The sequence below is a fragment of the Dendropsophus ebraccatus genome, chromosome 3 (assembly GCF_027789765.1).
Source record: "Dendropsophus ebraccatus isolate aDenEbr1 chromosome 3, aDenEbr1.pat, whole genome shotgun sequence".
In the NCBI taxonomy this organism is placed as follows: domain Eukaryota; kingdom Metazoa; phylum Chordata; class Amphibia; order Anura; family Hylidae; genus Dendropsophus; species Dendropsophus ebraccatus.
In genome coordinates this window covers 37,927,421-38,048,637 of record NC_091456.1, presented here as the reverse complement: position 1 = coordinate 38,048,637, position 121,217 = coordinate 37,927,421, and the positions used below count along the sequence as shown (strand labels likewise).

Here is a 121,217-nt window from a genome sequence, read left to right as displayed (position 1 = left end):
CCAGTCTCTATACCAACCTGTGGCCCTCCAGCTGTTGCAAAACTACAATTCCCATCATGCCTGGACAGCCAAAGCTTTAGCTCTTACACTCCAGGCATGATGGGAATTGTAGTTTTGAATGACAGCTGTGGATACCAACCTGTGGCCTTCCAGCTGTTGCAAGACTACAACTAATCGGCATGAGGGGAGTTTCCCGGCCACAGACTGGAGGACATTGTCCTGGACGCTTTGGTTGCTTTGCCTCTATAGATCTGGCAATGGTCGCCGCCTCCTGTCAGCTTCCAGGACCTGGGAGGGGCCAGTATTGAGTGACACCTTAGTGGGCGGTCTCTGGTATGACTGACACGTTGGTGGGCGGAGCTCCAGTGAGACAGTATGAGAATGTTTACAGCACTCTAGTATCAGACACGGAGACGTCACACCGAGTGACACCAACAATCTGGAGACTCTCAAGCAGCTATTGGCTCCCCCCGACAGACGAGCTCGCTGATTAGCTGGAGAGGAAGACGGGACGGGCGATAATTAATATTATTGCAGGCGACTTACTTGACTGACAATCTGGACTGTGTCTTGATTGGCTGGCTGATACCGGCTGCGGTCATCTATTGGCTGGCCGTGTTGCTCCCTGAAAGCCGATTGGGTGGAGGAGTAGTGGGGGCCGGGAAAGTTAGCGAGGCCCCGGGAGGTGTCTGCTGTGGGGAGAGCGGAGTGAGGTGCGGCGGGGGCCGGGGCGAGGTGATGGCTCCCTGCTGGTGAAGACGTGGAGGGGAGCAGGGATGGCGCGGAGCCCCGGAGAGGGCAGCGGGTCTCCCTCCGCTAGTCTACGTGGAACCAGGGAGACCCTCAGCGACCCGGAACTCGAGTCCATAGGATCAGACTCTGAAATCAACGGGTTTACAGCGGAGAGGAAGACTGACAAGTACGGCTTCCTGGTGAAGAGCGAGGAGAACGGGGGCCGGTGAGTATCCCAGAGACTGTGACTGGGCTGAGGACGTGTCACTGGGGAGGAAAGCACTCCGGGGTGTGTGTGTGTGTGTGTGTGTGTGTGTGTGTGTGTGTGTGTGTGTGTGTGTGTGTATGTGTATGTAGTGTGTGTGTGTGTGTGTGTGTATATGTAGTGTGTGTGTGTATGTGTATGTAGTGTGTGTGTGTATATGTAGTGTGTGTGTGTGTATATGTAGTGTGTGTGTATATGTATCTGTATATGTAGTGTGTGTGTGTGTATATGTATCTGTATATGTGTGTATATGTAGTGCACTCCGGTGTGTGTGTGTGTATATGTAGTGCACTCCGGTGTGTGTGTGTGTGTGTATATGTAGTGTGTGTGTGTATATGTAGTGCACTCCGGTGTGTGTGTGTGTGTGTATATGTAGTGTGTGTGTGTATGTATATGTATCTGTATATGTAGTGTGTGTGTGTGTGTGTGTGTGTGTGTGTATATGTATCTGTATATGTAGTGCACTCCGGTGTGTGTGTGTGTATATGTATATGTAGTGTGTGTGTGTGCGTGTATATATGTAGTGCACTCCGGTGTGTGTGTGTGTGTGTATATGTATATGTAGTGTACTCTGGTGTGTGTGTATATGTAGTGTACTCTGGTGTGTGTGTGTGTATATGTAGTGTACTCTGGTGTGTGTGTGTATATGTAGTGTACTCTGGTGTGTGTGTGTGTATATGTAGTGTACTCTGGTGTGTGTGTGTGTATATGTAGTGTTCTCGGGTGTGTGTGTATGTAGTGTACTCCGGTGTGTGTGTGTGTATATATATGTAGTGCACTCCGGTGTGTGTGTGTATATATACATGTAGTGTGTGTGTTATGGGTCACTGCTGCCATCCCCCGCTGTGTATATAGTGCTGGGGTCACTGCTGCCATCCCCCGGTGTATATAGTGCTGGGGTCACTGCTGCCATCCCCCGGTGTGTATATAGTGCTGGGGTCACTGCTGCCATCCCCCGGTGTGTATATAGTGCTGGGGTCACTGCTGCCATCCCCCGGTGTGTATATAGTGCTGGGGTCACTGCTGCCATCCCCCGGTGTATATAGTGCTGGGGTCACTGCTGCCATCCCCGGTGTGTATAGTGCTGGGGTCACTGCTGCCATCCCCCGGTGTATATATAGTGCTGGGGTCACTGCTGCCATCCCCCGGTGTATATATAGTGCTGGGGTCACTGCTGCCATCCCCCGGTGTGTATATAGTGCTGGGGTCACTGCTGCCATCCCCCGGTGTATATAGTGCTGGGGTCACTGCTGCCATCCCCGGTGTGTATAGTGCTGGGGTCACTGCTGCCATCCCCCGGTGTATATATACTGCTGGGGTCACTGCTGTCATCCACCGGTGTGTATATAGTGCTGGGGTCACTGCTGCCATCCCCCGCTGTGTATATAGTGCTAGGGTCATCTGCACCATCAAATCTGCTGCAGATATGCAGCAGATACGCAGCAGATCTGCAGCAGATTTGATGATGCAGATTTGATGCTGTGTTCAGATATTTAGATCTAATTTGCTGCGTATTGCAGCAGTAAATACGCTGCGTATACGATGTGTGTGTTTGTACCCTATAACTGATCTTAATAAAACTTCTAAGTAACAGGAGTGACCGGTCGCTATTCCGTGTGGTGCTGCGTGTAAGTTCCCAGTCTGTACAGAAATCCATACAGCAGATTTTGAGGTGTTTTTTCATATCCTCGTAGCCTTTCAGGACAGATATCTGACCGTGGCGTCCATTACCTGTAGGCAGTGATGGCATGTTAAATGGATGTGTCATGATAGAGCACACAAGGTATCTGTTCATCAGATGCCATAATATTCTGTGGGTGCCGCCGTCACAGACTTGTATATGTCAGGAGATGTACACGTCATCCTGGCCTATATTACACAATCCTAAAAGGGCCAGCAGCGACCTGCACCTCTTCCAGCTGTGTGATCAGTGATCCCCGCAGTGCTCTTTCTTCCTGTCTGACACAATACTCTCTGCTGCCACCTCTGTCCATGTCAGGAACTGCCCAGAGCAGTAGCAAATCCCCATAGAAAACCTCTCCTGCTCTCCAGACTGGAAAGAATACATCGCTTCCTGCAGGACATACAGCAGCTGATAAGTACTGGAAGACTTGAGATTCTTTAATTGAAGTAAAATACAAGTTTGTCACCAGTTGATTTTAAAAGGAAAAAAAAATTGTGAACAACCCCCTTTAACCTCTGCTTTACATGGACAACAGATATGTGTAAATATGCAGTGGGCTAAGGAGCCAAGTCTGCTCCATATGTGGCGGGTTTTCTCCTGTATTATACAGCTGACACCTTTGGTTCTGGCCATTTAGGTCCCCTTCTGTTCTGTGTCACTTTATTGCCCCCATTTAGTGTCATCACAGGGTGCTGCTGGGTTACCATGGCAGCTGGTGGCCTAGTAAAGGCTTCGGTGGCTGCCATGACAGTGGTGCAGTACACTGCAGTATAGAAGTAAATGCCCATAAAATTAAAGATTTAGCACATAGTTTTTTTTTTGTTTTTTTTTAACGTTTCTCAAAACATTGGTAATTTTTTTTTCTTGTATCAGCAAAAAACGAGCCGATGGAAAAACAAAGCATTATAGATCCTGAAAAGTTAGGAAGAAGCCACCGTATAAAGGTCAGGGACAGCGAATGCTGTGGTTTGGAAACCTTTCTCCTATGACAAGAGGCCATTGTGTCATGGAAGCTATTGAGCAGATGGCGGAGATGGAAAGTTTCTTTGCCTCAGCAGTAAGGCAGCATTCCAGTCCTAGAACTTTGGCCCGGGCCCTTCCATCACATATCTGAAGTATCGCTGCACATTCTTTAATCGTTTCTTGGATCACTAATAAAGTTCAGTGTTGTGTGGCTGGAAGTTGCTGTTCTGCACAATTCCAGGCCCAGGATGTGATAGTGCTGTAAAAGAACGGCCGGCCGTGGTTAGTACATTCCGGTAGGGAGGGAGTTGGGCCGGGCTGCTGTGTTTGACTTCATACATCTGTATACTGTCACTTTTATCCCATCACACAGCGAGTTTTATATGTATAGTTACGTCTGGTGGGGATTAGAGGGAGCGCACGCTGTCCGACGTACACCCCAGGTTGCTGTGTTTATCCACAGTCCACAATTTATGCCACGCTAGCAATAAAAGGAGGTCATTGTGCTCAGGCAATTGTTCCCTTTTACTTCCATTAAGTAGGCCGCGCCACTCACATACTTTATAAGTCACATCACACAGCTGGGGTCATGTGACAGGGTGTGCACGGCCAAAGTTGTCATTTGCCGCTGGCCTCAAGCCACGGCTGTGATTTACCTTTACCGTCCTCTTTATGGTCCCTTTGCTGTGTATTTTTTTTTTTTTTTAATCTAGCATTGGTTACGTATAGGACACAAGAGGCATATAATAGAAGTCAGTAGTATTATAGGAATAGGCTCTGAAGGTTCCAGAACATTAGCCTGAAATAATACAAAATGAGCAGCTAAGGCGAGTCCTTACGTGTAGAAGCCAGAGCCAGCTGCTGGAGGCTGTAAATCACTTTCAATATAGCCGACAGTAGTTTCTGTATAGTATATAACCTGGTGTCCACAGGAGGAGCTGATCCTGGTGCGGGTACTGTAGGCAGCCCATCAGGGAGGGGAGGAACAGTGAGATGTCAGTGCTGATTGGCTGGATCTTCCATTTGATCGTAGATGATGCAGAACTGTACTGTCTGTGGCATTGTGTGCAGGGCTGTATTTACCACTAGGCGTCTGTGGTCTGGTGCCCAGGGCAGCACCTTGCAGGGGGGCAGCACCAGGGAGCAGGGGGACGGAAACATTTTTTTAAATTTACAAATTTTTTTTTTAGTGTCCCACCTCCCGTTCACACTTGACAGTAAATCTGGTGTCTTTTCGATGGGGGTGGGGGGTGTTGTTATGGTGTTATTGTTCAGGTCTGTTATGGCAGTGTTATCCAGTCACAGTATGGCGGTGTTGTTCAGGTCTCGTGTGGCAGTGTCATCCAGTCACAGTATGGCGGTGTTGTTCAGGTCTCGTGTGACAGTGTTATCCAGTCACAGTATGGTGGTGGTGTTCAGGTCTCGTGTGGCGGTGTTATCCAGTCACAGAATGGCGGTGTTTAGGTCTCGTGTGGCGGTGTTGTTTAGGTCTCGTGTGGCGGTGTTATCCAGTCACAGTATGGCGGTGTTTAGGTCTCGTGTGGCGGTGTTGTTTAGGTCTCGTGTGGCGGTGTTGTTTAGGTCTCGTGTGGCGGTGTTGTTTAGGTCTCGTGTGGCGGTGTTGTTTAGGTCTCGTGTGGCGGTGTTGTTTAGGTCTCGTGTGGCAGTGTTGTTTAGGTCTCGTGGTGTTATCCAGTCACAGTATGTTGGTATTGGTCAGGTTTGGTGTGGCAGTGTTATCCAGTCACAGTATGGCGGTGTTGTTCAGATCTCGTGTGGCAGTGTTATCCAGTCACAGTATGGTGGTATTGGCAGGTCTGGTGTGGCAGTGTTATCCAGTCACAGTATGGCGGTATTGGTCAGGTCTGGTATGACAGTGTTACCCAGTCACAGTATGGCGGTATTGGTCAGGTCTGGTATGGTGGTGTTACCCAGTCACAGTATGGCGGTATTGGTCAGGTCTGGTATGGTGGTGTTTTCCAGTCACAGTATGGCGGTATTGGTCAGGTCTGGTATGGTGGTGTTTTCCAGTCACAGTATGGCGGTATTGGTCAGGTCTGGTCTATTACCTACCAATCCGGTGGTGAGAATTCCCTCAGACAATATGCAGACAGCTCTAATCATTGATTCAATGTGGACATTTTTTTTATGTTTTAAGCCGTTAAAAACGTGATTCAGACAATGTTTCTACATGTATAGAAATGCATGTAGCCGAAACCAGGCTCCTCTTTCTTCCTCAGTAGTCATGTGCTGTTACCAGGATTATTGGCCATACGCCTATTGGTTACCACATGAGGGTCTAGTTGCGGCTGCATGTGGTTTCGTACAGTAATGGTACTTTTACACGGAGCGATAATTTGCACGATTAACTATTCCGAATGAATGATGTGTTTTTCATAACGATCAGCGTTTAGACAGTATAGATATATCGTACAGAAAATTCGTTTTGCGATCGTTTAAGCCTATCTCACACATAGGTTACATCGGTGAAAGACTGTTTACACTGAACAATCTGCAAATTTTTTGCGAACGACCAACGACTATTTGAGAACTTGTTGAAAGATCAAAATGAACGATTTCTCGCTCGTCGCTTGATCGTTCGCTGTGTTTACACGGAACGATTATCGCTCAAATGCGATCGTTATCGTGCAAATTTGAACGATAATCGTTCCTATAGAAGGCCATAACTGTGGGAACGTGGCTAAGGCTGATCAGATATCAATATGATGTTCAGAAACTAGAAAATCCTGATGCAACTTGGTGAGTGAAGGTGGGGGCGTCTGCAGGTTTAGTGCCGGGGGCAGCAGCTGGTAATACAGCCCTGTGTGTCGGATGGGGTGTCAAGATATAATGGCCCAGAAAACTCCATTGTGTGATGGAAATATTGTAACCTGATGGAGCACTGTATTATATGTGTAATGCTATACCGTCCAGTAGGTGTTCCATGGGGTGTGTGTTCTTTTCACTGCTTTCTTATTAGGGTATGCTCACACTGAGTAAGGGTCCTATTCCACAGGCCGAGGAGGGCCCGATCAACGATGTAAACGAGCGGCGATCTGCTAGATCGCCGCTCGTTAACTGGGCCTATTCCACGGCCCGATGATCGTTGAGCGAGGGCTGCAAGGACATCGTTACCGATGTCCTTGCAGCAGCAGTAATACATTACCTGCAGGTCTTCTCCGCGCTGTCTTCATCCCAGGGTCCCGCGCGCTCTATCTTCTGAATGGCCGGTCAGCTGACAGGCCACACTCAGCCAATCACAGGCCGCGGCTGTCTGAGCTCACAATATTAAAGGGGTAGTTTACCAAAAAATAATTTCTTTCAAATTAACTAGTCTCAGAAAGTACCTGAGATTTGTAATTTACTTCTATTAAAAAAAACTTCAAGTCTTCCAGTACTTATCAGCTGCTGTATGTCCTGCAGAAAGTGGTGTATATTTTCCAGTCTGGAGAGCAGGAGAGGTTTTCTATGGAGATTTGCTGCTGCTCTGGACAGTTCCTGACATGGACAGAGCTGGCAGCAGAGAGCACTGTGTCAGACTGGAAAGAATACACCACTTCCTGCAGGACATACATCATCTGAGAAGTACTGGAAGACTTGAGATTTTTTTTTTTTTAATAGAAGTAAATTACAAATCTTTGGGACTTTCGAGGACCAGTTGATTTGAAAGAAAACATTTTTTGGTGAACAACCCCTTTAACCCTTTAAGGACGTGGCCAATTTTCATTTTTGCGTTTTCGTTTTTTCCTCCTTGTATTTAAAAGGCCATAGCACTTGCATTTTTCCACCTAGAAACCCACATGAGCCCTTATTTTTTGCGTCACTAATTGTACTTGGCAATGACAGGCTGATTTTTTGAATAAAGGACACTGCAAAATCAGAAAAAAAAGTGTGGTGAAATTGGGGGGAAAAAAAACGTATTTCATTTATTTGGGGGGGATTTGTTTTTACGCGATTCGCCCTGGGGTAAAACTGACTTGTTGTGCATGTTCCTCAAGTCGTTACGATTAAAACGATATATAACATATAACTTTTCTTTTATCTGATGGCCTGTAAAAAATTCAAACCATTGTTAACAAATATACGTTCCATAAAATCGCTCTATTCCCAGGATTATAGCGCTTTTATCCTTTGGTCTATGGGGCTGTGTCAGGAGTCATTTTTTGCGCCATGATGTGTTCTTTCTATCGGTACCTTGATTGCGCATATACGACTTTTTGATTGCTTTTTATCACAATTTTTCTGGATTTGATGCGACCAAAAATGCGCAATTTTGCACTTTGGGATTTTTTTGTGCTTACGCCGTTTACCGTACGAGATCAGGAATGTGATTAATAGTTTGGGCGATTACGCACGCGGCGATAGCAAACATGTTTATTTATTTATTTAAAACATGGGAAAAGGGGGATGATTCAAACTTTTATTAGGGGAGGGGGCTTTTTACTAAACCCATTTTTTTTTTTTTACACATATACTAGAAGCCCCCCTGGGGGACTTCTAGTATATACACTTTGATCTCTCATTGAGATCTTTGCTTTATACTTATACAGCAAAGATCAATGAGATCGGCACTCGTTTGCTTTTGGCTGCTGCAGCTGAAAACAAACGAGTGCAGAGCCGGGGTCGGCGCCATCTTGGAGCGGACCCCGGCCGGCACCACACACGGAGATCGCTCCTCCGGGACAACGTCCCAGAGGAGCGATCTCCCCCACTAGACACCAGGGAACGGCTGCATCCGGTAATCAGAGGCAGCTGTCAACTTTGACAGCTGCCTCAGATTACCTAATTAGCGGGCACGGCGATCGGACCGTGCCCGCTAATAGCCGCGGTCCCGGGCTACACGCGGCACCCGGGATCGCGGCGGTTCAGAGCAGGGTCGCCGCGCGGCCCCGCTCTGAACACCTCCTTGGGACATATGACATACGGGTACGTCATATGTCCTTAAGAGGTTAACGGGCTATAAATGTCAGATCTCTGCATGTCCACCGATCAGCTGTCTGAAGAGGACACAGCACTCTCTGTGACGGAGGTGGTCACCAATAACCATCCTCAGGACCCTCTTCCGCCAGTTTCCCAGCTGTACCACATTAATAAATCATCTTTTAGTTTATTGAGGACGACCCAGAAAAAGGAAGGAAGAGCATGTGAGTTTGGTAAGTGCTGATGGCAGTCAGCTAAACCGTCTGGGTCATGGGTACACTGGTGTGCAACAAGTGTGCTCAGGGCCGAGGAGGGAATGGGGGCAGCTAGTAAATGCTTTCCCATGAGCTAATCTGCAGGATTCCTCCAGTATAGTTGGATGGCACTGGCAGAATACAGACGCCTTAAAGTGGCAGCTTGTATTCTGCCTGACATGTAAGGTTTTATAGGATAAGAGAAATACTGCATATACTTGTAGACACTCGTGCAATGTGTTTTTTACTTGTGTTTTTATCTTGCTTTATTGCTATGGTAAGGGGCAACTGCTTTCAGATGGTGGTGGTGCTCTGCGGTTCAGCACAGCCGTTATTGAAAGGAACCCCCCCCCCCAAGGGCTTTTAGTGATTGGCTACATGGGGGGATTTGAAGAATATCCAATGTTACATGCTTGACGAATACTGAATAAAGGACAACAATATTGCCAGCAGTTCTCCATTTATGGTGCACTATTAATCCAAGTATGTTGGTAAGCAGCCATACACTTGGCCAGCGCTCTTCTCCCTCCCCGGGAAGGTATCACATGCTAGCTGTGTGATTGGAGGACGCCACAGTGGGATAACTCTGGGGAAAGATTTACTTCTAATTACTTGGGATTTTCGTTTCTATGAGTGAGAATTAATAAAAATTTATTTTTTAGTGACTGACCCAGTGGATTATGCGGGATATAAAATAAGTCACGGCTGCTTCTTACATATTCTGTGTGCCAGAGCTTGGCACATCCAGGTAGCCATGTAGCAGATGCAGGTAGCCATGTAATTTAGAGAGTCCTGGGTATATTCTAGTCTAGTCTGACAATCAGGCTATAGTATTGGGTCACCATGGGTTCTGGCAACCGTTCTTTTGGCCAGAATAACAGCAAGTCATGCTGCGTTTACATGGAGCGATAAATCGCCCAATCAATCGTTTAACGATTTTGAAGCAACAATTTGGTTTTTATAACGATCAGCGTTTAGACGAATAAATCGTTAGAAAATTAGTAAAAAAAAAATTGTTATTGCAATCTTTTTTAAGATCGCTTAAGCCCATCTTTTACATAGGGTGAATCTTTGAAAGACTGTTTACACGAAACGATCTGCGAATTTTTAGCGAACGACGATTTGAGAACATGTTGAAAGATCAAAATGAACGATTTTTCGCTCGTCGCTTGATCGTTTGCTGTGTTTACACAAAACGATTATGGCTCAAATTCGATCGTTATTGCGAAAATTCGAGCGCTAATCGTTCCGTGTAAACGCAGCATCACATAGATGTCCTGTTCTACACCAGGTACGTTTCTGATCTCCTGATCATGCAGCACCTGGTGGTCAGACCTTCAATAAACAGACCCATGGCATATCCAGTTGGTAAGTTGGAAAAGTAAATCGTTGTAAGCTTGATCTCACATGTCCGCTCAGAGCCGATAGACGAATGGGACATACAGAACAAACAATTCTTTCTTGTTTGTTGCATTTTTTTTTTAATCCTTGGCATTTGATTCAACGTGCTGCATTTCTTTTTCTTTTTTTCTAGAATTATTTTATAAGCTTTCTATGGGGTGTAAAAATGCCAGAAGATACTCATGTTAAAAAAAAAAAAAAAAATTCAAGCCCCAAATAAGGAGGCATCTGACCCTTTTCAGACGGCAGGGTTTTTGTCAGTATTTTGCACCAGTATTTGTTCTGTGTTTTGGACCCACCTCCTGCTTTTGCCTAAATCACTCACCAGTGAAACTCTGCTAGCATATCCTTCTTTTTATACTATATACCTTCCAATTGCTTTCAGCATAATCCTCTCTGACTATAAAGAGCAGTAATAAAATGTAAGACCTTAGGGATCATCCGTCACGACGTGTTGCCCAGAATGAGATGCTCTTCGGTTACTGACATGCTGACTTGCTAGAAAAGCTTATGTCTGCTAATGATTTGTGTTAGGCCCCTGGTCACACCGTAATATTGCATAATGTTTTTAGTTTTTGTTTTTTCTACTTTTAGGGTCCATTCAAATATACAGGATCTGCAGCAAATTTAATCCTGTGTTCATTCATTAAGTTACATTGATACCTGGAGCAGATTCTGTATGTGTGAATTGACCGTAAAGGTTTCAATCATGAGCATCTTGTTGCTCTAATATTTATGATCCTCGATCAGTAGGATCAGCACTTTGGGCCCATGACAAAAAAAGTTATAATACTTTAAGATTAACCATAGAATATTGCCAGGATATGTAATTAAATAATGATTGGTGGGGTCTGACCTCCGAGACCCCTGTCAGTCACCAAGGTTCTGCATAATGCTTCTCACAATTCTTCAGCCCCTGCATTGTAAGAATTATTAGTCGATAATGGCCTAATCGGGTGATATATATATACTATAACATAATATACTCTAGTATATACTATAATTGTAGATATAAACGTCTCTTATGTTCCTTTTGCATACGACACCATTGATTTTCTCTAAACATTACTTACCGTCCACAGAAAAACTCTTTGTACTAAATATTAACTTTCACCTTTAGTTCCTCTTTTTGTAACATCCTGTTTCCATTATAACAAGAAGAACAAGGAGAAGCAAAATAAAATAAAAAAAAAAACGACAGCTTCTAGTGCGGACCCCATTTGCTGCTTGAGTCACTATCTTTTATGTAGTGGTCCATGAATTGCGGAGCAATACTGATTTGTAGCGCGGTCAGCATTTATAGGCCGCACCACAGATGTGTGAATGAGGTCTAGCCTGCTGGCACCATAGTAGGCCGTGATATCAAAGAGGACAGGGCTGCATGAGGTACAGACTGGCACAGTAGGGCATATGCCACCATAGTTGTCCTTGATCTTGTAAGTGTAAGTAAACGTGGATGCTGGAGCAAATGGATCCTCCTTATTTCTTCTTTGTTTCCACATGAAGCAGAATGAGGATTTCCAGCCAACTTTCCAGCGTACCTGTCATGGTTCAGGCTCTGCTTAACCTTTTGTGTGCTGTGGAATCGCCCTAAGTGTCTGTTCCTTTTAAAAGGGCTCAAGCATGGAACTCACAGATGCTTAGGACTTTTTCACGGCAAACTGAACCTCCATCAACAGCTGCGTCTGCACACAGAGGTTCGGGAGCCTGAAAAATTACAGGTGCGCCGTCAGCAAATAAAGTTTCCTCATCAGTTTACTGTGTGCACGTACCCTGACAGGAACACGGTCTTTATTGCCCATGGCAACTGTTCACAGTGTAGCTTTCATGTCCTGAAGCCTTTTATTTAGCTGTCCATGATGGCAGCCTGCTTTGCTGTTTTATGAAGTGCCAAAGAGGCGTGGCCAAAGCAGTACAGAGCGCTGAAGTGCCTGGGCCACACCCCTCAGCAGAGAGCAGTGATGGACAGCTAAAGGAGAGATAATCCGTGTATCTTTTTCCCAAGACCTGTCATCGTCAGCACTTTAGTACTCCATTCACACTAGGCAGGAGCACCTTGCTATGGCTGAAATTGCAAGCACACAAAAACAACAAAAAAATGCAACAGCTCACCGCAATGGCAATATACAGACCCACCACAGACATGAAAATCACTAAAAGCAGCCCCCCCCCCAACTGCTAAAAAAAACCTCCATAAAAATAATGATGCTCTTGGTTACCATTTGCAAACAGTGTAAACCATCCCGCCACGATAAGGTGGTCTCGGGATTTGTTGCCCATAGCAACCAATCACAGCTCAGCTTTCATTTTACCTGGGCTCATAAACATTTGAAAGCTGAGCTGTGATTGGTTGCAATGGGCAACAGAGGACAGTCTTACTGTAAGACTGCCCCATAGTCACTTATAGGCTATATGTTCACACACAGTATTTCCTTCAGTGTTTTGGTCAATATTTTTTCATAATGGAAAGATGTGCACAGTTTCTGTTTTTTTTCAACCCACTCCTGGTTTTGGTTAAAATAATACTGACCAATATACTGATGGAATTACTATGTGCGAGCATAGCCATAGACTGTGTTTGGTACATTAAAGTGTACTTGTCGTTTGTAAAACCTTTTGAGATGTCAAAAGTTTTGAGTGATCCGGGACTGAGTGTTCAGACTTGTACCGATCGGGAGAAGACGCGCTGCAGCATAGTCCACACCCTCTCAGGTTTGAGGGTATCTCCTCACTACGGAATCCCAGTGCATTACAGCTCGCCCCAGCTGATGGACGTTGGTGGACATGTGCATCTCTGCTGGTCCCATAGGCTTAATTTTTTTGGTTTGCCAGATTCCACCGTCCACCCGAAGAATGAACCCGCGGAATCTGGCAAGCCATAGAATGAAGCCTATGGGACCAGCGGAGATGCACGCGTCTGCTAGTGTCTACTAGCGGGGGCAAGCTGCAGGATCCGCCGGGATTCTGTAGTGTGAACATACACTATGAGCCAAACGCTAAGGGTAAGGGCCCTATTCCACCGGACGATTATCGTTCAGATTATCGTTAAATCGTTTGAATCTAAATGATAATCGCTCGGTTGAAATGCAGTTAACGATTAACGACCGAACGGGAAATTGTTGATCGCTTTATAAGACCTGGACCTATTTTTAACGTTGCTCGTTCGCAAAACGTTCGCAAATCGTTCACATTGAATAAGACGTCGTTCGGTCGTTCGCAATAGATACAAACGCAATAGCGAATAAAAAGTGAAGAAAAAACGATTGCAATTACGATCATAAGTAACGATTATCGTTCCATGGAAATGAGTGAACGTTTTCAGGTCTTTCGCAATAGCGGTCGTTTGAGATTGTTAATCATTAACGATTATAAAAATGATAATCGTCCGGTTGAATAGGGCCCTAAGTCTGTGGAGCCGGCTCTTACATAGAGCAGGTAGCGGAGGTGCAGTCCTCTCCCGATTGTCAGATGCTGCCATGTACTGAAGAAACTCGGCCGCCCCTTCATTCCTATTGGAGATACATAAGTGGAGTGAAAGAGATGTTGTGTTATTCTAGGTAAATGAATTGACTCTTCGGATAGGTCTGAGGTTATAATTGTACTATAATAAGTTGCTATACACCCTTGCCTGTGTATATTATCATTACTACCTCCTCCCCTTCTATCTTTCCTACAAGTACATAGAATAAGAGGTGCAGCTTCCAGTGTTCTATCTAGGGCACTGTTGGCTGTATAGAATAGCTGTGTGGCCCCACGTTAGATGTTCCTCTGTGTGATAAAAGCTTCTTGTTGTGTTCAGTATTTTCCACTCGCGTCACCAGGGACGTCCAGACTGCTGGACAAACACTTAGGAAGGATCCTGGTATTTTCTAACGTATCTGCTTCTGTGATTCCATCCTACCCCCATCCGTCTCTGTATACTTTCTGCATTTGGATCGTTCACCTAGTACAGATGTCATCGTGCCTGCATGTGTAGAACGCCTCTATATCAGACACTTGTTGGTCGAAAGTGTCTGATGTGGGCAGCGACAGACGTAACAACCTGTAAAGTCAAGTCTATGCATTTCCAATAATTGCCTGCAAATGTAAAAAATTCTGCTGTATTGTTCACACTGTACATAGGTACGTAGCAAAATAAGGTGTGTAATACAGGTAGTGAATAGGCAAATGTCATTTCTCCGGATATGTAACCCTCTGCTGTGCTGTATAGTGATGCCGGGCAAGGTAAGTAATCTCTCCCCTTAGGCCGCAGTGCGGGGTCTTTACCAGAAGCCGCCCCCCCTATGCTTTGCGGTAAAGGTAGCAGCCTGACATAGTCCGCTATGGCTTGGTGAGAAAGCTATGTGAAACGCCAGGTCAGTAATGAAGGAAACGAAGCATTGGCCTTTTAACCAGCCATTTCCTTTCTATGTATTGGTGTTGGGCCATGTTTAAATGTGTTCACATACCTGACATGTTTTAAATGTTTTAGTTTTGGAGAAGAATCCATCATCGCAGTACAGAACGTCCCATTTATTTTGCATGACTCTGTGAGAAAGAATGAAAACTGTAGGAGGACGCATGTGACATACAAATAGGGATGAAAAATGCTGCAGGCTTTCCCAGCCAAACAAACCCCTCCAGGACTCTGCTGGTCTTTGTAGTGGTCTTGCGGCAATATCAACAGAAACCTTAAGGGAACGTCCACACTTACCGGATCCGCAGCTGATTTTCTGCTGCGGATCCGCAGCAGATTTCATTTAAATAGCTGAGCACCGCATCGAATCTGCACCATCAAATCTGCGGATCCTGTAGGTGTGAACACACCCTAAAAAAGTTTACAGAAACTTTGAGGAGCTCTTGGAAACATTCAGCCCTATGTATGAGTAGGTTTGCTGTCAGTCAGGACTATAGATTACCAATAAGCTGACATAGTCATATCTGTTAAACAAATATGATTTCTTTTCACTGGATCCCATTGGGTGGAATCTATTCCAAAGATAAAAAGCATGTATGGCAATGAATTCTAGGGGTACAGTTAATGTACATTGGGAGCTTTCCTGTTAAATGTAGGGCACAACCCCAGTGTACATGCAGCCTTATAGGCGGTATTCCCCTTCACCAAGTAAGGCTGGGTTCACACTGCGCTTTGTGTGTACATTTTATTAGGTCTTAATTTTCTATATGCCAACTTGTAGTGAACTACTACAACAACTACTGTATACATTGCAGTGTGTAAGTCAATGGGAAATGGTTTCTGCTGTATGATACAATGTTGTTGGCGTCCATGCTCTTGAAGAGTATAAAGTATATTCTTTATACATAAGCATAACCGTAGTGGGCAACCAGCCTTACCGACCCCCTCATTGTCTGACCAGCGGTGTTCCATGCTGGTTTGATCATGTCATCTCTCTTGGTGTTTTTTTTTTTCTGGCCAGGTGGGGAGGCTGCTTGGGGGTCGCATGAAGACTCCACCTGGCTGCTCAGACTCTTAGGGGGCGTTTGCAAATTTGTGGACGTTATGAACAGGGAAGAAATGTAATGGATTCATTCCCCACTGCGATCCAAAGAGTTTTCTACACTGCCGGCATGATATTGACACATTATGCTGGGTGGGGAACAAATGCAATACATTCCTTCCCCGTCCGTAACATCCACAGATTTGCAGACATCTGCATGCCTTAGGCCTCATTCACACCTTCAGTACTTTTTCAGATTTGTATATTATGTCCGTAGGGATCTTTTGAATCCCGAAAGCTCACAATTCTGACCATCTTTTGTTGGCCAATAAAGATATCACTCCTAAATTACTTTGATCTCCAAGTATTTACCTCAATATGAATTTTTCTGGCTAACACGGTATTATACTATATATTTTTTTTCTAACTATATTATGTCCGCTAACTGCAATTAATGTCCGTAATGATCCGTATTTTGGGGGATGTTACGAGTGCTTCTTCGGTAAAAAATTACAGATATATATGCTCTACTGCTGGTGCACTGATAACCCTTGACCTCTGGCACATTTTTCTACTTGATTGGCAGCTGGAGAACAGAGGTCAGAGGTTATCAGTGCAGTGAAGCAGAGATCTCTGTCTTCTGCTTGTTAATCCTTTTTTTATGTTGCAGCATGTAAGTAAACATTGGGTCACTTACACACTGCAGTACATAAGGGGTTAAGCAGAAGCACGCACGCTCTTACCCTCTCCCCCGGGCCCCCCTCCTGCATGGGCCCCATAGCAACTGCCTACCCTGCCTCTATGGTAGCTACGTCACTGTCTATGGGTGGGATCTGTAAAACTGGGAACAGTGTGAAAATTCAGATTCTGATTTGTAATCTGTCATCCATGTTCCTAGTAGTGAAGCCGCCACCTGTTCCAAAATAAAGAGCTCTGTATGGTTTTGGTTCACTTTAAGGGGTTGTCCTCATACTCTCCTACTCTTATCTCCTCATAGCTGCTGTTTTAAAGCTCCAGATCCCCTCCTTCCACCTTTTCCTCCCAGTTATTGTGACAGGTTGACCCCCACAGGAACTGCCCATCTCATCCAATCTCAGTTCCTGTAGGGACCTGGACGAAGCAGACACATTCTTAAAGGGGTTATCCAGCGCTACAAAAACATGGCCACTTTCTTCCAGAGACAGCAGCACTCTTGTCTCCAGTTTGGGTGCAGGTTTTGCTGCTCAGTTCCATTGAAGTGAATGGAGCTTAATTGCAAACCGCACCTGAACTGGAGACAAGAGTCGTGTTGTCTCTAAAAGAAAGTGGCCATGTGTATGTAGCGCTGGATAAGCCTTTTAACTAGTGGACGTAGACATTGAATGTTTCTATTTAATGAGAGTAAGCAGTGATTTTATAGGTGTCATCAATACAGGAAGTATATTGGAATACTACTTCATCTTTTTTGTATCTGTTAGTTACTGAGAGCAGGATAACCTTGTAACCTTGTATATTTGCTGGCAGGCATACAAGCTGAAATTCAAGCAGGAAACAGAATTCCCCAATAAGTATAAAGTGCAGAGCCCTGACGCTGTATCGTAGCCTGGGGTAGATATTCGGGGGATAGGAGGAAGGCAGTGCTGTGTGAGTAGTAAGCGGTGATGTGAGTCAGGGTTGGCTCAGTATAATGCCTGTTTCTGGGTTAAGAAGCCATTGTTGATGCAACACCTCAGTCATGTGGAAGAGCGATGCGATGAGACAGTAGGGCGTTCATTTGTTTCACTGAGTAACGCGTGGGATACAGAAATCTCTGCTCCGACTTCCTCTGGATGAGTTGAGTTTCCTTCCTAAGGTCACGGCTGTTCCAGAAGGAGCAGTCGGCCCCCATTCCAGTCATTACATAGCCAGAAAAGGAAGGGCCTGATAAATCCCCCAATTGTGAGCAATGAGCAGAGATGGGCCGCAGCGTCATCCCCCATATCCTCTCATACAAACACCAAAGTCTTGAAGTTCTTCTGGTACAAACCTAGGCGGAGTTGGCATTAAATCCCAGTGATAAACATCTCGCATGTAATTATGTGTTCTCAATGGCCTGCGATGATGATGATGATAGATAGGCACACGTTTAACCCTTTAAGAACAAAGGCCACTTATTTCCTGCTAACATTTCCGTCCTACTATCTTCCTATAATAAGCAGCATTGGTAACTTTCCCCTGACGTGAGCGTCGTCTACTCTTTTGAAGACTCTGATACTGTCGTATAACGTACTGATAAATACTTTAGCAATTATTATTGATTATTGCCATTCTTGGAGGGCCTGTCATGCTGAGCTTGTTTTTGCTATAAGAGAAAGCTCTTGCCAATGCGTCAGCTGCTAATGCTTTCATTGCCAACTTGAGTGAGCAGAACTGCAGTGCAAAGCAATGGGGAGGAGGGACGGCACAGGAGCCAGAGACAGGAGACTGATTGCAGATGGGCTTTTAGTTTAACAGCAGTCTCTAAAATAAATATTAAAGAGGCACTCTATGATTTTTTTTTTCTTGTATAATGCAGAATGGGCTATTGTTAAACTTTATATATACTGTGTGTAAAATATATAAATGTGTGTGTGTGTGTGTGTGTGTGTGTATGTATGTGTATATATATATATATATATATATATATATATATATATATAATGTGTATGTATATGTAATTTTTATTCCAGAACACTGTACATGTAAGGAGTTTAACATACAGAATGTAACATTAATAAAGTAAATGATAGTAAGAGAGGACCTTGCCCATTATGCTGCATTTACACAATACTTTACACGATAATTCACCCAATCGATCGTTTAACGATTTTGAAGCAACGATTTGATTTTTAAAATGATCGGCATTTAGACGAATAAATCGTTAGAAAATTCGTAAGAAAAATCGTTATTGCAATCGTTTTAAGATCACTTAAGCCCATCTCACACACAGGGTGAATCGGTGAAAGACTGTTTACACAAAGCGATCTGCGAATTTTTAGCGGACGACCAACGTCTATTTAAGAACATGTTGAAAGATCACAATGAACGATTTCTCGCTCGTCGCTTGATCGTTCGCTGTGTTTACACGGAACGATTATTGCTCATTTGCGATCGTTATCGCAAAAATTCGAAGAATAATCGTTCCATTTATACGCAGTATTATTTATACCTATTTTTGCTGATGCGGTATGCGTGGGTTTTTAGCCATCTTGATTCCAATTTCTCACTGATATGGTCTCTTAATGCACGGTACATCTCCCACAATGCCTCTGGCTTTGCACAGATAGGGGTTGATGTCCCAGGACTGATTTTCCACTAAGTCTTTAGTGATCAGTGACAGAACTTCTGTCTCCTCACCCACACTATAGAGTATTGTATAAGATACAGCTGCAGCTCGTGTGTATATATAAATACACTGCCAAATTATTTAAAGACAGGGCTCCAGACTAAAAAATTTACCTAGGAGCCATTGGCTCCTAACCTGACAAATTTAGGCGCCAAATAGAATATTTGGTCGCCAACATTTTAAACCATGTAAAATTAATGTTATGTTAAATGGGACTTACTGTGTGCAGAGGCCACGGCAGCATCCTCCTCCTTTAGATTCTCTCTTTTCTTAGTTTGAAAACGTTCAACATGGAAACTTGCAACTTGACAACCATATACAGCCTGACTCAGTACTTCAGCTTCACTTGGCTAGCCTTTTAATGAGGCTTACTCTTCTGAACTTGAACTTAAAGGGAACCTGTCGACCCCCGTGCCGGGGTGACAGGCTCCCAACCCCCCGTTAGAACCCCCTATACTCACCTCATCGTGCCGGGTCCCGCTTCTGAAGATGGTCAGGTCACGGAGATCTCAGCCGCTGCAGCCCGGCGTGCGCTGAGAGATGAGTCCAACGCTCAGAGAATGACAGGAGAGTCCAGCGCTCCGTCATTCTCTATGAGCGTTGGACTCATCTCTCAGTGTGCGCGCCGGGCTGCAGCGGCTGAGATCTCCGTGACCCGACCATCTTCAGAAGCGGGACCCGGCACGATGAGGTGAGTATAGGGGGTTCTAACGGGGGGTTGGGAGCCTGTCACCCCGTCACCGGGGGTGACAGGTTCCCTTTAAAAGCTTGCAACAGTCTATACATACTGAGCTAGACTTATGACTGCAGCCATAGTGACCCCCCACAAGATGTGTATATAGATAGATATATCTCTCACCTAGTGACTAATGCAAGTGACCCCCTACAATACAGACACCTGAGGGGCCCTGATAATAATAATTGTGCATATATCTATCTCCCAGTGTCTGCAGCCAGTTTGCCCTACACTTATAGATGGCCCCCTCCCCTTATAGATGACCCCCTCTACCCCCATTATAGATGCCCCCTCCTCCCCCCATTATAGATGCCCCCTCCTCCCCCCATTATAGATGCCCCCTCTCCCCCCCCCATTATAGATGCCCCCTCTTCTCCCCCCCCTTATAGATACCCCCTCCCCTTATAGATGCCCCCTCTCCCCCCCCATTATAGATGCCCCCTCTTCTCCCCCCTTATAGATGACCCCCTCCCCTTATAGATACCCTCTCCCCTTATAGATGCCCCCTCTCCCCCCCCATTATAGATGCCCCCTCTTCTCCCCCCCTTATAGATGGCCCCCTCTCCCCCCCCTTGAAGATGGCCCCTCTTCTCCCCCCATTATAAAGCCCCCCCCCCCCCTTTTCCTCTATGCTAAGCAATATTTAAAAAAAACAAACACACAAACTCACCTGACAACCCGCTCCCCCGGCGATCCTCTTCTTCTTCAGGCGCTGTCCCCGGCTGATGCGCGGCTGCCGGGGGTGTCCCGTCCTATCCCCGGCAGCGCGGCGCGTCAGTGAGCTCTCTGTACGCCGGGGCTGTGACTTCTGACACAGGAAGCGTCTCTGACGTGCGCTTCCTGTGCCGGAAGTCAGGGCCCCAGGCAGCTCACTGATGCGCCGCGCTGCCGGGGATAGGATGGGACACCCCCGGCAGCCGCGCATCAGCTGCGCATCTTAAAGAGACAGCGCGCCGCCGCCGGGGCCAGTCGCAAATGGTGCCCAGATTAATAAATCTGGGCGCCATTTGCAAAATGTCAGTCGCATTGGCGACCATTTTGGTCACCATCTGGAGCCCTGTAAAGAGGTAGTACTCTGGCAAAAATATTTTCCTTACAAATCAACTGGTTTCAGAAAGCTATGTAGATTATTTACTTCTATTTAAAAAAAAACTCAAGTCTTCCTATACTAATTAACTGCTGTACGTGCTGCAAGAAGTGGTGTATTCTTTCCAGTCTGACACAGTGCTCTCTGCTGCCACCTTTGTCCATGTCAAGAACTGTCCAGAGCTGTAGCAAATCCCCATAGAAAACTTCTGCTCTGGACAGTTCCTGACATGGACAGAGGTGGCAGCAGAGAGCAGTTTGTCAGACTAGAATACACCACTTCCTGCAGGACATACAGCAGCTGATAAGTATGGGAAGACTTGAGACTTTTAATTAAATTTAAAAAGATTTTAAGAATGACCCAGGCTGGTACTGGTTCTGTACTGGTTTTTGAAGGGATTTCTTTGACTGTCAGGCTTCATGGCCATTGCTCTCATTTGTGTACAGGCATATAGGTTGTCTTCTAGTCCACACTATACATGGCCTCTGTACAGTGCACATACTATTCTGCGTGATCAGACAGCATTTGCACGCTTTCCCTATTCTATGGTTCTTTGGATATGAATTGGGGACATATGAAAATGAACACGATGCAGCCATATTTTATATGGCTTTGTATGTAAAATAAGTGTGCTGTAGTTTTCCTAGTGATAAACCTTAGAGCTGTGTTTTGTTCACAGTATACAGTAATCCACATCCTCTCACCCTACTCTTGGTAGTTCAGTTAGAATATATGGAAGGAAAAGCCCAGAATGCTTCTGTTTTCCCTGTCAAAGTAATGGATAGCACAGAGCGACCTGATGGACTCTATTACCGCTCACCTGACGGGCAGGTCTGGCTCTGTAATCGTGGTTTCTGTTATAACCAGTGCGGGCAGAGCCTTATTTAGAGCTTTTTATAAGGGTTGTGAAAGTTGGCAAAAAGGCAAGATGCTTTCTATTATCCCCATACATATAATTGGGGGCTTATGTGGGAAGCTCATCTATGGTCAGCTCAAAGGAATTAATATACAGCGAAGCCCTTTCATTCTAAATCAGAAGGAAGACTGTAAAGAGTGTCTCCTGCCCTGGGGGTATCCAGCCTAGCTGTGCCTTACATAGGTCCTTGGTTTCAGAGCGTTCTTCTCCCTACATATACCTTTATATACCAGCTACAGATCTCCCTCACAGATTACAGATCACCCTGTGATCGGCTTTGTCAGGGGACTTTTCTAACAATAAGGTTTTGCCTTATGCATTGCCTTATGTATTGCCAGCATTTTCTTTTTGTGGTGCCTGATGGCAGTCCTATATAGTGCCTGTATTCCCTTCTTGTGGTCCCTGATGGCAGTGCTATATAGTGCCTGTATTCCCTTCTTGTGGTCCCTGATGGCAGTGCTATATAGTGCTCGCACTTCCTCCCTGTCATCCATGATGGCAGTGTTTATATAGTAAAAATGGATAATGAAAAGGAGAGAGAACCTCAAAGTGAAAGCATACTATGTTGATTTATTGTGACAATGTCTAAAATCTGTATTAATAAACCTCATATGTATAATTATAAATATAAAATATAAAATAAATACAGATATACAAACAATACAAACATTTTTTTTTAAAGTATTGCATCTGATCTTATATAAGCAATAGGGAGATGTCCATGGCAATATACCAATATCTAAAAGTCTATTATGTCCGTATATCTCACAGTATCTGTACTGCTTGCTGTATAACTTGTAATCTTACCGGTACAATGCAGCAGTTTGTATGCAATTTGCTGGTGATAATGTAATATTACCGGTCCGATGTAACAATTCGTGGGCAAGTTACTGATGGTTGGAGCGCTCCGGGACGTGCTGTGGAGTCTCTAGCAGTCAGGCTCCCAGTGGATCTCACTTACACATCGGCGTGCCGTGGCCACGGCTTGTAGAGTCACAGGTGAAAGAGGGGAGGAGATCCAGCAATCAGAACAAGCTGTGAGCAGCAGGCAAAAGTAAATGGATAAAAGGTAAAAGAGATAGTAGTCCTGGAAATAGATATAAAGTGCTTGATATTTCTTGGGGGTGCTAACTAGACGCGTTTCGGAAAGGCTCTTTCCCTCATCAGTAGCGCAAAGGGAGGGAAAGAGCCTTTCCGAAACGCGTCTAGCTAGCACCCCAAGAAATATCAAGCACTTTATATCTATTTCCAGGACTACTATCTCTTTAACCTTTTATCCATTTACTTTTGCCTGCTGCTCACAGCTTGCACTGATTGCTGGATCTCCTCCCCTCTTTCACCTGTGACTCTACAAGCCGTGGCCACGGCACGCCGATGTGTAAGTGAGAGCCACTGGGAGCCTGACTGCTAGAGACTCCACAGCACGTCCCGGAGCGCTCCAACCATCAGTAACTTGCCCACGAATTGTTACATCGGACCGGTAATATTACATTATCACCAGCAAATTGCATACAAACTGCTGCATTGTACCGGTAAGATTACAAGTTATACAGCAAGCAGTACGGATACTGTGAGATATACGGACATAATAGACTTTTAGATATTGGTATATTGCCATGGACATCTCCCTATTGCTTATATAAGATCGGATGCAATATTTTAAAAAAAAAATTTGTATTGTTTGTATATCTGTATTTATTTTATATTTTATATTTATAATTATACATATGAGGTTTATTAATACAGATTTTAGACATTGTCACAATAAATCAACATCGTATGCTTTCACTTTGAGGTTCTCTCTCCTTTTCATTATCCATTTTTTCTATTACCTGGTGTAAACAGGGACACACTGCTGAGAGTTACCCAGTGACTGCAGCAGTAATTCTGTGGTGGCACGTACCCAGCTATTTTTATTTATTTATTTTCTCCACTGTTATATAGTGCCCACATTTCCTCCCTGTGGACCATTATGTCAGTCCCATATAGTGCCCACATTTCCTCCCTGTGATCCCCAATGGCAGTGTTATATAGTGCCTGCATTCCCTTCTTGTGGTCCCTGATAGCAGTGCTATATAGTGCCCACATTTCCTCCCTGTAGTCCCTGATGGCAGTGCTATATAGTGCCCACACTTCCTCCCTGTGGTCCATGATGGCAGTGCTATATAGTGCTCGTACTTCCCTGTGGTCCCTGATGGCAGTGTTATATAGTGCTCGTACTTCCCTGTGGTCCCTGATGGCAGTGTTATATAGTGCTCGTACTTCCGTCCTGTGGTCCCTGATGGCAGTACTATATAGTGCCCACACTTCCTCCCTGCGGTCCATGATGGCAGTGTTATATAGTGCCTGCATTCCCTTCCTGTGGTCCCTGATGGCAGTGCTATATAGTGCCCACATCTCCTCCCTGTGGTTCCTGATGGCAGTGCTATATAGTGCCCACATCTCCTCCCTGTGGTCCCTGATGGCAGTGGTATATAGTGCCCACATCTCCTCCCTGTGGTCCCTGATGGCAGTACTATATAGTGCCCACACTTCCTCCCTGTGGTCCCTGATGGCAGTGCTATATAGTGCCCACATTTTCTCCCTGTGGTCCCTGATGGCAGTGCTATATAGTGCCCACATTTCCTCCCTGTGGTCCCTGATGGCAGTGCTATATAGTGCCCACATCTCCTCCCTGTGGTCCCTGATGGCAGCACTCATCACTGTTTAGTGTATATAGAGAGCGGCACACCACGCCAACCACATGTGGGTAAAGTTGCTGACCTATTGTCATGTTTTCTTTGCAGGGAAGAGGATCTGCCAGTTGAAGTGTTAAGACAGAGGGAAGCGAAATGGCTGGACATGCTGTTAAACTGGGACAAGTGGATGGCGAAGAGGCACAAGAAGGTAGGCGACTGTGATCCGACTGTACCTTGCTAATCATGTCATCGTTCAGGAACACCACCACCACCCTGTCATCTGGGTGCAGCACGCTAGGGTGTGCACAGAGCTCCCTTGGGTGTTTTGGGACATACTTTTGTTTAGCAGAAAGGTTTCCTGTCTTCTCCAGCAGAATGGGCCGGGGTTTGACTGGAAAGACTTGCAGGTTCACGTGGACGGGTAAAAGCTCAGGCACGTGCACAGAGAGAGGAGTCCTGCTTTGGCTTGTACTTTATATACAAACTGGTTAAACTATACAAGGCCTATACTAACAAAGCAATGCGGTCATGTGCGCACCACAAAGGCTAGTAAACACTGAGGCCATACTACAATGCTGATCCTACCTACAGCCATGGCCCGTGTGTGCGGACAGCCGTGTATGGTTTGCAGTGGTGGGAATGGGAAGTGCTCACTCTTGTAGACATTAAACAAGTTCAGTCTTGCTCCGTATGACTTTGGCTGACTGCAGAGATCTGCGGAAGGCATGAAGTACTCAGCACTGACTTTCATGAAACCTGGGATGTGACTTTGTCTAGACAGAGCCTTCATGAGCCGAGTCATGCGTCTCCGGACAGGTATATGGGGTTTATGATATGCAGGCTGGTATTAGGAAAAATTCCACTTTAGAACCACATGTCGTAACAGTTCACACCCTGGGAATACTGCGCGAAGGCTTCACTTCTCTTTTCTTCTCCTCTTCTCTTGCCTAAAGGTAATTTCAGAATTCCAAAGAGTGATGCATTGTGGGAGTTCAGTTGACGGCTAGAGGGTGACGGCTGTGTTCACACTTATGTTAGGAGCCGCCATCGCAGGTTCCGGAATACTAGACAGAATAGCGTGGAAGGACCACATCTAAAGTAGTTGGGGTCTTGCGTCTTTGTTTAGCTCTTGGGACTCATCGCCTCGTTCCATCGAAATGTGACCTAGATCTTCTATTCCCTTACTGATACAGTATTGTATGTGATACACCAGCTGTATCACACCTGTCTCCTCTTCTCCCTCTTTGCTCTTACACACAGGAGAGAAGTGTCAGGTTAGAGAATCTCGCCTGCTGTCACTGCGCCCCTCGCCGCTGACTGCGTGTAGAGATAAACAGGGTGGAGCTGAGAGGGCTGACGGGTGATCATGTAATCCACAGGAAGTCAGGTGACCCAGGACAGATCGCTTCCTTTAAATATTACCTTTTTGCCTTTTGAAGAAGTCATAAAATAAGGTTTATATTCCAGACTAAGGCTGCATTCACATGTCCCGTAAAAAATGTCAACGGCGGCGGATAATTTTAGGAACCATTCAAGTAAATGCAGCCATTCACATCATCCATGCCGCGATCTGCGCATTATGGGGAAGATTTATCAAACATGGTGTAAAGTGAAACTGGCACAGTTGCCCCTAGCAACCAATCAGACTCCTCCTTTCATTCCTCACAGACCCTTTGGAAAATGAAAGGTGGAATCTGATTGGTTGCTAGGGGCAACTGGGCCAGTTTCACTTTACATCATGTTTGATAAATCTCCCCCAATGTGCGCTCCTGTCATTACATCTGCTTACTCACCTACTCCCCCGTGGCGGTCGGCTTACATGTTCACCACAAGTGGCGTGAACGATGCTGCCTTCTTTTCCCGGCAGCATAGCCCAGGCCACCTCCAGTGAGCATGTGTAAGCCGGCCGGCATGGGGGAGTAAGTGAGTAGTCAGATGTGATGACCGGAGCGCACATTATGCGCTCCTGTCATCTCTGTTGCTGGGCAGCGGGGGTTGGAGGCTTGGGATAAAGACCTTATTTTATGACCTCTGCAATGGCCGTCAGCTTTAGAAAAGGTAACATACAGTACATGTTATTGCACCGTTATCTGTCAGCCTGTGTCTGCAGCCCATAGCGTGCAGATGGCCCGACAGATTCCTTTTAAGCCCTGTAATAATCTGGTTGTCAGACAGGTGGTCACATGACCCAGCTATATTAATGAAATGTATAGATGAAACTGCTGGCAGTGCAGGAATATTAGTGACTAGTGTGTATTATATGGGGAAGAAAGAACAAAACCTGTAGCACTTCATTAAAGATTTCAATTGGAGCAATTTCTTCCTCTGTCCATCCCGTGAGATAACATACGTAGCATGACTTCTTCTTGGCACCAGCCTGATGTCAGCTGTACGTAGTGACTCATGTTTGCGTCCAGGTGGCTTCTTCTTACAGCTCCCCTGTGACATACATCATGGAAGCACTGGGTGACCACTTGTAATGTTTCTTATTACTCTGTATAGAGTTTCTTAGAGTTTCTTTATGCTCTAAATCCTCTTTTTGCAGATAAAGCTGAGATGTCAGAAGGGAATCCCACCTTCACTGCGTGGCCGTGCCTGGCAGTACCTCTCAGGAAGCAGGGTAAAGATGGACCAGAACCCCAACAAATTTGATGTAAGTGTTGTTTACCCAAATTCCACTTGGGTAAAATACATGCTGAATTATCCCCCCTCCTGGAGACTAACAATTTGTTCCATTACCTCTTCAGTCTCCTTCTCCCAGTTCTGAGCTTGCTGAAGACAGAAAACTCTGTGAGCTGCTCTCTCCCTCTCCCCCTCCCTTCTGGGACGGCTTATGTAAACAGTGTCCCTGGCTAGTTATTTTCACACTAGCTGGGAGGGTTAATCTGCGGCCAAGTTGCTGATAACCTCATTGGGATTATTCCTCCTTGCATTACAGAGTGCAGAGACAGCGGGCAAGGGAGCTGTTCACATCAGCCACCTCAGAAGGAAAGGGGGAGGAGGGGGAGACTGTGAGAACAGCTCACGTACGGTTCTCTGTGTCTTCAGCAGAAAGCAGGAGCTCAGGACTGGGGGAAGGAGACTGAAAAGGTAATTAGCTTCCCCAAGTGTTGAAACAAACTGTTCATCTCTAGGAGGGGAGACGATTCAGCATGGGAAATACCCTTTTTAAGAGTTGTTACCCAATTAAGTTCTAGTAGTAAAACTTTTATTCTTCCAGGAGCTGGACTCAATGGCGGGTGACCCTAAATGGGTGGACATCATAGAAAGAGACCTTCACAGGCAGTTCCCTTTCCATGAAATGTTTGTTGCTCGAGGGGGTCATGGGTAAGTTATTTCTGGCCCCGCTTCCATTTGTAGGCAGGATATCTGCTGCTGATGAATACCATTTGTGATGTCTATTGATTATTCATCTTCAATGTCTTGGCACGCTGAAGTTAACAACGTGGCTTTTTATATTGTTTCATTGACAGTTGTCTGTTCTGCATTATTCAGGCATTTTCCTGGCTATGTAACCACATTTTGTTCAGGTTATTGATTTAGGTTTGCAAGCCTGAGGACAGCAGATTTTAGAAATCATGTAGTGGCACCATGCCACCATTATTTTAGACGGAGCTGTAAGTGCTGTATGATTAGAATACCTCGCTGCCAACTGCACCCAGCCCTGCACATTAACCCATTGGGAGACAATGTATATTCAATGTTGGAGGGAGGAACATTTTCTGAGAAGTCAGATATGTTTTACGCTAATTTTTTAATTTTCTTGGTGATCTAAGGCAGTGAAGGGGGTCAAGGTTTATTGAAATAAGGCCACTTTAAAAAGTACCTTATATCACACACACATACACAGTTCTGCAGCATGCACAATACATTCATACACACCAAGCTCTGTTACATAAAAAAAACACACCAAGCTCTGCTACATCAAAAAAAACACACCAAGGTCTACTACATCAAAAAAAAACACACCAAGCTCTGCTACATCAAAAAAACACACCAAGCTCTGCTACATCAAAAAAACACACCAAGCTCTGCTACATCAAAAACACACACACATTTTAATACAGATGGTCACTACTTACAGTATCTGTAGTGCATACTCCTCACAGTCATGTGACTTCAATGGTCCTGCAGGTTCATCCTCGTTCTTGGTATGTTCCCAGGGGATTTTACATGCAGGAATGTGAAGGTGATGCACATGACCTTGAGATTCCTCTCCTGCCCGGCACTGATCACTGTCTGGTAGGGCAAGGGAGAGGATATCCATAGCTGCTCAGTTCACCCAGCGGCTGGGCACATCGCTAAATCGGGGGAAGCAGTCAGGGTGGTTTGACAGTGTCAGACCGCCCTGTCTCCTGTATATAAGACGCAGTCACTTTTCAGCAAGGGCATCTAATGAAATGAAAAATCTGGTACTTGTATTGGATCACATACGCATGGGATGAAGAAAACTAATCCAGTGTCGTTTTACGTTTACAGTCAACAAGATCTGTTTCGGGTACTGAAAGCTTACACGCTGTACCGGCCGGATGAAGGATACTGTCAGGCCCAGGCTCCTATTGCAGCTGTTCTGCTTATGCATATGCCAGCAGAGGCAAGTAACTAGCATGACCTACAACCTGCTGTACATTGCATTGGTCTTCTGTAGTCTTACACATGTGTTTTCTTCCTCAGCAAGCGTTCTGGTGTTTGGTGCAGATTTGTGAGAAGTACCTGCCGGGTTATTACAGCGAGAAGCTGGTAAGAACAGATCATATACACATCACCATTGGGTGTTTGTATTTTTTTTTTTTTTTTTGACCGAACACTAAAACTTGGCACGGTGAAAGCAGTCCACAGGTCACAGGTTTGGTACATTCTACATTGTTGTGCTGTTCTATGCAGGATTCTGACCAAACGACTGTTCATCAGGAGCATTAAAGGGAATCTGTCATCTGTTATTCACTTTCCAAACTGCTGACACTGTTAGATGCTGTTGGGTCAAGGAGAAACACAGTACCTTTCATATGTCCATCTGTACTTCCAGGATGTAAAAAATGCATCTGTTCTCTGGGACAAGGAGTCATAGAGGCTTTCCCAAGCTCCTGATCTGTGGAAGGATGTAATGCTTCCTCTCTCCCCCTCCCTGCTTGATTGTCGACTGGAAGCTGAGCCCCAAGCAGGGTCAGGTATGGAAGAGGGGAGTGAGGAGGTGTTACAGCCAGGTGGCCTTAAAGGGGTTGGCCACTTTATAGTAAAATAGTTCAGTGTACTCAATGTATATACTGACAGCAGCTCCCTGTGTACCTCATAGGGCTAAAATCAGTCTCCCCTCCTCCAGGTCGGGCTGCCCTGCTCTGTTTTGTTTCTGTGCATAAGATGGCAGACATGGAGGAGCATGTGACCATGCCCCGCCCCCTGTGTACTCCATAGGCATATACAGGCTCAGTGATGGACATTGTAGGTGGGGCATGGTCACATGCTCCTCTGTCAGCCATCATATGGACTTATTTCAACCTGGAAGCTTCGGAGAGACAAATAAACAAATCAGTTTTTCCCATTCTGTAGCTTTAGAATTGCAATGTTTTAGCAGCACGGACCACTGACCTGGAGTAGTTCACATTCAGCTGTCTCTACCGCTGTCCGGTGCTATAATAAAGTAATCCTGCTTAGTGAATGTTGCGTCAGAGAGGACTGAGGACTCAGTCTACTATCCACACAACAATTCAAGTTATGAATGAATAGCTCTAAATAATGGAGGTGTTATTAGCACAGAATTGCCCTGGGTGTCGGCTTATGAAGGCATTGGCCTGTTGATGTATTTAGCTAGGTCAGCCGTCTTCAATGAACTTGGAGTGAACTTTTGGTGCCATGAACGTTATCCATTTTAGTTTCTCAGTGGCTTTTTTTATTGTTCATTGATGGAAGTATTAACGTTCGTGGTTAACCGTTTACTACTAGGATTAATATTTAATACATTTTTACTTCTTTTCTGACAGTCTTTATATGGGAAGTGCTTCTAGTGCTCCGTACTTATTAACATATCCTATGATTCCTGACTGTCCATAAGCTAGACCAGGCAGACAAGAGGTTTGCAGAGCATTGATAAGGAAAGGAGACGTGGTCAGGCGGTATGCTCATGCTCCTAACCCCACTGCAAGGTGTATAGAGCGCAAAGGTCAAGCCCCTGGATTCCAGGGTATTCGTATAGGAAAAAAAGCCAGATTCCTTCAGCTCTTAAAAATCTTTCATGCTTTATTACAAATCTTTAAAAACAGTCGACATGTTTCGAACCTAACCAGTTCTTAGTCATGCATCTTAGTCTGGAATTGTATGGGAGAAGCTTGCTACAGCGGCGTCATGCGCACACCCCTTCCACAGAGATGCTGCTCTTAGAGCACAATTTATTATAATATAATATAACCTGACAGATGCATATCTTACATATCTTATATTGTAAGTTCTTATATTGTAGTTAGGCCTCCATACTGTATACCTCCTTCCCCTCCCCCCATAGGCACTCCTATCATTTGGATCGACACAGAGATTGCGGTGAGCCACATAGAGAAGCACTGTACTGTGCCCTTCTCCCATGTAGTGATTGGAGGTTAACTAAACGCACAGACCAAACAAAACCTTTGACATGTCTGATGCTTTTAAAAAAAAAAAAAAGTTAGCTCTTTTCCTTGGACGCCATTTTTATTCAGTTTAAAATTACTATCCAAAAAAATCAGTTTGTGTTGTATAGCCTCTTGCTTTTTTATATTTACAGGAAGCGATCCAGCTAGACGGAAGGATACTTTTTTCACTTCTCCGAAAGGTATCCCCTGTAGCTTACAAGCATTTAAGCAAGCAGAAGATTGACCCCATCTTGTACATGACGGAATGGTTTATGTGCGCGTTCTCACGGACGCTTCCCTGGAGCTCCGTCTTGCGCGTGTGGGACATGTTTTTCTGTGAAGGTAACTATGTTCTCACTAAAGAATGCAACTACAATAGAGCACGACTTCTTCAGTGTTTTCACTGCGAGACCTGTCTGCAAGGAATGCTCTGACGCTGTCCGCTGTATAAACAGTGTCCCTGCCTATAAAACATTGTATATTCTATTTGGTAGACCACTCTCCTAGCCCCATGAGAAATACAATAGCAGGAGAGTAAAGTCTCTCTCTGTCGATACCTGCATGTCCCCCCAGTGACGGAGTAAAGCTAATGGCTGGACTCAGCAGATGTTCTACAATTTCCAGCAGCTCTAATCATCATTCTGCTGCCAGATTATTGAAGAGGAGAATGAGGGTTTGTGTTAAGCCGTGGATTACAGCTGCCGAAATCATTGCTGGGTTGTATGTGGTGACCTCGATAGTGGGATAGAAGCAGCATTCCTGGTGTAATAGGACGTTTGATATAACATTGCTGTATTGTGGGTTGTAAGATGAATAATGTAAGATTGCATGTTGGGAAGGATGTGTTTTTATAGGAGGTGGAGAGGACTCCTTTATGATCATTTCTGAGTGTTGCTGTTATGTATGGTGTATGTATGTGTGTGTGTGTATATATATATATATATATATATATATATATATATATATATATATGTGTGTGTGTAGATCATGTTGCAATGCTTAAACCGTGAGCCTCATGTGAAACAATGATGTGTGATTGTTATACTGTTAATGGTGGTATATGTATACAGTTATGAATGCTTAGTTATATATGCTGTATGCAATGCAATATTGGTGCCTGGGGTAATGAACCATGATTCTTCATGACAAGAACAGACATTTTATTTATACGTCATGATATTGCTAGGGCTACAGTTCTGCTGTTTCATGGTCACTGACTTTGCAGCCTCCTCTCACCGAAGTCTAATGGTTTATGGTTTTCCATCATTTTATTTTTTTTATTTTTTGCCACCTTGCTGTTTTAAGAGCAAAAAAAATCTGAAAGTGTGAACAGAGCCTTAGATGTCATGTACTTGGCTGTGTTGTACAGATAGATAATATAGCACCCATTGCGAATATACAGAGGATTTACTACTATGATTCATATGGAATCTGTAACACAAATTTTGGCATGCCATATAACACAGATATTCTCTGTGTTTTACAGTTATGGGGTCTGTGTGTGCCACCATAGAGACTGTACACATGTGGCACTGTAGTTGACTGTTAAATTTTTACTACCATATCTGTGCCCCCCCCCCAGGGCCGGACTGGGACTTAAAATCAGCCCTGGCAATCAGACCCCAGCAGCCCACATACCATATCATGGATAGCCGTGTAAAATATGCGCTGTAGCAAATTCTGCTTCATTTTGCTGTGTCCCCACTACTCCCTTAAACATGTGAACCCCACCATCAGCACCTAAAAATAATGTTATAACATAATCTGCTGTGGATTTGATGCAGCATATTTATGCAATCATTTCAACTGATTAAATCAGAAGCATCAAATCCGCATTGGATTAGGTATGAATGTTCCCTTAAAGGGAACCTGTGGTGTCTATACCAGGTACACAGCTGTAGATCCCAGCGTACAGATCAGGGACTGGACCTTTAGTCCAGTGTAAACCTCTATAATCATTCTTTTCATTACCAGCTGAAGTGTCACAGAGGTGGAGCCACAGCAGCACCTTCTGCCCCGCCCCTGCCTGCTCTGACTGATGGACATATAGGTTAGTGCTGCTGCAGCTGCTGTTGTGAAACTTTAGTTGGAAATGAAAAGGACAATTATATAAGTTTACACTGGACTAAAGATCCTGTCAGTGATATCTCCCTCACACCTGTCTGCTGAGATCTACAGCCCTAGACCTAGATTCTCTTTAAAGGAGAAAAACATGGCCACCTTCTCCCAGAAACAGCGCCACACTCTTCTTCAGTTTGTGTGAGGTATTGCAGCTCAGTTTCATTGAAGTGAATGAAGCCAAGTTGTAATAACCATACACAGTCTGAGGACAGGGTGGTGCTGTTTTTGGAGAAAAGTTACTATATTTTTAAAATCCCTTTTATCCTGACTATGTCTGCACATCATATAATGGCGGTATAAGTAGTAAGGTTTTAATGGTTGTGATCTCATGTGTAATCAAAGCTACATAATAAGCTGCTAGATAGATATTTCCTACTGGATATCTATCTATCTATCTATCTATCGTATAAGTAGGGCCCCAGGACAAATTTTAGTATATATAATGGTAATGTAGGTAAGAATTTTCTGTGCATGATAATACTGTCATAGTTAATAACACCAGGAAGCAAATATTATCACCACACTATACACCTTACTGCTATACTGTTATTAAGCAAACCCACCAATATTCCAATACTACCAGTATATAAGTAACAAATAATATCACCACACCATGAGCATTGCCATTACCACCACATAATGACTAATACCGCTATACTGTGACTGAATACAATCCACTATATAAAACACTAATATTACCAATAATACGAGTAATACCATCACACCATGCCCACTACCCTCAGCATACGGTGACTGGATAATACCACTATACTGGCACCAAATAACAGCCACTATATAAAGACCAATATTCTCCCAGAACAGTGACCATAGAACACAGGTGTCACACTCCGGCCCTCCAGCTGTTACAAAACTACAGATCCCATCATGCCTAGACAGCTAAAGCATGATGGGAATTGTAGTTTTGCAACACCTGGAGGGACAGGTTTGACACCCCTGATACTGAGGTAGATCCCAGCTGTATAAAGGTTCTGAAGACCTTATAAGGGTCTATTTAAACAGAAAGATTATCTGCCAAAGATTTGAAGCCAAAGCCAGAAACAGACTATAAACAGACATCAGGTCATAAAGGAAAGCCTGAGATTTTTCCTCTTTTTAAATCCATTCCTGGCTTTGGCTTCAAATCTTTGGCAAATAATCTGTCAGATAATCTTTCTGTGTAAACGGACCTTTAGTGATATAGTGCAATTACATCCTGTCACTCACAGTAGGCGTCTTCTCTGCATGAAGAGACGTCCACTTTTCCTTTTCTTCTCCATCTGGCTCCGGCCATCATGAAGGCTTCTCTGGCCAGGACTCCTCTCCACGGGATCTGTCAGACAGACATTTTAGACCTCATGCTCCAGCAACATCCTCATCTATACATCCCTCCATATAGAATAGCCCCCCCTGCTGTACATCCCTCCATATAGAATAGCCCCCCTGCTGTACATCCCCCATATAGAATAGCCCCCCTGCATCCCCTCATAAAGAATAGCCCCCCTGCATCCCCTCATAAAGAATAGCCCCCTGCATCCTCTCATATAGAATAGCCCCCCCTCCTGTACATCCCCCCATATAGAATAGCCCCCCCTCCTGTACATCCCCCCATATAAAATAGCCTACCCTGTACATTCCCCCATATAGAATAGCCCCCCCTGCATCCCCCATATAGAATAGCCCCCCCTGCATCCCCCATATAGAATAGCCCCCCCTGCATCCCACCATATAGAATAGCCCCCCCCCCTGCATCCCGCCATATAGAATAGCCCCCCTGCATCCCGCCATATAGAATAGCCCCCCCCCGCATCCCCTCATATAGAATAGCCCCCTCCTGTACATCCCCCCATATAAAATGGGGAGGGGTGATCCCAGCCCAGTCAGGAGGCACTTCTTATATGTTATATTGGGCACAATGCCCTTATGCCTATAAATATCCTGCGGACTAAAAATTAACCTTTAATCATTTATAGTTAAAAATTACAATGAAAAAACAATTTTGTGCTCAATCTAAATAGTGAAGGAGTTTAAAATGGCTGTGGTGTGTGATATCTTCTGGGGTTACGTATATTTCATCCACATATATATGACAGATCACTATAGGCTAGAACAGCGGTTAACACAGATAGCACCTCGGCCGTTGGTGCTTGGACTAATGAACTTGCGTTCTATCGACTTTTACTTTACCTTAGTGATGAGTGATAAGCAAGACACACTCATCTCTCTAACCTCTGACAATGGCTGCCTATAGTAAGTGATACAGTCTAAGCTGGATACTGATTCCCTCGTAGGGGGCTGAAGCCAGTACGCTCAGCAGTGCGATTTTGTATACGCACAGTGGACCCAATCTACACCATACAGCTCAGTTAAAAATCACTATCTGCCTATAACCTTACATGTTTCGCTGATATCTCATCAGCTTTCTCAAAGAATTGGCAATCCCCCCATATAAAATAGCACCACCTGTACATTCCCCCATATAGAATAGCCCCCCCCGTGCATCACGCCATATAGAATAGCCCCCCCTGCATCCCCCTATATAGAATAGCCCCCCTGAATCCCCAATATAGAATAGCCCCCTGCATCCCCCCAATATAGAATAGCCCCCTGCATCCTCCTCCCATATAGAATAGCCCCCCTGCATCCCCCCAATATAGAATAGCCCCCTGCATCCTCCTCCAATATAGAATAGCCCCCCTGCATCCCCCCAATATAGAATAGCCCCCTGCATTCTCCTCCCATATAGAATAGCCCCCTGCATCCCCCTCCTATATAGAATAGCCCCCTGCATCCCCCTCCTATATAGAATAGCCCCCTGCATCCCCCTCCTATATAGAATAGCCCCCTGCATCCCCCTCCTATATAGAATAGCCCCCCCCTGCATCCCCCTCCTATATAGAATAGCCCCCCCCCCCTGCATCCCCCTCCTATATAGAATAGCCCCCCCCTGCATCCCCCCATATAGAATAGCCCCCTGCATCCCCCTCCTATATAGAATAGCCCCCCCTGCATCCCCCCATATAGAATAGCCCCCTGCATCCCCCTCCTATATAGAATAGCCCCCTGCATCCCCCTCCTATATAGAATAGCCCCCTGCATCCCCCTCCTATATAGAATAGCCCCCCCTGCATCCCCCCATATAGAATAGCCCCCTGCATCCCCCTCCTATATAGAATAGCCCCCCCTGCATCCCCCTCCCATATAGAATAGCCCCCCTGCATCCCCCTCCCATATAGAATAGCCCCCCTGCATCCCCCTCCCATATAGAATAGCCCCCCTGCATCCCCCTCCCATATAGAATAGCCCCCCTGCATCCCCCTCCCATATAGAATAGCCCCCCTGCATCCCCCTCCCATATAGAATAGCCCCCCTGCATCCCCCTCCCATATAGAATAGCCCCCCTGCATCCCCCTCCCATATAGAATAGCCCCCCTGCATCCCCCTCCCATATAGAATAGCCCCCCTGCATCCCCCTCCCATATAGAATAGCCCCCCTGCATCCCCCTCCCATATAGAATAGCCCCCCTGCATCCCCCTCCCATATAGAATAGCCCCCCTGCATCCCCCTCCCATATAGAATAGCCCCCCTGCATCCCCCTCCCATATAGAATAGCCCCCCTGCATCCCCCTCCCATATAGAATAGCCCCCCTGCATCCCCCTCCCATATAGAATAGCCCCCCTGCATCCCCCTCCTATATAGAATAGCCCCCTGCATCCCCCTCCTATATAGAATAGCCCCCTGCATCCCCCTCCTATATAGAATAGCCCCCCCTGCATCCCCCCATATAGAATAGCCCCCTGCATCCCCCTCCTATATAGAATAGCCCCCCCTGCATCCCCCCATATAGAATAGCCCCCCTGCATCCCCCTCCCATATAGAATAGCCCCCCTGCATCCCCCCGCCATATAGAATAGCCCCCCTGCATCCCCCTCCCATATAGAATAGCCCCCCTGCATCCCCCTCCCATATAGAATAGCCCCCCTGCATCCCCCTCCCATATAGAATAGCCCCCTGCATCCCCCTCCTATATAGAATAGCCCCCCTGCATCCCCCTCCCATATAGAATAGCCCCCCTGCATCCCCCTCCTATATAGAATAGCCCCCCTGCATCCCCCTCCCATATAGAATAGCCCCCCCCCCATATGGCCACATATGAAGGGGTTAAAAAAAAAACAAACATTCTCACCTCACCTCGATCCCCAGCAGCTTCTTCCTCGGCTGGATCTTCGGTCCACGGCGGCGGCGGCTCTCCTCTCTCTTCTCCAGGTCCTCAGCGGCGCGTCAGGGAAGTGACGTCACCGCTGGGGGCCTGGTGGAGGTGGCTGCAGACGTGCCTGCGCGCGGCACGTCTGCGGCCCTCGGCACTTGGTGGGGGGGGGGGATCAGGCGCGGCGGAGACACGCCACTGCAGCCCCCTCCCGCAACCACAGCCCGCTCACCTCGACCCGGCTGGCCCGCTCCTGACGTGCTCCTCCAATCCAATCAATGTGGGGCCGATGCGGCCGGCCGCATCGGCCCCACATTGATTGGATTGGAGGAGCACGTCAGGAGCGGGCCGCAGCGGTGATTTTTTTTTTTATTTATTTTTTTTTCCATTGTGCGGCCCCCGGGCTGGTAATCTGGCCAGCCCAGCGGGCATTTGCCCGCCTTGCCAGATTACCAGTCCGGGCCTGCCCCCCCCCCATATAGTATAGGTCATCTCTGCGCATCCATATAGTAGGCCCCTGTGTGCATCCATGTAAGTAGTCTCTCCCCCCCCCGCTGTTAGCCCACCCAGTGAGAAGAATCCCCATGTACCCATCCACTCAAATGCCGCAACACATAAAGAGTTAAATGGGGTTGGCCACTTTATACTAAAATAGGTCAGTGTACAGTATAAGTAAGTGTACTGACTGTATATACTGACAGCAGCTCCCTGTGTACCTCATAGAGATAATTTCAGACTCCCCTCCTCCAGGCTGTGCTGCCCTGCTCTGTGGTGTTTTGGTTCATAAGATGGCCGACATGGAGGAGCATGTGACCAGGCCCCGCCCCCCTGTGTCCACCACTGAGCCTGTATGTGTCTATGGAGGACACAGTGGACAGGGCATGGTCACATGCTCCTCCACGTTAGCCATTTTATGGACAGAAACAAAACAGAGCAGGGCAGCCCAGCCTGGAGGAGTATGGTATTAGCTCTATGAGGTACACAGACAGCTTCTGTCAGTATATACAGTGACTACACTTACTAATAGTTTGTACTGACCTATTTTACTATAAAGTGGCCAACCCCTTTAAGTAGCAGGATGGACCTTTCTGCTTCATCATCCTGCACTCTTGTCGTCCTCATCTCATCTCATTTTTGTATTTTATTTTTGAAAATCAAATTTGCGATTAAAATATAAAATCAAATAGACAGGCCCCCTAAGGGCGAAGTAATCAAATCAGTTTGATTAATCGGCCAGCCCTAAACCCCAGTACATAACTCGCAAAATTTGCTAATTTTTAGCTTCCCCCACCACCAGGAAGCCCTCAATCGGCAGATAGGTGCAGGTCCTGTGCATATGCCAGAAGTGTTCCAGATGGATTTACCCCTTGAAGAACTAAGCATTTTTAGTTTTTAATCATCTCAATTTTTTCCCCTCAACTTTTTTTTTCCTGTCTATGTAGCTGCGTGGCTTTTTGTATGGGATGAGTTGTATTTTTCATTTGTACTAATTTTGGGCTACATATAAGTTTATTAATTGTTTTGCTGGTTAACGTACATGTATTCCCCCCCCCCCCCCCCCTTTCCAAGTGTATAAAACATATATATTAAAGGGAAACAAAAATGCAGTGTGAACCTAGCCTATAAGATTGTGGGGATGAGGACTGGTATAAATATCGTATAAATTAGGGGTAGGGAGCCTTGGCTCTCCAGCTGTTGCAGAACTATGACTCCCATCATGCCTGGACAACCAAAGCTTAAGCAATGCTTTAGGCATGATGGAAGTTGTTGTTTTGCAATAGCTGGAAAGCCAAGGTCCCCTACCCCTGTTATAAATAATAAAATAAAAGTAATTGCGGTTACATTTGATAGTTCTAGTTAGGGTTGCAGTATAGATCACTGGAACATGTACTGCCCAAAATGATGCGTCGCCTGAGCTGCAGATATTCCAAGAACATATAATGAAAGGTGAACCTGTTCCGGTGTCTCCGCTTTGGTACACTGAACTCCTCGCACCCATCTGGGAGGGTTTCAAAGGGCATTCCCAGTCGGGTGCCAACTCTGTGTGTGAGGTGTGCAGTGTCCTTATTAAGCGGGCAGGTTATAAGCTGCAGGCCGCCATGACTCATTGCAGGGTGTGAGCAGTGCAGCCTGCCTGTACATGTCCTGCCAGCGCTTGTGACCGGCTCACTGTTTTGGTTACAGTTGTCAGCATGTGTTGGCTGTCTGGGTTCACCCCTCCCTGGATGTGTCACTTGACATTTTCTATGACACATTTTTTTTCTATTTTCTTCTTTTTCTCATGTTACTCAGTTGTGCATGCGTTTTTCTGTCTATTCTCAGAGCCGTGCTTGTAAAGCAATGGCGGTGCAATTGTGTACTGTGCATGAAACGGTCATGAAAAATAACTTCTGACATGTCATTATGAATGTAAAAAGTTATTGATCAAAGCGGGTGTCACTGCTGAGACCAGCTGCGATCAGGACATATAGCTGGGGAGAGAGTGCAGCAGCACTGTAATCCACTTCTCTGCCGGCCACTAATTCTGACAGTGTAGCCTCATAGACTAATATTGTCAGAATCGGCTGTTAGAGATACGGCCAGTGAGTGGATTGCCTCATAGTTTATCCTCATAGGGGGAGATTTATCAAACATGGTGTAAAGTAAAACTGGCTCAGTTGCCCCTAGCAACCAGTCAGATTCCACCTTTCATTTTTCAAAGAGTCTGTGAGGAATGAAAGGTGGAATCTGATTGGTTCCTAGGGGCAACTGAGCCAGTTTCACTTCACACCATGTTTGTTAAATCTCCCCCATAGACTGTAATGAAACTAAACTGTCAGAATTGGCAAATAGCCAGGGAGTGGGTTACACAGCCCCAGTTTTATCTCCTGATCACATCAGGTCTTATCCGTGAGAACCGCTGTTGATCGATAACTTTTGACATGTTTGATGGCATGTCAAATTTTTTTTTTCACATTAATGACTCTAAGTATTAGGACCCCATGAAGAAGTCTTTTATAATTACACTGAAGTTTTTGCTGATAAATGAGCTCTATTGATGTCTATAGCCACAGCAGCCAATCAGGGTTGAGCTTTCAATTCTTGAAGTGTCCCTGTCATTTAAAAAAAAAAAAAAATCTTTGGCAAGTCATAGGGCCTCATAGGGGGCCACAAGTCATCTGCCTCATTGGGGTTTTTGCCTTCCCCTGGATCAACACAGTAGGGTTTCTCTAGGTTGAACCTGATGGACTCAGGACTGATGTTACTTTGTTCCTATACAGACATACCTGGTAGTAGGGCGTTGTATAATATTTGGCTGAATAAAATTGAATTTCTTTCACCATAATTACTGTTGGACTTTCTCACTGCAGGAGTAAGGGTCATTTTACCCTTAGATATGTCTGCAACAGGCAACTGCAAACAAGCATCAATTGGCAAGATTGATGCTCGTTTGTAGTGGCATCACACAGCACAACAAATCGAGTGGCATATATCTGTGCTATCAGTTCCTGATCTCAAGCAGTGCATACTTACCTTCTGTGATGCTTGTGATCCGACATCACACTCTCTGGCTGCCACGCCTGCCTCCTCCAGCTGCCAATCATTGTGGATGAGGTGATGGCCTGAAGATACAGCAGCATCCAGAGTATGGGAGAGCCAGATGCTGGATCACAAGCAACTTGGATGGTAAGTATGCACTGCTTGTTATCCGGAAACTGATAGGACGAATATATGCATATCTGTGCTGTCAGTTTCCCTTTTTTGTCGTCCACACAACTCATGTTTATACAGAAAGATGTGCGGCAAATAACGATACATTTTGAAGTCTGCTGTAAAGATGTGATCAGCCGAGGATCAAGAGTCTTCCTGCTCCTCGGCTGATCGCTGTCACTTTTACACAAGCTGTTTATCGGCTGTAGGAGCTTTTCTAGGAACACTTGTGTAAAAGGCAAGTTGGGGAGAGGAGTGCCCAGCTATGTGCTTCTCCTGCAGCAGTGAGGTCCTATATAATACACTAATAGTAATGGTACCATAGCTGGCAGAACATCAGAAAACCAAAGACATCTTTCTATATATTTAGTCTGTTTACAATTGTATCCTTACAGGTGTCAAAATTGTATTCCGGGTGGCTCTTATTCTCCTAAAGTATTCACTTGGTTCCTCTGAAAAGCTGAAGTCATGTCAGGGTCAGTATGAAACCATGGAGAAACTAAGGGCAATCGATCCAAAATATATGCAAGAAGGTTTTCTTATACCAGAGGTGAGCATATAAAACGAATATACTCACTGATAGATGTAAATAATTGTAATCTGAAATACTCATGTTTAGTCCTGTTGCTTTCTCCGAATCCTGACCTATAAACGTGATTATGTACAAAGTAACCTTTATGTATTCCATCAAAAGCAATGGAAGCTGGCAAAAATGGACAGTACATCACAATAAGATTATATCATGGACAAAATTTCCTTTATTTTAACATATGGGACAAACCTTGTTAAAAAAAAAAAAGCATAAAAATACATCACCCTTTACTGGCCATGGTATAGCCAAATGAAACCAGATTCACCCAACTACTATATATTCTGAGACCACAACAATATTCAAAGTAAAATGAAATCACATTCATATGTTAGTTCAAAAAGTGCAATATCAGGTGTAAAAAGTGTCGGGGCAAAAATGATGCCAAATGAAACCAAACATAGAAAATGATGCCAATGTGTATGTTGAAGCAGTGGCACTCAAGTCAAGGATGAACCTGGACCCCCCACACATTTTTTCACTCAGGATTTTTAGTTAATCCATAGGATCCATGGCTGTAGATGTCAGGCAGGTTTGTTGCTGATATACAGCTGCAAGTTTTCATATGGGGGAGGGGGGGGGATAAAAAGAGGGTGGTCACACATATGGATTCACTCTAGTGGCACAAACCCTAAAGAGTACCAGTCAATAATAAGAACTTTATTAAACTTCAGAGAAAAAACTTTATTATATGTCAGAGAGGCGTATCAAATGTTTTTATAAGTCGGGTCTGAGTGTTGAGACCCCAACAAATCGGTATAACGAGTGGCGAGACCACCATAATGATGTGTGCTTTTGTGTCTAACACCAAGACGGCCCCATAGACTTGCATTGGGAGTCTGTCTGGGTCATGTTGTATGAAGCGGGGAGTGAGCGTGCTTTTCCCAGCTCATTATTCTGATCAGACATAGTCTGAATACTCAGGCCCTGACAGATCAAAACCTTTGGTTTGTCTCTCTGTCATATCAAACGTTTTTGTTAATGACAGGCACTTCTTAAAGGGGTTTCCTGCACTCACTTCCTGAGACTCCACGTCTTAGAAGATATCCCCTCCAAAACAATCACTGATCTTAGGGGGAGCAGCTGAAGAAGACACTGTAGTTTGCTAGTTAAAGCGCTCAACACATTGAATATCTAGGTTCATTGCCCCCTGGGAAATATAAATATGCAAAAGAGTCCACGTAGCCTCAATTAAAAGTCTCAATACAGGGAAAACTTAGAGGGGCAGGTCCAAGTTGTGTGTCAAATAACACTGTGCACAAGTGTCTCAGTGTGTTTCACCCACATGTCACCCTGGTCTCAGAAGGGGGTGGGGAAGTTTTGGCAACAGGGAACAGAATGCTTCTGCTTTCCAGACAACCCCTTTAAGGGAGGGATCCTTAATTTGTCAGCAGCCTGAGAAGCAAGGGGGTTCTTGTTCATAAACACATGCCGGTAACCTAGATTCTAAGCAAGATATAATTATTTTTTATTAGCAGAGATATTTTTCACTTATGAGCTGGCAAGTGAAGGCATTATAAAACCTGTGGCAATCCATCCCCTGCCCACTACAGACTGCTGCCTGGGCCTGACTAGTGCTCTGACTGCAAGCTAACATAGCTGGGGGATTGAAGCAATAGGCATTTTATTTTATGTACCTGTAGCAAGTGGCTTAATAGTCACATAGCTTAGTTTCCAAATTGGACCATATGAAATGTACTATGTATTAATTGATGTTCTCCAGATAAGACCCAAACCTTAAAGGAGAAGTCCGGTGAAAATTTTTATTAAAGTATTTTATTGCCCCAATATACACTTATTACAGGAAATGCTTTTTTCATGCACTTACTACTGCATCACTTCCTGGATAACATGGTGATGTCACTTCCTGGATAAAATGGTAATGTCACGCCCCGACTTCCAGAGCTGTGCGGGCTGTGGCTGCTGGAGAGGATGATGGCAGGGGGACACTGAGGGACACAGGACACTGGAGGGACACTGAGCATCCCTCTGCCATCATCCTCTCCAGCAGCCACAGCCCGCACAGCTCTGGGATTTGGGTCGTGACATCACAATGTTATCCAGGAAGTAAAGCATTGATGCTGTAGTAAGTGCAGGTAAAAAAGCACTTTATAAGCATTTCCCGAAATAAGTGTATATTGGTAATTTGTATAACTGTTTTTTTTTTTGGGGGGGAGGGGCAATACAATACTTTTAATAAAAAAATTTTACCGAACTTCTCCTTTAGCAATGTTGTTGTCATTTAAAAAGGAAAAAAAGTGGAATGTCCTGTAGACATGTCAAATGTTTTGTTTGGTCAGGATTTCAGTGCTTAGACCCCCACCCATCTCTTGGTCTAGATGCGAGAAGCGCATAGCAATGTACTTTACTCCCCAGCTCACAACCTGATTTGTCTTGTTGCAGGAGACAGTCTCTATTGTAAGACTATACAATGTACAGCTGCACACTTCTCCCACCTACAATATCTAGAGGCCAGTGGGCGTTTCGGCACTGACCCTGACTGATTAAAACATTTGAGGTCATTTTTGTAATGACAGTCCCTGCTTCATGGACTTTAGGAACTCAGGAGTAGCTGTACTGGTTACGTACACCTTGTTCACAGGAACCAAGAAGTAGGGACCAGCAGGGTACCCAGGAGGCATTGGAATGGGAGCATTGGGGAATCAGTAAGGTGCACAGGGGCCGTTTAAAAAGAAAATTTAAATTTTTGGATTTAATGGGAGGAACATAAGTATTTGTAGCTTTTAAAATGCAGTCCCTGAACTGAGGTCCTTTGTTTTCTGTAATGTACAGGTCATGGTTGATGGCTCCTAAGCCAGGTTGAATGATAATTTATTTCTCTTCTCTTGAGATTGTGGAGTTGCCAATTACAGAACGGGATGTGGAACGTGAGCATCTGATTCAGCTTAAGAAGTGGAAGGAAGAGTATGGAGAACTGCAATGCAAGTCACCCACCCGTTTGCATGGGGCCAAAGCCATCAGTGACGCTGACCCTGTGGGTCACAAGCCTCTTGTTCACTCCCCGTCCATTATTCTTCCACCCAGTGGCGGCTCTGGAAAAAAGACAAAGGAGCAAAAACAAGAAGAAAAGGAACAAGAAAAGCAGAGAGTTAAGGAGATGAGAGATAGGGAAAAGATGGAAAAGGAGAAAAAGAAGCTAGAAAAGAAAAAGAGTAAAGGAAAAGGTGACCAATCCAATGGGGCTATGAAAGAGGAGAATGGCGGGGAGGGGACCAGAGATCACCGGCAGGAACCGGTACAGCCTTTGTTGGCCAAAGTACCCCAAAAGGACTCTCTCAATGTGCACCAGTCCAGTGAAAGCTTGTGTTCCAAGGAAAGTGAAGACACCTATTTATAGTTTCCACTTGGAGAAATGTTCACTCAAGAATCCTACCGTTCAGTGTGTTTCAGGAGTTCTCCAGCCCCTGTTCTAAAGACCCCTCACACATGCAGCCCTCTCGGTATCAGAAGCAGCATTATGTACATTGGAGACAATAATGCAGGGGCAAATACAAAAACCAGCATTATTACTTGTATAAAATGTATATTTGTGGAATTTGTCTCCCAGGTTCTAAACTCTTTGTACTTCCATAAGTCATCATTGCTCAGAGAATACAAGACCTCCATTGTGTGCTGTCGGGGGGGTGGGGGGGGGGGGTTCATGATGGTAACAGACTGGACTACTTAGAAATACCATCCAGTATAAGCTGCAATGTATGTTGTCTGATAGGAAAATGGGTGCCGACTCTGCACCCTGCTGTCTATTCCATTCCAGATGTTTTGCTGCTGAAAGTGGAACGCCTTCTACTATGCACAACGAGTTTATTGTTTCCTACTTACATGGGACCAACCAGAGAAAGGAAACAGATAGGTTCCCTTCCTCCATCCCACAGACTCTCTTTGTACCAATAAATGGATTAAAGGAGAATGAATTTTGCTCTATATGACCACACAATAGAGTGTCTGTTTAGTTTCTTCACCGGCTTATTAGATCTTGTACAAGAAGAGGAAATCTAAGTTTGCATCTTAGGTCTCTGCAAGAGCTTCTAGGAATGAACTATATGCCCTGAATTATATGACCAACACTATTGCACCCTCCTCCTGATGCTACGAGGGAGGGTTTGTATTCCACAGTGTATTATAGTTACACTAAACACAGCCAAGCAGGAATATTTATTTATCTATCGTATTAGCTCTTGCGAAAATAAAAATAAAATAGTAAAAATAAAAACGCTTGCCAATATTTAGATTCCAATAAATTTGTGGTATTCCTTTTTGCCATACTTGCATTGCTTATTGTGTAAGAGAAAAATCCATGTGTTGGTGAGGTCTAAAGTTCAGGGGTGTCAAATTAACAAAATTGGACAAAGTCACGTGCCAACCTTGATATCTATTGAAGCATGTGTGCAACTTTCCTGGCACTGTTAAAGCGGCATGTGTCCTCCAGCACTGTACACTATGATAAACTATGTCATGTAATAGCAATTTATGCTAAGTATAGGATGGTACAGGGCATGTATAGGATAGGATGGTAGAAGGCAGGGTGAAGAAAAGTTTAGGGAGGGAAGTGTTCACATTACTGCTGCATGTACTCCTTATGTTACATGTACTGCCATACTATGCAGATGGCTGGGCTGCGGCCTAGTATGCTGGCTATTCTATGGCAGGAAGCATCCATAGTCATGGGCAGTATGTGTGGCAGTGATGTGGACGCCAGTAGTATTTGCCCGCATGTTGTATCCATAGTTCACCTTAGGCACCACACTTTTATAGCACCTCTAACCTACCTGTATACAAGCCATCCATAGTGTTCAAAATGGTAATAATGCTCTCCTCTGTAGCCCATGTGGTATTAATGCCCTTAAACCCTGTACCATGACGTACAATTACGTTGTGGTACCGGTAAGAAGATAGAGAGGGGTCACACCATGTACCCGCTCTGATGCGTTCATAGAGAGGCAATCTGTGCTTGTGGCCAGGCAGGGGGTCAGTACTGCAATTAGGGTACAAACACACACACCGTATACGCAGCAAATAGGTTTATACCCTTATGCTGATTCTGGCTTGTGCGCTTATGGGCTCCAGCAGCTCATTATAATTAAGCACTGATTTCAGAGATCAATGCGGTACATAGGTACTGCATTAATCTCTAAGAGAGATCAGTGCAGTTATAAAGTCCCCCAAAGGGGGACTTCAAGTTACAGTAAAAAAAAAAAAAAAAAAAAAAATATATAAAATCCAATTCAGTAAAAAAAAAATTATGAAACATATTTGATATTTGGCAAATAAAAATAAACATATTTGTATTGCCGAATTGCTCGAACTAATAAATGATCACATTCCTGATTGGCCACGGTAAACGGTGTAAGCACAAAATAACACCAAAGTGCAAAATTGCAGATCAAAACGTTGCATATACGCAAGCAAGATACTGATAGAAAGTACAGATCATGGTGCAAAAAATAACATCACAGTGGCTACATAGACCTAAAAATAAGTGTTATGAGGATGGTAGTTTTTTTAATAGGTTTACATTTTTTAAAGCGGTAAAATTAAAATTTATCGTTATCATACTGATCGTTATCATACTGACTTAGATAACATGTCAGTTTTATGATAGGACGAATGGTGTAAACGCTAAAACCAACTGAAATTTGAAAAATAACGCTTTTTTTAAAATATTTTTTACATTTTGCAGCATATTTTATAGAAAAATGAAACCTGTCAATACAAAGTACAACTGGTGTTGCAAAAAAATAAGGGCTCATATGGGTCTGTAGGTGAACAAAATGAAAGCACTGTAGTTTTTTTTCTTTGTGTGTAAAAAACCAAAGTGCAAAAATGAAAATGGTCTGTGACATGAAGGGGATCAGGAAAGAGAAAGGAGAGAAGGGGCGCTTTCTAGTGCAGTAATATGTGTAAAACAAAGGGAGTAAGGATAAGGTGAACAAGTGTACGCTCACCTGGATGAGTTGTGTAAATGAATAGGCACAACTCTTATCGATTGCTCCAATAACACCGCTGCCAGCTCTGGGTTATTCACAGCCAAACTGAGAAATGAAGCAATTAGGAAACACAGAGAGACCCATCAGAGGCCATCTGAGACAGGGATACCCTTTAAGTGATCCAGGCGCAGGTGTAGACATCAGGTGTAGCAGTGCATAGGAGTGAGCGCTTGCCGCCAATCACCAATACACTATGCAATCTTGGACCAAAAATAAAAAAACTAAACAATTTGTTTTGGACCTGTATTAAGTCAGGGCCTGGGGAAGACCCTGACCTAATACAGGGCCAAAATTTTGAATAGGTTTTGGTTTTTGGTCCAAGATTGCATAGTGTATTGGTGATTGGCGACTAGAGCTCACTCCTATGCACTGCTACACCTGATGTCTACACCTGCGCCTGGATCACTTGAAGGATATCCCTGTCCCAGATGGCCTCTGCTGGGTCTCACTGTGTTTCCTAATTAAAGGGATAATAAAGACATGCCTGTTGTAGTTAACCTGACCCACAAATGCTAACGCACATAGAGAGAAAATTTTTATTCTGTGTAACAGACAGGGAGTGTGGACCCGCTGTGCTACTCAACCGTTTTATCTTTGGACCATACCAGGAAGCGTAGTCTAAGTGCCCTCTAGGCCTTTACCCTTTATCCCTCTCTAGGATATAGAAGCTGGACTAGAGGGTACCAGGAGAGTGCAGTACCAGGGATGAGATGAGTATCGTAGTCCGCGAAGGATCAGGGCAAGCGGCTTCAGAGGCTGGTCACAATCCAAGTCGGCAACAAGAGAGACAAATGGTCCAGACAGGAGTCAGGCAATAAGCGGAATCTGAAAAAGAGGCACAGGTCAGAATCCACATAATAGCAGAATTGGAATGCAAAAAATCCAACAATGCTCAGGCAGGAAAGAGCAGGTGGGGCTGGATTGGCAGATGGCAACAAGCTGCCTCTATACATCCAGGCTGCCTGCGCACCCTAGTGGCCAGAGATGATATACTGAACCTTTTCATATAAATATCAATCCACTAAGCTGCTTCTGCTCTATAACATGATGTTGATAGCTTAGGTAGCATTTTCATGGTGACTGGTTCCCTTTAAACTTATGTATGTACAGTAGCTAAACTGTTTTCACAGATCACAGCTCTAATAAAGCCAAACTAAAGAGAAGTCATGGAACAATGACAAAGCAAATAAAATCTGTACTGACTTACATAAGTTGTAAAGTGCTACTATCATGTAACTAAAATTTGTTGATATTCTATGTAGGGATGGTCCGAACCCGAACTCTCGGCAATGATTCCCGCTGTCTGGCCGCTCCGTGGAGAGGGTGGATACAGCGGGAGGACCACCTGGAAAACTGGGGTACAGCCATAGCCATAGGCTGTATCCCAGTTTTCCAAGCGGTCCACCCGCTGTATCCACCCTCTGCACGGCACGGCCAGACAGCGGGAAACTAAATCCGAGCACTCGGGTTCATATGAACCCGAACCTGGGCAGGTTCGGACCATCCTTAATTCTTAATGATCAATGGAGTGTAAATACCAATTAAATGCATTTACATTGTTCACTATGGGAACATACAGCTCTGTTCTAGATGGCTGTTTCAGAACAGTGTGTTTGAGTACAGAGGTATTGCTGTATACAGTTATTTCTCAGGCAGATATGTACATTATTACAGCTGTTGCCACAAGCTGTTCCCCCTCCTGCTCAGGGTGCATCATTTGGCTGGGAGAAGCTGGGTGGGTATTTGAATGAACTGCTTACCATACAGGCCATTCTGACCAAGATGTTGGGAGCAGCGGTTACATGAGGGCACAGACACAATGAACAGTAGGATGGGTTACTTGATCCACCAACAAGCAGGAACAGCTCCCGATGTTTCCTTGTCCACCATCCAGACACAAGTGGCACCTTCATTATACGCCAGTTTCTGTCTGGAACATTTACAGACTATTAGCAAAAGGGAATTTGGAGTTATGCCAAATCTTATACGTTTGGTGTCTATGGACCAGAACCATATTGTCATTACAAAAAATCCAGAATCTGCTTGGGATCTGACCACAGGCCTTGCGGCGAGCATTTCAATCCTGCCTTTCCTGTGGAGCAGTACACTGCCTCCTGCTGGTGTGATGGACTGAGGAGCCATCATATATGACAGTCAGTCGCCCCCCAGTAGTATATGTGCAGGACATGTGTTGCCTCTCGTGACGGGGCTTCCAACTAGCAAGGGTTTCCCAGGAATTAGGGGTGGTCCGAACCGAGTCCGGATCGGGTTCATACGAACCCGAACCCTTGGTAATGATTCCCGCTGTCTGCCCACAGCGGGCGGATCCAGCGGGAGGACCGCCTGGAAAAATGGGATACAGCGATACCCGCGGAGCGGGCAGACAGCGGGAATCCGATGCCGAGCGTTCAGGTTCATCCGAACCTCGGCTAGTTCGGACCATCCCTACCAGGAATGTCTCTGCTAGATTGCATCTTCTCCTTGGCCTGATCAGTCACCATTATTAACAATCAAGCATGTATAGATCAGCTGGATGGCCAGCCTCAGCAACCTACCAGTGTGCAGGATCTACAGGCCCAGCTGCAACATCTGTGGGAAAGTGTACATCAGGATGCCATATGGAACCTGTATCCTCCATGCCATAGTTTTTCTCAATACACTTATTCATTGACTCCAATACTGTAATCACTTTCATATGCAATGCATATGAAAAGTCTTCAGACCCTTAGGCTATATTAACACTTCCCGTGTTCAAAAAGCACGGACGGTGAATCCCTGTACTGGTGTTTCCCTGCACGGCATGATGTATTATTATCACGCCTGGAACTGGGAAACTATTTGAATGATAGCACCGCTGTAATGACACAGCTACACAGTTTAGTCATTACAGTGGCGCGATCATTCAGTTTCCCCTGTCCCAGCATAACATTAATACAACATGCCGTGTGGGGAAACACACCAGTACAGCGATTTACTGTCCGTGCTTTACAGAGCGAACACGGGTAAATGCAGCCTAAGTTTTTTCACATTTTGTGGCCTTATACTTAACTAACAAAAGAATACCAATCATTCCCACATCATTGTGCACTCAGTATTTAGTCCCCCATGTATTACTGTAGAGATGGTATTGGGCAGCTGTTGAGAAGTGCCTGGTTTCCTTCAGATATAACACTTAGAATCAGGGCTGTGGAGTCGGAGTCGGAGCTAGTTTTGGCTGGAGTCAGAGTTGGAGTCGGAAAAAATTTACCGACTCCGACTCCAGCTTTAAATAAAATCTTCGAACTGGCCCTATTACATAAGGGTGGTCGGGGAATATATCAGTAATAGGACACTGGCCCTATTACATAAGGGTGGTCGAGGAAAAGTTCAGTCATTATTTGGCAGTTTGTTTCCGAGCTGGAAGAGTCCATTGTGTAGGGGGAGATCTGTGCTGTTGTCTTCCTGGATGCTGGATGACTGTATATGAGCAGCAGTGTAATATGAAGATATCCTGTGTAATATAGAGGAGGAAGAGCTGTAACCTCTGTCCTCAGTGTGGTGTTTTTCTTCAGTGTTTTATGGCTGCAGCTGTGTGTGTGTGTGCTATGGCTGCAGAAGGCTGTGTGTGTATGCTATAGCTGCAGCAGGCTGTGTGTATGCTATGGCTTTAGCTGTGTGTGTGTGTGTGTGTGTGTGTGTGTGCTATGGCTGCAGCAGGCTGTGTGTGTGTGTGCAATGGCTGCAGCTGTGTGTGCTATAGCTGCAGCAGGCTGTGTGTGTATGCTATGACTGCAGCTGTGTGTGTGTGCTTTGGCTGCAGCAGGCTGTGTGTGCGCATGTGCTATGGCTGCAGCAGGCTGTGTGTGTGTGCAATGGCTGCAGCTGTGTGTGCTATAGCTGCAGCAGGCTGTGTGTGTATGCTATGGCTGCAGCTGTGTGTGTTTGTGCATGCTTTGGCTGCAGCAGGCTGTGTGTGTGTGTGTGTGTGTGCGTGCATGCTATGGCGTGCCCCCACACCCACAGTGACCCCTCCATATCACTATGTGTGACCCCCTCACTATCACTATGGATGACATCTATATTACAGGTATCTGGCATTGTTAGCAGTGTTTCTGTGTGTATGGTGAATACTTAGTTAGAAACATAGAAGATTGTCAGCAGAAAAAATACCACCTGCTCCATCTAGTCTAGTTGTGAGTTGTTCAGGACATGGAGGCTGGAGACTGGCTGCATCCACTGCACACAGGAGAAGCTGCTTTATATCTTTCCTTATTCCCTCAGAAATTGCCCCAGGATCATGTAGGACATTAGGGAGAAGCTGCTGAGCCAGTGTGATAAATAACTCCCCTGGTATATGACCGGCCATTTATGAAGGAGCAGGAGTCGGGAGTCGGTCCTGATAAAATTCAGGAGTCGGAGTTCGAGTTGGAGCTGCGGCTTACCGACTACACAGCCCTGATTAGAATTGAGCCCAAAAAGGTCAATCATGGTTTCATCTGCCCAGAGAACCTTGTCTCTCACAGTCTATAAGTTCTTTAGGTGTTTTTGCAAACTCCAGACAGGCTGTCATGTGTCTTCTACCGAGGAGACTCCTGCCCGGTCACTCTGTCATAAAGCCCAGATTAGTGGAGGCTGCAGTAATACTATAAAATTTTTTACAAAGTTTTTTTTTTTAAACTGAATTAAATATCCTTTTTTAATGCATTATCCAAAGTTAAAATACACCCATAAAAACATGGGGGAAAAGACAACTAATAAGATGCCCAGGGTATATGTCACATAATACAAGCAGTATCAGGAAAATGATAATATGTTTACAAAATAAATAACGTAATGATGCGTTTACACAGGCAGATTTATCTGACAGATCTTTGAAGCCAAAACCAGGAACAGACTATAAACAGGGATCAGGTCATAAAGGAAAGACTGGGATCTATCCTCTTTTCAAATCCATTCCTGGCTTTGGCTTCCAAAATCTGTCAGATAAATCTGTCTGTGTAAACGCATCCTAATTCTAGACAATAATATTAACTGAACAATATATTGAGTGATACTAATATAGAAAATCAATATAGGGTGTGGGGTAGGGATACACCAAAAGACAGTACTTTTAGTAAAATATTGCTAAAGTGCATGTGCAGACCGTAATGCAATACTATAATAGTAAATCTATTGCACAATAAAGCGACTCAAAGTGAAATCAGTAATACTATTCATGCTGTCGATGTAACAAGTAGGGAGAGATCTGTCATCATTTGATGATCAACATTTGGTTATTATGTAAACCAAAATTTGGGTGGGTGCATCTGCTCAATACCCATAGTGTGCCGGCTGCCATCTGCTGCTGCCGCCAGAGATGATGCCAATACTAGATGTATAACCCCCTAGATGTATAAAAAACAGTGACTGCTGCATTAGTAATTAACTGTAGAAAATCTGCAGATTACAGTGCCCGCGTTGTTTAGGCATTACTGTCCGAAATCCGACTAAAATGAAAACTCTGGTGCAGCTGGGGGGTGTGGGAACATAACAAAGAATAATACTTACCCCTCCCGGTTCCCCCACAGAGCAGTATCACCGCTCCCAAACCCCAACCGCCTTCTGGATCTCCCTGTCCTGCAGTGTCACGACCCGGGCTCAGGAATGCCGGCTCAGCCAGTCAGTGACTGGGACAGGACACCGCTGCAGTCACTGATTGGCTGAGTGGACCCTTCCTACACCAGAACCAGGGAGAACCTAGAGCCTGGTAGCGGTCAAGGAGCCCGTCATGTGACACTGCGGGGGCAAGAGGACAGGTAAGTGTATACATTATTATGTTCCCGCAAACCCCTGCCTGTACCGGAGTTTTCATTTTGGCCTGACTTCTCCTTTAAGGGTATGCTCACACATAACAAGTCTGCAGTGAATTAAACGGTGCGCATATTGTAGCAAATCTGCCGAGATACTCATTACCATAGGAGGACTGTCAGTGAGCCAGGATCCAAAGAAGCAGACGGGAGTGCGCCAGAGGAACGGGAGCAGGTAAGTATGGCGTCTTTATTACTTTTACCGGCCTGGCATGGAAATAGAAAGCTGCCAAGCTGGAAGTAAAGTCCGCTGCGAGAATACAGAGCCATAGACTCTACTGGTAACTGGATTTGCTGCAATATGCGCAGTGTGAAATCCGCTGCCAAATCATTGCATGTAAATGTATCTTAAAGGGAAACTATCAGCAGGTTAGACTAATCTACCCTACTGATATGTCCCTATTGCACCCCCGGCGCTGGGGATGGAGGTAAGTTTATTACTTTTATCCTTGGAGCAGTTTCCAGGGGTTATCCAGCTCTACAAAACACGGCCACTTTCTTCCACAGACAGCACCACTCTTGTCTCCAGTTCAGGTGCGGTTTGTAATTAGGCTCCATTCACTTCAGTGGAGCTGAGCAGCAAAACCTGCCCCCAAACTGGAGACAAGAGTGGGGCTGTCTGTGGAAGATAGTGGCCATGTTTTTGTAGCGCTGGATAACCCTAGTAAGGCGGTTTGGTGCACTGGGGGAGGGGCTACTGCAAGCAGTGCACCAATCCAGCCCGCCCCCCGCCAGCCCATAGGCCTGGGCTATCCACAGTCCGCAGCTTATTCTGCCCCTATGACAGTACCCGCGGCTGAGGCTTATACCAGTACATCACGTATCATCGTTATCAGCCGCTCAGCGATCCGCTCAGGCCCCGCCCCTTCCCGTGTAGTCTGATCACGTGGGCGCTCGGTCTCTTCTCAGTTAAAGGCGCCGCTCCCTGCAGTGTACGCACTTACACACGGCGCGTTAGGTCTCTTCTGTTCTATGGATTCTGAGCGTATGCTACAAGCGTCCTACTCCTCGCTGCGCCCCTATTACTGCTAATACGTGTGTGACACTGACAGCCCTGGGAGCGTGCCTGTGTTGTCAGCCAGCGCCTCTTAGCCCCGCCCCTCTCCCCCAGCTGCCGTCCAGGAGCCCCGCCCCCGCCACGCTTGTCCTGCCTCTCGGAGCTCACGCTGGATCGGGGTCTCCCCACCACCATGGACCTGCAGCTGCTGGAGCACCGGGTGCGGGTCACCAGCATTGACAAGTCCGGACTCTGGTTCTACACTCACCCGATCGTCAAGTTGTTGTTCCTGCGGCACCGTACGAGGTAAGTGCCGGGAGGCTGAGCGTGCTGACGGGAGCATCCTCTCCGGTGTCCGTACCGACCATAGCCCTGTAATACTCATATATATATAGCACATGTATACACCTGTCTGCCGCCCCAGCTGCTTGTCACTCCTGCCTGGAGGGGAGCACTACAACTCTCACTATGTTCTACTGCCAAGGCATGATGGGAGTTGTAGTGCTGCAGCTGTATAGCCACAGGTAATGTACATGCTGGTGCCCAGGGGACATAGAAGTATACCTGTGTGTATCATCAGTAATATATATATATATATATATATATATATATATATATATATATATATATATATATATATATATGACTTCCCACAATCTCTATGCAGCTGGCCAGTTTTTATATTGAGCAGTAAAACTTTAGGACCCTGGGCAGATCCTGGAGGGGCAGAGGGTGATGTCTCCCCAAGCCTGGGCATTGCATCATGTCACCCTCCACATGCTGGGCTGCAGTGTAATGGGCTGGTAGTTACTGATATGATTCCAGATCTCCGCCAACCACAGTAGAAACAACTTACAATGGCCTCAAGATACAAGATTTTCAACATACATTGGTCCTTTCTGCACCATCGTAACTTGAAACCAGCCTCAACACACATCATACAATGTCAGTCAGTCAGGATCTGCGGAACATGTGAATAAGTAGATGATCAACCAATGAATCTGGCCATTTTACTGGTAAAACCCCAGTATTAGTGAACACACACTGAATAGCGCCTCTCTACAGTACAGTGTGATACTACATGTCCTGTGCTGCCCCTTACCTGGGCCAGGATGAGTTGCTCCTTTGGGCACCAGGTGAGGGCGGCTTCATTTTATATTTCTGGGACCCTGTGTGACCTGTACAGGACCCTAAAGGCCCTATTTCATGGAACTTTTTCGAACGATTATCGTTCATATAATCGTTCAAACGACCGCTCGTTAACGATATTCGCTCTGTGGAATAGCTGTAAACGAGCGAACGACAACAGCGAAATCGTCGTTGAGTCGTTCACTATTTTTTTTCAACATGTCGAAAAAAAATCGTTGGTCTTTCAACAATAATTCGCTAATCTTTTCGTTGAATAAAAAATCTTTCAGTCGTTTTTGAAATGTCTACCTACATTTCCCCACGTTTTAAACGACCATGTAATGAGCGCAAAAAAATCGTTACACTACAGATATCATTCACGTTCCCACACGTATTATGTGTTATCGTTCACTTAAAAAAATCGTTAAGTGCTCGTTAACGAGCGGTCGTTGGAGCGAGTCTATGAACGATAATCGTTCCGTGAAATAGGGCTATAAAAACACTCCAGTCCTCTACATAGAAAGTAATTTAGAGTCTCCTGTAGCTGTTATATGTAAGGACTTACTATATCCCTAATAGTTAGCTGCTTATTTCAATTTCAATTTTTTTTTTTCTTATTTTAGGGGCTTCAGAACCAATTACCAGTTTTCCATAGAATTTTGGCTTCAACATACAATGGTCGTCCTGGAACCAATTAATATCGTATGTTGAGGGATTACTGTACAGTCGTCCCTCAACATACGATATTAATTGGTTCGAGGGCAACCATTGTATGTTGAGACCAAAACGCTATGGAAAACTGGTAATTGGTTCTAAATCCCCCAAAATTAAGAAAAAATGTAAAGGAAAATAAGCAGCTAACTAATATGGATACATCAAGTCCTTACATGTAACGGTCAGGGAGAGCTACTGGAAGCTGTAAATTACTTTCTGTGTTGAGGACTACTGTAGTTGTTTTTGTTTTTTACATGTTCCGCAGATCCCACTACCCATAGCATTGTATGTTGAGTCTGGTCTATAGTTACGATAGTCCAGAAAGTAAGATTGTATGTTGAAAATCTTGTATCCTGAGGTCATTGTAAGTTGGGGGATCACTGTATAAGATATTAGAGGCAAACAGTATGGTAGATGAGTGACAGAGTGAGGGGGATCTCCCACCAGGGCAGAATAGATCTGGGATCATTACACTGTACAGAACTGGTGACCTGATGATTCCCTGAATAACACCAGATCCCAAAGTAAGTTCCTCTTTCTCCATATTCTGGTATATAAGTGTTTTTGGCTTACTTGTTTCTGTGTTCTGGATGTGATGGTTACATCAGCGACTGTTTTATCTCTACCAGATGCAAGTTTTTCAGTTTGACAGAGACCCCGGAGGATTACACCCTGATGCTGGACGAGGAAGGCTTTGCAGGTACAGTTACTTCACTATTCTCTAGTATCACCAGCCTCAACACATACATGATGACAAATACATGATGTAACCTATACGTGCTGTGTGCTAAGTGTGTGACACGTGTGCAATCTCCACACTCTTGTGTGTGACGTTATGTGTCTCTAAGTATAAAGGGATAATCCAATGACTCTTATGGCCAATATTGTTGGAATAGATTCTTTACAAGTGGCAGTAATGTGATAATCTGCATAGCCGTCCGCTGCTGCTGGAGCCATTACAGTCCCTGGCTATAATATATTAAGAGCAATGATCCCTCTAAGCTTCAGCCACTTCTGAGCTGAATGGTAAGAGAGCGGAACAATGTTCAGTAGTCTAAAAGCTAATGTAGCATAGCAAATAAAATATAGTGATGGGTAGTCATCCCCTGTAGGTAACGGCACAATAGTAGGCCCTGCCACTAGGTAGTAATCCCCCCTGGTAGTTAGCAAAAGTAGGGCCCCCAAAGTATGGAGCAACCTCTTGTGGCCATGCAGCTTAGAGAGGTTGTCCAGCAAAAATCTTTTTCTTTCAAATTAACTGCTGTCAAAAAGTTATATAGATTTGTAATTTACTTCTATTAAAAAATCTAAGAAATTCCCATACTTATTAGCCGCTGTATATCCTGCAGGAAAAGTTTTATTTTCAGTCTGACACAGTGCTCTTTGCTGACATCTCTGGCCGAGATAGCACTGTGTCAGACCGAAAATGGAACATTTCCTGCATGACGTATAGTAGCTGATAAGTATGGGAAGGCTTTAGATTTTTTTAATCGAAGTAAATTACAAATCTATATAACTTTCTGACACCAGTTGATTTGGACAACCCCTTTAAAGGGAGCACTGATTAATGGTATGTGCACACTGAGGTCACCCACCGCAGATTCTGCAGCTCGCCCCTGCTCACAGCCACGCACATCTCCCCCTTTGCCAAAGACTCCATTCTATGCACAGGAAGATTCTGCCATCCACCCGAAGAATGAACCCATTCATTCTTCAGGCGGATGACTGAATCTGCCTTACCATAGAATGGAGTCTATGGCATAGGCGGAAATACGGGTGGAGTGGAGAGGTGGGTGATCCGCCTGGATTTCTCAGTGTGCACGTACCCTAACAGTGTGGTGATTGTGCACAGGTTTTGTAATAGTACAACTGGGATAGTATATTTTACCCAAGTTGTGAAATAAATTAAAGGGGTTATCCAGCACTACAAAAACATGGCCACTTTCTTCCAGAGACAGCACCACTCTTTGGGTGTAGGTTTTGCAACTTAGTTCCATTGAAGTGAATAAAGCTAAAGAGTGGTGATGTCTCTGGCAGAAAGTGGCCATGTTTTTGTAGCACTGGATAACCCCTTTATGGTGCGTTCACACCTACAGGATCTGCAGCAGATTTTCTGCATCCAATTTCATTTAAATAACTGAACACAGCATCAAATGTGCTGCAGATCCTGTAGGTGTGAACGCACCCTTAAGAAGCAAGTAAGTAGTTAGTACATTGCTGGAGTGATCATATAACCTTATTAAGGGTGCGTTTACACAGAAAGGTTTATCTGACAGATTTTGGAAGCCAAAGCCAGAAATGGATTTGAAAAGAGGAGAAATCCCAGTCTTTTCTTTATGACCCGTTCCCTGTTTATAGTCTGTTCCGGGTTTTGACTTCAAAGATCTGTCAGATAAATCTGTCTGTGTAAACGCACCATTAAGCCCCGGCCTAAAATCTGCTGAGCCTACAGATTGTTATTGTGCCACTGTGCTAACCTTAAATTTATCCCATGCTGTTCAGTGTTTTTTGGCTACTAGTAAACAGGATACAGGAACTTTAGTATAAACAGAAATATGCCAATTGAGCACATATTCATGGATGAACAATTTTGTCTAATAAATGTAAAGGGAGTTCACCACTTTTGGTGGATTTACCTAATGTTCTTTGTGAAGTATTCCACTTTGTTTGCATCCCTCCATTTCCTGCAGAATAAATGATTGGTAATACCCAGTAGCTGATCTTATGTATGACCATATAACACATTAAAGGGGTTATCCAGCAATACAAAAACATGGCCACTTTTCCCCCTACTGTTGTCTCCAGTTCAAGTGCAGTTTGCTATTAAGCTCCATTTACTTCAATGGAACTGAGTTTCAAAACCCCACCCAATCTGGAGACAACAGTAGGGGGAAAGTGGACATGTTTTGGTAGTGCTGGATAACCCCTTTCATTGTGACACTCAGCTCTGTTTCCTGATCTTTCTCAAAATTTTCCTCTAGGATGTTTCAAAGGTGTAGGTGTGTGAATGAAGCATCTGGCTGGCGATATGGTGGCTGGCAGGACGGTGTACATGCTGTTATGCACATGGTGCATGTTCTGTATTTTTTACCAGCTGTAAGTTATTGGCAAGGGGTTGGTTTATAGTCAAGGTAATTCTTTTGTTCAGCTCCTGTTAAAAAAAAAAAAAAAAGTATATAAAGTGCTTAGAAGGCAGTCTTGTATGCACAGTAAGGGGTTAATATGATTAGATCCGGTGTCCCTTCACAACACATGAGGAATGTTCCTACTGGAAATCTGAATTGGGCAGGGAAGTGGATAGGAAATGTGCCAGGAAGGAAACCAGGACGCCCAGTGCTATTATAATGGTTCCAGTGAGTTGGCTCGACAAGCATGTTCTTGCAACTCTCCCACGTGAGCCAGTGAGGCCGTAAGACATTAGCATCGACATGCTTGAGTATCTGTAGCAGTCGATTACGGACACCTTGAAAGTGTGACTTAGCACTCATTCATTGTTACGTCTGATTCCTATATTGATAAGTGTGAATCCCTAGGATTTTATTACATTTAGTCCATGAAGTGAATGGGCCTCTTGGTATCAAGAATATTGCAGCGTTTGTCACCTTTAGGATCTTTGTTAGGATATCCGTCTGTTTGGAGCATTTATTGCTTCGTGTAATGCAGGGGGAGATATTTAACGTTTTCTTTTTTAAATATCTTGTCTTCAGCTATGAAGAGAGACGGGGGGCACACAGGGCTGAATAGTTACCATGACATCTGTACAATGCCAGAAGAGTCTAGGGCGCCTCTTCTATTCTAATTAGATCTGTGTTGTAGAACTCTCTCATTTCTATTTTTCTTTTAACATTTGTATTCACATCATGTTCAATGTAATACAACGTCCAATACATGTAATGCCAAAATACACACATACAAAAGGATTCTATCTATCTATCTATCTATCTATCTATCTATCTATCTATCTATCTATCTATCTATCTATCTATGCCTTGCAGTCCCTATTTTTCCCTTTTTTCCCTCTTGGACATCAGTAACACCAGATACGTCTAGGTGCTGTTTATCCTCCCTCTCTAGTAAGAGCACAGCTACTTTCTTTCAAAAACAGCACCACCCCTTTTCCCAGGTTGTGTGCGGTATTACAGCTCAGCTCCATCCATGTCAGTGGAAAGATTATCGGCCATTATAGCCGATAATCGCCCCGTGGAATAGAAGGCAACAATCAGCCGACATCGTTCATGACGGCTGATAGTTGCAGTCGTTTGTATTTCAAGCATGTTGAAAAACAAACTACTGTGATAGCAGCGATCTGCTGCCGCCTCTATGTGGAATAGGAGTGGCGGCAGCAGACCGCCACTATCCTCATTGGGCTGCCCGGACGATCTAGCGATCACCTGGGAAGCTCCCTGTGGCCCCTCTCGCACTCACCCGCTCGCTGCCACAGCGTGTAGTAGCGGCGGCAGCGAGCAGGGAACGAGGAGCAAACGAGTGCTGACAGTGCTCGTTTGCTCTTCACAGTCGGCCCGTGTAATACGGCCTTGAGCTGCAAAACCCTTACCCAAAGACAAGGTGCTGCTTCTGGAAGAAAGCAGCCATGGTTTGTACGCCTGGATAAGATACTCCTTTGCTGTGCTTACCAGTCCCACCAAATGGGATTTGGGGATGCTAGATGTGGATCATATTTGTGCTAATGAACATATGTGGGTCTAGGATTTGCATTTTTACCATCTTATACATTTCTGGACCCCATAGCATTCTGGTCATGTAGTATAATCAGAGCTCGACAGTACATAGACTTTCCTCTCAGCTAGGATAAAATATATACACCCCGGTAAGTTTTACTGCACACAAAAAAAAAAAAAACTTCTCATTTTATCTTATTTACACCATCTTCTGCCTGCAGGGAAGGGATATGGTCGCCAGCTGTCTAAAGTTGCGGTTACACGAAACGATTATCATGCGAATTCGCACGATAACGATCGAATTCGAACGATAATCGTACGTGTAAACGCTGCGAACGATCAAACGACAAACGAGAAATCGTTCATTTTGATCTTACAACATGTTCCAAAATCGTCGTTCGCAAAAAATTCGCAGATCGTTCCGTGTAAACAGTCGTTCGCCGATTTAACCAATGTGTGAGATAGGCTTAAGCGATCACAAAACGATCGCAGAGCAAATTTCCGTACCATATATCGTACCGTCTAAACGCTGACTGTTGTGAAAAAAAAAATCGTTACTCCGACATCGTTAATCGTACGATCGGGCCAATTATCGTTTCGTGTAAACGCACTTTTACTCTGTCAGGACTGCCTCCCTTCTTTAGCTGACTAAGGTTAGACCGTATCTAGAGTAGGTCATACTGTCTAGTTCAGTGGATTTAAACACTGTCCTAAATAAACTTGTGTGACTCCTGGGGAAACAATTGCTCTGAATGCTTCTTCCTGTATCGAGGCCTATCTGACTTCTAGAGTTTTCCCCAAGATTTCCCACACTCTGGGGTGACAGTTGTGCCATGTTATACAGTTTCTAGATTAAATTATTGCTTCTTTAAGGGGTTGGCCAGTTCATTTGTTTTTATTATTCATTTAATAAACTTGCCCTGCCTAGCCCTTCTAAACTCTAATTGGCTTCTATTGCCAATTCCGTGTAGTTTTAGGGTTCCCCGGGTCATTTACTTAACAGAATGACGTCACTGACCCGGGGCCCGACTTTTTTTTACTAGTTTAAAAAGCCCCACCCTATACACGGAGCATCAGGGACGCAGCCCCGGCAGCCGTGACGGCTGGGCATAAGAGTCCATCTATGTGTACAGGATCTGCCGCAGAGATCAGCGTAACCAAATGATTAAACACAGTATAGAATCTGAAGGTTCAAATATGCTGCAGATCCTGTACATGTGAATTGTATTTTTCACGAAAATAAAATTTCTTACAAATTAATTGGCTCCAAAAAATGCCAGAGATTTGTAATTTATTTCTATTTAAAAAAAATCTCCAGTCTTCCAGTACTTATCAGCTGCTGTATGTCCGACAGGAAGTGGTGTATTCTCTCCAGTTTGACACAGTGCTCTCTGCTGCCACATCTGTCCATGTCAGGAACTGTCCAAAGCAGCAGCAAATCCCCAAAGAAAACCTCTCCTGCTCTGGACAGTTCCAGACATGTACAGAGGTGGCAGCAGAAAGCACTGTGTCAGGCTGGAAAGAATACACCACTTCCCGCAGGACATACAGCAGCTGATAAGTACTGGAAGAATTGAGATTTTTTTTTTTTTTTAATAGAAGTAAATTATAAATCTCTGGCACCAGTTGATTTGAAAGAAAACATTTTTTAGTGAACTACCCCTTAAATGTAGAAAAAACTAAGGAAAGAGTGAATAGCAAATAATATTGTTGTCCGTATTTATATAATTGTCATTATTTTCTGTTTGAGCCGCCCTGCAGCTTTTTTCCCTATACATGTAAAGCCCATCTGACTTAGCAAAGCTTCACCCTGTCAGCAGTTTTACAGAGGACAATGAAGGGAATCATCCCGTGTATTCTCTGCAGGATTTCTGGAATAATGTTTCAGGAACATGCACTAAATCCTGCAGACTGACAACTAGTGTGTTTTTTTTTTTTTCCTCCTGTTTATTTTGACTGTTCATTTCTAGGTTTAGTATATTTAAAGGAGTTGTCCAGCACTACAAAAACATGGCCGCTTTCTTCCAGAGACAGCAACACTCTTGTCTCTAGCTCAGGTGCGGTTTGCAATTAACCTCCATTCACTTCAATGGGACAGAGTTGCAAAACCTGCTCCCAAACTGGAGACAAGAGTGAGGCTGTCCCTGGAAGAAAGTGACCATGTTTTTGTAGCGCTGAATAACCCCTTTAATAATGCAGATACCACTTCCATTAAATGTCTGTTACCTATTCCTCCTCCAAGGTATAATACCAGTCTGGACAAATTTTACTGAATTTAGGGAGACACTGAGTTACACTATGTAAGATTGAGGTCATGTAACCCAGTTGTGGCATGTTTCATAGGCAATTTCACCTAAGCTTATATTAGATCCAAAAAGATAGTGAGGTATATAGGAAATCCCTATTTCTCTCCTCCCTGTCCGACCTGTTCTGCATAGCGGCAAACAAAGCATGCAGCAAGCGTTGTGCAACCAGGATGTGGGAACCCTGCTATGGACTACAACAGTAGTGCCCATCTTTCTTCTAGTAGCAGCAATATCCCTCTTCTTTCATTGATAGTACCTGAAGGTTCTTTTCCTGTTCCCCCAGTTTTGGGCTCTATTACACAAGACGATTATCGTGCGAATAATTGTTATATCGTTCAAATTTAAGCCATAATCGTGTGTGATTGCAGGCAACAATCGAAAAACCGTTCGTATGTCGTTAATTGTTGATTTACCTAAAATTATCGTTAATCGTTTGCTAATTGTTCGCTAATCGTTCGCTAATTTCTTTGCTCAAGTTCTGCATTTGTTCACTAATCGTTCAGTCTAATTGCTCATTGTTTTTCTGGGATCAGAAGGAATAAACGATCACAGTAACGATCATAGTAACTAACGACCATCGTTCTGTGTAATATGGGGAACGATTTCAGGTTAACTATAAACAATCTTGTTTGCGATTGTTTATCGTTAATCGTTAAAAATCGCTCCGTGTAATAGGACCCTCAGTGTGAGTGTGGCCCCTCCATCCCAATAATACTAGAAGGCCCCACCCCATTAGTAATAACACTTATTACCTATGTCGAGTCATACGGAGACGGAGTTAGATGCAGTTACAGGTCCTGTGCATGAAAGCATCCAGCTTCTAGATTTATGTATTTCAAGGTCTAATGATTAGGGGCCTGGTTGTATCCAGCCCTGCTATAATGTATTGTAGGCAGGACCATAAGATTGCAGGGAAGTGTTTCCAGGGATGTGTGTTTGCTTTCCCACTCAATAAACCTATCTTTATAGAATGATTATATTGATTGTGTCTAACGAAGATCTGTATTTGGCAGAATTACCGCCGTCAGATTTTCTACATGTGGCAGAGAATACTTGGAGAGTCCTGAATGTGCTGTCCAACGGAATCCAGACGGGAGGTGTCACAAAGATTGCAAAGTCTGTCATTGCTCCGCTGGCAGAGCACAATGTCTCTGTTCTGATGCTGTCCACGTACCAGACTGACTACATTTTGGTAAGACAGTGAATAATGTGACTAGTGTCGTGTAGCTTATGTGACAAATATTCAGTTAATTTATTGCTGTTTCTGCTTTGATTTAATATAATCAGCAGTCAGATCACACATGGAATACAGAAAGTAAGTATGGCAAGATGTTTCCATGCCACTCATTCCAAGGCAGCCACCCCGGCACGCATAAGAAAAGCTACCTTGGAGTGAGAGACACAGTAACATCTTTCCGTACTCTGTGGTGATTTTGCTATTCAGATGGAATTGGATCATGATAAGCAAAGGAACACAGTAATGAGGAACATTTTCCTTCCGTCCAGCTTTGGTATATTAAAGCGATTCTGTACCCACCATCTACCCCCCCCCCAACCTGCTTGTACCTTTGGATAGCTGCTTTTAATCCATTATCTGTCCTGGGGTCCGTTCAGCAGGTGATGCAGTTATTGTCCTAAAAAAAACAACAGCTTTTAAACTTGCAGCCCTGGGCCTGTGACGCCTCTCTGTCCCTCCTTCCCGCCCTCCCCATCATAAGCAATGCCCCAGGCAGGATTTCTCCTGTTCATTACCTGCCTGACACTGCACATTGGCCCTAATCACCCAGCACATGTGCAGTGTTCAGACAAGCAATAATTAGGGGAAATCCTGGCCAGGGGCATTCCCAATGAGGAGGAGGGACGGAGAGGCGGTGCAGGCCTAGGGCACAGGTACTCTAGGCCACGCCAATTTGACACAGGGCTGCAAGTTTAAAAGTTGTTTTTTAGGACAATAACTGCATTACCTGCAGAACGGACCCCAGGACAGATCTTGGAGTAAAAGCAGCTATCTTAAGGTACAAGTGGTTTGGGGGGCAGGGCAGATTGTGGGTACAGAGTCGCTTTATATGGTCATTTCCACTCTGTGACTGTTTTGCTGATACTATAGGATCAGTATAGTACTGTTTAAAGTACTGATGCATTGGTTTGTAGTGACTGTATACAGAAAGAACCTGCCTCCCGTGCCATGAGAGTGCTGCACAAGGCTGAGAGGAGAGAAGCGTGTGCCACATTCTGCAACAAACCAAAAAAGTTGGAAAAATGACAACATTTCCTCTGTCTTTCTCTCTTGCTCGCTTTTCATGACTTTATTTACCAGTCTTCCACATGTTAAGAAAAGTGGAGCAGATACTTTATAGATCTTTCTTACTCTTATGACACCTGATGGCTGATTTACATGGTCACCAATATTTTGTAAAGTAGAAGTGTGTGACTTTTATAAAATTTGTGTTTTTTGTTATACATTTTACCTGCTGTATTACGGTACTGCCTTTCCATACTGTAGCAGTTTTTTTTGCATGTTTGTAACTCCATCTTGAAAAGCCATAACTCTTATTTTTTCATATTCCACACAGACACTGTCCATTTTTGCAGGATCAATTGTACTTTTTAAAAATGCCCCTTATTTCACCATAAAATGTACTGTGAAGCATAAAGAAGAAAAATAAAAAAAAAAGAAATTTTGTAACTTTTGAGGGATTTTGCACTGTTCACTTTACAGTTAAACTGATATCTTTATTCTGCTGGTAAAATTACAGCGATATACAATTGATATCATTTTAGTTAGATTTTACTGCTTTATTCTGTTTAAGTTTTAGATCTTTTAAAGCTTCTTTTTCTGACCCCTATAACTTTTTTGTCTCTGGAGCTACATGATGGCTCATCTTGACCTGTACTTTTTACCAAGGTGTCAATTGGACTTTCTGATTGCTTTTTAGTACATTTTCTTTTGAATTTCATTTCACCAAAAATGAGATTTTTTTTTTGCATTTTTTTTTTTCCTCCTTACACTGTTCACCATGCGGGATCTTTAACAGTATATGTATATAGTCTATACATTTCCACAATACCAAATAAGTTCACACTATAATTCTAGAAAATCATATTTTACAGACTATGGCCCAGATTTATTCAAGTGTGTAGAATAGAAACTGGTGTAAACAGCAACCAGTCCCAGCTCGGCTTCAATTGTACTACAGCTGAGCTGTGATTGGCTGCTGAGGGTAGTTTACCAATATCTATATAAATTTACTGGAGATAATTGATTAAAGAGACAAGAAGGAATGCGAACAGTTAGCAGACGATCCCTGCCGTATATTAGGTTTATCCAGACATATGGCTTTTTAACTTTACTGTCTAACTACTTCACTATGTCTTCTGTAGGTTTCCTGTTATAAGGGCAAAGGGCAATTTAAAATCCGGAAAGCTGAAACTGGTGAATAATTGTCAGCTTAAGGTTAATAAGATTTCTAGAGAATTTACTGTTACACTTACTAAGATGTCGCTTTGCCTGGAGAAGAGGGCAAGTTTTTAGAATCAAATCAACAAGACATACAAAAATTTCTTTATTTCTTAAACTTCTTAATACAGTTTATGTTTAGGACTTTATATTTAGAAAGTGTTGAATTCTGTGGTTTTACATATTGGGACATAATTTTTTTCTTGACAAAATGAACAGATGTGCTATTGTCTGGATAACCTGTGAGTCTATGATCGGCAGAGTGCAACACCCAACACCGTGCTGATCAGTTTTTCAACGCCGCACTACAGCCCAGCTAGCAGCTTTTAGGAGCTCTCTTTGTACCAGGGAATAGAAGTATTTTTCTACATCTTGGAAGTTGGATATATGAAAAGTACCATTTGTCCTTGTCCTAACAGCTATCTAACAGTGTCAGCAGTTTGGAATGGGAATTGCAGCTGACAGATTCACTTTGAAGGGACGGTAGCTGTTAGGTCAAGGAGACACATGAGGGGCAAAATTTTCAAACCAACATACTCTCAATAAAATTCAGTGCCCCTGTGCGCTGCACCAGATTTATTAAGAAGTTTAGTACGTCCAGCCAGCCTGAGATGGGTGCAGGCATAGATTTTTCACCTGACGTACTCCTACTAACATGCCTCCTCCCTACCTAGCCACACACCACTGCCCACTCTTTAGGTGAATACTAGAAAATAAAAGCGCACGCTCCATGCTAAATTCTGCGATTATGTTGAAGTATTCGTCTGGTACAGCATTGATGAGTGTGGGCCATGGTACCTTTCAAATATGTATCCGAGCAACCAGAACGTAGAAACATTCTATTATTCTCCTGTGCAAAGAGTCAAGGAGGCTTTCCTAAGCTCCTGAAGTGCAGCAAGCAGGAATGCTCCTTTGCTCCCCTTCCCATCCTTGCTCCCTGAGTTCCAAGAAGGGTCAGGAATGGGATTGAGGAGCCTTTCCAGCTTGCTGTACTTCAGGAGCTTGGAAAAACCTCCTTGCAGAGGAGAATGAAAGGATGTTTCTATGGTATAGAAGTACAGATGGATAAATGAAAGGTAATAGCTATCTAAAAGTGTCAGCAGTTTGTGTCTAACCTTTTTCCTCCTCTCTGCAATCCTTCCAGTAATGTGCAAGTCTTCTCTACTATTGATCTAAGTTGCTGTCAATCCATTAGACCATGACTTTGGCCTATTAGGTGTTTACCTATGGCACTCTTATGGGGAATTTGCTAGGTTCTTGGGTGCCGGAGTAACCCATTGAGTAGCCTCTTAGATGCAGGGCTGCATCCATGGATGCTGCAGTCACTGTTGCCAATGTTCCCAGCCGTCAACTGCACAAATACAGTGTTCACAGTACAGAGTTTGAGCTCGGTCCCCAGACTGGCCTCCAGGATTTACTTTCACTTAAACAAAGAAACTAAGGGGAAAAGGATCCCCAGAAATGAATAAGAGAACATCACAAAAGGGGACAAGATGCGCTAATCCAGCCAAAAGGCTGCGAGAACGAAAGAGACAAAAGGGGTGTTTAAGGGAGAGAACAAGACATTTGCAAGCATAAACTTCTGTTCACGCCAAATTCCTCAGTTCACCATTAAATAAAAAAAATCCCAATATTTTTAAATAAATTATCATGTAGCAATTAAAAAAAATACTGAAAATCTTCAGCAAGGATGTGTCCTCATGTAACATTATTTTTGTCTTTCATTGTTTACTAATTGATTACCCAACTGTTACCAATCGACATCCTGAATCTGGTGCTTGTTGAATATTTTTAACTTGTTTTTCCTGTTTGATCTCCCCTGTGGCCCCAATATCTGAGCATTCCAGCTTTATGCACAATACTCTTCTTGCTCTTTCATCCTGTTAAAATATGTCCTATTAATTATACCAGTCAGCCTTTGCACCATAGTTCTCATAATGCAATTGTTATTATATTGTAGAGAGAAAATATAAACTCTGGACACTGGAGATAAAGAATGGAAAACTTTTTTTTTTTTGGTGGTGGGGGTAGGTTGCTATCAAAGTAGTTCTAGCATTTTGTGCTTTGTGGCAATTTTTCTTTTTAAAAGACTCTCCCCCCCCCCCTCTGTTTTTCTTAATTTTTATTAAATTGGGGTTACTCAAAAAAAAAAAGGAAAGAAAACTTTAGTTTTTTGCTGCAAAGGTTTGGGGTTTTTTTATATTTACTATGCATGTATATATTTTTTCTCCCATTTTTAAATGTATGTTCCTAAATGACTCTTTTACATTTGTCCCCCATGAGGTCACAAAACACCGCTAAGGATTATTCCCCTTTAGGTGTAGGTGAACATTGATGGCAAAGAAAAAGACAAAAGCTGTTACAAACGATTCTACCTTCCCCTCCAGGTTCCCGGTTGTCTTTGACAGCCAGATACATAACCTGCTCCTTAAATTGCAGAAGCTTTAAACCTGCGCTATACATTTACAGTGGTACAGGTTTACGGCCTATGGCCATGTGCTGTAAGTGTAAGACATGTGGTCGCTATCCCGTTTTCTCTTCATCACTCTCAGCATATGACCCAGTAACATAGGAAAAAGTCTCTAGCCTCCTCTCATCCCATCACTTGCACTGGCAACCCTATTCCTGCCTAACCCTCTATCCCTCTTCTTTGACCCCTTAGGGCCCTATTCCACCGGACGATTATCATTCGCATAATTGTTAACGATCTTAAACGACCGCTATTGCGAAAGACCTGAAAACGTTCACTCATTTCCATGGAACGATAATCGTTACTTATGATCGTATTTGCAATCGTTTTTTCTTCACTATTGCGTTCGTATCTACTGCAAACGACCGAACGATGTCTTATTCAATGCGAACGTTTGCGAACGAGCAACAATAAAAATAGGTCCAGGTCTTATAAAGCGATCAACGATTTCTCGTTCGGTTGTTAATCGTTAACTGCATTTCAACCGAACGATTATCGTTTAGATTCGAACGATTTAACGATAATCTGAACGATAATTGTCTGGTGGAATAGGGCCCTTAGTCTGTTTTCCACACTTTCACTCTAAAGAAACTGCCCGAACTAAAGTCTCTCATCATTTCGTGATGGCTAAATCTAATCTAAAAGGTGACTACACTCTGTTGATTCTTCTGGATCTCTTCATAGTGGTTCATACTGTTGACCACCAGCTCCTTCCTAATGTTCTGCTCCATTGGCTCACTCCTGGTCTTCTTCCTGCCTCTTTAACTGTTGCCTTAGCTTATAATTTTTTAAGCAGGTGCAGGACCATGGCTTGAAGACGATAAAAACTGTGCCGATGGGACTGGAATAATTGGGCTGAGTCCTCAAGTCATTATAATTTTTTTTTTTTTTTTTACTGTGAGATCACATTTTATTAGTAAAGGTCTCACAAGTAGGGGCCTGTAGATGTGACTTGATATCTGACAAAATGTCTCACCACAGTTTTTTTGTGCATTTTACAGGTGCGAGATGACGATTTGCCCATGGTTTTTCAAACTCTCTTGGGAGAACTTACAATTTACAAAGAAGAAAATGGAGAATTGGTCCGCATGAGTCTTGGGGAGGCCACCAATGGTTTAAAAACCAGGAGCTGTAAGTAACTTGCCACCAAACCTTTGAGCTGCTTAAAAAGATCAATAATATAAAATAATAAAAAATGTGTTCCTTTCCCCTAACAATAGAAGCATTTTTGGACTTCATGAAGTAGACTAAAGTTAGGCCAGGTTCACACTGTATTTTTCTGTATGTCTTACTGTTGCTGCTTCTTTGAAACATACAGAAAAACTTGGTCAATGTGCTTAATCAGCCATTCGCCATTGACATCCCCAATTTAACAGGGACATGTGCCTAGTATTATAATGCATTCCTGTTGCACTGCAATTGCTGCACATCACCACAAGATGGGGTTCTATACCACTTCTTTTGAGTGCTAAGAGGAGGCACTGGTGCTTAGATTACTGCCAGTGTAAAGTAACATTTACTCTGCTTGAGGAATTTTTTGCATATTTTTAAATGCATTTATTTTTGTAATGACAGAAAAACCTCAACATTTTAGTAAAAAAAAAAAAAACTACAAAAAACTGTTTTTTTTTAATGGTCATGAGAATCATGGTAAAATCCATACCAGTGCTACAAACTGGCCCTATACACCCGTACACGTTAGGAATGTGTGCTGGGGTGCAGATCCTACAGCTTGAATGAAGAGTCCATGCTCTTTTTTTTTTTTTTTTCTCTCTTGTGCAGCCTCCTGTTTCATTCAGTCATCGGGAGACATGTAGCCAGCAAACATTTTTATTTTTATTTTATTTTAGCAAGTCACAACAAGCCTAGGAATTAGCATTTTCTCATCTGTCGTTAATTAATTAACACAGGGTAATATCACTGATAATCATTCCATGTAATAGGGCCCTTAGACTAGACTGTTACCAGACTTAGCTCAGTGTCATCGGCTGTGCATCTGGTGCATCTTTAAGCTGTCTAGCCTTAAAGGGGAACTCCACAAAAAAAATTCTTTGGAATCACCTGGTGTCAGAAATTATATAGTTTAGTAATTAACTTATATTTAAAAAGCTCAAGTCTCCGTTACTTATCAGCTGCTGTTTATTCTGCAGGAAGTGGTGTTTTCTTTCTAGTCTGACATGGTACTGTCTGCTGCCACCTTTGTTCATGTCAGGAACTGTCCAGAGCAGAAGAGGTTTTCTATGGAAATTTGCTACTGCTCTGGATAGTTTCTGTCACGGACAGAGGTGGCGGCAGAAAGCACTGTCAGACTGGAAACAATACACCACTTCCTGCAGGACATACAGTTGCTGATAAGTACTGGAAGACTGGAAATTTTAAAATAGAAGTAAATTACAAATCTATATAACTTTCTGGCAAATTTTTTTTCGAAGTTCCCCTTTTAAGTTTGTAGGATCTGTTAGTGTACTTTTAAAAAAATAAAAAAATTAAATTTGGCTATACCCGTTTCAGTGAAGCCACGCAGTTATTTTTTTTTTATAATGTCAGTGGGAGGCATATATAAAACATAAGCGTAAACAAAAATGCAATATGAACTCAGCGTGATTTATCTGCCCCAATGTGTTCTAGACAGAAAAGTCAAAGCTAAAGAAATTCGGTACCTGTATTTAAAAACCAGGAGATGCTGATAAAAAAGTGTCACTGTCCTAGTAACTTTCACAATCTGAATCAGCCGGGGATGGGATATTTGCATTCATTTTACTTTATTTTTTTTAGTTATCATGGAAAACATGGCAATTCCTGTATTTAGACCCCCACCCCCCAGGCCCCCCCTAAACACAGGAAGTCTTGTATTTCACAGGTCATCTGCGCTCACAGAGAGGAGGCAGTCATGTGATTGATGGACACTTTGAGCCTTGACTCTCAGTACTTGCCGGGACTTCCTTCTTTTAGTGTCCTTTTTTTTTTTCTTTTTTCTTTTTTTTTGTCCGACCAGCACAAGTCTACAAATCTGCCTTCAGGAGACTGGACCTGGATACAAATAAGTACAGCTTTGTTTTAAAGCCTGATAACTAAAAAACTGAAAACTAACTAAAAATAAATAATAATGAATGTAAATTGCAAACCTGCTTTAGATCATATCTACTTTTTCATTTACATTTTGAAAGTTATAATGACAGGTACACTTTAAACCATGTTGTGTGAGAAATGTTCTGATTCGAGGCTGCTTTGCTACATCAGTCACACGACAGCTCATCATAGACTCTACTAATTATTATTATTATTATTATTATTATTTGTTGTACCAGGATGTATGTTATGTTAATATCAGGTCCTCTGTCTGATGATTAAAGCTCAGATGAAAGTGAACCTTTTTCAGTCCTTGTTCAGTTACATTATCTTGCGATCCGGTTTCAACAGAGATAAAATGACGATATCCCGGTTTTCTGTGTAAAAAAAACAAACTAAAAACTTGTGCAGGATATCCTTACTACTTTTATATTACGAATAGACAGGAGCAGTGTTTTATAAGCGTCATAACCAGTTTACTTTTTTTTTTTTTTGTTTGCAGTGTTTAATTTGACAGTACATCCTGTGCAAAGTCCTGCAAACAGGTTTTGTATTCTAACATTGGATCGTGACACCCTGCCATCCATTTCTACCATTCTGTTAGATGTCCTGTTCTACTCCCATATGTAAGTGAATAAATATACATTAAATAATAATTATTTAAAGCATATTCCTCTCTTCCAACATCACAGTGAAATTGATACGAACTACAGTATGGATATATCATTCAATATGTCATATTTCTACAAGGGTATTACCTCATTAGCCTGTTTGGGGGGGGGGGGGTAGTGGGTCACATTGCAGACTGCAGTTACACCTCTTGTGAATATTGAGATTCAGTTTTTTTAATAAGAATCCTAATAAAAATTTAGGAGGCTTAGGGCCCTATTCCATGGGACGATTATCGTTGTTAACGATAAACTATCTCAAACTACCGCTATTGTGAACGACCTGAAATCGTTCACTTAATTACATGGAACGATGATTGTTACTTATGATCGTTCTTGCTGTTGTCTTGTCATTGCTATTGCGTTCGTCACTACTGCAAACAACCAACTGACATCTTATTCCTTGCAAACGAGGAAAAATAGGCCCAGGTCTTATTAAGCGATCAAAGATTTCTCGTTCGTCGTTTAATCGTTAACTGCTATTCAACCGAACGATTATCACTTCATTCCGAACGATTTACCGATTGTCCGAACGATAATCGTCCCGTGGAATGGAGCCCTTACAGTATGGGTTTATAACTATATTCATTAACTATTAATAAGGGAAATAAGTTGTCGTACTGCACTTCAGGTGCTTGGATACATAAATCTTCCCCATTAGGTGTATTGCTCCTTCCTTGCAATTGCCATAACTGTCCATTGAAAGAAACATATGGCATCCTCCTAAAACAGGTGCCCTTCCCCCTTAGCTTAATTTTAAACCACACCTGAACTGGAGACAGAAATACTGTCTCTGGAAGAAAGTGACCATGTTTTTTTTTAATGCGGGCTAACCCCTTTAAGATCTCTTCAATATCATCCCAATTACTGTACTTTCCTGCCTTTTAAGACTTTTTAACTTTTTAAAATCTTTTCAAAAGTCAGGGGCCATCTTATAGGGAGAGCTACCTTAGCAACCTTAAAACTGTGTGGGGTCATAGTGTAAAGGGAGATTTGCTACGCGATAATCACTATAACAGCATTCAGAATTCGGCATCCCGTCAGGTGTTACCTGCCGGAAGTTGTAAGGACAGCCTATACGTTGTGCACATAAAGCTGCTGCGAAGCAGTGGTCACGTACAATGCATGAAGGAAAACAAATATACTAATGACTAAGTGAAGAGTCACATAATGTATAGGATGCCATGGCAGCACTTCTGGTGTGAGATGCTGAAACATTTAGGGGTGAGTATCGTTGTTGTTTTTTGTTTTTAGTCCAGTCCTAGGTTATATGGAAGTCTTTAAAAATACCATTCTCTCAGCCATAAAGCTAAACAATAAAATTCTGTCTACTTGCAGCCCCCCCCCTAGTGGTGGCATACTGCAAGTACATTGTGTCAGACAGACCAGAACACTATATATAGATTTGGAAATGAATATTTCGCAGGAATTGAGAGTGCATCAGTAAAAACTGATTTAGCATCCGGTTGTGGTTTCGTGTTTCCTAGAACAGGAAGTCGTGTTATTAGAGGCTTTGTAGCACATCACTGCCTAAAACGGATAAAAATAGGCAGGAAGTGGTCAGTTGTATGCGATGGCAACTTCACACAATGATGTTAGATATGAAAGTATTTCTCGTATACTCATAAATGAGAAGTCCTTAACGTATGTTGTAACTTCATTTTAGGTCACATGAAGATTCTGCATCACAGAACAGTGAATCCTTCCGTTTCTTTGCATTTTCCTTGATAGATGGATATATATCTATTGTTATGGATACAGAGACACAGAAGAAGTATGTATTCACCTACATTTGTATCATATAAACCACTATAGGGAGAGAACCTGAAAATGTATTAAGCTTATTCTCATGTTTGTAATAGACCCTAGAATAGAGCTGAAAATTGCATTGAACTTGGACAAAAAATGCATTGCTTTACAGGATTTTTAGAAGTCCTGTGACTTTTTTGTTTTGCTGGATCACGGTCTGATCTCCTGGCCCCCTTATATATGTGTATAGAGTGCTGCATCTATAAGATATTTACTGATAGAATTCATAATACATCCTTTTCACTTTATTAATGCCTTTTTTCAGGCCTTCAAACTCAAGTTGGTATTAATTTAATATTTCCTTGCTGAGCCATCCTCCCATTCCTTCCTAACCAAACCTTGCCCCCTCCCGTTTTGTCTTTTTGTTGTCCATACCTCCCCCCCCCCCCCCCCCCCCCTTTACATCCCCTACTTAAAGACTAATTCCTAAGAACACTAAAATTGGAAAGCAGGGGAGTGAGAGAAAATAATGAACAAGTGAACTCACCCATCCATCCCTGTGTCTCCATTACGCCACTCCCGGGTCCTGTTAACAGTAGCCAGGTGTCATCTGCTGGGAACCCAGCTCTTCTAGCGGCAACGTCACGCCATGGCTAAGCGGCCCGCCCCAGTCACTGACTGGCTGAGTGGGCAATCACTCAACAGGGGATGTTAAAGTTGCAGCTAGCAAAGCTGCAGGACCCCAGGAGTGGCACACGGAGAGGTGGGTTTACTTGTTTATTATTTCCTTACCCCCTAACACCTGGAAAACATGGATATAGCCATAGGCTGTATCCATGTTTTCCAGGCAGTCATCGGGCTGCATCCACCTTTACCAGGCTAGGCAGCGGAATTCAAAAACAGTTTGTTTGGGTTCGCACAAACCCAAACCTCGGCAGTTTTGCTCATCTCTAATTTGATGTAAAGATTTTATTGTTGAGATGCCTCAGTTACTGTTGAACATGACTTTTTGACATGGTTTACCTGTCATATGTGCATTATTTGCAAATGTGACATTTGTTGCCAGGAAAAATAGACTGAAAACAAGTGGGTGTTCACATCTTCTAATGTTATGGCTTGTTGCTTAGAAATGCTGTAACATTCTGATAGGTAGGGTTCTGACTCCACAAAAAAAGGGACAGCAGTCTCTTTGATTTCTACCCCTCGCAGTGGCAGGTGGCGAGATTTCCTTCATAGCTTAATGAGCTATTTGCTTATGGTGCTGTGCTGTAGTTCAGCAAGTGGCCTGAAGAATTGTGCATGTAAAATTTTTGATGGAGACTGGTTGTTCTGAGGATCAGTAAGTAGTCTGACCACTACTTATTTGGAAGTGATGCCAGATAAGTATATCTTGATATCTACACTCACCGGCCACTTTATTAGGTACACCTGTCCAACTGCACGTTACCACTTAATTTCTAATCAGTTAATCACATGGCGGCAACTCAGTGCATTTAGGCATGTAGACATGGTCAAGACAATCTCCTGCAGTTCAAACCGAGCATCAGTATGGGGAAGAAAGGTGATGTGAGGGCCTTTGAACGTGGCATGGTTGTTGGTGCCAGAAGGGATGGTCTGAGTATTTTAAGAAACTGCTGATCTACTGGGATTTTCACGCACAACCATCTCTAGGGTTTACAGAGAATGGTCCGAAAAAGAAAAAACATCCAGTGAGCGGCAGTTCTGTGGGCGGAAATGCCTTGTTGATGCCAGAGGTCAGAGGAGAATGGGCAGACTGGTTCGAGCTGATAGAAAGGCAACAGTGACTCAAATAGCCAACCGTTACAACCAAGGTAGGCAGAAGAGCATCTCTGAACCCACAGTACGTCGAACTTTGAGGCAGATGGGCTACAGCAGCAGAAGACCACACCGGGTGCCACTCCTTTCAGCTAAGAACAGGAAACTGAGGCTACAATTTGCACAAGCTCATCGAAATTGGACAGTAGAAGATTGGAAAAACGTTGCCTGGTCTGATGAGTCTCTATTTCTGCTGCGACATTCGGATGGTAGGGTCAGAATTTGGCGTCAACAACATGAAAGCATGGATCCATCCTGCCTTGTATCAACGGTTCAGGCTGGTGGTGTCATGGTGTGGGGAAGATTTTCTTGGCACTCTTTGGGCCCCTTGGTACCAATTGAGCATCGTTGCAACACCACAGCCTACCTGAGTATTGTTGCTGACCATGTCCATCCCTTTATGACCACAATGTACCCAACATCTGATGGCTACTTTCAGCAGGATAATGCGCCATGTCATAATGCTAGAATCATCTCAGACTGGTTTCTTGAACATGACAATGAGTTCACTGTACTCCAATGGCCTCCACAGTCACCAGATCTCAATCCAATAGAGCATCTTTGGGATGTGGTGGAACGGGAGATTCGCATCATGGATGTGCAGCCGACAAATCTGCGGCAACTGTGTGATGCCATCATGTCAATATGGACCAAAATCTCTGAGGAATGCTTCCAGCACCTTGTTGAATCTATGCCACGAAGAATTGAGGCAGTTCTGAAGGCAAAAGGGGGTCCAACCCGTTACTAGCATGGTGTACCTAATAAAGTGGCCGGTGAGTGTATATTGGGTAAAAGGAACCTTTATTATTATCCTATGAGGTTAAAAGTTCAAAGGGATGGGCTTGGATAAATGTTTCTATTCTGATGCTGTTATATGTTGCAACTTCCTTTAGATTCCCCACTGACTTACTTCTTACAAGTTCATCTAGGGAACTATGGTGCATGGTGAGAATTGGCGGCCAACCCCTAGGCTTTGGTGAGGTTTTTTTTTTTTTTTTTTATTATAATCGTGAAAAACACAAGCAAATATTGTTAGTGTAATGTTGGAGTTTCATTGCAGTAACGCAGGGACGGCTGGACAGCAATTACTGCATCATTTTATTACAAAAATAATAATGTAATATATTGGGCAGACTGTTCTTTATCTAAAATCCCAAATAAATATGTATTTGGATCACATGGAATTAGTTTTTGGGCTACCTCAGATAGGAATGTAGTGCACAAAAAGCAGCAAGTCAGGGGTAACCCAGATAAAATACCAAAACTCTACTCACTGATACAAACATTTTGGGCAATTGATTTACAATATACAATTTAGTGTTTGCTGCTGGGGACATATATAAAGGTAACTCTAAAATAACTTCTGTATCCTCATCAGTAAATGTGGGGATGAGTGCCCTCCAAGTTAGAACTGGTAATGGCGTATTTTGGGACTTGGTTCTGACAAGTAGAGATGATCGAACAGGGCCGAGGTTCAGGTTTGTAAGAACCCGAACCATCGGCATTTGACTCCCACTGCCTTCCTGTTCTGTGGGGAAGGTGGAGACAGCCTGAGTACCGCCTGGAAAACAGGGATACAGCCTATTACCTAGGCTGTATCCCTGTTTTTCAGACTGTATTCTGGCTGTCTCCACCTTCCCCACAGAACGGGAAGGCAGTGGGAGTCAAATGCCGATGGTTCGGGTTCTTACAAACATGAACCTCGGCCCTGTTCGATCATCTCTACTGACAAGCTGAGCATATATAGAAGACGTTATTATAAATATGGATTATAGTTGCAATAATACATACATGTTGATATCTGTTTAGAAATGAGTTATAGAATAGCCACATATGTATGTGATACTTTATATTGTTGTATCCTACCTTGTGCACTGACTTTTTTTCTTTTTTCTGTGTTTTTGTTTTGCAGATGAGTGTGGAATAGTGGCACAAATAGCAGGACCTCTGGCAACAGCTGATGTATCTGCCTATTATGTTAGCACCTTTAATTTTGACCATGCATTGGTAAGCCCATAAATATATATGGTAAAAGTGCATCACTTTCCTAGTCTTTAAAGTTTTACCTAGTCTTTAAAGAAAACTTCCCCCCCCCCCCCCCCCCCCCCAAATGCACATGTGTCCAAGCCACTCACTCTTTCCTGAGATTTCTTTCTGGCTAACAGTATCTCAGGCATGCATACAAACAGGGTTGTCCTGACCTCTTTAGATAACATTTTCATGAATCGTGGAGCAATGGCTGTAGTTATGTGCCTTCAGACATGTGTTCAAATCGGTCTGTGTTGCTGAAACAAGTTAGGATCACTTAGTAGCTTTAGTCATTGTTTCCTGTTGTAGCCCAATACACGACCTCTTGTGCAATTGGAATTGCCCAGATAACATGTATTTTCCCCAGAATTACAAAATTGCCTGTAATAAGCTGCATTTCGTATTATATTTCATACAAAGTCAAAGGGCCCTATTCCACCGGACGATTATCGTTCAGATTATCGTTAAATCGTTCGAATCTAAACGATAATCGTTCGGTTGAAATGCAGTAACGATTAACGACCGAACGAGAAATCGTTGATCGCTTTATAAGACCTGGACCTATTTTTATCGTTGCTCGTTCGCAAAACGTTCGCAAATCGTTCGCATTGAATAAGACATCGTTCGGTCGTTCGCAATAGATACGAACGCAATAGCGAAGAAATACGGAAGAAGAAACGATCGCAATTACGATCATAAGTAACGATTATCGTTCCATGGAAATGAGTGAACGTTTTCAGGTCTTTCGCAATAGCGGTCGTTTGAGATCGTTAATCGTTAACGATTATGCTAACGATAATCGTCCGGTGGAATAGGGCCCAAAGCCAAACTGAGAACGTTGTTCTAAGTGGGTTTATAGGGTGGGGTTTAAAGGGTGGGTTTATACTGCGCTGTTTTTGCAGTCTGTTTAACAGATCCCTTATTCAAGGAGAAGGCCGACGAAAATTTTTATTACAGCGGCACTATCAGCAGGTTTTTTTGCAGAGAACCTGCTGATGTGCCGCTGTAGCTGCCTCCCTCAGTAGTAGATTGCAGTTAGTTACAGCCCTGTATGCCCCTGCATTGTTTCTAAAAATATTAAATGCTCTTATGCAAATTAGTAACATAAGAGCATTTTTTTTTTTTAAATTCTTTATTTAAAGCAAAGGCAGGGAAATACAACAACACCTCAGCGCAGTAGTGCATATAAAAGAACCTGCACCCACACAATGCAAACGACAGAAATAACCAAGTGAGGACAGGGCGCAATGGCAGCATAAAATACAGAAACAGCATTCACATATCACACTTAGCGTCGCTGGACTCCCCACCTTCCTCAAAATTTTATTTTCCTTGAAATAGAGGAGCATAAACACCCGGGGTATGCCCAGAACGGGAGAGGCAGGCCCCAGGGTTCAACAGATAGAGAAAGTTCGTCCTGACCCAAATGTAGGGAAAGGACAGGAGGGGAGGGGGAGGGGGAGGGGGAGGAGGGGGGGCGGGTATGAGGGGGCAAGGGGGAAGGAGAGTACACGACAGTGAAGAGAGGGCGAGTGAGGGGAGGGGAAGGGAAGGGAAAGGCGAGTCTGTCCCCACCCCCCACGGACACGGTGACCCGCAAAGGGCAGGGATCCCATCCAGCGACCCATTCCCTGCCGGAGAACAAGGATCAGCCCCCAGCAAGCCTAGAGAGGTGAAAACAGCAGCTACTCCGGGGCCCGTAGGAGGTCAGAGTACTCAGTAGTGCCTTTGAACTCCATCCAAGCCCACCACGTTTGAGTGAATTTCTTGTTGGAGTCCGTCAGAGAGGATGTGAGATCCTCCATCAGCATCAGGTTATTCACCTTAGCGATCCACAGGGACACCGGAGGAGGTGCTGTTTTTTTCCAGAAGAGGGGGATGCAAGCGCGGGCTGCCATCACCAGGAAGCGGAGAAGAGATTTTTTGTACTTCTGGGTCGAGATATCACAGTGATGTAGGAGGAATAGCGCAGGTGTGAGCTCAGAGGAAAAGTTAGTAATATGTCTAATCAGGTTACAGACTGCATCCCAAAAAGGCCGCAAGGAGTCACAGGACCAAAATATATGCAGGAAAGTGCCATCTTCCCGGCCGCATCGCCAACACACCGGATCCACATGTGGCCACATGGCATGAAGACGGGTAGGGACCCTATACCATCTAGTGAGGATTTTGTAGCCTGCTTCCTGATACCCTGAATCCATGGACGACCTATGAACCAGGAATAAAATCCTGTCCCGTTGGGGAGTGGTTAGGGTCAAGTGTAGCTCCGCTTCCCATTTTAGCAGGAAGTCGGGAGGATCCTGATCTGGAGGAGAAATCAGGAGCGAATAAGTCAGGGAAAGCGAATGGCGCAAAACATCCTTTTCTAAACACATCGTTTCAAACGGTGTCCTGGGTGAACCAAAGGAGGATGGCATCGGGAGCGAGAGGAGGAAATGCCGGATCTGCTGTATGCGCCACGGGCCTAGAGGTGCTGGTTCCCTGATGTCACCTAAAGCCTCTGGTGAGAGCCAGGCCTGCCGGGACAAAAAGTCCCGTGCACGAGCCCTGCCATGTTTAGACCATGCTCTAAAGATGGGGTCATCCACGCCAGGGGGGAAAGATGGGTTCCCCAGTATGGGAAAACATGGCGAATGAGATGGCAGCAGGAGGCGTCTACTGGTCTGAGAGGAGCATGCGAGTAGTGTGGGACCGATTGTCGGGTGAGTCCTCAGGGGGGGGGCGCTGGAGGGGTGGAGCCATGGCAGACAAGCGAGGGGGGCATCAGCGAAGGACTGTTCTAGAGAGACCCATGGTTTAAACGCCGCATGCCTACACCAGTCCACCACTCGAGTAAGCAGTGCGGCCAGGTGATACATACGGATGTCCGGCAGGCCCAGCCCACCCGAGGACTTCGGACGGCACAGTAGAGACCTCCGTAAGCGGGGGGCCCTGTTGTTCCAAACAAATTTAATTTGGAGGGACACCAATGTTTTGAAGAAGGAGGCCGGGATGGACGTCGGGACACATTGGAATCTATAGAGGAGTTTGGGAAGGATATTCATTTTCAAGATTGCACAACGCCCAAACCAGGAGAAGTAACCCCTGGACCACTCGGCACAATTCGACTGAATGCTGGATAAGAGGGGGGGGAAATTTAGCTCGTACAGTTTCCTCAAATCAGAAGGGAGAAGTATGCCTAAATATTTGAGGGCGACCGAGGACCATTTGAAGCGGAAGGAGGACCGCAGCGCCGACACCACGCATTCGGGGAGCCCCACATTCATCGCCTCTGACTTTGCAAAATTTATCTTAAAATTGGAGAGATGAGAGAAAACTTCCATCTCCTTAAGCAAAGAAGGCAGGGAAATCGTGGGATTGGAGACAAAAAATAGCAAGTCGTCTGCATAAGCGGCAACCTTATGCGTGGTGTCGTGTACCACTATCCCCCCCACATCAGTATTGGAGCGTATTCTACAGAGGAATGGTTCTAAAGTTAACACAAAAATGAGGGGCGACAGAGGGCACCCCTGCCTGGTCCCATTCCGAATCCTGAAGTCCTCCGAGAGAAGGCCATTCACCCTAACCCTGGCGGAGGGCGTCTGATACAGAGCAAGAATCCAGCTCAGAAAGCCACGTCCCAGGCCGATGTAGGAGAGCGTTTCAGACATGAATGACCAATTGACACGGTCGAACGCTTTCTCAGCGTCGGTGGAAAGGACCATGAGCGGAAGGTCCTGGGACTTGGCCTTGTGGAGTAGATTGATAGCCCTGATAGTGTTGTCTCTAGCTTCCCTCTGTGGCATGAAGCCCACTTGGTCAGGGTGAATGACCGCTCCCAAAAGGCCGACCAGCCTCGTGGCCAAAATCTTGGCAAATAATTTGAGGTCAACGTTCAGGAGGGAAATCGGACGGTAGCTACTACAAAGCGTGGCGTCCTTCCCCTCCTTTGGGATGACCGAAATATGTGCACGAGTGGTGTCCAGAGGCAACTCGCCCCCGGAGGACAGGGTGTTATATGCTGCCAAAAAGTGTGGGGCCAGTTTATCAAGAAACAGTTTGTAATATCCAAGGGTAAACCCATCGGGGCCTGGTGCCTTGCCCGTCTGGGACTCCTTCACCGCCAGGGAGAGTTCTTCCCTCGTGATTGGGGATTCCAATGTCTCCGATGCCTCAGGGTCAAGCCGGGGCATACCCGAGTCGACCAAGTATCGTTGGATACGGTCCCGAAAGCTCGCGCTGAGCGTGTCAGGGTTTGAGGTGTCGATGTTGTACAGGGTTTCATAAAAGTCTTTAAAGGCGTGTGCAATGTCAGCGGGCATGTGGAGAGGGGACTGTGCAGGCGAATTAATCATGGGTATGTAGGACCTGGCCTGTTGCACCCTCAGGGCGCGCGCCAGCGCCCGCCCCGGCCTATTGCCATGCTCGTAGTAGTAGCGTTTACATTTTGCCAATGTGGCTTTGGCTTTATGGATCAAGTGGGCCCTCAACTCCTCTCGTATAGCTAGTAGTGCGGAAGTGGTATCAGGGTCTTGAACGCGTTTATGGGCCGTCTCAAGGTCTCTTAACTGAGTCAATAGGCGGTCGGTTTTCGCCGCTCTGTCCCGTTTCAATCTCGCCCCATGCTTCACTAGGACGCCACGTACTACACACTTATGCGCCTCCCACAATGTCAGCGGAGAGACCTCGGGAGAGGAGTTCTCCTGGAAATAATTGTCCATGGTGGTCTGCATGTCCGACCGGACCAGTGGGTCCTGTAGGAGTGACGCATTCAGTTTCCATTGCCATTGTGAGGTGCGCAAAGCAGGCAAGTCCAAGGTCAGAGTCACAAGGGCGTGGTCCGAGAAGGTTATGCTGTCGATCGTCGAGGAACGAGTCAGGGATAAGTCTCTGTGGCGCAAAAGAAAGTAGTCAAGCCTAGAGTAGTGGTTGTGGACAGGGGAAAAGAAAGTATAGTCTCTGTCGGTCGGGTGGCACAGACGCCACACGTCTACCAGGCGATGGTCATGGAGTGTCCGTTGGAACCGACGAAGCGTCGAGTGGCTAAGGTGTGAGAAGCCAGAAGAGGTGTCTAGGGATGGGTCGGGAGCCACATTAAAGTCACCCCCCACCAGAAGTGTCCCCTCCACAAAGTCGTCCATGGAGTCCAACATAACAGAGAGCGCCTGCGCCTGACCCGCATTAGGCAAATAAAGAGAGGCAAAGGTGAACACGTGTGTGGCGATGCGACCTTTAAGAAGCACCATCCTACCTGCGTCGTCCGTCCTGGTGTCCAAGTGTTCCCAAGGTAGGTGCTTGGAGATCAGGATACTCGACCCACATGATTTGGGGTTGGTTGAGAAACTGTGGTAAGCAAATGGGAAATATGCATTAGAAATAGAGGCAGGTTGAGACTCTGTTAGGTGTGTCTCTTGCAGAAAGACCACATGTAATTTCTGCTTGCGCAACAAATTAACCAAAATAGAACGCTTGCCAGGGTCGTGCAGGCCCTTTACATTCAGGGAGCCCACCCTGAGGTCCATCTGGGGTGGGGACATGTCGCCTAGTGAAGAGGAGGGGAGGGAGAGAGGAGTGGGGTTGGGAGGATCGAAAAGGAGAGGAGGGTGGGAAAAAGGGGGGGGTGAGTGATAAGGAGGGGGGAGGGAACAGAGGGGGAAAGGGAGGTGGAGGGGGAGGAAGAGCGGGTGTAAGAGGAAAAGGAGAGAGGAAGCCCCTTATCCCTTAGGGCGGGTAGAGCCAAGGAGGGAGGTCGAAAGAGAGAGATAGACACCGAAACCTCCCTTGGGAGAGGAAAGAGAAAGATATGAGAAAGAGTGGCGGGTAAGACCCTGAAAAATCCCTACTGGAGACCACCTAATCGAAGGCCCCAGGGGGAGAGAAAAGAGGAGAACGTAGAAAGCCATGGGGAGAATCGTATCCAGCGACCGCCATAAATGGCGAAAATTTCTCCGAGGAGGCATCGCCGCCCCCCAGCAAACAAAGGGGGAGAGGCGAGGCCCCCACGGGGCACAAAACTTAGCGGGAAAAAACATATTACAAATAAGCACAAATATCTGACTACATACAAAAACATATGAAAAGGCACTCAGGCAGAAACATAAGGTAGAGTTAGAGCCCCACCAGTTGGGGAAGAGGCCAAACTGACTAGTAGTGAGAGGCAGGATTGTAACCCTTCGGCATGGAGCGGAAGCAGTACAGCAAGAACAACGTTGTCCTAAGGAAAGGTCTCGTGCCAGTGGTGGTCACTCTAGAGTTACTGAATAACTGCAGTGGGGAGATGTGTGGCCATCAAGCCTCCCATGGCAGGGGAGCAGACAAGTCCGGGCCTGCATGAACATCTGGCGGAGGTAGAGAGTCGCCACGGGGTGTAATGAGGGTAGATGGTCTGCGTCGACGTCTGTTCGAGGCCGCCGAGGGGCGCTCCAGCATCAGCCAGTTCGGGACCGAGACCGCTGGGATCTCGAGAAAAGCAAACAGGTCTGGCAGCTCTTCCGGGCGGCGGAGTGAGAACGTGTTGTTGTCTTTCCGGATAATAACATGGAACGGGTGGCCCCATCTGTAGGAGGCTCCAGCCTCCCGGATTGCTATCAGTAGGGGTTGCATGCTCCTACGCATGGACAGCGTGCGTGCAGACACATCTGGAAATAAATGGACCGTCATATCCTCACAGCGAACCTCGCCATATTCTCTGGCCGCACGCAGGATAGTCTTTGTCGGTATAATAGTGCAGCCTACAGAGAACGTCCCTGGATGACCCATCAGGGGGTGGGGCTCTGGCCACCCGGTGGACCCGGTCTATCACATAGGTGGCATCGACAGGGCGGTGGGTGACCAGATTAAAGATGGCGGAGACCCGGGTTAGAAGATCATCTCGGGCACCCAATTCTGGGATGCCTTTGAGGCGCACATTGTTGCGACGCCCCCGGTTCTCTTGGTCATCAACCAGCAGGGACATGGCTTGCAGCTGGTTGCTGGTACGGGAAGAGTCAGCTTCCAGAGAGGTGATCCTGGCGGTGAGGGCAGAAATGGCGTCCTCCGCCGCCGAGGTGCGGGTAGTCAGTGACGTCACGTCCTCCCTCACGGCCTCCAAGGCCTGTTGTTGGGCGGCCTCAATTCTTTGTACCACCAGGTCTAAGTCCTGTTTGGACGGGAGGGCTTGTATGAGGCTGCGCAGCAGCTGTAACTCACTGTGTACAATGGCGGTGGGGGAGTCCTGCTGCATGTGGTCCGGAGCCTCCATGGCTGAAGCGGACCGCGGTGGGGAGAGACTCCGAGCCGGTGACCGGGATCCCTGATGCACGTCCTCCTGAGTATTGCAGGTCTGGCGGGCTGCCCAGTGTTCTGAGGGAGAGGTGAGGGGCTGATCGGCTGCCTCGCGCTGGGCAGAGGAGACCGGCGCCATGTTGTTGTGTGGCGCGGTCTGTAGGCCTGCTGTGGCCGGTCTGAAAAAGCGGTCGATACCGGGAGTAGCGGAGGCAGATCTCGTCATCGGACGGTTCTGGGGGTCAGCCGGGGTGCCCTGAGGTTTGCGCATAGCAGTTGAGCCGTGTCGGTCCCGCTTATATGGGTTGCAGGCGGCCGCTGGCACGGAGCTCCTGTGAGAGACGTCTTCACGGCTCCATCGCTAAGCCACGCCCCCCACATAAGAGCATTTAGGGCGCTGCTCTGGGCCAGAGAACATTGCAGCGGCCCGCCCCCTGTGTCCCGGCCACTATGCATATTCATCACTGCATAGTGGGCTCTGTACAGGACGACTGCGCAGGGAAGCAGGCCCATTGGAGACAGGCTGCTTCCTGCGTATGTGCGATCCCCCGGGCAGTCTATCCTCTGGGAAGTCTATCTTATACTTACTTGAGTGACCACCGGGGGGATCCCTCAGGAAGCAGCCTGTCTCCGACATGCCTGCTTCACTGCGCAGCCGTCCTGTACAGAGCCCACTATGCGGTTATAAATATGCATAGTGGGCGGGACGGCAGGAGGCGGGCCATGGCAATGCTCTCTGGCGCAGAGCAACGCCCTAGATGCTCTTATGCTACTAATTTGCATAAGAGCATTTAGCATTGTTAGAAACAATGGGGGGCGTACAGGGCTGTAACTAACTGCAATCTACTACTGAGGGAGGCAGCTACAGCAGCATATCAGCAGGTTCTCTGCAAAGAACCTGCTGATAGTGCCGCTTTAAAGTATTGTATTGCCCCCCAAAAGTTATACAAATCACCAATATACACCTATTACAGGAAATGCTTATAAAGTGCTTTTTTTCCCTGCACTTACTATTGCATCAAGGCTTCACTTCCTGGATAACATGGTGATGTCATGACCCGACTCCCAGAGCTGTGCGGGCTGTGGCTGCTGGAGAGGATGATGGCAGAGGGATGCTCAGTGTCCCTCCAGTGCCCTGTGTCCCTCAGTGTCCCCCCGCCATCATCCTCTCCAGCAGCCACAGCCCACACAGCTCTGGGAGTCGGGTCGTGACATCACCATGTTATCCAGGAAGTGACATCACCATGTTATCCAGGAAGTGAAGCCTTGATGCAGTAGTAAGTGCAGGGAAAAAAAACACTTTATAAGCATTTCCCTTAATAAGTGTATATTGGTGACTTCTATAACTTTTGGGGGGCAATACAATACTTGTTACTTGTAATGTACAGAAAACGTGGACAAAGTTTTTGTATATGTTAAAAAATAAATAATAGAAGTTAATAGAAAAATGTATCCAGATGAATGCATGCAGTTTTTGCATCCTTTTTCTTCCATAAAATTGATTTGTTAAACAGACTGTAAAAACAGTCTGGCCCTAACCCTAACTTTTTACCTTTCTCTTTTATATATTCTCAAACATTTTGTTGATTTTTTTTATTTTTATTTATTTATTGTTTTTTTAATCAAACATAACTATTTAATTAGAAATGTTGGGGTTTATTATGAGTCTTTAGAAAGCTCTCTTCTTTCTAAATAGGTGCCAGAAGAAGACATTGCCTGTGTCATTAAGTTATTACACGAGCGGGAGGAAAGTAAAAGTTAGGCCCAAGTCTCTGTTTTGCTGCAGCAGTAAAAGATGACGGAGTATCCATGTGCGGTCTGCACTCGCCACTTCTGATCTTAGATCTATGAGATCTCAAGCAAGAGAACAGGCAATGAAGAGAACTCCTTGTCTCGATGGTGCTACAACAATCTATTTAGTGCCAATGAACTGAAGGCTTTATAAAGCAATACACTAATCATTTATTTTGAAGAACATTTCTTCTAGATGACTGGAAATGATCATATTTCTTTGCTGTAATGTTCGCCTAATTGTTGAGTTTCATTTGTTTATGTACTGGTCTGTTGTCTCAAGTGGGAGACATGTTTTTTCATGACTTATATTTAGTCTGTATGAAATAACCTGTCGCTAGCATTGTTGTGTTTAAACTACAGCTATAAGAGCCACAATGGTTTAGGGTGTTTTAAACTATGTTTCAGACTTGTCGATCCTATATTCATCGTATGCACATTCATTCTAAAAAAATGGGGTTCACTGTGGTACACACTGTATGTAAATAGCTTTCCTTGAGTCACCAGGGCACATAATGCCATACTTTTCAGGTTTAAACATATCCACTCTTACCCCATCAACATTCTCATGCATGCCACAGTAAAGCTTATTTTCCAACCTTAGGGTGTGTGCACACTACGTAATCACAACGGAAAACCTGTTGTGGTTTCTACAGCTTGCACCCGCTCGCGGACTCTCCACCCATGCCATAGATTCCATTCTAGGAAGCAGATTCCGCCTTCCGTCCAAAGAATTAACAGGTTCATTCTTTGAATGGACGTCGGACTTCGCCTTTGCATAGAATGGAGTCTATTGCACAGGCGGAGACGCGGACATCCGCCAGAGTCTGTGAGCGGGTGCGAGCTGTGGAATCCGCAACGTTTTTTTTGTAGTGTGCACGTATCCGAAATGTGCATTGGCTGATTTATAGCTCTAATAAGTTTGAAAACATTGCCTTGTGCTTTAGTTTAAACAACTGGTTTCTGTAAGGCTTTTAAAGGGAACCTGTCACTATAAAAAAGTGCTACCTAAGCGTTGGGCATTATGTTATAGAGCAGAAGGAATTGAGAAGATTCATATATATCTTTATGGGAAAATATTCAGTGTAATTTGTATTTTTTTTTTTTTTCTTCTTAAAATCTCTGATCCTCCCATGCGAGTCCAGTGAATGATCCTACAATGAGACCCCACCCACTAGACTCCTTAACACAGAATGATTAGGGATTTCAATCAACAAGTTACAAGTTATACTGAATCTTTTCCCACAAAGATAGATATCAATCTGCTCAATTCTTCCTGCTCTATAACTGGATGCCAATAGATTAGATATCATTTTCTTGGTGACAGGTTCCTTTTAAGGGGTTATCCAGTTGTACATGGCTAGAACTTGACTATTACTTTGTAAGGGTTCCAGTTCCTGACATTCCTATCGATTAGTTGTTTCAAGGGACTTGGAATCGCTGCAGCCTCTTCAGTGTTAACTTCTGCTTGTCCTTGCAGTGACTGTGCTATTAGGGTACGTTACTTGTATACTTTTACTTGCTGCAGGTTTCACGCTGGAATCTCTACAGGTAATCTTATAGCATGTAAACAAAGCATTTCCAGGTGAAAAAATCCACATATACACTGACTAAAGTGTAGATTTCAAGCACACAAACTAGCTGGTTACTTGCTATGAGATTACCTGTAGATTTTCCTGTGTGTAATCCCAACTGCAGCGGTGAAGTGAGAGGGACAACACTGCAGTACCTTGCATCTCTGCTTATAACAGTATGGCAATTGCAAGGATGCGCAGACAATTTGTAAAATGATATATAGTTTTTGCACTTAGTACACTCCAGTCTGTTATGTTCAGGATTGATTGTATTGTTATCCAACCTTTTTGAGCTTGGTTGTATCCAGTAGCGGTCTTTGGCACCAAGCACCCCAAGCAATCGCTTGGGGCCCCCACGCCCCCCTCTTTTCTTGTGCTCAAGACCGCTAGACAGGGTTGCTGCCCCGCTCGCTGCTGCGATCTGAACTGTAACTATGAGCACTCGTAATGAGCGCTCACAGTTACATGCAGCAGCAGCACTGACAGGGCGGGAGCCATTGGCTCCCTTCCTGTCAGTCACTCTTGTGGCCGCAGGAAGTGTTTTCCCTGCGGTCACAAGTGTCCGCTCTGTCCTTGTGGTGCCGGTGCTCCAGTGACATCACTGGAGCATCGGCGCCAGGACAAGGGGAGCATGGCCTCTTGTGACCGCAGGGAAAACCCTTGCTGCCACAAGAGTGAAGAGAAGAGGAGACACCCGGACCCAGGTGAGTATAAGTGTTTGTTTTATTGTGTAATATACTATATGGGAGGGGGAGCATACAGGGGCCTGTGTAACTGGGGGGGGGGGGGTGCTCAGCGGGGGTCTATATAAATGGGGGGAGCACACAGTGGGGCTATATAACGGGGAAGACACAGGGGGGCTATATATACCTGGGGGAGCACACAGGGGGGCTATAGACTGCTAGGGCTTCACAGAGGGGTCTATATACTACTTGGGGCAGCAGAATGGGGTCTATAAACAACTGGGGGAGCACACAGGAGGTCTATATCCAAGTGGGGGAGCACACAGGGGGGCTATATACTACTGGGGGAGCACGCAGCGGTCTATTGTTGTGGAGTGCGTGTCGAGGGGGGGGGGGGCCCAGACATAACTTTGCTTGGGGCCCCAGAAATGCCAAGACCACCCCTTGTTGTATCGTCAGATGATATATTCACAAAACAGCATGAGTGCTGTTCTTTCAATTATAACTAGTTAGATATATACCTCATGTACATGTGTAAGCTCCACCACTGCGGTGTGGGGGGTCATTTGTAGTGTGAGTGCCTTATTTCACATAATGCTGCAAGGACTCTGTTACTGTAGTTCACGTAATCTCTGTAACCTTGACAGTTGTTTCTTTTTCCATTTAAAGGGCAACTCCAGGGAAAAAATTTATTTCAAATTTACTGATGTCAGAAAGTGCCAGTGATTTGTAATTTACTTCTATGAAAAAATCTCCAGGCTTCCAGTACTTATCAGCTGCTATATGTCATAGACAAAGATATGTAGCACATACAGCAGCTGATAAGTACTGGAAGACTTGAATTTTTTTAATTGAAGAATATTACAAATCTCTGGCATTTTCTGACACCAGTTGACTTGAAAGAAATTTTTTTTTTTTTTTTTTTTTTTTGCTGGAGTTGCCCTACTAGTGCCTAATACCATTGTAAGATAAAGCAAGGGCTATTCAACAGATATGATTTAAATGATGGGTCATGAAGTGTTGAACTACCTGTGTATGTGCCTTTTACATGTTTTGGATGTGTATTGTTTTATATTTTTAAGTAAAATATGCAAGTTCTAATGACACGTCCCCTGTTCTTTATGAATGTCTGATAAGAGTAACTGTAAATTCTGTAGTTGAACTGTGTTGTCAGTACAGATTTTTCCGATTAAAGTTGATTAGATCTCTTTGAAGGGACAATTTACAGAATGTACAACAATAGCAAAACAACAATTTAGAGGTTTATTGCGGAACGTTCATGGACAGCATGCTGAAATGCAGAATCTAGGGCTTCCTCCAGCTGTATCTAGAGAGTTCAAATACTCACTGAAAGCAAATCAGTCACTTGGAAAATGCATATGGGGAAAAATAGCACTGTAACATGCTCTTAATAAAGGGATACAGATGGCTCCTGTGAATCCTGTGTTCGGATAAATTCACACGGGAGTCTCACATAAGAAATCCGCAGCTAATCTGCAATACACATAATAATAATAATAATAATTATAATAATAATAATAATGTGTATTGCGGGTTAGCTGCGGATTTCTTATGCGAGACGCCCGTGTGAATTTACCCTTCCAGTGTTTATTCTGCAGACATGGTGAGTGCGACTGGTTAGGGATTGGTTTCAGTATCTCTCACTCTGCCTGTGATACCACAGTGCCATTGTGGGACTTCAGGCTTGGCTATGTAGGCTTGCCGGTCTGTTAATAGGAAGGAGGGTGGGGACTTGCAGCATTGCAGCTCCAGGCCACACCTCTCTGAAACTTCAGCGGCCGTAAAAATGCTTTCTACAGCGGAAAAAAACACAAAACACAAAGGTATCATATGTATCATTTTATTGAATAGTATGTTACAGTGCTGCTCATATGCATTTTTCAGGGGACAGATTCCCTTTACATTTCTAACCTTTATTTCGGCAAAATTATATCAGGATGTATTCTATAAAGTCCACCACTTTTCAACTAGTATACAGCAACAGAAATTCACATAGGCCCAGGTGTCAAATAGAAACAGGTATAAGCTGCCCAGCCTAACCAATCACAGTTCAGCTTTCGTTTTACCAGATCTGAGAGTTGAGCTATGACTGGTTGCTGTGGGCAGTTTACGGACAATTCTATTTTACAACCTTTCATCAGTCTGGGCCATAACTTCTGACGCCTATGATGTTTGCTCGCTAACTCTTTTCTACTACTACATATAGCCAGCCTATACAACATCTAGAAGTCTAAATATTTATATTTAGACCTTATACATGGTATTTATTCAGCAAGTTAGAAGCAATTTTGTCAGAAGTTTTTGTACTTTGTATAAAAATGACTCTGGTCTGAAACTGGGGACAGAAATGGGCTCAAATGTGCCCCCCATATGCAAATGGTCATACAGCAGAATTGTATCTACACAAATGTTTTGATCAGACAAGGCAAAAGGTTTAATTACTGTATGAATGTACAGAGAAGGCCTAATATATTGGGGCGCAGAGGGCCGTGACTACTATATAGGGGGACACAGAATAGTGTATATCTTTAATATTATGGTGCAAGGCAGGGGTGCTTATCTTTGTCTGGAGTATTGATGATGGCCTTTTTACTATATGAGGGCATAGGGGGAGCCTGCTATCTGAGGGCTCAAAGCTACTAGGGGGGTATAAAGTGGGTACTGTTACAGTGTGGAGCAATACAGACTTTGTATAGATGGTGCTGTAGTGAGAAGCCTAAAATGTTTGTCTGATAGATCCTACAGAGATGAGGCATCACCAGACGAAGTCTTCATGATGGGCTGTGTCACTACAGTCGCAGGAGGATTTACACCATTTCAGAGGTCCCAGAATCATAATAAATTATAATATCGGGAGGTCCGAGGTCCAGTCCGCACACTGCTCATTTATTGCGGATGTGTGAATAACCCCTTACTATTGTGAATGAGGTAGGGCAGAAAAAAATGTACAGTCACTTAATAGATACAATGCCAGACTTTACAGAAGCACAAACCTATTTTTACATAGACCTATTCTGGATTTGTGAAATTTAAGGAAACTGACACTTTAAAACAATGAGCACTAAATAGGCAATATGAGATTACTCGGGTCTTGCAGAAATCACCACACACTAGAGACCATGCAACAACATACACATACCAAACAAAACTGACAGTCTGGTTTAATTTTCAGAAACAACTAATGTGTTAATCATATTAACTTGCTTATGCTAGGTTCTGTAATGGACCTTATTTGATACAGACAGATACCCGAGAAATCCCGTTGACTTCTATGAGGTCTGACATCGATCCTCAGAATCCCAGCAGACGTGTGTGCCTAGCCCTATTGGTTATTCTCTAATTGCTTCTTCCTATTGTATATATCCTAGCAACCAACAGATAGTGGAAAACTTTAAGTGTCAATCTGGGGGTTAAAAGAAATAAAACTCAATTCTCAACATGACATAGTTTAACAGGCACACTGCTTGGCTTTAGTTCCCCAATACCATGAGAGTTGAGAGGCGGCCATACATCTTATACTGTTGTCTGAGCCCAGTTCAGCTGACTTTGTTATGAAGTGTATGGACACACCTTGAAGCATAATATCAATAGTACAAGTGATTTTAAGAAATTCTGTAAAAGGTTTTTATTAAGCAAAAGAGTTTCTATCTATATTTAAAAAGCTGTTTTCCTGCCTTCCCTCTCACTTTAGAAGTAGCAGGATTTTTGTGTCACTATGCTCTATGGAAAGTGGAGGGGTTGAGGGGGGTGAGTGAGTGCAGAGAGGAGAAAAGGAAGGCTGTACAAAACATCTTCCTGTAATCTTTTCTCACCAAGCTCCCAGATAAGCACTGACCTCTGAATTCTGTGTTTTTCTCTGCAAACAGCAGGAGCTGGTTTCTGTCCTCTTCCTGCTCACTCATCCCCCACTGCCCCCACCCCATCCATAGGTTATAATGGACTCAGCAAATCCATCTTCACTTTGCACCCCTGAAATAAAGACGTCTTTGCCTGATAATGCACAGATAAGAAGTGAGTGGGGGAGGCTGCAAAACAGCTTTTTGAGTACAGAAAGAGGCTTTTTTTTGCCTAATAAAATCTATTACAGAGTTTCTTAACCCCTTAGCGACCCATGACATACCTGGTGGGGGGGGACCCCGCTCTGAACGGCACCGATCCCGGCTGCAATCTGCAGCCGGGCAGTGCCTCTATTAGCTGGCGTGGGTCCCGTTGCCGCGCCGGCTAATTAAGCACTTCAATGCAGCTGTCAAACCTGACAGCTGCATTGAAGTGCTTTATGCACAACATCCCTGGTGTCTAGTGGCACGGAGCTCCCCCCCGCGATGCGATAGCGGGGGGGAGATCCGTTATTCTGCCCGTGCCGGGCCTCAGCGTCTGAATGACGCTGATCCCGACTCTGCAATAGATTGCTATGGCCTGCAGCAGGCCATAGCAATCTATGACCGATCTGATGGATCTTTGCTGTGTATATACACAGCATTGATCTCTATGAGAGATCAGTGCTTTGTATATACAAGTCCCCCAGGGGGGCTTCTAGTTTATGTAAAAAAAAAAAAAAGTAAAAAAGTGTTTTTATTAATAAAAAATCCCCTCCCCTAATAAAAGTCCAAATCACCCCCCCTTTTCCCATTTTATAAATATAAATTCTTAAATAAATGAATAAATAAACATATTTGGTATCGTCGCGCATGTAATCGCCCGAACTATTAATTAATCACATTCCCGATCTTGCACGGTAAACGGTAAATCCAGAAAAAATGTAATAAAAAGTGATCAAAAAGTCGTATATGCGCAATCAAGGTACCGATAGAAAGTAAACATCATGGCGCAAAAAATGACACAGGATAAAAGCGTTATAAGTATGGGAATGGAGCGATTTTAAGGAACATATATTTGTTAACAATGGTTTGAATTTTTTACAAGCCATCAGATAATATAAAAGTTATACATGTTATATATCATTGTAATCGTAACGACTTGAGGAACATGCATAACAAGTCAGTTTTACCATAGGGCGAACGGCGTAAATCAAAACAAATTCGTTTTATTTTTCAATTGGACAGACCAAATGATTTTTTTTCCGGTTTCGCAGCATATTTTATGGAAAAATAATGCCTGTCATTGCAAAGTACAATTTGTTTCACAAAAAATAAGCTCTCAAATAAGTCTCTAGGTGAAAAAATTCAAGCGCTATGGACTTTTAAACATAAAATGGAAAAAGCAAAAGCGCAAAAACAAAAATTGGCTTTGACCTTAAGGGGTTAAAATTGATTGTACTATTGATTTCTGCAAAAAAAAAAATATATTAAATAGTTACACTTTAAGACTCCATCTGACATTGATACAGAGGCCCAGATTTATCAATCTGTCTAAAACAAAAGTGGGACATATTTGTCTCCAATAGATAGCAATTGATCACAGCTCATTTTGAAAAATGAAATCTAGACTGTGACTGATTGATTTTGATTGTTAAATCTTGGCCACAGTGTGTGAATAAAAGACTTTACCATAAGAATATGGCTTCGAAAGAGCTATCTTCATCACCTCAGTCTTTATGGCGTAGCCACAGGATAAACACACTTTAATGAATCTGATAAATGTTAACATGCACCAGGGCCGTTTCTAGGGGCGGGCAGGCCGGGCGACCGCACGGGGCGCCGACAGCTTGGGGGCGCTGGTGGCACCCCCAGGACGTCACTTATCGGCACGCACCGTCGGCCGTCAGTCCGCCCGCCCCATCACCTGGCCTGACCTCCCCTCACCTCCCCATCAGCTGCCCTGAATGCCCGACCGCCCGCCGGACCGAAGCTCCGCCCCTCTCGGACCGAGCTCGGCTCGGCCGAGCCAGGCGATCATCACCTGGCCGGCGACTGCTGCTCCCTCACACATCATCTTCCTCAAGTAGGCGCAGTGACGTCATATTACTGCGCCTGGAGGAAGAGGATGTGTGCGGGGGCGGCAGCGGCCTGCCTGCTCCTCGCAGGCTGGAGGAGGAGAGGAGACAGGGACCCGATCTATGTATTAAGGTGAGTATAAGGTTGGTTTTTTTTTGTGTGTGTGTGTTTGGTAATTGGGGTGGCGGCCGAGTGATAACCAGCGCTGCCCAACAAAGTATTCAGGAGTAGAATGAGAGTAAAACATGTAAACATTTATTGAATAATGCACATATTACGCGTTTCAAGAGTACTAGGCTCTCTTCATCAGATTAAGTGCCTTAATCTGATGAAGAGAGCCTAGTACTCTTGAAACGCGTAATATGTGCATTATTCAATAAATGTTTACATGTTTTACTCTCATTCTACTCCTGAATACTTTGTTGGGCAGTGCTGGTTATCACTCGGGTACGGCTGTTCCAAGCCATCTCCTGTTTTTACGTTTGCTTCTTGTCCACACGGGCCCCTCTTTTTGGGAGCATCCCGTTCATGTACCCCCAACTAGCTTATGCAGCCTGACATCGTATCAGAAGGATCCTCGCCTGGACCTACGTTTGGATCACCTTTCTACCTACCTACCCTAACTTCAGGGTGATACGCACTAAGCCCAAGGGGCAACAAGGTGAGCCTTGCAACTTCCCTTTTCTCACTACCACCAACATTTGCGGTATCACACGAGGCGCCGCCCTCTGCCTGTTTTTTCTCCCTTTTGCTCTATGCCATAATACACACACTGTTTCTTCCTAGTAACAAACCCCCCCAACATCACTTTGGGGGGGGGGGGCGCTTTTAGCAAGATTCGCCCTGTAGTTCAAATTACCTAGAAACGGCCCTGACATGCACTATGTAAAGTGTAGCACTACTCTGTTTCTATAACTCAAAAACAGAATACCTTGCAATGCTAAATGGCAAAGCTCCCAGTAATGGGGTATTCTGGCTCATTATTTTATATATATATATATATATATATATATATATATATATATATATATATATATAATATTTAAAAATAATAATCAGCCTAATCTTACTGTACCACCCCACACTCCCCAGGGGCCTTCCTGTGCTGTCTCTGGGTCCCCCACTGACCACTCACGCCACCACGCTCACATGCTGTCCCACTTGTATCAGTGATTGGCCAAGTGAGCTGGCATTGCCAAGACAAGTTCATCTCAAAAAGGGCGACAGGAATGTTTAGCGGGAGAGAGGAACAGTGATAGGATGGTAGTTATTTTCTATAAAAGGGACGGAATCTGTTAGCTGAAATTCATGTTCTTAACTGTTGACACTGTTAGATAACCGTTAGGACTTGGTGTATTTTATATATCCATCTGTGCTTCCATAATGTAGGAAATCTGTCAGATCTGTACCATGTACAGAGCTGTAGACACAGGAAGATAGGTGATAGGGGGATAAAACAAATTATGCCTTTGTCTTTGCTGGTGGCCAATTTTATAGCTATAAAATTAAATTTTTCCTTGGATGCTGAAGTGCCACACAAGTGATGCTGAGCCACAGCATGCATGCATCTTACCTTCCATACCCTCCCAGTCTTGACTGATTAATGTACAGGTCTGAGCCTCCAGTCTTGTACATCAATTACTAAGGAAGGAAGAGGTGGGGAGGGAGGCGGCGTGCATGCTGTGGTTCAGCATCACTTGTGTGGCTCTTCAGCTTCCAAATAAAGAGGACGATTTATCAAAGAGGGAGATTTATCAAAGGGTGTAAAATTTAGACTGGTGCAAACTGCCCACAGCAACCAATCACAGCTCTAGGCAGTGCTGAAAGGAAAGAGGAGTTGCGATTGGCTGCTGTGGGCAGTTTGCACCAGTCTAAATTTTACACCTTTTGATAAATCTCCCCCTTTGTCTTTGGTGATGGCCTTTTGCAAGGTTGTAAAGGCATTGTTTGTTTTATCTCCCTGTCACCTATCTGCCTGTGTCTGCAGCTCTGTACCTGGTATTAACCTGACAGATCCCATTTAATTCCCAGGTACAAATACTCAAAAAGGCTTCCCTAAGTCTTGAAAGCTGCACCTGGAATGCCTCCTCTCTCCCGCCTTACTGCTTTATTGACACCTGAAAGCTTAGTCCCTAGCAGGCTCAGGTATAGAAGGTGGGAGAAAGAAGTTGTTCCAGCTTGCAGCACTTCAGGAACTCAGGAAAGTCTCTAAGACTACTTGTACTATAAAATAAAAGCATTTTAGTATGTTCTGAGAGCACTGACAGCTTCAACTTCTATAATGGGACACAGCAGGGATGCCCCTGGCGTTGCTTTAGGGTTCAAACCCACTTGCCGGATCTGCAGCGAGTCTCCTTGCTGCGTTTTTGCAGCGAGACTCTCTGCAGATCCCAGCCCTATACTTTCATTAGCAGAGAAACTCGCAGCAGGGATGTACATCCCTGCTGCGATTTTGTCTGCAGCCCTCCCCATTAACCCCCAGCCGCCGGACTTTATACATTACCGGGTCCCCGTTCCTGCTTGCTTCGGGGCTCCCGGTGTCTTCACGGCCTGCCCGGCCAATCAGTGCGCTGCGGCGGGGCAGCGCACTGATTGGCCGGGCGGAACGTGCCGGGAGCCGCCGAAGCAAGCAGGAACGGGGACCTGGTAATGTATATCCTAGCTCGCCCCCCCCTGCAGCCCCGATCGCCCCCGCCCGCACGATCGCCCCCCGGCCGCACGATCGCCCCCCGTACCCCCCGGCCGCATGATCGGACCCCCCCCCGGCCGCATGATCGCCCCCGCACCCCCCGGCCGCACGATCGCCCCCCGCCCCCCCCCCCCCCCCAGCCGCACGATCGACCCCCGCCCCCCCCCCCCCAGCCGCACGATCGACCCCCCCCCCCCCCCCCCCCCGCAGCGCACTGATTGGCCGGGCGGGCCGTGAAGACACCGGGAGCCCCGAAGCAAGCAGGAACGGGGACCCGGTAATGTATAATGTCCGGTGGCTAGGGGGTTAATGGGGAGGGCTGCAGACAAAATCGCAGCAGGGAAGTACATCCCTGCTGCGAGTTTCTCTGCTAATGAAAGTATAGGGCTGGGATCTGCAGCGAGTCTCGCTGCAAAAACGCAGCAAGGAGACTCGCTGCAGATCCGCCAAGTGGGTTTGTACCCTTAGGGGGGTTTTAGTTTTGACACTTGAGCCCTTTTTACGAACAGTGCGCTCACAGATGGATTTGGTGGGGGTGGGTACTGATGGGAGAGACCACATCATTGGGCCATAGTTACTGGTTACTTGCCTCTCCCCCCCCCCCCCCCCCCCTGTCCTTTGCCACATTTCTCCTTGATCTCTCGTATCCCATTTCATCCAGGTGTTGCATGTTTGTTTCTCTTTTTCTGTGCTTGTCACACAATTTTTCATTATTGTTTTTGATCTGGTCCATCTTTCATGCATTTGCACTTTATTTGTACATATATGTAATTATCTGAGATCGTTTTTTCTGTGGTGATAAGGGACTAACATAATGTTGCTGGATGGGGTTTGAGACCTTTACCTGGAGTATATTGTTCTCCACTATTGGCCCTGAGTACATGACTACAATCATGGTCTCTTGTTCTGTTTTTTAAGTGTTTTTAACTTTTTTCAAGTGTTTTTTCTTCATATTTCATGATTTGTTAAATAAAGATATCTATATTCATTCTCAATACTGGTGTGCATACTTGTGTTTTGTCTTTAGAGACCACACATAAGATTGCTGCCTATATAGATGATCTTTAATTCATTTTTTTCTCTAGGATGATTACTTCCTTACCGAATCTCATGTGCAAAGTTGCAATATTTACCTCTTTATCTAATTTTAAGATGAATTTTTCAAAATCCAACGCTCTTAACATTTCACTCCCTCAGGATGTGGTCTCTACCTTTCCGGTCCTCCTCCAGACTCTGTTGGGCTGCAAAATCAATTAAGTATTTAGGCATTTATGTTACCTCCAACCTAAAGGAGCTCTTCCAAATTAATTTCCCTTCCTTGTTGGCCACTATTCAGTCATGTAGTGCTAAATGGGAACCTTCGCCTATTTTGGTCACTGTGCAATATTTAACATGACCCTTTTGCCAAGGCTTGTTTATGCTGTTCAATGCCTACCGCCGGTAAAGATCCCAAAATCCTTCTTCAAAGAACGAATTTAATTTTGGTGCGAAACCTGCTTGACTACAAAGGTGTTTGCTCTGTGGATCAAAGTTGGAGGATTGTGTGGTGCTCCCAGACCTGCAGGGGTACTACTTGGCAGCGTTGTTGACCCACATCATTGACATGTATCTTCTAAACCAGTGTTTCTTTGAGAAGTTACAGCACCAAAATCCTCCACAACTGGGTCCAATGGGCGCAGGTCCAGGTAAAAAAGCAAGGCAAAATAAAGTACTAAAATCTTACGCGTTTCGAGATCGCACCGATCCCTTTCTCAAGTGTCTAGTGGAAAGACTGCAGGTATGAGAACCTTCAGCAGTCCCTGCTAAGAGATAATTCAAAGCAGGCAGAAAAATTATAAAGTGAATATGCTGCACCAGGTGGTCCACGAGAAACACCAGGGAGTGGCTAGTATCTTAGGGTCCATTTACACAGAAAGATTATCTGACAAAGATTTGAAGCCAAAGTCAGAAATGGATTTGAAAAGAGGAGAAGTCTCAGGCTTTCCTTTATGACCTGATCTCTGTTTATAGTCTGTTTCTGGCTTTGGCTTCAAATCTTTGGCAGATAATCTGTCACATAATCTTTCTGTGTAAATGGAGCCTTAGTAGGTAGGGGAAAATTTGTGGCTATTTCCAGCTTTTTGTGTTTTTCCCGTGGCTGTTAACAGACTGGAGGGGGCTGGGAAGCCAAAGTTAGGAGATTAAACTACCCTTGGCAGAAAGAACACTGATGATTTAACCACATTATATCAAGACTCATGTATATAAATGCAGCGGAAACCACTGTTTTTCTGTGGAAATTCACACTGATGCAAAGGATGTCCCAAGAGGACAAATTCCTCCTTCAGATGTTTCAATTAAAAGTAAATCTGGCAGCCACAATTCACTAAAAAAAAAAAATAATAATAATTTAAACAACAAAAGGCTGACACAATGGGGGACATTTATCAAGGGGTTTGCGCCTAATTTTTGGTCTAAGTTCTATTTATGAACCAGTATTCTACAGGTGAATATTTTTAGATGCGACTTTTTTAAAATCTGCCTGCATTTACCCAAAAGTTCGCATAATGCGGGATTAGCGCCCAATTTATCATTTGCGACTTTTTAAAAAGTCGCATAAACAGGCGGAAGCTTATGTCTGGTCAGAACCAGGTGAATAAAACTGCACAATTTTTTCATAGTTTGTCTTTTTTTGCGCCTTTTTATTTAGATGCATTTACTATGGCAGTGCTACATTTTAATGAATCAGTCACAAGATATTAGAACAAAATACACACCGAACCCCATTAGAATTGTGTTTACCTCTATACCAGATCTATAATTCTCTGTAATGTATATTGCCCAAATTCTGGACAAATCATGTTCCTATCTAGATTAATCAACAAGGTCTCTAGGCATGTGGACTCTTTAAAGTCCTCTATTCTTTCCTTGGGAGGAGATTTTCATGTTCCCTTTTCACCCTCTTTTGATCAACTATGCCAAATCGCCTAATCCATAACCTCATTCTCTGACTCAGCTGTCCCAAAAATTCCGCCCACTTATTCGTTGTCACAGATTTTTTGACCTTTGTAGAAAAACTAATCCTGATGATAAGTCATTTACATTCTTCCCACACCCACATTCTACCCATACCAGGATGGATTTTTTTTTTTTTTTTAGGGAACATCTTGATTCTGAGGTTGATGGATCACTCAGACATAATGGGGATCACATAGTCTGATCATTCCCAAGTCATATGAGATATCGAACTACTGTCAATGTTTTGGAAATTCTGCCATGGGAGGTAAAACAAGCTGGGAGTATATCACAACCAATGTGGGCAGTGTATCATCACATTCAATCCTATGGGAAGCTCATAATCTGCCTTCCAAGTACAACAATTAACTTTCCATATGTACTTGTTAGAACGTAGGTTGGCTGCATCTCCTTCCCTCAGTATGCTGAGGCAACTTGTCAATCTTCACTCCAAACTGAAGGAATTAGCAATTTTTAAGGTTAGGAAACTGATGACGTATACCAAGCACAAAAGTTATGAAAATGCGAACAAGGTGCATTCATTATTAGCATCTCAACTTCGCGAGAGTAAATAAATGTCACCTTTACATGCAATAAAGATCTGAAGGGTTGTCTCATCTATGATCCTGATCATATTGCATCCCTATCTGCAGAGTACTACGCCCATCTGTATTCCTTACTATCTGAACTCCCACTGGGTCTTATGAGTCTATGCAATTTTTCGTTTGCTCTAATTAATAATAATAATAATAATTTTTATTTATATAGCGCCAACAGATTCCGCAGCACTTTACAATTCTGGGGTACATACATAGAGAAAAAATAGACATTACAGAGAGATACATATAATTATCCATACATGAGGAGTGAGGTCCCTGCTCGCATGCATGAGCTTACACACTATCAGGAGGGGGTGCGAGACAGAATGGCAGAGGGGCAAAGTGCTTCATTGTTCTTATGGTCCGACCATCATTATAAATAAGGCAGTGCAGGTAAGGGTGGATGAACCTGTCACCAGCCAATGCCTGCATGCACAGGTCTAGGTGCTTAAATGCTTGGTGTGTGTGTGTGGGGGGGGGGGGGGGGGGGGAGGTTGAGGGTAGCAGTCAAAATTAGGGAACCTGGTAAGCCTGCTTGAATAGATGAGTTTTGAGAGCACGTTTGAAACTTTGTGTATTGGAGGTGAGTCTGACAGTCTTGGGTAAAGTATTCCATAGAACTGGTGCAGCTCGGGTGAAGTCCTGGAGACGGAAGTGAGAGGTGCGGATTAAGGTGGATGTTAGTCTTAAGTTATTAGAGGAGCGTAAGGCATGGGTAGGGCGGTAGACAGAGATGAGGGAGGAGATATAGGGAGATGCAGCACTGTGGAGAGCCTTGTGGGTGAGCAGGAGGACTTTGTATTGTATCCTGTGTTTAATAGGGAGCCAGTGTAGTGACTGGCACAGGGGGGAAGCATCAGTATAGCGGCTGGACATGGAGATGAGCCTGGCCGCTGTATTGAGAATGGACTGGAGAGAGGAGAGTTTAGAGGAAGGAAGGCCGATTAGTAAGGAATTGTAGTAGTCAAGACGGGAATGGATCAGAGTGACAATAAGAGTTTTAGCAGATTCCATAGTAAGAAAGGGATGGATTTTAGAGATGTTTTTTAGATGCAGATTACAGGAACGTGAAAGAGAATTAATATGAGGAGTGAAAGAGAGATCCGAGTCAAACATAACCCCAAGGCAGCGGGCTTGCTGTGTAGGGGTTATGGTTGCACCACAGACAGAGAAGGAGATGTCAGGTGGAGGGTGTTTAGCAGAGGGAGGGAAGACAAGAAGATCAGTCTTAACAAGGTTGAGTTTTAGGAATAGGGAGGATATAATGTTAGAGATGGCAGACAGACAGTTACTGGTGTTCTGTAGAAGTGCGGGGGTGATATCACGGGAGGAGGTATAGAGCTGGGTACATTAGTGGATTATAATAGAGGCGTTTTGGGCAGCAGCCCGGGGCCCTGAGCTCCTGGGGGGCCCATGACCACCCAAAAAGACTTATACTTTCAATGGTGTACTGTCTCCTGGCTACACTTCTGCCATGATTTGCAAAAAATCACTGTTTTTTTATGGCAATTTTGCACAAATCAGGACATCATGACATTATCTATCCTGTACTATGAACGCCAGGCTAGTGCTTCCATAGTTACAGTGGGTTGGGGGGCCCAGGCTTGGTGAACAGCCCGGGGCCTATGGTAAAGTTAATCCGCCCCTGGCTGGGTATCATCAGCATAGAGATGGTACTGAAAACCAAACTTACTGATGATTTGTCCGATGGGTAAAGTGTAAAGTGAGAAAAGGAGAGGGCCCAGGACTGATCTCTAATTAACGATAAACGATTGCAAACTATGGCTTTTGCAAACTACCTGAAATCTTTTACCATAATACACAAAACAACAGTCGTTAGTTACAATAATTTGTATACTCTAGTATAGGAACGATCATAATAACGAATAAATGATGTGCACATACGCGAACGATTAGAAAACGATTAATGATGATTTTATGGTCAGCTCAAAAGATGTCAGTTCTCAGAGAGTTACCTAACGGCAAAGTCCCTAGGCCCAACGCCCTCCCCTACTATAAACCTTAAAAACCTACTTTAAACCTAACCTTCTCACTTCACATTTTCTTACAATATGCAATTCATTTATTCTGGCTCTTCCATTCCTACTACTATGTTGGATTTGTAGATAACAGTTGTTCATAGGATGGGTGGCAGCCATCAAGATGTCCATTCTACCAAAAGCCCTATATTTATTCAAAACCCTCCCAATTTTAATACTTAACAGTGCCATGAAGAGTCTTGAAATTTATCAGAGGTGGAAGGCAGCACCAGAGTTCTAGCTCGGTAAGGATAGCAAAAACTACAGAAGGGGTGCTGGGAGTCCCTGATTTCTATAAATACTATTTATCAGTGCACCTCTAACTTTGTCAATCTAAGGGCCTTATGATTACTAAATAAGGCCTCTTGTCCCACCCCCAAACAATTGGTAGGGAGCTCCCTATGGAACGTTGCAAATTGTGTGGTCCAAGGCTGTGAAGTCTTCAACCTGTGTAGCGTTTGGGCAGACGGCAGAATCTGCTTGCACATAGAATGGAGTCTATGGGACCAGCGGAACTTCAGGCAGGAGCACAGGGGGAAAGCAACAGAATATACCGTGGGGAAAAAAAAGTATTTAGTCAGTCACCAATAGTGCAAGTTCTCCCACTTAAAAAGATGAGAGGTGTCTGTATTTTACATCATAGGTAGACCTCAACTATGAGAGACAAAATGAGAAAACAAATCCCGAAAATCACATTGTCTGATTTTGTAAGAATTTATTTGCAAATTATGGTGGAAAATAAGTATTTGGTCACCTACAAACAATCAAGATTTCTGGCTCTCACAGACCTGTAACTTCTTCTTTAAGAGTCTCCTCTTTCCTCCACTCATTACCTGTTGTAATGGCACCTGTTTAAACTTGTTATCAGTATAAAAAGACACCTGTGCACACCCTCAAACAGTCAGACTCCAAACTCCACTATGGTGAAGACCAAAGAGCTGTCAAAGGACACCAGAAACAAAATTGTAGCCCTGCACCAGGCTGGGAAGACTGAATCTGCAATAGGCAACCAGCTTGGAGTGAAGAAATCAACTGTGGGAGCAATAATTAGAAAATGGAAGACATACAAGACCACTGATAATCTCCCTCGATCTGGGGCTCCACGCAAAATCTCACCCCGTGGGGTCAAAATGATCACAAGACTGGTGAGCAAAAATCCCAGAACCACGCGGGGGGACCTAGTGAATGAACTGCAGAGAGCTGGGACCAATGTAACAAAGCCTACCATCAGTAACACACTACGCCGCCAGGGACTCACTGCTTAAGCCAGTACATGTCTGGGCCCGTCTGAAGTTTGCTAGAGAGCATTTGGATGATCCAGAAGAGAATGGGGAGAATGTCCTATGGTCTGGTGAAACTGTTTGGTAGAAACACAACTTGTTGTGTTTGGAGGAAAAAGAATACTGAGTTGCATCCATCAAACACCATACCTACTGTAAAGCATGGGGGTGGAAACATCATGCTTTGGGGCTGTTTCTCTGCAAAGGGGCCAGGACGACTGATCTGGGTACATGAAAGAATGAATGGGGCCATGTATCGTGAGATTTTGAGTGCAAACCTTCTTCCATCAGCAAGGGCATTGAAGATGAAACGTGGCTGGGTCTTTCAACATGACAATGATCCAAAGCACACCTCCAGGGCAACGAAGGAGTGGCTTCGTAAGAAGCATTTCAAGGTCCTGGGGTGGCCTAGCCAGTCTCCAGATCTCAACCCTATAGAAAACCTTTTGAAAGTCCATGTTGCCAAGCGACAGCCCCAAAACATCACTGCTCTAGAGGAGATCTGCATGGAGGAATGGGCCAACATACCAACAACAGTGTGTGCCAACAAACGTTTGACCTCTGTGATTGCCAACAAAGGATAAATAACAAAGTATTGAGATGAAATTTTGTTACTGACCAAATACTTATTTTCCACCATAATTTGCAAATAAATTCTTACAAAATCAGAATTCTTACAAAATGTGATTTTCTGGATTTGTTTTCTCATTTTGTCTCCCATAGTTGAGGTCTACATATGGTGTCAATTACAGGCCTCTCTCATCTTTTTAAGTGGGGGAACTTGCACTATTGGTGACTGACTAAATCCTTTTTTTTCCCCACTGTACGGCAAGTTATCCGCGTGATTACCATAGTGTGCATAATACTATGCTAATACTGATGGCTAATACTTATGATTTCGCATGTCTGAGAAATGGAATATCTTACAGAATTAAGCACATCACACATGCAGTCTATGGGATGAATCATCTTCCCTAGTGTGGTTTCCCGCTTGTGATTTATCTTTTTTCTTTTGTTTTGAAACCTTCCCCCCATTTAGAAGTTTTTCGTTGTTGTATTACCATATGGTTGCCATAATTTGTCCACTCTCAGCTGTTTGGTTTTTAGGTTTCTGGACCATACACTCCTAGTCTGATGCCTCTGCTTTAAGGATATTACTCTTAACAAATTCTAGGTTTTACTCTAAATAACAATACCTGTGTATGGATCTTTATGTTATTATGTTTGCTTGGTCACAATCTGTACTTTAATGTCATTGACTAATGTACCGGTAAAAAAAAAAAGTTTTCTGCTTGCCCAGTAAATCTGTTTTATAATCGCATAGGGTGCTTCATGTAGAAAAATGGTTACAAGATTTATTTCCATTTTGACCCTTATATGGTGTCTGGCCATCAGTGGCCTAACTATAGGGGTCACAGTAGTTGCAAGGGCCCAAAGGCCCCCTGCCACATAAGGTACAGGATTAGCAGGACCATCAGCATCTTCAGCTGGTTAACGGAACAGCAAAAGGTTCCCCACAGTACCACGATTCATCTTGTGAATTTTCCACTTTGACTTTATCTAAGATCTCTTTATCATGTTTTTGATGAGACATCTAATGACATTATCAGTGGTCTAACAGTGATGAGATTAATTTTGGTTATGTTTGAAATGCATCCAGGAATCTTATCAGTGATGCTTCACATCATGTGGGACAACTGTAAAGACTATATTACTAGGCCTGATCCATCGTCCAAGGGCCCTATTACACCAAACGAATATTGTCCGTTTGTAACATGCACAATTTCGGCTGATCGTGGTCTTGCAATATGTTAAAAATCACAATCATGTCAGTAAAGGTCTGCTGCTCGTTGCACTGTGTAGTAGGAGCAGCGGCAGAAGACCAACACTACTTCAGTGGGCAGCCAGGACGATCTTTAGATCTGAGGGGGCCACCCCTCCTGCTTGCTGTCTCTGCATGTAATAGCAAAGGCAGCAAGCGGGGAATGAGATGAAAGCGAGCACTGACATGACAGGTTAGAGATCGCTTCCCCCTCATGTTGTGCCGTGTAATGAGGCCTTAACCCCTTAGTGACCCATGAAGTATCTGATACGTCATGGTGCCGCGGGGGGTGTTCAGAGCAGGGTCCCCGCTCTGAACGGCGCTGATCCCGGCTGACATGTGTAGCCAGGCAGTGCCTCTATTAGCCGGGTCCCGTTGCCGCGCCGGCTAATTAAGCCTCTAAGTGCAGCTGTCAAACCTGACAGCTGCACTTAGATGCTTAGATAAACACATCCTTGTTGTCTAGTGGGACGGATCCCCCCCCCCCTGTGATCTCCCCCCCGTTCTTCTGCCCGTGCCGGGCCTCAGCGTCGGGATGACACTGATCCCGGCTCGGCAATAGATTGCTATGGCCTGCAGCAGGCCATAGCAATCTATGACCGATCTCATCGATCTTTGCTGTGTATATACACAGCATTGATCTATGAGAGATCATTGCTGTTTATATACAAGTCCCCCAGGGGGGCTTCTAGTTAAAGTAAAAATAAAAGTAAAAATGTTTTTTTATTAATAAAAAATCCCCTCCCCTATTAAAAGTCCAAATCACCCCCCTTTTCCCATTTTATAAATATAAATAAATAAACAAATAAACAAACATGTTTGGTTTTGCTGCGCGCGTAATCGCCCGAACTATTAATTAATCACATTCCTGATCTCGCACGGTAAACGGCGTAAGCGCAAAAAAATTCCAACGTGCAAAATTGCACATTTTTGGTCGCATTAAATCCAGAAAAAATTTAATAAAAAGTGATCAAAAAGTCGTATATGCGCAATCAAGGTACCCATAGAAAGAACGCATCATGGCGCAAAAAATGACACCTCACACAGCCCCAAAGACCAAAGGATAAAAGCGCTATAAGCCTGGGAATGGAGCGATTTTAAGGAACATATATCTGCTAACATTGGTTTGAATTTTTTACAAGCCATCAGATAATATAAAAGTTATACATGTTACATATCGTTGTAATTGTAACGACTTGAGGAACATGCATAACCAGTCAGTTTTACCAGCGCAAATGATTTTTTTCCGGTTTCGCAGCATATGTTAAGGAAAAATAATGCCTGACATTGCAAAGTACAATTGGTTTCGCAAAAAATAAGCACTCATATACGTCTCTAGGTGAAAAAATGCAAGTGCTATGGACTTTTAAACATAAAGTGGAAAAAGCAAAAGTGCAAAAACGAAAATTGGCTTTGACCTTAAGGGGTTAAGCAAGCCTATCAGGCGTCTTGGTAACTGTGTGGCAAGGGCTCCAAAAACATTGCTAACAATGTTTGAACGGCCCTTTCCTTTATTCAGCTATTGGCACAGTCTTATGGCACAGAGAAATGTGCAGCTGATGGCTGATTATTTTTTATGATGTTTAAAGAAAGCGATTAGCTGAGCTGCTTGCTCTTCTGCACTTTGCTGGCTGTATTTCACAGGGAGATATCTGCTTGATTGGTCAAATAATTCCTCTGTGTATTAGGGCCCTATTAGGGCATTGAAAGCGTGGCATAGATTCGTGTTTAATAGATGAATGTGTAGCAAAGTTACAATCTACATGAATCAATTCCGTATGACTAAACTCGAAGAAAAGGCTTCATTCTGCTGCATGTGGTAACTCGAAAAATATGGACGCCAACTGGACGTCTCTGCCTCTGAGACACGCAACAGCAAAGTTTGTGCGAGGTTTGTACATTTATAATGTACAAAGCATAGAAAGTGCGGCAAAAGAAATGCGCAGGTTTGTGTTTAATAGAGGAATTTTGTAGCAAAACGTCTTTATAAATCAATTATTTATTACAAATAAACTGGAAGAAAAGACTCCATTTGGCCGCATGTGGCAAGTAGTTATAGTTATTGTTATTTCTTAGTAAAGATAAACTATTGAATGTGTGGAAAACATTCTCTTTGTATCCGCCAATATGTTTAAAACTTAAAGATGTACACAATATGCTTATCATGTCAACTCTATGGGCGACATGTATCATCCGGCGTACGGATGATTTTCGGCGGAAAGTGCCGATTTGCGTATTTTTTTATTCGCAAATAGCCGATTAGCGAATAAAATATTTGCATATCGGCACTTCACGCCGAGTACGCCGGGGAGGGGGTGTGAAGGGGGCGTTACTGGGGGGCGCGAACTCAGAGTCCGCGCGATTTATCATTTTTTCGGCGCAATGATACGCCGAAAACCTACTCCACCTTTCAGGTGGCATAGGTTTTCGGCTGTGCGTACCGACGCGCACAGGATTTATGTAGAGGTGGTCCGCCTCTACATAAATCTCCGTAGCGCCGGAGATGAGGGACATTTATAAGTCTGGCGTAAAAAACGCCGGACTTCATAAATGTCCCCCTATGTGCGCAATAGCTTTTAAAGCGACTCTGTACCCTCAATCTGCCCCCCCAAACCACTTGTACCTTCGGATAGCTGCTTTTAATCCAAGATCTGTCCTGGGGTCCGTTCTGCAGGGGATGCAGTTATTGTCATAAAAACAACTTTTAATCCGGCAGCGCTGTGTCTAACGGTCGGGGCTTACATTTGTATATGCATTAGGCTGGCACACCCTCTCTGTCCCTCCTCATCATTAGGAATGATCCAGGAACATTTACTGCTGTTTGAGCTTTGCACAGGTGTATTAACGATCCAGCCCATGTTCATTATACACACATGTGGAGAATAGGAAGCAATCTGCCTGGAGCATTCCTAATGATGAGGAGGGTGGGGAGGAAGGACAGAGAGGGTGTGCCAGCCTAATGCATATACAAATGTAAGCCCTGGCCGTTAGACACAGGGCTGCCGGATTAAAAGTTGTTTTTATGACAATAACTGCATCCCCTGCCGAACGGACCCCAGGACAGATCTTGGATTAAAAGCAGCTATCTGAAGGTACAAGTGGTTTGGGGGGTCAGATTGTGGGTACAGCGTCGCTCTAAATAGAAGAATTTGCAGTCACTGTCAATCATGTTTTTTTCCCTTTGATATCTTTAACCGAAAGAAATTGCACAAGGAATTTACAGAACCCTCCCATTTTATTAAACTAATGACCAGGAAACAAACGAACGACATGTTATTACACTAAACAACTTGCAAACGATTTTCGAACAACCAACGATTTTAGGTCCAGGTCTCAATAATAGATCAACCAAAAGAAACCAATTAACACGATCATGATGCTAAACCTGCCAGCTACTCCAAATAGATCTCCTACTCAACTTCCCTACCATATGTGATGTGTCTTTATCGAAAACTGTATCTTTAGGAAAAGCAGCCTTTAATGTGGTGCACAGAGTAGACAGAGAGCCATGAAGTAGGCATCAAGGCAAGGATCGGGCTGTAACTAGTCACGGCTCTCTACCTGTCAACAAGCTCTGCGGGGGTAATTAACAGGCAAAGAGGCCGGTTAGTAGCAATTACCCTTGCAGAGCTGGATATACAGTTACAAATGAAGACACAGATACAGTAGGGTAGCTGTGTGAGAGATCTATTTGTTGCAACTGAGACCTATATCAGCACAAATCTGCTGATTGGTTTCCCTTTAATAATAAAACAGTGACACATTTAATAGAAATGTCTATATGCAACATTTTTCCCCTATACTGAGGTATAGTCCTATTTTGCACCATTGTACATTGTACATTGCACCATTGTTCTTACTGTTTATACAATGTTGCACTTGTATTGGCTGCCAGTGAGGGAGGCCATTTACTTACATTTATCCTATATACATATACACCTTAAAGCTGGGTTCACACACTGTATACTTCAGGCAGTATTTGGTCCTCAAGTCAGGTCCTCATAGCAACCAAAACCAGGAGTGGATTGAAAACACAGAAAGGATCTGTTCACACAATGTTGAAATTGAGTGGATGGCCGTCATATAACGGTAAATAACTGCCATTATTTCAATATAACAGCCGTTGTTTTAAAATAACAGCAAAAATTTGCCATTAAATGACGGCCATCCACTCAATTACAACATTATGTGAACATAGCCTTTCTGTGTTTTCAATCCACTCCTGGTTTTGGTTGCTATACAGCCTCACAAATACAGCCTCAAATATACATAGTGTGAACCCAGCCTAAAGGGGTACTCCAGTATCAAAAAAATTGTATAAAAAAAAACACCCCAAGGCATCTTACTTACTAGTATACAGATATCACTAACAATACTGGCTACAGTATGTTTTGCACAATTCACCTTTGCAGGAAGTTGAAAAAGAAGTACAAAATGTGTATTGTGTACAGCTCCCCTGCTTCTGCCACATCCTCTGATGTCACAGGAGGCTTGGCTCTAGCCCTACTGCCCTGAGTGATGTCACCATCTCTTACTGTCACTTCCAGCCTACATCACCATATGTACAGATCCTCATATCTCTTTATTAGGACATTTAAGGACAGTGTGGTGTGTTTAACACATACTGCTACATATTGAATGATGCCACAGACAGGCAATGAGCCCAACAGGTGATGCAACTGCAGTGAAATTAGATGTTCTGCAACAGTTTTCAGAAGGGAACTTGCAAGAGTGTTAAAGGACAACTCCCACAAAAATTTTTTTTTGCTCATTTAACACACATTACAAAGTTATATAACTTTGTAATGTGGTTAAATACCCGGCCTGGCCCCCTTCCCCCACTTTCGGACCCCCGACCCCCCACCCCGGAAGTTAAAGAATGTATACATTACCTATTACGATCGTCACGGTCCTCTTCTCCGGGGCGGCATCTGGTGACGACGACGTCAGAGCCGAGGGGCGTTCCGGGTCTTCTTCCTCCTCGGCGTCTTCATGCAAAGTGAATGGGGATGAAAAGGCTGCTGGTGCACATGCGCACCAGCAGCCTTTTCATTGGCTGGAGCGCATCACATGGCTTCCAGCTTGCTCAGCCCTGATTGGCTGAGCTTGCTGGAAGCCATGTGATGCGCTCCAGCCAATGAAAAGGCTGCCGGTGCGCAAGCGCACTGGCAGCCTTTTCCATCCCCTGGACCCGGAAGTCGGAGACATCGCTGGATGGCGGACGGCGGCGACGGAGAGGCGGACGGCGGGCGAATCGAGTGGCGATCGTCACCGGAGAGATGGTGAGTATGGTGTCTGTGTGTGTCTGTGTTTTTTTTTTTGGGGGGGGTCCCGCGGGAGTTGTCCTTTAAAGAAGGGAAATACATAGGGTGGGAAAATTGTGATGAAGAGCTGAGGGAAAGCAATGCATTCTGTGAATTGTAGTTCTGAGCAACTGCTGAACCAGGAAGTACAGAACTAAGACCCCCAAAACAAATTTATTTTTGGTGGTTTCAGAACTGGGGCAGACAGGTAAGCAATGCTGTAAGCAATTTTTCACCTGCTTTTGGAGTATCCCTTTAACATTCTAGTCTCTGGGAGGAGTCTGCTGTAGCCCCATATTTCTTTGAAAGGTTGTCTGAAAGTTTATTCTGTTCTGTGTGGCTCTTAAAGGGAAACTATGAGCAGGTTAGAAGGAGAGGGGGGCTGGGTGGATGGAGAGAAAAGCTCACACACAATTTCTGGCGTCTTCAGAAGAAGCAGCAGTTCAGAACTGAGGGAAGAAGACTAAATAGATAATAACTAGTATGGTATGAATTATTAGTTCCGCCATGGGCAGCAACATATGACATAAGTGATATGGGCAGCAACATAAGTTGTTAGGTGAAATACCCCTTTAACAGCTTTTAGGCCACAATCTGCGGAAGCCCATCAGTTGTTGCAGTGTTTTGGTTATATATCCTATCATCCTAGTTGATATTCCTGAGGGAGCTCACACACAGTTTAAGGCTATGTTCACACACCATATATTTTCGTAAAATCATGGCCGTTGTTTACGGAAATATACGTCCATTGCTGCCTAGGAATCCCAGGCGGAGCGTATATACATAGTATACGCTCCGGCCAGGATCTCTCGCGGCACCGCAAACATTTGACATGTCAGTTTTCTGCGGCCGCTATTCATTGAATCATGGCTGCAGAAAACCATGTCAGTGCACATTATGGAGCGAGCAGCTCCGGCCGCACGCTCCATATTGCACTGTGGGGAGTTCTGATGCAGGCGCGCACGGATGCGCCCGCATCAGAACACTGCGGGTGAAAAGATCATCCGGCCGGTACTGCAGTACTGGCTGGGATGATCTTTTCAGAGACTGTGTCATGGAACGGCCGGTCTCTTACAGCATGTGAACATGGCCTATAGGTGAAGACAGAAGATATACAGAGACTCCAGACTCCAGGAGAATTTTGTACAGAATCCCAATAGGTATTCTGGGACCCTTAAGGTCTTCAGGCCAGCCCTAGAGAATTTGCAACAGCCAAGCTTCAGCTTATCCAAAGAACCTGAACCCCACAGTGCGCACTGCAGCTGAGTTCTACATATGGACCTGGAATCTGCTGTTAGACAACCAGTGAGCACTCCGGCCGCCATCACTTGCTCCTATGCAGTTCCCACACATGGTGTCCCCTATAACTCTTGAGCATAGTATACCATGTTGACAAAGGTTGTAAATGACCAAAATGTCCAGTGATATGGTAAACCAAAACTGTAAAAAAATCTTTTAAGTGCATAAAATAAATACATAAAAATTAATGGCCTATGGTAAAACTGACATGTTATCTATGTTCCTCACATCGGTACGATTACAATGATATGTAACTTGTATGACTTTTATTTTATTTGTTGGCTTTTAAAAAATTAAAACCTTTTTAAAAAAAAACTAAATGAGTTTAAAATTGCTCTATTCCCATCCATATAACGCTTTTATTTTTTGGTCCATGGGGCTCTATGAGGTGTAATTTTTTGCGCCATGATCTGTACTTTCTATCGGTACCTTGTTTACGTATATGCAACTTTTTGATCACTTTTTATAAAAAATTATTTTTATTTGATGCAACCAAAAAGCGCTATTTTGCACTTTAGAATTTTTGTGCGCTATCACCGTTTACCGTGCTAGATTGGGAATGTGATCATTTAATAGTTCGGGCAATTAGGCATGTGACAATACCAAATATGTTTGTTTATTTATTTATTTATTTATATTTATGAAATGGAAAAAGGGGGTGATTTGGACTTTTTTTATTAATAAAAATTTTTTTTTTTTACTCTATTTTGTACTTTATCTAGAAGTCCCCCTGGGGGACTTCTATATACACAGCATTGATCTCTCATAGAGATCAATGCTGTGTATATACACAGCAATGATCAGTGAGATCTGTGATACATTGCTTTGGCCTGCTGCAGACCAGAGCAATGTATTGCCTAGCCAGGATTAGCGTCATTGCGCCTGGCCCGGCCAGAAGATGATACGATCGTGGAGGGGAGATCCGTCCCACTAGACACCAGGGACGTGCGGAGCACAGCATTTAAATGCAGCTGTCAGTTTTGCCAGGTGCATTTAGATTCTTTATTATCCGGCGCAGCAACAGGACCCGCGTCGGATGCGCTCCCCAGATACGCTGCGCTGCAGATACCAGCCAGGAGCGGCGCCATTCAGAGCAGGGTGGACCCCTCTCTGAACTTCCCTTACATCGCCATGACGTATTAGGTACGTCATGGGATGCAAAGGGGTTAACATTGGTAGTCCCAGTGCAAAGCTCTCCGCTGCGGAATCCCGCCTGCCTCAGTGTCCCACAGTGTCTCTATGGGAGGGCTTGTGCGCCTCCGATCCTGCTGCTCTCTGTGCAAAGAATTGACAGTGTTGGAAGCGGAGGTGCACAAGCCCTCCCATAGAGACACTGTGGGACACTGAGGCAGGCGGAATTCTGCCGATTTTACTCGGTGTGAACATACCCTTAGAGTCTATTCTCAGGTGTCATTAGGTGTAAAATTAAAAAAAGGATTTCAAAGTGTAAGAAGAAAAAACAACAACAAAAAGACATTAAAACATATTTCTGATAATGTGTGGGCAGTAATACAAGATGTATTATAAAAGATATGTATTATAATATTTATTATAAGATAACCTGGGGGAAAGGTGTCTGTTGGATGATGAATTTATGAGGAAGAAATAGGAAAATGTTTCTCCTTTATAACTCACAGAAATCTAATAATCTGTTTAGAAAAAACTGAATTTAGGATTGGGGAGGGAAGCCTATCATGAACTTCTGTAAGCAGTGCCTGCATATTACTGATTAATTCCCCATTCATATCATTCCAAGCCTGTAGACTATTTTGTGGGGAGATGGAAGGACTGCATGTACATACCAGACAGTATTGCTCATAATCAGAGCCTTTCAAGCTGGTCATCATTATGTAGTAAGTCAGTGTTCATTATAATAATTCATTCAGGCTTGTGGGGCAATAATGGATCAGACTTTGAAATCATGATTTTTACTAGAGAGTTACCAATAGGTTTATATAAAATGTATTACACAGTCAAGCAAAATTACTATGACAACTTCCTGCTTTGGGTAGTAAGTGGCTCATGAAGGAAGTTGTGTGTGTGCCTTGCTGGGTATATATGTGTGGCTGGCTGCACAGATATCCCTCGTGGCTGTTGATTATTAGCTTTCAGGCCAAGGGTGGCAGGATGTCTGAACTGTTCACTTGCTGCTGTGGACAAATGGCATAATTGCAAATGAGCGGCATGAATACTGTGGGGTACCACGTGCCATTATTGTGAGAGGTGACTGCCATTAGAAAAGTCAGGTTGATACTGTATTACTATGTTGAGGAGGGAGCTGAAAATAATCAGTCCATGTCATGTAAGTCACTACACTGCCGTTCCAGCTGAATGCAGGAGGATTCTATTCTGCATTCGCATCTCTGGATGCTGATGGGGGCATGGGGACATTTTTTTGTAAATAGATTATTTCTACTAGGAATCTAATCAGCTGGCATTAGGTCACTATAATCTGTGCTTATCATACAGAGGAAGGCTATGTTCCCCAACTTTTCTGGCCATTTGAGGCCAAATAACGGACGTTATTTCATAATGACGGACATCATTTGGACAATTATAGCATCTATTATGAAATAACGGTTGTTATTTGGCTTCAAATGGCCAAAAAAAGATGTTGTGGAAACAGCCGAATGCTGGGATCAAACAAATCATACAGTCCCAGAATTCTTGGGAGAGAAAGATTTTACCCTTTGCAGTGTAAGTACCATCAGCCTTATCTATGTAAGTTTGTATAATGCACTAAGGAGGCTTGCAGACTCCTAGCTCTGTAACTGTGAGCGTTCTTAATGAACAATGCTCTGATGCTTGATAAGCGACGTTCTGACTGAAAGAGCAAGAAGCCATTGGCCATTTAGCATGTCACTTATGCCCCCGTGTAGCAGGCCAGATTAACCCCCGTCCAGATTATACCCGTGGGGGTGTAGGTGTAAAACAGTCTAGGCCAGACTATATCCCTCCAAGTTATCATGTCACTAATCTTCTCAGTTTTACAGTTTTCCAGGCTACAGTATACCCCAGGGGTTATATTCTATACCAGGGGGTGTAAAATAGCCTAGGCCAGATTTTATCACTCCAGGTCATGTTATCACTTCACTGGTTTTCTCACTTTATCTCAAATTTGTTGAAAAGTGCGCAAATCTTTTTTTTTTTTTTCATCATACTCGGATACAGAGCTGCTTCCTCTTGTTGGGAAATACAGGACAGTGCTTACATTGAGCTGATGGTAGATGGCGCTATCCCATCAGTGCATCATCTGCACAATTTTTTTGAGCAGGAGGAGGTTTTTATGGGCTACGCATAATTTTACAGTTATGCAAAAATCATCATTAGACGCAAGTGTCTTGATTCATCTTGCACAATTTATGCCCATGGCTGGGTTCACACTGCACTTTTTGCAGTCCGTTTTTTTCATCCCTTTTTGTAAACAAAAAATTTATTCGAAAACGCATCTAATGGAAACTAGTTAATAGAACAAGCCCCCCCACCCCCCTGCAAACATTGAAAAAATGTGCAGGCACTGGAAACTGATGTAAAATAGCGCAAAACCCTTAATAAGTCTTGCACAGATATTTATAAAGTGCACAAAATCTCCTTATTATCCAAAACAAAAAAATTGTGCAAACACAGTAATAAATGTCCCGTATGGGGGAGATTTATCAAACATGGTGTAAAGTGAAACTGGCTCAGTTGCCCCTAGCAACCAATCAGATTCCACTTTTCTTTCTTCACAGACTCTTTGGAAAATGAAAGGTGGAATCTGATTGGTTGCTAGGGGCAACTGAGCCAGTATCACTTTACACCATGTTTGATAAATCTCCCCCCATGTGTTTAGATTTATAAGATTAACATCAGCCAGCTTCTCAATTAACTCAGCAGACAAAGCCAAATCCCCAATAACATGTAAAAAATTTAATAATTCTTGTGTTTATCACTCAATGCTACTGATTTCATGGGGGTATAAAATGGCCTGAGGGAGTATGAATAGGCCTAGGCCAAAAAATACTTGGGGTATAATCTAGCCTAGGCCAAGATATACTTGGGGTATAATCTAGCTTATTCTATTTTAACCCTGGGTATAGTCTGGGCTGGGGGTATCATCTGGCCTGTTACACTGGGAATCTGAGAGAACAAACGGCCTCAGCCAGGTGAGTGGGGGGGGGGGGGGGGCGTATAGGATTCATGGGCCCCATTAATCCTAGCTTCACCCCTAGTGTAACATTTGTATACTTTACAAAAAGTCACATGTAGCGTGATAAATTTGTGCACATCTACACAAAGTCACACTTAAATTAACCCCCTCCCGCCGCTGCAAAGTAAATTCACATCGCTGCACCCTATGCCTGGTGCTGCAGCAACGTGAATTTACTGCAGAGGATGACACAGGCGTAGGAGCTACGCCTGTGTCATCCGCGGCGGGTCCCGGCTATCAGTGATAGCTGGTGACCCGCCGCAACTCTCAGCACCGAAGCCGCACTCCGGTGCTGAGAGTTAACCCTATAGATACTGCGGTCAGCAAGACTGCAGTATCTATAGGGCTCTGGAGAGACAATTCTCCCTCTACTGAGGGAGAACTGTCTCTCCGGTGTCCATCAGGGCTCTGCAAACTGATCGCAGAGTCCCAATGGTAGTCATAGAAACCGGAAGCGGGCACGCGGCTGTCAGCTCTGCCGCCTCCCCTCTCTCCCCTGCCGCTGATACAAGATTGTAACAGCGGCAGGGGACATAGGAGAGGCGGCAAAGCTAAGGGACATCAGCTTATGGGATCTTTATGATCCCATAAGCTGATGTAAAATCACGACCTGGGCATTGAGGCCTCATGGGGGTATAAAATGGCCTGAGGGAGTATGAATAGGCCTAGGCCAAAATATACTTGGGGTATAATCTAGCCTAGGCCAAGATATACTTGGGGTATAATCTAGCCTATTCTATTTTAACCCCGGGTATAGTCTGGGCTGGGGGTATCATTTGGCCTGTTACACTGGGAAGCTGAGAGAACAAACGGCCTCAGCCAGGTGAGTGGGGGGGGGCGTATAGGATTCATGGGCCCCATTAATCCTAGCTTCACCCCTAGTGTAACATTTGTATACTTTACAAAAAGTCACATGTAGCGTGATAAATTTGTGCACATCTACACAAAGTCACACTTAAATTAACCCCCTCCCGCCGCTGCAAAGTAAATTCACAGCTAATGTGAGCGCAATACCTTATCCAGACTTGTGCTGCTTGGGGGCGACCTTCTCCGCCGGCGGTGCTGGCCGGGTTCTGGTGTGGTGTTTTTGGGTCTGGTCCTGTGGCATGGGGGTCGCAGGGCCGTCCCATGGCCCCCGTTCCCTGGCTGTGCACGCCTGCGGGGTTGGTGGCCACTGACTGGCACGGTGTGGACTTAGTGTAGGGACCCATGTGTATCAGATACCGGCACGAGGTACATGGGGCAGTATGGCTTGATCAATTCATACACAAAATTCTGATGTGTTTTTTATTTAGCCAAGCGGCACTAGTATCAGCCATAGGTGTGAGGTGCAGCACTCTGTTTCTTCCCTGAACCGCATTTTGTTTCTCTCTTTTCTCCGTGTTTTGCACTCCTCCTGGTGAGACCCACATGACCGCAATTAGCAGGAGATACCTGAGTGCACATGGTTTTAATCCCTCCTGTTTTTTCCCATTCTGTTTGCTGCAGCTATGGTGAGCGCAATACCTTATCCAGACTTGTGCTGCTTGGGGGCGACCTTCTCCGCCGGCGGTGCTGGCCGGGTTCTGGTGTGGTGTTTTTGGGTCTGGTCCTGTGGCATGGGGGTCGCAGGGCCGTCCCATGGCCCCCGTTCCCTGGCTGTGCACGCCTGCGGGGTTGGTGGCCACTGACTGGCACGGTGTGGACTTAGTGTAGGGACCCATGTGTATCAGATACCGGCACGAGGTACATGGGGCAGTATGGCTTGATCAATTCATACACAAAATTCTGATGTGTTTTTTATTTAGCCAAGCGGCACTAGTATCAGCCATAGGTGTGAGGTGCAGCACTCTGTTTCTTCCCTGAACCGCATTTTGTTTCTCTCTTTTCTCCGTGTTTTGCACTCCTCCTGGTGAGACCCACATGACCGCAATTAGCAGGAGATACCTGAGTGCACATGGTTTTAATCCCTCCTGTTTTTTCCCATTCTGTTTGCTGCAGCTATGGTGAGCGCAATACCTTATCCAGACTTGTGCTGCTTGGGGGCGACCTTCTCCGCCGGCGGTGCTGGCCGGGTTCTGGTGTGGTGTTTTTGGGTCTGGTCCTGTGGCATGGGGGTCGCAGGGCCGTCCCATGGCCCCCGTTCCCTGGCTGTGCACGCCTGCGGGGTTGGTGGCCACTGACTGGCACGGTGTGGACTTAGTGTAGGGACCCATGTGTATCAGATACCGGCACGAGGTACATGGGGCAGTATGGCTTGATCAATTCATACACAAAATTCTGATGTGTTTTTTATTTAGCCAAGCGGCACTAGTATCAGCCATAGGTGTGAGGTGCAGCACTCTGTTTCTTCCCTGAACCGCATTTTGTTTCTCTCTTTTCTCCGTGTTTTGCACTCCTCCTGGTGAGACCCACATGACCGCAATTAGCAGGAGATACCTGAGTGCACATGGTTTTAATCCCTCCTGTTTTTTCCCATTCTGTTTGCTGCAGCTAATGTGAGCGCAATACCTTATCCAGACTTGTGCTGCTTGGGGGCGACCTTCTCCGCCGGCGGTGCTGGCCGGGTTCTGGTGTGGTGTTTTTGGGTCTGGTCCTGTGGCATGGGGGTCGCAGGGCCGTCCCATGGCCCCCGTTCCCTGGCTGTGCACGCCTGCGGGGTTGGTGGCCACTGACTGGCACGGTGTGGACTTAGTGTAGGGACCCATGTGTATCAGATACCGGCACGAGGTACATGGGGCAGTATGGCTTGATCAATTCATACACAAAATTCTGATGTGTTTTTTATTTAGCCAAGCGGCACTAGTATCAGCCATAGGTGTGAGGTGCAGCACTCTGTTTCTTCCCTTAACCCTATAGATACTGCGGTCAGCAAGACTGCAGTATCTATAGGGCTCTGGAGAGACAATTCTCCCTCTACTGAGGGAGAACTGTCTCTCCGGTGTCCATCAGGGCTCTGCAAACTGATCGCAGAGTCCCAATGGTAGTCATAGAAACCGGAAGCGGGCACGCGGCTGTCAGCTCTGCCGCCTCCCCTCTCTCCCCTGCCGCTGATACAAGATTGTAACAGCGGCAGGGGACATAGGAGAGGCGGCAAAGCTAAGGGACATCAGCTTATGGGATCTTTATGATCCCATAAGCTGATGTAAAATCACGACCTGGGCATTGAGGCCTCAATGATCCCAGGTCATGAAAGGGTTAAAGTAGTACTTCTCAGATCTTGTGTAGATTTGCCCAAGAAGTTGCACAAGAAGTAAAATGTTGCT

The 121,217-nt window shown here is 44.5% G+C and overlaps 2 protein-coding genes and 1 long non-coding RNA gene across 4 annotated transcripts; 2 read left to right on the top strand and 1 right to left on the bottom strand.

Annotated features, from left to right (window-relative positions):
• Positions 1 to 592: 592 nt before the first annotated feature.
• On the top strand, positions 593 to 45,272 carry TBC1D10A (TBC1 domain family member 10A). The gene is made up of 9 exons (XM_069961472.1): positions 593 to 958; positions 24,526 to 24,625; positions 26,963 to 27,070; positions 27,638 to 27,744; positions 28,897 to 29,011; positions 29,092 to 29,157; positions 31,169 to 31,358; positions 41,429 to 41,583; positions 44,474 to 45,272. The coding sequence occupies exons 1-9, from the start codon at positions 777 to 779 to the stop codon at positions 44,978 to 44,980; spliced, it is 1,530 nt and encodes a 509-aa protein (XP_069817573.1). The 5' UTR covers positions 593 to 776; the 3' UTR covers positions 44,981 to 45,272.
• Positions 45,273 to 48,118: 2,846 nt separating this feature from the next.
• LOC138785474 (uncharacterized) lies at positions 48,119 to 54,364 on the bottom strand. The gene is made up of 3 exons (XR_011362111.1): positions 54,243 to 54,364; positions 49,388 to 49,557; positions 48,119 to 48,452 (listed from the first exon to the last, which is right to left on the bottom strand). It is a non-coding gene; the product is annotated as an uncharacterized lncRNA (long non-coding RNA).
• Positions 54,365 to 54,380: 16 nt separating this feature from the next.
• On the top strand, positions 54,381 to 89,919 carry CASTOR1 (cytosolic arginine sensor for mTORC1 subunit 1). 2 transcript variants are annotated; one of them, XM_069961470.1, is made up of 9 exons: positions 54,381 to 54,755; positions 56,921 to 56,991; positions 64,290 to 64,468; positions 70,205 to 70,334; positions 72,775 to 72,898; positions 74,607 to 74,714; positions 77,446 to 77,501; positions 78,438 to 78,532; positions 87,492 to 89,919. In XM_069961470.1, the coding sequence occupies exons 1-9, from the start codon at positions 54,643 to 54,645 to the stop codon at positions 87,555 to 87,557; spliced, it is 942 nt and encodes a 313-aa protein (XP_069817571.1). In that variant the 5' UTR covers positions 54,381 to 54,642; the 3' UTR covers positions 87,558 to 89,919. The 2 variants fall into 2 exon arrangements, with proteins under 2 accessions (XP_069817571.1, XP_069817570.1); XM_069961469.1 differs by having other exon boundaries at positions 54,382 to 54,755; positions 77,419 to 77,501.
• The last annotated feature ends 31,298 nt before the right edge of the window (positions 89,920 to 121,217 follow it).

What these genes read in the sequence shown, in the direction of transcription:
- TBC1D10A (XM_069961472.1), top strand. Translation starts at nt 777, where the DNA reads ATGGCGCGGAGCCCCGGAGAGGGCAGCGGGTCTCCCTCCGCTAGTCTA. An exon ending in TTATGCATATGCCAGCAGAG is followed by an intron (nt 29,012 to 29,091) that starts GCAAGTAACTAG and finishes TTTCTTCCTCAG; the next exon opens with CAAGCGTTCTGGTGTTTGGT. An exon ending in GTTATTACAGCGAGAAGCTG is followed by an intron (nt 29,158 to 31,168) that starts GTAAGAACAGAT and finishes TTATATTTACAG; the next exon opens with GAAGCGATCCAGCTAGACGG.
- CASTOR1 (XM_069961469.1), top strand. Translation starts at nt 54,643, where the DNA reads ATGGACCTGCAGCTGCTGGAGCACCGGGTGCGGGTCACCAGCATTGAC. An exon ending in GGACGAGGAAGGCTTTGCAG is followed by an intron (nt 56,992 to 64,289) that starts GTACAGTTACTT and finishes TGTATTTGGCAG; the next exon opens with AATTACCGCCGTCAGATTTT. An exon ending in GATACAGAGACACAGAAGAA is followed by an intron (nt 74,715 to 77,418) that starts GTATGTATTCAC and finishes AACTTCCTTTAG; the next exon opens with ATTCCCCACTGACTTACTTC.